The 144179-nt window shown below is 36.0% G+C and overlaps 6 protein-coding genes across 7 annotated transcripts in view; 2 read left to right on the top strand and 4 right to left on the bottom strand.

The window, feature by feature from the left end:
* Nucleotides 1-6181, bottom strand: part of PHF12 (PHD finger protein 12) — a 24827-nt gene extending 18646 nt beyond the window's left edge. The window contains exons 1-5 of the mRNA XM_051215361.1: nucleotides 6092-6181; nucleotides 4316-4431; nucleotides 3966-4262; nucleotides 2733-3210; nucleotides 488-587 (exon numbers count right to left, since the gene is read on the bottom strand). Coding sequence (XP_051068575.1) covers nucleotides 488-587; nucleotides 2733-3210; nucleotides 3966-4262; nucleotides 4316-4429 — 989 coding nt within the window. The 5' untranslated portion in view covers nucleotides 4430-4431; nucleotides 6092-6181. The remainder of the gene's footprint in view (nucleotides 1-487; nucleotides 588-2732; nucleotides 3211-3965; nucleotides 4263-4315; nucleotides 4432-6091) is intronic.
* Nucleotides 6182-25525: 19344 nt separating this feature from the next.
* On the top strand, nucleotides 25526-62013 carry MS3_00007105 (uncharacterized protein). The gene is made up of 10 exons (XM_051215360.1): nucleotides 25526-25763; nucleotides 26031-26279; nucleotides 26316-26416; nucleotides 27681-27767; nucleotides 30729-30829; nucleotides 34692-34993; nucleotides 36588-36956; nucleotides 56349-56450; nucleotides 59958-60083; nucleotides 61160-62013. Exons 2-10 carry the CDS (start codon nucleotides 26060-26062, stop codon nucleotides 61357-61359), a joined length of 1608 nt encoding a protein of 535 aa, XP_051068574.1. The 5' UTR covers nucleotides 25526-25763; nucleotides 26031-26059; the 3' UTR covers nucleotides 61360-62013.
* Nucleotides 62014-63053: 1040 nt separating this feature from the next.
* MS3_00020016 (uncharacterized protein) lies at nucleotides 63054-79519 on the bottom strand. Of its 2 annotated transcripts, XM_051219634.1 has the most exons (13): nucleotides 78572-79519; nucleotides 78469-78536; nucleotides 78334-78435; nucleotides 77964-78302; nucleotides 76756-77075; nucleotides 76189-76251; nucleotides 75390-75486; nucleotides 74127-74252; nucleotides 71259-71356; nucleotides 67957-68071; nucleotides 65889-65986; nucleotides 65766-65836; nucleotides 63054-63245 (listed from the first exon to the last, which is right to left on the bottom strand). In XM_051219634.1, the coding sequence occupies exons 1-13, from the start codon at nucleotides 78703-78705 to the stop codon at nucleotides 63188-63190; spliced, it is 1689 nt and encodes a 562-aa protein (XP_051068572.1). In that variant the 5' UTR covers nucleotides 78706-79519; the 3' UTR covers nucleotides 63054-63187. The 2 variants fall into 2 exon arrangements, with proteins under 2 accessions (XP_051068572.1, XP_051068573.1); XM_051219633.1 differs by having other exon boundaries at nucleotides 77964-78536.
* A 4689-nt stretch (nucleotides 79520-84208) lies between these two features.
* Nucleotides 84209-93049, bottom strand: MS3_00007104 (uncharacterized protein). The gene is made up of 4 exons (XM_051215359.1): nucleotides 92606-93049; nucleotides 91915-92241; nucleotides 86191-86427; nucleotides 84209-85270 (listed from the first exon to the last, which is right to left on the bottom strand). Exons 1-4 carry the CDS (start codon nucleotides 92981-92983, stop codon nucleotides 85112-85114), a joined length of 1101 nt encoding a protein of 366 aa, XP_051068571.1. The 5' UTR covers nucleotides 92984-93049; the 3' UTR covers nucleotides 84209-85111.
* Nucleotides 93050-98739: 5690 nt separating this feature from the next.
* Nucleotides 98740-101553, top strand: MS3_00007103 (uncharacterized protein). Its single transcript, XM_012942963.3, has 4 exons — nucleotides 98740-98800; nucleotides 100304-100914; nucleotides 100960-101178; nucleotides 101238-101553. The coding sequence occupies exons 2-4, from the start codon at nucleotides 100618-100620 to the stop codon at nucleotides 101457-101459; spliced, it is 738 nt and encodes a 245-aa protein (XP_012798417.3). The 5' UTR covers nucleotides 98740-98800; nucleotides 100304-100617; the 3' UTR covers nucleotides 101460-101553.
* A 9768-nt stretch (nucleotides 101554-111321) lies between these two features.
* On the bottom strand, nucleotides 111322-113333 carry MS3_00007102 (uncharacterized protein; the record flags this gene model as incomplete). The annotated part of the gene is made up of 6 exons (XM_012946941.3): nucleotides 111322-111414; nucleotides 111580-111704; nucleotides 112283-112317; nucleotides 112596-112795; nucleotides 112837-113073; nucleotides 113118-113333. The coding sequence occupies 6 exons, from the start codon at nucleotides 113331-113333 to the stop codon at nucleotides 111322-111324; spliced, it is 906 nt and encodes a 301-aa protein (XP_012802395.2).
* Between the last annotated feature and the right edge of the window lie 30846 nt (nucleotides 113334-144179).

The following is a 144179-nucleotide window of genomic DNA, read 5'->3' as shown; positions in this document are numbered from 1 at the left end:
ATGGGAGAGAACAAACCATCTTCCAGCTGAAGAAATTAGGAAAAGACAATGGAAATGGATAGGGTATACAATACGCAAATCATCAAACTGCATCACGAGGCAAGCACTAACTTGGGATCCTGAATGGAAGCGTAAAAGAGGAAGGCCAAAGAACACATGTCGGGAAATAGAAGCAGATATGAAAAGGATGAATAACTGGAAAGAGCTGGAAAGTATTGCCCAGAACAGGGTTGGATGGAGAATGCTGGTGAGCGGCCTATGCTCCTTCACGAGGAGTAACAGGCGTGAGTAAGTAAGTAAGTTTAAAAACACATTGATTGTTGGTTAGTGTTTAACTTAGATTAAGCTACATCAACTCGGACAAATTTGGAATAAGACAATAATAAATGTAAACAAAAACAACTTGTGATAACATTCAGCAATTGAATAATGTGAGTAATATATCATGTACACATGTATATTATCATAAATATGATTTTAAACTTACCGAACACATACATAACAACGTCTTACAGGTTGTGGAATAAGACCATTCTCTAATTCGATGATACTTTTATTTTTCCGTTCTGTTGGTGTTTTATATGAACCTTAACAAGTGATCAGAAAAAAAAAGCCCAGATGAACAAGATAAGTGGTGTATTAATTTCTTCCTTAGTTTTGAATAGTAAAAAAATCGAGAACCGATTTACGTAGTACAGGTGTATTTGTATTTAACCAGGAAATATATAATGGACATTTTATTGTAGTTGAGACTAGTTAGTTAGATATACTCGTATACCGGTATTCGTATCCACATCAGAACTCGGGACCAATACATTTCGCTTCAAAAACCTAATGCATTATTTACTGAGCTACTAAATCCAGATAGCCACTTACCTGTGATATGGATGTGACATTTATATCAGTATTAGAAGAAACTTGAAATAGCTTGTTGTTTGAATCTCAGTGTAAACATCAGTACTGGGATGCATGTATATTCATGCGATGAGTTCCATATAGAACGAAACACGCGTTCTGGGATGTACTACTAGCTATAAATGCATCTATTCTAGAAAAACTTGTGGAAAACAGTCATATTGAAGCCCATGTTTCAACGAAAACTGATCAAAATTGAATCATGATTATCAATAACAGAACAATCAAAATCCTCTTTCGTAAAGGAAGCCACTAGTAAACAAATGTAAAATAGACAGTTGTTTGGTAATAAGCAGATTACTCTAGACTACTGTACACTAAAACATATCTAATATTTCAAAATGAAGGTAGCCTATGTTATAACGGATAGAGCTTTAGATTGTTCAGATCACTAGTAGTAGATATTAGACCAAAATATATGATTACGTGAAATATACGACTCAATTATCTAACTATTCGATCAAAAACTATGTTAGATCAGAACTGTAGTGAATTATCCCACAATACACAGCAGTCAGCAAGTGAGATGAAAAAGAAATATACTTAATGTATCAAGGCCCCCAAATGCCCTGGTATGGCAGAGTGGAGAGAGTCCGCTCTCCCTCTTGAAATGCTCTCACATGGCCACGCGTATATAGCTTCTGTCAGGGAAGTCCTACTCACTGCCTTCTCGTGGCATTACTGTTGTTTACGAAAACGGGAGGACGAAAATCGAATGTTCGGCGCTTTAACCGGATCCCAAACCAATGGTGCACATGGGCTCCAGTATCCTGAAGGAATAAATGGCGTCTGAACCAATCGTTGGTCACCGGCTTCCATGAAACTGCATCTCCTTACGATGCTCCACTGCCTTGTGGGTCAGACCTTTAGGCCGAAGGCTCGGGAAGTGGCCCCCTAAGAAAACCACCTGCTTCGGTCTGGGCATCCGAGCAGTATCCCAGCCCTCACACATATCAAATGAAATTTGTGTGGCACATATGTATTTGGTGCCTCCTTGTACCAATATCTATGTGTTAAAATAATAATAAAATAATAATAATATATCAAGCCTTTTATATTTCTTGTAGTTGGATGTCTATCTTTAGGCTACAAAAGAAAATATAAAACAAGCACGAGGATTTTTTAGATGAACCACCAGTATAGTGATGAAATACTTTTTTTAATTCAATAAATAAATGGATTTGAACAAGATTTATATACAGTTACATAATTTAATTGTTAAGTTATAAACTATGGTGCTATTGTTCGAACAATTGTTTCGCTCCTGATTGAATACTCAATCAGCTGTAGATATACAAGGCTGAACACAAAATTAAACCTAAAATACTTGAGATTTGTCCATAAATGTGTCAACTAAACTATCTAGGTTTAGGGTGACACCTCGGAGAAACTTCTGGAAAATTCATAAAATGTTGGAAGCTATTTATGAAGATGAGTCTTTAAAAGTAAATCAATTTATTTTTGTGGGATTATTGAAGTCTCCAAGAATGGTACAAAGCTAGGGTTACTGTTGATCTCCTGTGCTGATGTATTTGATCTTATTCGCCACTTGACCGACCAATTCTCTACCTTAATGATGATTGATGGACTGAAATTAGGAAAATTGTTTACGCATACAATTAAACGAAAAAATAGGTAAAAATCTAGCTTCCGAGAACTTTTAGAAATATTTTAAACAAAGCATATGGAGATTAAATAACTATGTCGTTAGGAATAGAAATTCAGTTAAAATAACATAAATTAGGTTTCAGCTAAACTTATTAAAATGGTATCATTATGAATTTAGTGTGAAAAGACCCATCTACATTTATACTTACCAGGAAGCTTAACACCAGGTAATAAGTCTTTCGGTAGATCATATTCTTTTGGATTTTGATATTTCGCATATTCAATTACTTTCCATAATGCTCTTAGCTCAGATTCTTCAATATCAGCAACATACGCTGAATCACCCCAAGTACTAGAACGACTACTCGATAATTTATTCATATCTAAACAATATTGTTCGTTAAATGTCGAACGGAATGTATAATGACGTTTGCTAGTTTGTGACTGGATAAATTGTTGTAATGGATTTTGTTGGTGAGAATGACTATTACTATTGTTACTATTGTTGGAAGATGTAGAAGTGGAAGTTGATGGTCCAACTGCTGCCGCTGTTGTTGTAGTTCCAACTGATGATGATGATGATGCATGATCTTGGCGTTTTTGTCCACTTTTACCAGAACGTGAAGAACCTGTATCTGTAGCTATAGTTGTCTGACTACTTGATGTTGAAGTTTTATCTTCTTCATCCTGTTATATATTAAAAAGGGAATGAAGAAATAAATTTGAAAATGAAGAAAAATATCGGCTGGTAAATATATGTGATGTGTCGAATATGCATATTTGTAAAACAAAAATACCAATAGGATGAATCTAATTAACAAATCTTTGTTAACTCAGACTATTTGAACAGATGAGCTTATATTTTACAGACATCCAGGTACAAGCAACGTAAGACCTGGAACGAACATGATACACGTAAAGCTGCCAAACTTTACATTTCAACACACAGAAAAAGAAAATGAGAAAGAACGCCAAAGGACTTCACCTGATTTTTGTTTAATTACGTAGGTACTTAAAGAAATGACATTTGAGAATGACCATCATTCTAGCCAGATACTAACCGAAAAACCATTGAAAATTAGAGATCACTAAACAGCTGATAAATCATATTAGATTTTCATGAAAGTCTGTACACCTGAAGTTATGCTCACTTCTGGCAACAAATATGTTACCATGCAGTTTCTGTATAGAAATAAATCACCTACACTTGTGATTTATATGATTCTAAAGGGTCAGCAATATTCTATATACATAAACTTGAAACTACAGTTACTTACAAATAGTCTAGTAACATAAATAGTCAAGTTAAAAAACATAATCTTAACGTAAAATCAGACGTTTTATGTTAAACGAATGAAGGTTATCAACTTAGTATCATCGTTTAACTGTCATTGAACAAAGTAAATATTTGATTGATAAATATGAAGTCCGGGTTGACGTACTTTCAATACCATTGAACATCGATGACAAAACCAGACACCAACAGGTGCTTCATCCGGATCTAGTGGTGGATCAAGACATTCAAGGTGAAAGCTGGCTGGACATCGATCGCAGACAAGTCTTTCGCCTTCAATACAACCACAACTATCACAATATTCATGACAATTAGCACGAGGTTTCCTCCAAAATGGATCATTTTTTGATGTATTTGGTAGTTGGTAGTGCTCTAAATTGGAATTATTTGTTTCCGAACTGTTTGTCGTTGATTCGTTATTTTTTCTTGCACGACGAAAAGAAGGCTAATAAAAATTAAATATTTATATGTAGGTAAGAAGATTACAAAAAAACTTACAATACCGAGTGAACCTTTTTTACCGTATGATTCATTTGTTGGTGGAGCAAACAATGCATTGATTTCATGCATTAAACTCTCTTTATGTTGTGAATTGTTGTCCCCAGACGACATATCTAAAACATATCAACCAAAAGTAGAATATCGTTTAGGGGAAACTATAAGTGTAAGTAAAGCTTTATGGGAAATCTTCATAAATGTTTTAAGTCGTCAAATAAGAAAGGAAGATATGACAAAATATCTATAAGTCCAACCAAATGTTGAGGGACAATATCAGTGTCTCCTGTAACCTATGGATGGATTACAGAGAAATGGATGATTACTAAAACTACAGGTAAAAGTTTAATCACCATACTCCATAACTTGAAGTGCTTACGAATAATGAGTGATTAGTTTGTCACTCAACAATGGTTTAGGTAACCAGTTTTTAAAGCAAGCCCATCTGAGAACCAAGAATGTTTAATCACTTGTTTTATATTATCCTTTGATTTTTTTCAATTTCGAAGAGCCATTACCATTGGTCACCATGGTGTCAGAACTTTTCACTCATCGTTGAGTTCAACATGCAAATGTAAATTGATCTTTTGCATCCTGTTTATCTATAACCCGAGGGATGAACAAAAATCGCCATTCGACGAAACTCGAGTGAGATTCAGACTTCTTCATTACTTCATTCGTATCAAGAGTTCATTAGTGTTTTCAGTCCATTATACCCTAAAATTAATCTGGAGAAGGATCAATTATCAAGTGATAACCCAAGATTTTCATATTCTATTAACCATGAGTTAAACTATGTTACGTTTTAAACCAGAAAAATTAAATATTAATCATAAGTTTGAATAGTTTTATTGCATTGCATAGAACGATTGGCCAATACGAAATTACATGACGAATATATGTCAGTAAGTGTGGTCGGCCAGGCCAGGGCTCTCGATGTGTTTACGACTAGTTAAAAAGCATTTCATTGCTAGGTTGATCAAACTATCATTGGACTTAGTCGTACTTTGCCGCTAAGGATTACAATTCATGGTCGAGAGATAAAAAGATTGTACTATGGAATGCAGTAACCCCTTGGTATGCATAAAACTCGCTTTTCCTATGGCTTAAAAGTGAACAGTATTTTCAGCTACATTGATAGAATAGAGAAATCTAAATGCATTTAGGTTTATGCATGATTAGTTTATGTAATTAGTAGTAATGTTCATAAAAGTTTGAGAAAGTATAGTTACAATAAATGAGGTTTCACCTTTGTGTTGGAAAATGGACTAAGCGTCAGCAGCAAGCACTAGCAAATGTGACTGGTAAAAAATTATGAAGATGGTATTAGTAAAGCACATTTTGACAATTAAAAATAATGGATGGGTTTTTAGAAATCGACACTAAATCATATACGTTTAGAATTATGGTTGTAAATATCTAATATATAGCCCGAACGTTTTATTAAGTACATAAAAATGAATTACTGGGAGACCGATACTTGGAAGTGAAATAAAAAACAGAATTTATGTTAGTTAGCGATTATTATATCCACCAACGGAAAGTGAAAGATAACCTGTGTAATGACCAACACACATACATCGACTACGGACTTCAAATTTCGAAGAAAAGACTATTGTTTATTTGGTCAAAAAGTTAAATAAACCTAAATGACCATGTCAGTTCAGAGGTTTTCAACCTAGAAAATAGGTGAAAACAAGTGACATTCGTCATAAAATTCGAACATCAGGAATAAAATATTATAGAAAGAAAAATTAGTATGACGTTACGATGAAATACCTGTAAGACAGAGCTACTCTGTTAAATTATAAAAAGTAACGAAGAATCTCAAAATAAACACCGATCATGACCTCAGTAGACATCGATCCAATATCCAATGTCTACTCGTGGAATCAAAAATTTATTTATTCATAGAGAAACAATCAATATATAATCAAAATGTATATCTTACTGTGCAAAAAACGAAGAAAAACGATAGAAAATTGGAATAAAAGTGTGATCAAGAAACAATGTCTAAAATATTCGTAAGGGAACACGATGAATACAGAGGTTGTATTTTCCGACAACTAATCTGTCCGTAGAAAGAATTTTATGAATTTTTCTGAATTGCTCGTGAGTAAACTTTCTTTTTATAGGAATAGTTCTTTGTTAGCTGACAAACCGTGATATGGAAAAAAACTCATTTTTAAGTAGTTGAAATGCGTTTAGTTGTTTGAACTTTAATAAACGGCATTTTGAAAATTGGTTCTGAATTCGCCACATGATTTTACTTTTTAATTAGTTAAGAATGCTTAGTAACTTTCAGGTTGTCATAAATTTTTCTTGAAGATGACACAGGTATTCAGTGTTTGACAACGCTTTTACCAGTAACACCTACTAATATAATTCTTTCCCACCCAGAGAAATCAAAAGACAGAGTCGAGGAGATCGGAAGAGTGTATTTGGCGATTACCAATATATTGGAATTCTCTGATCTAATCTGGCTAGCGATTGCAGTAGATGTTGAGCACAGCGTTACCACACGTGATCTAGTGCGGATGCATGACCGAGCGCCTTCAGCTAGATGAGTCCACTAAAACATATGGGCAGCATCCAATGTCGAAAACTTAGAGCTATTTATTTTGTGGATTTATTTACCGCTACAGATCACTCCCCCCCTAGTGGGGCAGTGACGACCCTAAGACGTGGCCAGCCAGAAGTTTAAACCCAACGAGTTTGTCGTTGGTAAACACTCTTCTAATAGCTTACTAAGTTTAGCAGCGTCTGGTCGTCTTTCCTTACTATATGAGACCGAGGTACAACATAGTGAAAAAAGAAAAAGTTACAACGAAAATTTCGACTCCTCGTAAACTGCATCGTTCTTTTCCAGCCGTCCTGGAAAAGAAAAAATGAAAATGTAAGTGCATGTCGAAATACACTCGTATGTGCGTAAAAACACAACGTCGGGGAAAAAAGATGGAAAATAAACTCAAGCACACGCAAAATCGTTAAAAAATGTTTTTTATGTTTTTTTGTTTTTTTAAATAAAAATTTAAATATATAAGCATATTAAAACAGTTTTTTTTAAATATTATGGTAAAGAGAAAGATCGAGATAATATAAAATGCCGAGTAGTGCCTTACGTGCAGTAGTCGTTTAAATGTTCTGGAACTCTTACTCTTCTTCCAGAACGCGTCGTTTTAGGTTTATTTTCAGATACTGTCGAAGTATCATCGTGTGTGTTGGTTGTCGGTTGAGGAATTATGAGTGCAGGAGTCGTGTTGTGAGATTGTACCGAAGGAAAGTCGACATGAATAGGATTTCTTTCTAAATACGCTGCTTTTAAGCGATCGATGCTGATGCTATCGTTGGTTCCGTTCTTATCGATTATATAGTACTTCGGTTCGCGTTGAAGAACTTTGAAAGGTCCTTCGTATGCTGATTCGAATGGACGTCGATGCGAGTCTCGACGAACGAAAACGTGTGTACTATATCGTAAGTCAGTATGAACGAAAACATCGGTTGATTTTGGTCGAGTGGAAGCAGGTTTAACTGAACGCATTGCGTTTGTAAGCTTATTCATGTAGGAGGCTAGATCCATGTTCATTAAAAAGGATGAAGGATCTGTAGAACTATGGTCTACTATGATATTCGTACTGCGCTAATAATAGACCTAATCCTAAAATTATAGAGTGGAAGTTACATCATCGTCTACACCAACTCACTGTATCTTAACAATTACCAATGCATGATGGAGAACAAGCTTGGGCTAGAGATAGGACAATATATTTAATACGAATAAAAGATATAAGATAACAGGGCCCACGCCTACATGGCCGAGCCATGCCATCCGATCAACTCTAGTACATTCAACTCATTGTTCGCGCCTTCTCCATCGTTAGATATTTCTCTGCGTTAAAAATTGAAAATCTATTTTCCGAGTAGTCTCGTTTTCAGCTTTGAGGATTGTGTGGTTATGATCCAATACCACTACACTACTCTCCCACCAGAATCAACGTGATGTTGGTTCGATACCAAATTGGATGAAATCGTCGCGCGCCGGAGGTTACCAAGGATAATAAGAATCCTCCGGGTATTGGTAAGCTGAAAGATAAATCAAAAAGAAGGCGGCAGCATCTGGTCGGGAAATACATGTAATAATTTTAAAATATCTGCCTTCATCCTTAACATGCTTGAAATGAAAATTTGGGTGAAGATTATTTGAGCTATACAAAATGGGATTACAATAATAATAATAATAAAACGATGCGTGTTAATAGCCGTTGGTTAATAACTTAACTTATAGGTAGTAAGTATTTTGTGTTTAGAAATATTACAAGCAACCAATGTTGTAGAAATGTTAATATTGGTATTAGTTTCGGTTTAAATTATGAAATCAGATAACGATTATGCCGGTAAGTTGTCCATATGAATTGATTTCCAATTGTGTCTGTATTAGTAGGCTAACTGAAGGAACAAAAGTATTACCGTGGAGAATTCCAACTAGTGTTCCAGTTAGTTTGATACGGTTTATTTAGTTACGGGGGGATAATGTTTCGGGACGGTTGGGCGATCCCTACCTGTAGATGTGTCACAAAGTAAGGTTTCCTTACCTGTTCTCATCTGTTTGATGCGTAGTTTAAGGGTTGTAGACGATAACTCGTGCTGAAGATCAGTGTCTTCTTTTTGAAGCTCGGCGAGTTTAAGAAGGTCGATGCCTTGGAAACTGTTCAAGGAAGTTATGCGAGATAAGGCGTCTGCAACTAAACTGTTAGCTCCAGAGATGTGTTGAATGTCTGAAGTAAACTGCGAAATGTAGTCCAGTTGTCGAGACTCACGGGGAGAGTACTTGTCTGAAGGAGAGCTTAACGAGAAAATGAGCGGTTTATGGTCCGTGAAAAGAGTGAATTCACAGCCTTCGATATAGTGTTGGAAATGCCGTACAGCACAATACATAGCTAGGAGTTCCCTACCGAATGTGCTGTACCTCGATTCAGTGTCTAGCAACCTTCTAGAGAAAAATGTCAAGGGTTGCCATGAGTGGTTAACCCATTGTTGTAAGACTCCTCCGATTGCCGAGTCCGATGCGTCTACTGCGATACTAATGGGTGCTTCGGTGTCCTGATGTGCGAGCATTGTTGCTTTAGCGATCAGTTCCTTAGTTGTAGAGAATGCTTTTCGTGCGGTGTCGTCCAAATTAATGGATTTCGCATTTCCACGAAGTTGGTCGGTCAGAGGTTTCATAAGTAATGCGCATTTGGGTATGAAACGTCTATAGAAACTTACCAGGCCATTAAACGTGCGTAATTGCTTGATGGTGGTCGGTTCTGGGTAACCCAGAATTGCCTCCACTTTGGTCCTAAGGGGTCGAATGCCTTGAGCATCTATAGTGTGTCCTAGGAAGTTTAATGAGTCGGTTCCGAATCAGCATTTCTGAACAAGTTTGTGCTGATGATGTCGTTCAGAAGGACGATGAAAGCTCTACGACCAAACCATCCAGCTCAGAGAACAAAACTCCACCAAAAACAGTTATGCCATGTTTTTGTAGTCGTTCGAAAACAAGATCCAGATGTTTGAGATGTGTTTCTCTGTCCGGACTTGCGATTAGACAGTCGTCAACATACGCATGTACGAAGTTGAGACCTCGAAAAACGTCGTCTATGAATCTTTGGAATGTTTGAGCAGCATTTCTTAGACCGAAAGCATTCGCAAAAATTCATAGAGTCCGAAGGGAGTTATGATAGCTGTTTCCGGTATGTCGTCAGTAGCCATAGGGATTCGGTTATACGCTTTAACCAAGTCGATTTTCAAAAAGACAGTTGTACCTTTCAAGGTAGCTGTCAAATCGTGGATGTGAGGCAACGGGTAACGATCGGGAATGGTTTTTGCATTCAATCGCCGATAGTCTCCAGTTGGACGCCAATCGTTGCTGTCCTTTTTAGGGACCATGTGCAACGAAAATGCATATGGGCTATTTGACGGTCGTATGATTCCTAAGTCTAACATGTGATCGAATTCGTTTTTCGCTAACCTTAGCTTTTCAGGAGCTAGTCGTCGTGCTTTAGAGAATACAGGTGGTCCTGTAGTCGTGATGTGATGCTGGTTACACACGGTAGTTTTGGTTGAGTTTGTTGTATGCCAGGGTACTTATCGAGTAGTGGTTGATAGAGTGGGTCTATCATATGCTTACTTGTGACTGGGGATAACCTGCAACCAGAAAGAGAAGTTACGCAAACGGATAAATTAGTGTTTCCGTCTACTAGCCTCCGTTTGCGAGTGTCGATGATTAGATTATGGTGTTGTAGAAGGTCCATATCAATGATTGGCATAGAAACATGAGCAACAACGAAGATCCAGTGGATGGGTTTGCGTAAACCCACGTTAAGGTAGACGTACCTTTGCCATACGTAGCGATCGGTTTTCCGTTTGCCGCCTGTAAGTTGAGGGTCGATTCGTGAAGTCGGTCGTTGGAATTCGCTGGGAGAACGCTAACTTCTGCGCCAGTGTCGACGAGGAAGCGAACTCTCGTTGTCACATCTGTGACGTATAACAGACGGCTATGTTCGCCGGCTACGGTTGCCGTTAACGCGTGCCGGCTTGGAAGTTTTCCGAGTTGTCTTTCGAGTCAATCGGTTTCGTGTTGGGAAAATTGCAGGGTTTTCTGCAATTTCTGGAAGACTTTCCATACTGGTTATAATACCAGTACCAGTCGGGGTTATCCGTCTCTCGTGGTCTAGAGACAGATTGCTTACGTGAAATGCTTCTACGTGGGCTGTGTGAGTGATTACGGTCGTTACGAGGATTAAGATAACGCGTGAGTGTATGACATAACTCGGTTATGTCATTCTGAGTCGTGTGAGGCTTTTCTTTGACTGAAAATACCTCTGTAGTAGACGGTTTCGTTATTTCTAAAATACGGTCGGCAGATGCAGCTAGCTCGTCTAAGCCGTTGTTCTGAAACGAGACCAGAACTGCTTGCACCTGTTGAGGAAGTTTAGATAAGAAAAGTTGTTTGAATAGACCTTCGTCGAAAGTTCTTGGGCCTATCACTTCTCTCATTCTTTGCAACATGTCCGTCGCAGAACCGTGTTGCAGGTCGATGTTATTGAAGAGTTGATCTAACCTTTGTCGATCGGTTAGGTCTCCTCGTTTAAGAACCGAGCGTTTTAAGATTTCGTAAGGTTCGGAAACATCACTAGTGAACATACTATGTGTTACGTACCTGTTGAATTCGCGCGGTAGTGCCTTGACTACTGCGAGGAATTGTGCACGTGTGTCGATCACGCCGTGCTCGGAGAAGTCGGCTTCTGCGTAGCAGAACCGGGCTTCGATATTGTCGGGCCAGAAAGGCATGAGTTGAAACGAAGGCGGGGACAAAGTCTTAAGCTTGAGTACTTTAGGTGTCTGTTCAGTTATGATGAAATATGAAGTACGATAATGAACGAAGGGAAAAAATATATATCCGAGGAAAAACACGAAAAAACTATCACAATGTTTATAAAGACAAAAAATAAGGCAATGATATATAAAAAATCCCAAAAAGAAACAGACTCACAGTTGAAATTAGGTGTACTAGATCACGTCGGTCTCACCAATGAAGATGACACAGGTATTCAGTGTTTGACAACGCTTTTACCAGTAACACCTACTAATATAATTCTTTCCCACCCAGAGAAATCAGAAGACAGAGTCGAGGAGATAATAATAATAATAGTTTATTCTCAAATATCAGTTTGTTACGTGAGGCATGCCAGTTTACAGGCAAGATCAAATTGATACAAATGATACAATATTCACCGTAGTAAATTACATAGCTGGGTTGATAATTTATGAGATATGAATGTAGATGGTTTTAAGCAGTTCTACAGTTAGCGCGCTTCATGAAAGTTGCGTTGCAAATGTGCGACTGGTGGTCAAGGATAGGTCCATTGAAGGTATGAGCTTCTAGAAATCGCAACCTTATGTCCCTTTAGAATATCCAAGGCTTTAAGGATGGTGCAGGATGCAGTCACCCGTTCCATATCTCAAGGGGGCTGAAAGAGGGAGCAAGTAAAAGAAAACACGAGGGGCAGAGTAGCCAACATTCATGAAAGAATGTTCAAGGTATGATTACTCAGTCTAATTTTCTTTTATTAAGGTATTTGTTAAGAAATCGCATTTTAATAGGTTAAAGAAAATAAGTGATAACAAGGTGTGAGTGGACATACAACTGACAAATGGAGGCGATTCGTAAAGGAGCTGAAAGTATGGGATTATTTGTGATTATAAAATAAAATCTAGTGCTAGAAACAGTATTGTGATATACAATTGGCTATCTTTCTTTTATTATCGAAGCTATTAGAGCCCCTTTCGTTTTTTTTTGTATTATTATTTTTTTCAGGTATTATAGGGTCTTGAGTAGGCTTCGTATATTAGCGAATTGTCTAGTTTGCTTGTAATAGGATTTCTGGGTAGGAAGTGAAACCAATTCAACGTTCGTAACACAATTTAAAGAGGTATTTTGCGTGATAAATCAGCATCAATACCATAAGTTCGTGACATCCCACTAAAACATAAGGAGCCGTAATTAAACAAAATGTTCTGCCCTACAGACATGGGTGGATTGAAGTTATCTCCCCACCTTCATGTTTGCTGGTCAGTAACGCCACCCTCCCTCCTTTTGTGATGTTAGGCTCTCTTACGTTTGTGGTAAGTATGAATACTGCTTTAATCAAAGCCCATAGTTGGAATACACTGTCTCTACTAGGTCCATGTTACAAGAAAATCAGATAGTTGAAAAGTCTTTTTTTGGGGGGTTAGATGTCCATATAGTATATCACACTACTATGAAAATAACTAATGGTTTAAAGAAGTAAGGACTAATAGCAAATCAAAAGATATGAGAGGGTAGAAAATTGTAGAAAGAAAAAAAAGGATTTCAGGGTAAGACAAATAAACATTGAGAAACTCACAAGACTTTGTGGGCAAATTTTGAGCTTTGTATGATCGGCCTTAGTAGATCAGCATCCATAAGGTTGAGCTATCTGTCTAATTGCAGTAGAAAGAAAAAAGCATGACTTTTAGGAAGAATAATGTACATTTAACCTGTAGAGATTTGGGGACTGAAAGCTAGGGTTAGGAGCATGAAGTCATGATTAATAAACAATGAATAATAGGAAAGGATAGGCCATATATTCTGTGATTTGGTTATATTCATATTAGTAACAGTCGAACGTGTTATAATTTTGTTCTTTCTAGACACTAGGCGGTCCGTAACAAAGTGCCTCCTTGGTGGGCGGGAGTTCAAGGAAATGTTGAAGCTCCTTGGAGTTTAGAAATAGGGTTATTAGCTTTTTGAATCTGGTAAACGTATCACAGTTACGGATAGGCATTGGCAGCCTGTTCCACAATAAACTGTACCGTACTGTAAAAAACTTACAACGTATTTGTTTTTGGTGTTTTACGGTAAGTAGTGTATATGCGTTGTTTCTAAGTCTAAAGGCTGGGTCGTGGGTGATAGTCGGGCAGGAGGTTAGAAAGGAGAGCCCATATATCGCTTTGTAGAGAAATATTAAATTGTTTCTTAGCCTACGGTGCCATAAAGGTTCTTAAGATAGATGCTTACATCTTTCTGTGTAATCGAGATTCGAGTTACATCCTAGTAGTTGACGTGTGAAACGTCTTTGAACATCTTCTACTCTTATCTTGTCTGCGATATTCATATTAGAGAAGACAAAAGAGCAGTATTCAAGGGAGGGTCGTACACATATTTTGTAGAGAGTAAGTTTACCCTCTGTTGTGAAAAAGTTTTTCATTATAAAACCAATTAGCCGTCTAGATTTAGAAATAATAGAGGAGGCATGTTCTTCAAAGTTTAGGCTTCCTGTGTAATTAATTCCTAAATCGTGTAGTGATTCGAATGTCTGGACTCTACATTCATTTAAGTGAAGTCGCGGTTTATAGGGATGCTTTCCAAAGTGCATGATCCCGCACTTGTTGAGGTTAAATGGTAATTGCCATTTTTCAGTCCATATAGTTAAGTTATTGAGGTCCTTTTGGATCTGAGATACACTTTCGCTTAGTGTCTCAGGCTTATAGCTGTATACTATTTTGAGATCATCAGCATATAAGTATGGTTTCCCAAATTCTATGGTGTCACATATATCGTTTATATACATAAGAAACAGAAGTGGACCTAATACGCTTCCCTGGATGACTCCACTGGTGATTGGTCTAGGGGACGAGAGACAGTCATTGTACTTTACCATCTGTTTACGTTCTGTTAAGAACGAAGCAAACCATGAGTACAGTGGGTTGTGTATTCCGAAGGACTTTAGTTTGACGAGTAGCCTTTTGTGTGGGACCTTATCAAAGGCTTTCTTAAAGTCTAGGAATAGGACTGATACAAGGAGTCCGCTGTCTCGTTTCAGAGTTATATCATTCAGGTAGTCTACTAGGCATGTATCGCATGATCTGGACCTAAGAAATCCATGCTGGGAGGTCGAGATGAGATTATTAGTTAGTAGATGTTGGACTACAGCCGCCTTAACTACTTTTTCCATCACTCTGGATACCACTGAAGTTATGTTTATAGGCCGGTAATTTTCAACGTTTGCTTCAGGTCCTGTTTTAGTTTTGGGAATGATATGTGTAGTTTTCCAGGCAGTAGGGTAACACGCTGAAGAGAGTGATATCGCGAATAGTTTGAGAAGCAAAACACACATATCATCACCTCCACGTTTTAGCATGCTAGATGGGATACCATCTGGTCCATCAGTGTAGGAGTGTTTCAATGTACTGATTGCCTTGGAGATATTTTGTACACTGAATTCTACATTTGTAATTTCACAGGGAGTTACTGGGATTGGTTCTGAATCATTAAATGGTTTTTCGTTAGTTAGTGAGAAACAAAAATGTTCACTAAATAATTCTGTGATAAGTTTGGGATCTTCGTATACTTGTTTGCCTTTAATGAATATACTCCCTCTCGATTTAAAGCGTTTAAGTTTATTTTGGAGTAGTATGGTGAGTGCAGAGGAGTTATTACTAAGTTCAACTGCACGTTTTTCCTGTGCTACTGCTTTTTGTTTACTTATTGCCTCTGTTCGGACAAGTATTTCTGTCATCGTTACTAAAGAGGAAAAGTCATTTAAGTTGTGGAATCGAGTACAATGTCTTTGAAGACGTCTTCTTGTACTGACCGGTATATAGAGATCTTTGGAAAACGTAGGTTTACAGTATTCTAAAGGTGCGATGTTGTTGATGATACTTTTGATGTTGTGATAAAATATATTGATTAATGTGTCGGTATTGTTTGAGGTAAAGAAAGTTCTCTAATCAGTGCTTCTTAAGTAATTGTGGAAGTTATTCCAATCAACCTTGCGATAGTTTCTACGAAGTGTTACGGTTTTACTCCTATCGGTTGTGGTTTTTACATTAAGGCTGCATATGCCAATGTTGTGATCACTACCTGGGAACTTTTTTCCAATATACAAAGTATTGGGGATGAGGCCACCGGTAAAGACTAAGTCTAAGATGTTTTGATGTCTGGTAGGGCTATCGACATACTGAGTCCATTGTCCGAGCTCTAGACATTCAATAAATGATTCATAACGTCTCGGCGCTTTGACTGGCAGCCAAGAAATTTCGGGCATATTGAAGTCACCACAAATGAGCTTGCCTGTGAATGAGAGGGATGATGCTAGTGTGAATACCTCCGATAATACTGCTATTTCATCTATTGATGCGTTAGGTTGACGATAAACACAGCCGAGCAGTAAGGTAACGGAATTCGACGGCTTTAATACAATCCACACCGAATCCTTCAGTTTGTTTAGTTCAGGCATATCACATAGCAGTGAGTTTAGGCTAGAGTGAGCGTAAATAAGGCATCCTCCGCCTCGTCCATTCAATCTATCGCTTCTATATAGGGAATAGTTATCAGAAATATTACTGTTAGTCCATGCTTCAGATATCATAACAACTGATGGTTGATATATGGATACAAACAGGGCTAAATCCGTCTTTTTGTTGCAGATCGACCGAGCGTTGATAAGACATATTAAGCAGGTGGCCTACTAAGTTAAAATGGGTGAGGGTATCTCGGATAAAATTGTCGTAACCCTCGCGCGTATGAGATGAGTTTGATGTGAGGGATTGGATGTTCTTCATTAGCTCGGTATTTTGATAGCTAGACTTATTGGGAGATGTATCAAATGAGCTAGTGAAGTTGATTGGGGAGTTTACCCAGGAGGAAAGGGTGGGAGTACTCTCTGGTGGAAACTGTACGGAGGAAACAAATTTATGGTTTGCATGTGGTTTGAAATAACCTGGGCTATATGCTTCAACAGAGGTGTCACTAGGGGTCTTATTCCAAAAAAATCTTGTACAGGCCTACTGTGAAGTGTATGGTTATTTACAAAATAGTCTTGATGGTTAGACTCGTAGCCCCTGTTATGGCTATTTAGGTTAGCGTGAGAGGGGTCTGCTACGCGTAACTGGGAGGAGTTGCGACTGCTGTTATACATGGGGGCCGTTGTTATGTGATGGGTCGGTACTAAAGGGTGTGAGAAGTTTTCTTTCTGAGAGTAATTACAGTTGCGATCCTGGGGAATGTAGGTAGGGTGTGGAGTGAGAAACCTATTATTACCATTCTTATTTATGGTTTTAGGCTTCAGGGGGTGATTTGGGTGGCCAGTTCTCTGGTAGTTTTCGTTAGTCTGCGTGTAAGAAGGCTTGCTACGTTGAAGCCCACCACCCTTTTTGCAACTTGGAGGTGTTGAAGGCAAGTTATACGATAGCAGCGGGGAGAACCTGTTCACTGTTCTTGGGATACCTATAGAGCAGTTGGGTTCAATCGTACGTGTTTCCCTATTCGGTATTATGAGTTTTGTCTTCCCACCCTTTATTTTCAGAGCTGGAGTCTTTCGTTGTCTCTGTGAGATGAACTTACGTTCATTCAAGTCTACTTGTGGAATATCTTTAGGAGGACAAATTTTCAAGTGTATAGGTTTAGTTGGATGTGTGTTGTTACACGACTCACATTTTAGTACATTACTGAACGAACAGCTGGGATTAGTCATGTCGTTATGGTTTTTGGTGTCAGTTGGGGTCCGTATCTTATCCAAAGGTTTCTAATCTGTAGACTCATCTAGATCAACAGAGTGATCAGCCGTATGTGGAGTGGTGTCATGTTTATTGTTCGTGTGTTTTAAACTATTTGCTGTGTTGCAAACTGTCTCTGGCTGATTATTAACTGTAACACTCCCATTCAATTCTATCGCTTCGCGTCTTCTTACACGACGTTGACAGGGCGTAAGGTCTGGAGTGACTTTTATATTCTTGTATGGAATTAGTGAGCTAATATTTTTGCTCAGATTAATAAACTGCTTAGCATCGTTACAACAGCCAAACATAAACAAAAGGGGGCAAGTCGATCTGTCTGACTTTTTTCTAAGGCGGATGACTTTGCAGTTAACGTTCGGCATACCGCATGCTCTAAGGCAAATATCCCTTAACTTAGATGGGTGTGTGCGGTCGGGGAGGTTGTACACAACTGCATTGAAGGAGGACATCACTCTCTTCGTCACTTCTTCAGCCACAAACTCCAAAATACACTCAGCTTTAGTGAGTTGCTCAAGATTTCTGTCTGTATCAAGGCCCCATATATGAGTGAGGGGTGCTAATTGCTCAAGTTTGCCGTTAATTTCGGATAGAGAGTTTTGTAGCTGTCGGATGTCATTACTATATCTATCAGTATTTTGGTGTGTATGAGGTGGACCATTGGACTCTTTAGTTTTTGAAATTTTAGATTTAGGCCTTGGTAGCACATACTGTCTGGTAGACTGTGCTGCCTTTTCGATGCACGTAGGTATAGTGTCTTGTATGTCAACCAGTCTTACCGTTGGCATACTGCACGTAAAGATAGAGGGGCTGCGACATGGAGAATCTGAGGACGATAGAGACATTTGTGTACAATACACATATTTTTCAGTAGTTAAAGGTTCGACATTGTCAAGCACTAAGTCGTCAGTTGTAGGGGTTACAGATTTGGACCTTTTATTTGGCTTAGAAGTTGGTGAAATTCCTCTTTTACTGGAGTTATTGGACATGATATGAAAATAAGTGAGCACAGTGCTCGTTAAATTAAATGTAATATCTGAGTATTAGTTGTTATTAAGTATTAACCTGGTTAATACTAGGATTAGAGACTGTGAGTATATAATGAATTGCAGATCTATTTACGACTTAAGTCCGCAATAGGTACAATACGAACTGGTAATTATCCGTCGAATAAAAGCAAGTTTTTTCCTTATTTTTCGGGGTAAGATGTACCCGATGTACAGGATAGGATGATAATCACTGTATAATACACCCTACAAAAGAGCAAGTCGAAAAATTCCTAAACCACGTGAAAAAAATGTTACCACTTTCAAAGTTCGCGGGTTGATGGTCGGAAGAGTGTATTTGGCGATTACCAATATATTGGAATTCTCTGATCTAATCTGGCTAGCGATTGCAGTAGATGTTGAGCACAGCGTTACCACACGTGATCTAGTGCGGATGCATGACCGAGCGTCTTCAGCTAGATGAGTCCACTAAAACATATGGGCAGCATCCAATGTCGAAAACTTAGAGCTATTTATTTTGTGGATTTATTTACCGCTACATTCTCTTTTAAAATTTAAACAAAACAAACTCCTTCCCATAGGTCAGTTGGCATGTCTATATATCTAAATCGTGTAGCTGTTTCGAAGCAAATCTAAAATCACTCTTTGAGAGATTCGTACGTAGCAAATGACTTATTAGGTGTTTTCATAGTCTGATATGTTCTTTAGATTACGCTTACTTATTTACTTACCTATGCATAAGCCACCGATCAGCATTCGTCAACCAACTCTGTCCTCCACCTTCCTTTATAGTCCTATCCAATTGTTGTTCAATTTTCTCATGCCTGTCTCCATTTCCTGGCGCAGTGTGTATTTTGGTCTTCCTCTTCTCCTTCGGCCTTGATGATTCCATGTGGCGGATCGCCTTGTGACGCAGTTCGGTACTTTCCTCAATGTATGTGTTGTTCACTTCAAACGCTTCTTCCTGGTTTCATCGTTCGCTGTTATCTGGTTTGTTCTCTCCTACAGTAGGTTGTTACTGATAGTGTCTGGCCGACGGATCCAAAGTATTTTTCGTAGACAACTGTTAATAAACATTTGTATCCTCTGAATGATGGCTTTCGTAGTTCTCCAGGTTTCCGCCCTATACAGTAGAACTGTCCTGACATTTGTATTGAAAATTCTGACCTTAGTGTTATTTGACAGTTGTTTTGAGTTCCAGATGCTCTTTCTCTGCGGATGCGCTTTCACATCTGAATCCGATCCGCAGTGTTCGTCGATGATGCTGCCCAGATATGTGAAGGACTTTCATCCTCCAAAGCTTCTCCGACAGGTGTGATTCGATCAGTGCATAATTTGCAGAGCGTCTTAATGTCTGTTCTGCTTCTTTGTGAAACAAAAAGGTCGCCATATCGATTTGATAGGTCACCGAATACTAACAACGTCCATCACTTCTTTGTGTAGAGCAACAGTTCTATCAGTTCGCTGGACTTAAACGATGTTGTAGGGTCGTTAAAACATAGGTGAATCAAGTATCCGGAAATCGGTCATACTTATGGTCAAAATCATATACTTTGTACGTTGTATCATTTCTCTTAAGCACAATGCTCACCAAGATTAAATTTTACGTAAGAAGATGCAGAGTAAACAAAGTCGTTTGGTTGACATGTTCAATCGGGACATTCTAAAGAGTTATCAGATAGTATATCCTTAACTTAATGCTTCTATGGTGGTACATAAATCCCCAAAATAAATAAATCAGTAGTTCTTCAACATTAACGCTGACCTCACTTGATTTATTGGGCTAATCCAAGCTGAAAGCTCCTGTTCACGCACCCGCAACGGGCCACTACTGATTAAGTATTACCGCCCGTCCCTTGCAACGAATGGTCAGCTAAGATCAAGCACTCCTCGATATATTGAACATACTCCTATTATACCCTTGTCATTCTTCCTTCCTGGCTTCCCGGTTTACTGTATCCAAGATCTCCCATCACAAATGTATCACAGAAAAAGCACAAAACTTTCGTGACATCATTACCACTTTTGGGTTTCGGTCCATTATCAGCTTTGGAACACCTACATTTGTAAACCTATGTTGTAAATGTTTGGCTATGACTGAAGAACGGCTACATCAGAATTAAAATTATGAGTAGATGGCATTACTAGTCTCCCGTCATTACCAAAACATTACTATAACCTGAGGTTATCATGATGATTAGAGAATTAGAAAATGGACTGGATGGTTTGGAACTTTAAAATGACCCGCAAAAGTCGCCTGTGTTATATGGAATATGACAGTTCTGAATAATTATTTCAGTTGAATTGAGATTTTTTAAGCTCAGAGATCAACAGGTGATTCCAAAAGACGTATAAGAAACAATTTAGCCGATATGTACACATTTACCTAGGTTATACGGACTGCCAAAGATACATAAACCGGATATCCCATTAAGGCCAATTTCGGACACATGCGATTCCCCATATCATACTGTAGCAAAGTGGCTAGTAACTGTTTTGAAACCACTCCATGATCGCCTGGTAAAACATAGTATTAGGGACGTATTCCAATTCGTTGACAGAATTAAAAACATAAACACAAAAGATCAGACGATGATTTCCTTTGACGTAGCATCGCTGTTCACAAATGTCCCACTTAGAGAAACTGTAGAATATATTTGTGAACAACTTAGAGAACAGGAACTAGAAACGACAATCCCTGTGGGGATCATCAAAGAATTATTACTAAAATGCGCTATGAATGTACATTTCCAATTCAATGGTGAAATCTACAGACAAATAGATCTCGTCACGATGGGTTTAGCCCTGGGTCCCATATTGTCAGGCATTTTCCTTTCGAAACTAGAAAAAGGCCCACTGGCACAAGAGATCGATAAGTTTTCATTGTACTGTTGATATATGGATGACACATTTATCCTTTTTAACAAGCATACGGACTTGATAAGAACACTCGAGCAATTCAATACAGCTCACCCGTCCATAAAATTCACGTGTGAGAAAGAAAATGGGGTAAAATAGCCTTCCTAGATGTTCTGCTTACAAGGAGAAAAGATGGAACGCTAAAAACAAACATAAACAGGAAAATTACCTGGACGGGTCAATATACTAACTTTCTCAGTTTCGTTCCTCTACAACAAAAAAGGAACCTTGTCAAGACACTACATCATAGAATCAAGATTATATTCACTATGGATACGATTGAAGATGAAACAAAGACATTGCTTACAACCCTGAAGGACAATGGATATCGGGAGAAATTTACAAATAAAAACTTAGCCAATCAAAGACAGCGTAGAGAATGCCCAGAGGTAAATAAAAAGCCTCTATATATACGCTTACAGCTCAGAGGCGACGTGCCGAGTGAAATGTTAAGACTTAAGTTAAGTAGATCAATTCAAAAGACTTTTAATGCAGCTAAACTACAACTAGTATTCTCCGCACGACCAATAATCACTCCGAGGTTGAAAGATAAATTACCAAGACTAGCCACCTCCTTCTGTATCTACCAATTCAAATGCTCCTGTGGAGCAAGTTATATTGGCAGATGTTCTAGGAATTTGTACATTCGGGCTCGTGAGCACCTACCCGTGTGGTTAAGCAAATGTGTTGTCAAAACTGTTAACAGCTCCACCTTAGACTATTTTTGATGTATTTATAAATGTAGATAAAAGGTTTAACAACGGTAAAGCAATGTATAATAACAATAAGTAAATTGATAGTTTCCCGAATAAATTGTGAATTTATTTATATATATTATGTAAACGACTAGTAATAAGGTGAACGAGTACAACGAAGTTAAAAATCATTACACACAATGATGAATATCTTGCGAAGCTCATATACGGTAGGGGTAATACAATGGATTATTCAGTGGTAGCAGTACACACAAAATGTTTTATTTCTAAAAGTTGTTTGTAAAAAATGTCATTAGCATCTCTGCTATTGTGTAGGTATTTAACCGCACTACAAAAAATAACGGAAGATTAAGTAATGAGTTCAACATAACGTTTGGGAATATGTACCTGTTTCCCCGTACGAGTGGTTTTCAAAGAAGGTAACGTGGTGGAATTAGTAAGTTTAGCATCACCCATTGTAAGAGGTGTTGATTTCGCAGAAGTAGATGAAGAATGAGCTAGAAACGCATGAAGCTGCGTTGTGCAATTGCTACTGTCTTCCGACGGCTTTCGAATGTCACGTGTTTCGGACTGTATAAAAGCAGGTTTTATCCTGTCAGCTGAAACTGTTTCTTTTTTTCCGTTCTTTTTGATTTTGAAACATTTTGTTTGCCTCTCCACTACTTCATAAGGTCATTCATAAGGGTGCTGTAAAGGACACCTCATGGAGCAAACACGAACAATTACAAACTTAAGTGTATCAAGACGCTGGCCTATTTGCAACAGGCTTAATGTTATTCATTTGGCTCATTAATATCTCGCAAAAGAAAGCAGGGTACGTACATAGGGATGTTACACCATACATCAGGTAAGGTTAAATGAGCTCCATAAACGAGCTGTGCAGGTGTGCATTGGAGGTCTTCCTTAATTATAGAACGTATGCTCAATAAATTCAGAGGTAAGAATCCATTCCATTTGGTTGCATCTGGCTGTACCATCAGTGAGCTTTTCAGTTGTCTGTGGAATCGTTCAATCATTCTACTTGTTGCTGGATGGTATTTTATTGTAGTGATGTAATGTATTCTCAAAATGAGTGTAACTTCATTGAAGAGGTGAGAATGAAACTGTGAACCTCTGCTTGGGAGAATTGCTGCAATCCCTGCAGATAGATATTTGATCCCATCTTATTGGGAATATTTGTATTGATTCTCAGGTATCAAACCCTTTAGTATTAACTGTCTCTTTCATAGTTTAGCGCACTACTCTGCGTTAGAGAAACTTCTGACTGTATAGCACAGGCTGTACCGTTTGAAGTATTTTGTATTTTTGATGTTATTTGTTCTGTTTTCTTAATTAGAACCGTTTATATTGATATAATATAATACGAGCATTTCAAAGACGCGTTGTGAGCTATACAGAGGAACTTGGTCTGGTCTAATCGAATAAATTTTGGGTTCGTCAGTCCGTAGTTCCAACCGAATCTTGGCTGTTCGGTCGTAACAGTAGAAGACACACAAAAATTAGGAGTCCATCTCCCAAAGAATACGGTAGCAATGTTTTCTTATGAGATGGCTTTTTTGGGCATGCAAATGGTCATCTGGTAGAATGGTCTACTGCAGAAAATAGCACTGATATCGAAATGTGATAAAGTATCTGCTAAAAAACTTGATTCGCCTTTCGTAAACTGCATGTTGGTCGAGAATCGATAATCGTGATCTACTTTTCTGAGGGCGTTAAAGGCGTGAGTAAAGGGTTGTGGTCAGTGAATTTCACGAAATTTCTACTTTGCAGTAAGTGTTTAAAATGCTTAACCGCCAAGCAAACAGCCAATAATTCTCTGTCAAAATTGCTATATTGCGTTTGAGTTGGTTCTAGTTTCTTTGAAAAGAAAGTAAGTGATTTGATTTAATTATTCAATTTTTGTTGTAGTACCGCAACTAATGCTGTCTGTGACGCGTCTGCACACAAAATAAGTTATTCTTCCTGGTCAGGACTCAGGTAGGTCGGCATGGTAATAGAAGCGATTGCTGTTTTAGCCGCAAAAAGCATGTTTCACTCCGCAGGATAATGCAAACTTTTGCACTTTGCCTTTTAAGACCTCTGTCAAAACTTGTAGAATGGCTAAGCAATGTAGTATAAACGTGCGATAAAAATTATTCATCCCCGAGGAACTGTAGAATTATGGTCTACTATGATATTAGTACTGCTCTAATAATAGACCTGATCCTAAAATTATAGACTTATCATGATATAACTGCCTAATCTATAAGATCTTACGTGGAAGTTGCATCATCGTCTACACCAACTCACTGTATCTTAACAATTACCAATGCATGATGGAGAACAAGCTTAGGCTGGAGAAAGAACAATATGTTTAATATGAATAAAAGATATAAAATAACATTTAACAAGGACCACGCCTGCATGGTCGAGCCATGCCATCCGATCAACTCTAGTACATTCAACTCATTGTTCGCGCCTTCTCCATCGTTAGATATTTCTCTGCGTTAAAAATTGAAAATCTATTTTCCGAGTAGTCTCGTGTTCACAGCTCTATGGACTGTGTGGCTATTTTCCAATGCCACTACAGGTTCATGGAGCGAACTGCGAGCTACTAACTCATCATCAATATACACAATAACAAAACCCAGTCCTTTAATGACGCCATCCATAAATTGTTGAAATGTCTGTCCAGTGTTCTTTAATCTAAACGGCATTCTCGGAAATTCAAACAAACCAAACGGAGTAATGATGGTCTTTTTATTATATCCTTGGATGCTACTGGAATCTGATAGCACGCTCACACAAGATTGAGTCAAAAAATTTGTCTTCCATGTAGCCTAAGCGAAAAATCCTATGAATGGGGAAAGGGGTAACGACCAATCAACGTCAAGTTGTTCAATGATGGTTAATCAACATAGGGTCGCCAATCCTGGACAATTATCATGCAAAAAAGCTGATATGTATCTTGATCATGGTGTTCAAATCACTCATGTAGATCACCAATGTAGGTAATCTGTGTCTGAGATTCAGGGCCTGCTCAAATCAGTCGGAAATGGTTTGACTTCCTGGCTTATGTCGAAGTTATGCCTTGCATTAATACTCAATCAGGATTACGCTATTGTGAAAATCAGGTAACTGGCTGAAATAAATGTTTTCACTAAGTAAAGTCATATATCAACACTAGAAGTTGATAGAAATACAGGGAGGAAGGACTGCAACATAAGTCGATCCTTGGCATGCATAAAGTTAGTCTACGTTGGTTCTCCCAGCCTAAACGAAGTCTTGAGAATTGTCCGACATTTAGAAACGTGCCTGTCGGATGATTTGGCTAGAGGCTATTGAAAATTCACCAGCCCTACATTTATGATAATTTTGTCCCACAAAAGAGTGAACATATTTGGCAACCGCAGGAGATTATACATATTCATAACTTATTACATGTTGCCTTACCATTGAATTTCCTATCCAATTGTCAAACGACAAGACTCCTTACCACAACAGCTAGTTTGGACAATATTTGTCTTATTTGGAACACACTTTCATAACTTGAACTTAGTCAGCATATTCAAATTAGGATCAAACTGAAATGATGTCAATCCATTTGTTATAACTCAGTGTCAATTAATGGGTATATTAGTTGTTGTCGTTCTTATACTAGACTACAGTTGCTGTTGTACTTTGCGGTGGCCTGTTGATTATTGCTCCACAGCGCGTATTCCGTCCTACTGTAGGTGATTGTACTGGAAGGTTCGTAATGGGTGTTTTCGGAATCGTATCATCTGGATAAATATCAATCATATGGTTATAGATAGACAATTGAATTCATTCACCTGTTTTTTAATATTTCCTGAATTATGCTATCCACGAAAAAAATTTCAATGCGCAAATTGTTTTTCTTGGGATTGTATTTTGTGTTCCTTGTAACAAAAATTGGTTCACATTATTTTCGTGTAGCTAGTTCAAGCTCTCCGAATTATGACAAGCATCTGTTATATTCAACTTTTGATCCTTCAGTTGACCGAAATGACCAAAGTGGTTCTTGGATGAACAGGAAGTTGATGGGGATACAAGTTGTGCGTCCACACCCATCATTAAATTGTACGCCTTTAGCAATCGAAAATTTCCCACGGGACATTTTTACACAGTCCCAAAGGCAATATGGAGCCGTTATAATCCACCTGGTTGTCTCAATTTATATGTTCATTGGTCTTGCACTACTTTGTGATGAATATTTCATTCCTTGTCTGGAGAGGATTTGTGAAGGTTTGTTTAATTTTTCACGTTACCTGTACTTTATAGTTTTGCACCTTCAGCCTGATGTTGCTGGGGCTACTTTTATGGCTGCTGGAAGTTCTGCTCCCGAGTTGGCAACTACCTTAGTTGGAGTATTTATTGCAAAAGTGAGTAATTGGAATATTTGTGACTAGTCATGAGACATACCTTGCGATCGTCATCCTATTGTTTCTGCATGACTGATTTTGGAATAGTCACTTAAAAACGGACTAGGCAAGTGGTCTCAGTACTTGGTAATGTACATTCTCTGTAGTCGTATTTGCAAACATGATGGTTTTTGTTTACTACCAATGGATCCTAGTTTTTTACGTGAAAAATTAGTTTGTTGGACTTTATGAGATCGGTCTCAAGTGAATGAATGTGCTGCCTCTAATATTATTATTCGAAACATCCTTAATTCCATAACATTTTCATTAAAGATTATCTACTTTCTCATGTTTAATCTATTAGACCCAGACATGGAATGTGATTACAACAAACATGAATTAAAAATCTCACCATGAGGTTTCATTTAATTTAGCTTTCATTTATCAATCAATTAAACGTTTTACTGCAATTCAAGGGAAATAACCATAAATTAACAAGAAATCTTGAGAAATATATTTTATTCGGTGCATAGTTCGTAAAGTCTAAACGTGGTACTCTTACTAATTTTTTAGAAGTTGTGAAGGAGCATTCAAACTAGGATTCTCTTCACTTTTTTCTGTAGCTGCAGTTTTCATGTCAGTCTATATAAATGTTATTCAGAAAAAGATTCTGGTTGGTTGATTACATGAGTTTGGTGCTTACGAATCTCCTGAATATTCGTTTAATTTGATGACATATTTCAGAGTCTTATGCTTATTAATTACAATTTTTATCTCACTGTACACCAGCCATTATGCGAGTAGTTTCTTGTAAGTCGTGATTGTCTGTGGTTTCATAGTGTATCCTTAGCATAGTTCTTGAGATGAAGGTGTTTTAGAAGTCTTGTTAATATATTAAAACCTCAATTCGTATAGTGACAGTTCATCTCACACTTTCGCCTATTCGGTGGTGATTGTAGGTTAGCAATTCATCACTTGACATAAATTTTATAATAGCTGCGGTCAAATCGTGCATTTAACCACTAATAATCTATAATCGATTGGTGCATATGTCTACTCTATTGTTTTGTGTTACTCAAGTTATATTAAGGTTTTCATTGTTTTTTCTTGTCGTTTCGGGTAGATTTTCCTGTAATTTTCATTCTTATAATTAAGTCAACATACCATTTACTATTTCTCTAAAGGATTGTTTGACCGACAATAAATCCATATCCATATCTTGTCTAAATACAGAGATTCGTTTACACAATACTCTTTAATCTTATGTTTTTTATACTTTCGACAGGATGATATCGGTCTTGGAGCTGTTGTGGGTTCAGCTGACTTCAACATAATGTTGGTTGTCAGTGTTAGTGCGCTCTTCGCAAAACAGGTATTGTTTTTTTATATTTAACGTGTACTCATGTTAATCTTTTTGTGCGTCCGGTTCATTTTAATTCTATAATAAATATGACATGTATGAGATCGATGATAAATGTTAGACTACAAGCTAATATTTTTGAGTATTACCCCTTAATTCTATTGTGCCTGAATACGTTCCTCAGCAAATCACCGTGTCTGAGTGTTTGAATTATTTTTGTTTAAAGTGTATTGAGTAAATCTAGAGTCACATTTTGCTAGTATTGCAAGAAAATTAAATAGGGTTTTCTATAATCTTTCCAGATTTTTTTATAGTTAAATCTTCAACAAATGTGTTCGGTGATTTGTATTTTATCAGTACAGGGTTGTGGAGATTGTTGAGTTTTTATTCAGATCACGAGTCGATAAATGTTAGACCACCATTGAAAATTTGGAAGCACTGGACGGCCGTTCCGTCCTGGTATGGTGCTCCTTAGCAGTGCAAATCCACGATTCAGCACGCGGGATTCGAACCCAGGACCTTCGGCCTCGTGCACAAATGCTTAACCTCCAGTGCTTTTAGGTTTTCGATGGTGGTCGAACACTGATCAATTCATGATCTCAAAATTTATATTTTGTTGTCATAGGCCAGTCTGTTACAAAGGTTATTGTTTATACCTGGGTCGCACAACCCCCAATAAGTTGACAGACATCACCATTACCACCATGATATATTTAATGTGGAAAATACAAATTTTCTATTTGCAAAGGTTTAGCACCTTTTATTTGGTGAAGTTCATGTTGGATGTTCGAAACGAGATAGGAAATCTTATTTGAAGAAATAGGACACAAACTATGTAATTAAAGTCATGATTAGTGCTTATCTGTGTTAAAAATATTTAGTCATCTCAACTATAGGGCAGGGTTACAATGAAGAATTGCATAATCGTGATGGAATAACAAATATTTGTCGTAGTGATTATGATTGTAGTCAAATAGTTTTTAGCTCCTACATGGTTTTGTTTGTCTCCGTTTATCAACTTGATGTTGGTCACAGTTATACCGGTTAGTTATCCTATTATTCACTATTTTTATTGTGAATATTAGTAACTATAACCCCCCATCCTTTACTCAGAATGACTATTTACTCATCGGTATTGAATATATTTGATATCTCGTGTCCTCTTCCTCTTATTATGATTCTATGTTTCGTTCCAAACATCCATATCAACTTCACTAACTAAAATATGTCAAACCTTCGTTTATACTACTGTTTTTAATTGTAGGCTGTTTACAGCTGATGAGCAGCCTTGAAATGGGACCAATTGATTTTGTCGTTCAAATATTTCTCTTGCTTTATCTAAATCTATCAAGAGATTACATCGTATGAAAATTTTTTATGTCAGCATTTCAGGTGTCTTTAAAAGACCGTGTTGTTTTGAGTAATAGACAGTAGAATAATAAGTATTTCTTCGATGTAGAAACTAACAATACTGCTATGCAAATTAGAGCGCCAAACGACGTTAGTTTCGTTATAACTTGAATTTTGTGAGAATAAGTATGTTGAATTAACTTCTAAGTGGTATAAATGACGGAACCTACTCAATACGTCTATTTGTATATAAAACCATAATATCATCAGACTAATACATTTATTAACTGTTTTCAAGGTGTTATTAATAAAATGACCATTAAGCTTCACATTACAAACGTCGATAAATCCATCATGTGCAAATATTCCTCATTTCCATTTGAGTAATTATATCTGTTCAGATCTGTTAATGAAATTGGTTAGTTATCATGACTCTTTCTTTTCGGCTTGCACTAAGATGTTCTTCTGTGTTACATTCGTATTATTTAATATATCCATTGCCCTATACTACTGGTAACTTTGGGATTGTATTGTTTTATGTGTTTACATTTACATAAAATACTTAATGCGATATAAGCGATAGACCTGATCAAACATATATGACATCATGTGATCAAAAAAACAGTGGATATAATAATGCAGTCTTTGACATTTAGGTGGAAATTGGTCGCACATAAAGCCTATCATATCGTAGTTTGTATATGGTCATGTGCAGATTGAATTCCACATATTGGACACTAGACTAGCTAGTTTCAAGACCTATAGGGTTTGTAATTTCATCGATATCAAGCCCAATATTTGATCGTCAGATTGTATACATGATTTCAAGTTCTTTCCATTCTGTTTTCACTACAGTCAATGAATCGCTTTCATAAAAGCAAATACATAATACGAATAATTTTGACATTTTTGTTAAGTCATACTTCTTATAGGAGTTTTAATAACTTGATTGGAGTACTGGTCAACAATTTTGTTCTAATTTAAAACGTCACTCGTATGGCATCTATAATGTCACCTTAAAAAATTCAATATTTCAATTCATATATATATTTTTAATGATATTACGAAAGCCAACCTACCTCTTTCTAACACAGTCATTGATACTTTCGGCTTGGTAATTGCTTAACACAAGGAAAAGCCTTCGAAAGGCTTGATGTTTAAAAATCTTCGTTTTCATCATCTGGTTTATATTCTTTTAGTATCAGATGGGATTTTGTGGATATTATAGTAATTTTAATAGTTGAAATCATGAGCCAATTGAAGCTAGACCACTATCGAAAACCTGGATGCACTGGATGGCCGTTTCGTTCTATTGTGGGACTCATCAGCAGTGCGCATCCATGATCCCGTCTCGCGAAATTCAAACCCAAGACAAGTGTTTCCAGGTTTTCCATGGTGGTCTAGCTTCAGTTGACACATGATCTCAACCATTAAAATTATATTTCTTTGTTGAGATATTTATCAGAGAACGTTATAATCAAATCTGTTAGTTACTGGTCTGTTCGTTTTTGATTGACTTACTTCAATCATAACATTCTCGTTTCCATTTATATTTCTTACCGAAACAAGCTTGTATTATAAATATGTATATGTTCGGCTTTGTTGTCCTTGTTTACTTCATAGGTGATTTATCTTAATTGGTGGCCGTTGGTGCGTGATTCCGCTGTTTATCTATTATCTATCATACTCTTGGCATTGGTTATTTATGACGAATTAGTCTATTGGTAAGTCAAGGTTTTTTTTCTCTTATTTCTTCTTGATATGAAACGAACTGATATTTTTTATTGAATTTCTGCCATCGTATTTCATTAATTATGTTCAGGATTAGTGAATGTTGTAGGATAGAGATACTGTTTTCTTTCCCTGCAGATTTGAGTATATGTACATGTGTGTATGTTTGTGTTTTTGTAGACTCGTGCAATAAAGCTTTCCACTGACTCGTTTTTCTTCATTTTAAGTTAATTTGTCATTGTCGTTCGATCAGTTTTACTTTCAAAGTTTAGATATGGTAAACCCTCTCCTTATAAATAAATAACTCGGTTGAATTTTGTTGACTATTATTTCTATGAGTATCATCATTCAATACAGACTATTTGATTGTCAGTGACTTTAAATTTACTTTCTTCCTATACTGTAATTTATTAATTTAATATTGTAGAGATTAGGGGGTTTTGATGGAGTTTTGTTCTCTGAGCTGGATGGTTTGGTCGTGAAGCTTTCATCTTTCTTCTGAACGACATCATCAACACAAACTTCAGATAGAAGTGATGTGTTCTCATTTCTCCACATATGGTTTAAAGCTTGTACTGTGCACTTCGTTGTCGATTGGTTCTTCCTGACCTTAAACCTGCCATTGTTTACTCCTTTGTTTTGGTTGTATCTCCCATTGGTTTGATTTTTGTCCCTATGTTTGTGCATAATTATGCATATGTCGAGAAATTCGAACACTTCACTATTACCCGAAGTTTGTGCTGATGGTGTCGTTCAGAAGAAACATGAAAGCTCCACGACCGGCTCAGAACAAAATTCCATCAAAATCATCCACCTGATCTGCAAATCTTATCCACCATCTTAAGATTAGGAGATTTATGCAATGAAATGAATGTAAATCATATCTTCTATATAATAAGATTGTTTTTAAGATGTTTTAGAGTTCAACACTTAAAAATGAGTTCAAATACACTATCTATTTCGATGTCACAACTCAAAATTGATTACAGTAGCCAAGATACACTCACTCGTTGTCTTCTCTTAGATCTCAAATTCCAGTATTCCTTCTTACATACCTTTTCATCCTGTCTTATCGACCCATATTCTTAATATTTAGTTTTTCTAACTATCATTTCTAATACAGTTATTACAGCTTCTATGTTACTCATTTTAATTTCATCTGTTTGTGTTGTTTTGATATGGCAACTTGGAGTAACACGTTATTTGTTTATTTTGTTCAGTTCAATTAGCCTAATGAGATTAGTCCAATGTTATGATCTGTGACCGTTCAAGTGTGTTACTGATATACATGTTTGAGTTAGAATAACGAAAGTGATTCAGAAGCTTCGGCAAATTAATCCCAATTGAAAACATGCATAACTTATTCCTTAGAAGGTTAAACTGGATCTTGATCACTGGCATCTCACTTTTACCAGTTGATCTTGAACTGAACTGTCTAGCTTACTTAACTTATCATTTCAGACATTTCAATGTATCTCAGCTTACTTGATTCAATTATAATTTCAGTAAATTTCCCGGTTTATTTTCAACGTATAAAACATAACTGATATTTCACAGCTCAAAAATGAATTTTATCAGTTATCTTGTTATTAGTGATTCTGTAAAATCATAGGTTCATGTAGATGTTTATGTAAAACGAGTGCGTTAGTTTCAAATGTGACTCAATTCATCAATCAATAATTTCATCCATTTTTGTTATATCTCTTTCCTATTTTATAGTTTAGCGATTCATTTTACAAATGTCTCATTCATTTTAATTGATCCGAGATTATGACTTTCTAGAACTGATTTATGTACTTTCAAATTTTTATCTGAGCTCTTTTGAATATATGGCAGAAAATTATAGGATGTTCATTTTAGGATCAGTAGCCAACTACGTAGTTCAAAAGATAAGATTGACCTTACGACTATTAGTGAATTGACTTCACATGGTGAATCAGTTTTACGCTCAATTGTATTAATTAGAATTCCTCATATCAGAAAAAAACTGATAGAATTTGGTTTATGTTCGGTAAAAATATGTTATGAAATGTTTTGCCTGCGAAATGCGTACTAAGACTTGTCCTCGTAATTATGTTCTATACCTGTAGTAAATGTTTTAGATCCATGACATACTGCTTTTTCCAAGATCATCGTAGGCAATATCAGTGATAACTTGTCGAGTTCTTTAATTTATTGAGTTAATGGTTATATGCAACAGTATTTAATTTCTCATCAGTATCAGCGAAAAATAAATCAGACGAGCCCCCAACTGCCCTGGTACGGTCGAGGGTGGGGAGAGTCAGCTCTCCCTCTCGAAATGTCCTCACGTGGCCATGCGTATACGGCCACTACCAAGGAAGTCCTATTCACGGCATTACTGTTTTTTACGAGATTAGTAGGACGAAAAGCGAATTCTCGGCGCTTTAACCGGGTTAGTGGACACAGAGAATCCACCTAGGGTAGTTGGAAAACCCCCATTCCAAATCAATGGTACACATGGTCTCCAGTTTCATGAAGGAACAAATGGTGTATGAATCAATTAATAGTCATCGGCTACTATGGGACTGCATCTCCTTACGATGCTCCACTGTCTTGTGGATCAGACCTTTAGGTCGAAGGCTCCGAGTGTGGCTCCCTAAGAAAACCACCTGTTTCGGTTTGGGAACCCGAGCAGTATCCCAGTCCTCACATAAATCAAGTGACTTGTGTGGCGCATATTTATTCGGCGGTCGTTTGTACCATTATTTATGTGTTCAAATAAATAAATAAAATCAGACGACAGTACTTTTTGCTTATTTTAGCAAAGGACTTGTAATATTCATTACTTGAAGTCTCTTTATCTTTGATCAGGGATTAGTTTAGATGTCTTGGTTTATTGTGCTGCATAAAAGTTGATCGTATTCAAAAGAATACTTACTGATTAATTATTGTGTTCTTATGATCAAATTAAGCAATCTTTTTCTTATTAATTAAAACACTTAACAACTTATTCCAAATGATTATAAATCCAATTAGCTTAAATGAAATATGAATTCTCTGGTTTTCAAAACGTTAGCTATTATATACTAGGTGTGAGATTTTCTTCTATTATTTCAATACATATTGTATCATCCAAATATACCCTTACATATATATCAGTAAATAAATCAACTGTAACGGTCTCCATACTTAAAAAACCCTGTTATTATCGTCTGTAGGTACTGGTGCACTTCAATATTACTATTACTCTCTCAAGGTGATCTCGAGCACTGTCCAAGATATAAGAGCGATAAACGTACAAAAGAAGCTAGGTTAGACATGGTCTTAATAACTCGGAAGCTTGATGGCAGTGTCCACGGAACAATCACTTGGCGCCATTCATACATCCTTTTTGTAAATAGCTTTAGATGTGTTAGCTCTGTACATATAAGATATTACCCTTGGGGAACCGTTTGGTAAGATGATATGTGTTATTTCTGGGGTCGATCTTTTTAACTCTTCTTTCGTTGTGAAAAGACACCATCACTGGGAATGCTGGTCATCCGAGGGGACTGCGTTACTGCGATCATATCCCTGTATAGTTAGTCATACGACTTTGGCCTTGAACGTTGAGTTCGCTGCTTCTAATCCAACTACTCTTCAACCGACGTACCTGGTATGATAGGATTGAAAAATGTGTTTCAGCCAATATATCTCGATTGTTTTATCATGATATGTAGTCCAAACTGTCACATCAGGTTCATCTGTTACAGTTAGGAGATGCTATCCCCCAATCCTTTTGAATGTAATGTATAGTATCAGGCTACATCGACCGTCTTCATTATTCCCCTTCTGTATTATTATTATTATTACTATTATTATTACTAATTATTAACTATTATTGTTATGAAACAGGTATGAGTCAGGAATACTTATTATTGTCTATGGATTATATGTATTATTAATGTACTATAATCCACGTATTGATGCATTTTGGCGTATTTGGTGTCGTGAACATCCAACATTCTGTCCACGTGCAATACATTCAGATCAAGGAATTCCTGATCAAATTCAACAACATAGCGGTGCATTTGGACATTTTGATATTGACAATAAATCATTATTGCCTAATCCAATTTGTCATGAACCATCGAATATTAAAACAGGCTATAAACGTTTTGAAGGGGATGAAGATAATTTTTCGTCAGAAAAACCAGGTTACTATTTGTTTACTGTTTTTTTTCTTCATAAAAATTATAAACCCAAAGATAAATCAAAGATTTTTTTTCTCTTCGAAAATTATCTTTAATAGATTAGAAACTTAGATAATTCACAACTTTAAACAATAAGAGATTGAGTATAAATGTTCGTTTGGTTACGGTGCTTTTTATAACCCAACTGTTGCTACGTAAATCGAAATATCAAACTAACAATAGACAAACTTGTACTATACCCCCAAATGACCGATAACTAAGGCCCATCCTTATTATTGAAAAGACAAAATAAACTTGAAATGTTGATTCCATGCTCTAACCGACGATTGATACAGCGGAAAAAAGTACGGGGATGTGTCTGACAAAATCTCTGCTCGGATTCCGAAAGCTCATTTGACTTTTGCCAACTTATGTCACCTATGGCGGAGGCGATATATTGGCCTATCAATTATGGGACAAGTATAGTGTGCAGCATATCGTTCTGTTCTAATTTACGGCTGCGAAACGTGGCCACTGAGAGTAGAAGATACTCGTAAGCTACTAGTATTTGATCACAGATGTCTTAGAAACATTTCTCGCATCTTCTGGGATCACCGGGTGATTAATAGTGAGGTTAGACGCGTAGGGTATTAGGAATGATGGTAAATCAGTCGATGAGGTTGTAAATTTTCATCGACTGAGATGGTTGGGCCCTGTGTTACCTATGCCTAAACACTGATTACCACAACGCTTAATGCTGACTGGTGTTGGGAATGGTTGGAAGAAAGTTAGTGGCGACCAAATCAAAAACGTGTCGTTGATCCATAACGTTATTAACTTGTATTCTGAGCCATGTTAATAGATGCAAATTACTTGATTGAGATCCGCTTGACTATGGTAACGAATGGTTGGAGACTGTGAGTGACACTTTTCAGAATCGATCGTAATGGCGTGTATGTATACACTCTTTGTCTTCGTTTAAAATTGCTTCATATCTTTCTTTCTGCGAACTGATATTTTCTTCTTGTATTATATCTTTATACATAATCTTTCTTTTATATATTACTACCATTGATGTAAGCAGTTTTATAGATTTGGTGTTCATGTTGTTGTGCTAATGAGTGAGGTGTGGCAACTTGGATTGATGCACATATGTGCCTGATCCCACGTTGTAGCTGACTGACTGGACAAATATGACAATCAACTTTTCAGTAATCAATCAATTTAAACAGTTTTTCTATCACAGGACTACTGAAGACTCATTATATTTCATTCCAATACAAATCTACTACACCGATCACTGGTCGGTGAAATAGATTCTTTCAACATTTTCATGTCTACCAGTGAACATGACATCATCATTCAGTTGAGTTGATGAGAAATAGGTGCTTTTGGTGTGTTTTGATTTTTCTTTTAATGAGTCTAACTGGTATTTACCTTTGATAAAAACTTTGCACGTCAATCAGTTCTTCGGAAGCCTTTTCACTGAATACACTTCAGTATACCTTTCTTAAACCTCAGTTGCTTTCGTTTAAAAAGTCCTCAACATCTCTCTTAGGATTTTATAAATGTAAAAAAAGCAATAATCTTTTCTCTGTTATTGTTTCTTCTTATTTAGACTATACAACAGAGAAATTTGAAATTATTGGTAGCGGTCTAGTCGACCAACAATCACACCGTGATACCAACACCACTAAGTTGGATGATGTTGAAACACAAGTTCGTTCAGGTGATTCTATTGAGTCATGGTTTGATACTTGTTTTGCTCCGCTCAAATTACCCGGTCGTGAAGGTGTACGCGGTAAAATTCGTTATGCATTTTGTGCATTTTTATGGCCATTACGCTGTGCTTTATGCTTAACTGTACCAGATGTACGTAAGACAAGATGGCGACAAATACCTGCTTCTCATTGGCTATCTTTCTTGATGTGCTGTTTTTGGATTGGTATATTTACCGTGATTATGATGTGGATGATCACGGTAATTGGTAAGTCTTTACAACTATTATTTTCATTTTGCTGGATTTTTGTAAGTACATATAGGACAATTCTAGTGAATTATGATTAAGATTTTGGGGAAAAGGATATGTGAATAAACTTATTTCTATTGAAGTATACTTATGAACTGATGCAACTCACGTACCTGGTAAATGTTTATGATCTTAGCTTTAAAAGCCAATGATGCTGCCCAAATAGAAACGGTTACGGAGAAGGAAGAGCATGTAAACTATTGGTTGAACTGTGAGAGGAATAACAACACATTGGTCCGTCACTATAGTTTCTTTTTAAAGAACTTGCACAATTGTAGTCAATCTTGAAGCGTTATAATTGACTTATATCTCTCAGAAGATATTAGTGATACATATCCACTCTTAAGCTTTTGTAAGTGAATCGGATTTCGGAAACAAAGTAGTGGTTTTACTGGTTAAAGGATATAATTTTCAATCGATAGACTTCATTTTTAAATTCAACATCACTTCAGTTTTATTAGTCCAATAAATTGTAACACTGACCTAAACATTTCACATCACAAATTTTTGTTGCTCAAAACTGAGTATAATAAACCTTGTGTCTAGCAAACGAATTACATTTGTAAGTTGCGATTGTCAAAAATTGACTTCAGGATACTGGTAAAAACACCAGACAGATGTTTCATCCTAATATGGGATTCATTAACAGTGAGCATCGGCAACCCAACCACGGGTCGAACCAATGGTCCTTAGGTTGTGAGAATTTTCATACTAAGACGAAACAACTGTTCATTGCTTTTTATTTTCCATTGATACCTTAACTGATGATCAATCTATGAGAAATAGTACCTACAAATTAAATAAAACTTCATAAAATCCCTTGAAATGAATTAAATAACTTCTTTTCAAATATGTGTAAACAATTTGAAAATTACATGGAGTTATTAAATTTTAATTCATTTCATTGAATAGCAACCATCAAATTTTTTATATTAGTTGCATACTACTTATATACTTATACTTCAATGGTATAGGAGTAGGTTGGAAGAAAGTTAGGGGCGGCCAGACCAAAACATGGCACAAGTTCGTGAAGTCACTGACAAGTGGACTGAGTCATGTTGGTAGGTGTAGACTACCTGGTTGGGGACCGCGAGACGATAGCAACCGATGGTTAGAGACCCTGAATGACATGGCTGAAAATCGTTTGCAATGGCGCAGGTGTATACACCCTTTATGTTCTCCTAAATTCTAATCTTCCGAATTCTTTGTGTCCCTTGTTTTTTGTTTTCCAAATTTATTTCACTGTATTATACTCCTTGAATAACATCTCCAAACCCTAATCTTTCTGATTGCTGATTATACTCTTACTACCTCTACCACTATGGGATTTGAATCAACAACTGCATCTCTGTGCTAATGTGGTGTGGCAACTCGAACTGATGTACGTACGTACGAAGTTCTACGTTGTTACTGACTGACTTATATTATTGTTACTGTCGCATTTTTCATTTTCCTCCCCTCCTACATTTTATTAATCGATTCATGTTTCTCATTCACTTTGTCCGATCAGTTAATTATTATTATTTTTTTAAGTGGAAAAATTGTTTTGATCATAGCAATGGAAAATAGAAAGAGAAAAAAGGTTAACATCAATATAAACTTTTCATATTCATAATGGATATTTATCAAGGGTTACTAATATATAATGATTTAGAAGTAAATCTTTCCTGTGTTTCATTGACCGTAAATTGGTTTGATTGTCAGAGTTTGCGATTGTAACTAGGTGTTAGCGGGACATAGACTGGATTAAAGTATGCTTAATGCACGATCGCTTTGGTGCACGCTGATTGGCTAATTCTTATCCAATCAACACTAGCCGATACTTGGAGAATACTCTAGAATCTTCTCATGTAAAAACTATAAATATACTAACGTTTTCGCTATTGTACTTCTTACTTGCTTCTTACTTCCATCTAACCTTGTTATTTGGAATATAATCTCTTTCCTGTTCAACCGTGTTCTGATTTGGGGACTTGTCGAGTGAATCGGTGTCCGAGAATACTAAGCAATAGGAATAGCTGGGTCTTAACCTGTAAAAGAGAAATATAAAGTGTTTTACAATGTGTATACATGTATATCCCCCTTTTTTAACGCTTAGAATAATCATCGGGTATGGATTGACAGAACTCGTTGATTACTTCACTTTTCATCATCTCGACTAAACCAGTGGCTAACGAAATCTGGTTAGAATAAACGTAAGGGTAATCAAACCAAGTTATGGAATTAACCCATGAATACACTAACTACTAGTCCGACTCTTGTAAAGAGGTACTAAATTTCTGATTGGTTTCCATTTAATAAGCCTAATCAATAGTTCGTAAACTTGATGGGGTAGTTGCATTCATTCTTTATATCTATGAACAACAGGACGCATATAATTTAACACTTCTCTTTTCATTGTTTTGAATCTATTTCTTTTTTCTACTATTAATTTCATTAAGAGTAATATGTTGGTTGATAATTAACTGGCCAAGGATAGAGATGGGGTTGCTAAATATTTAATAAGGCCATTAGCTAATGAAACCTTGTTATCTATTGCTTTTAAGTATATAGCTTGTAAATTATGCACTTGATCTGCTTGCCCCTAACGTTGTAATTCAGTCATTTTGTACTCGTTATATTGGCGAATTATTAGCACTGACAATGTGTATGAGTCTCTTAAATATTTGAAACCATATCAAATCATAAATTAATCATTTTCTAGAATTTCGTCCATTTATCACTATTAAATTCATCAGTTGGTTATTTTTAAATAAAAACAAATGTTGATACGGCCGAGAGTGGGGAGAGTTCGCTCTCTCTCTCTCTCTCGAAATGCTCTTATATGGACACGAGTATACAGCCACTGACAGGGAAGTACTACTCACTCACTGCCTTTTCGAGAAGACGAAAATTTAATGTCCGGCACTTTAACCGGGTTGTGGTGGATATGGAGCATCCACCTAGGGGAGTTGTAAAACCCATGGGTTGCAGGGTCCAGAGGGAACAAAGAGTGTATGAACCTATTGTTGGTCACTGGTTACCATGTGACTGCATCTCCTAACGTTGCTCCACTACCTTGTGAATTAAACCTTTAGGTCAAAGGCTCCGGGTGTGCCCTTCCTAAGAAAACCACCTGCTTCTTACTGGGCGCACGTGCGTTATTCCAGCCTTTACACTAATCGAATGACGAAGTGTGGTGTTGGTATATTCGGTGCCACTTTGTACCAATATTTATGTGTTGAAATAAGTAAAATAAACAAAAAGGACAGTATTAGGAATATATTTCGACATGTAAACTACTGTATGCCAGCTCACTGATCGTAATGTTGAGGATTCACCACAATGTTAGAAAGGATTTGGTCCGATCTCCAGTTGAATTATGTATGTAGACTGATGACCACATTGTAATTTTAGGACGAAACGATTGTCTCTATTGCTTCCCAGCTTTCAATACTTAAGCTCAGACTATAATGTTAATAACAAATATGTTAATAAAAGTCTAGAAGCATTCCAATTAGTCTGTTTGTTGTCATTATTATCTTCATTATCAATTTAATTAGTTGATTTATGTTCTCCAAATACAAATATCAACTACTTTTCACTCTTTTTACAATGCCTAAATCATTAAAAGCAAAATTATAGAACATGAATACAGGGAGACTAGTCTTAATGAAATAGACATAATAACTTATAATAACGCTTATAGTAATAAAATCAAATCAATAAAAGTTATGAATAGGATCTTTTTTGAGTTCGCTTATACTAACATACATCAATACTTGAATAGATTACAGTTTATCATATAATATAAGTCTACTTCTCAATGAATATATGTATACAAGTGTAGCTATACACGTAATATAGAGGTGTGTACGTTTAAGTAGTATATGTATGTATATACATATTCTAAAACTGGGCATAGAATAAGGAAATGATACCAATAATAGTATAGTTTTGTAAGAAGTGGGTGTATTTTTTCCCAAAAAAAATTAGAAGTATATTTTCTATCTGTGTAATGGTAACAGAAAGGGAATGGGCTTTTTGTTTGTCGCGTGAGTTTGTTTTGTTTTTCTCCCTAAAATTAAAAATGAATCTTACTATTGTTAGGATATTAGATTTTTTGTACAGTAACAAGATTATATATATATATATATATATATATATATATATATATATATATATATATATATATATATATATATATTATTGCTACGTAGAGGTGAAGGTTTCATATGAGACTAGAGGTTCACCATTGATATTGGTTCGACATTACTTTGGGAAGTTTTTCTGTCTGTTTTATGCGTAAAATTGGTTTGCTGGTTAACTGATTTCATTCATACTGGTGGTTACTTTTCAGTGTTCTCAAGGGCCATTGTCATTGGGACATTGTAAGGCATGTCGTCATTGCTAACACCAGTGAGTTTGACTGTCGTGTAAAAGCGTGATAAGTCAACTTTTGCCTGTTCGTGCTGTGCATAATTGATTCACGTGATCATTGATGGGAATAATTATACATGCGATTTAAATGTGTATATGAATGGTGCGAATGATCCACCAGGGTGTTTGGTACCTGTGTAACTGAGCTGTACTATTCAGATTGTAGCGTTAAAGCCAATATGGTGTCTGGTTCTCCTGTGAAATGGGATTGAGTTGTACTGTTTAGGTTGTCACGTGAAAGTCTGGATGGTGTCTGTTTCTCCTGAAAACCAATGTGAAATAACCCTGGCTCACAAGGGTACATTATATAACTGTGAATAACAGTAAAAAAACTTGGCCGGATAGTGAATAAACTGTTAGTATATTCAACTTTCAGTTATTGTTTTTTGTCATTTGTAAGTTCAAGCTACATTTACACGATGATACTCGTAATGGATCGTCAAATATCCTTGGTGATGTATGAAAACTGATTGTAGGAGCGGTGATATGCTAATTCTCGATACATCGGGCACATTGAATGGTGTTGAAACTGACTTCTTAACTGCTTCATAGACCTTTATACTCTTCGATTATTGTACCATAAATAGAAGACAGAAGGCGGAAAATATGAAAGGTTTCATTTTGAAGGTTAATTAATTCACTGGAAGTAAGAGTAGAGATGAATGATGGCTAGCAGTAGTATTTATGATGCGATTTTCTTTCTACGTGGGACTTGCCAGCTGGATGTACCTAGAAATTGATGTTCACTTCGGCACTCGAACCCAGCACTGTTCTCTTCAAATAACCAATATACAAACGAATTAAAAAATAAGAGTATTTATAAAACCATATTAGCTTCAATTGACTCATGATCTCAACCATTGAAATTACTATAATACCCACAAAAACTCTTCTGATATGAATCAACACCTGATCACTAGGGACTGGCTTCAAGAAGTTTTCCCTGGAGTTCTAGTGAGAAGCAGTGACCAGTGGAGTTCAACCGGGTCTGTTGTGAGATATTAATTCGCTGAAGACAATGGTGGATGTGTCGCTCAATTTCGTGGATTGGTTGAAGTTAGACATTAACACTGTTGGATGCCGGCCGGCTCAGTGGTCTAATGGTTAAGCGCTAACGCACGAGGCTGATAAGTCCTGGGTTCGAATTTCGCGAGGCGGGGTTGTGGATCGCACTGCTGAGTCGCACAATAGGACGAAACGGTTATTTAGTGCTTCCAGGTGGTCTAGCTTCGTCTGACTCATGATCCCAACCATTGAAATTACTATAATATCCACAAGAACCCTTTTGGTATAATAAATTGTTTTCTAGTTTCTCTTCAGGAGTTTCCAATAAATGATAATTGGTTAAAAATGTATTCGGAAATTTTCTTGAATTCTAAAGAGATTTTTCAGCAAATTATAGATGATGACTTGTAACACTTATTGGTTGTTTACATTTTTTGAGTTTTAACGTTCATACTTCTTATTACTTGGTTTCATATTGTATATACACTAGATTCGATCTGTGTTTTTTCTTATCAACATAGCAAATAAAATTATTTTCGGCTTTATTGGTATTGCTTTTGTCGATTTCATCTTAGTGTATTGATAAAAACTTTAACAATCCGTAGCCCTCCAAATGACCTGGCACGATCGAGGATGTGGAAAGTTAGGTCTCCCTCTCGAAATGCTCTCACATAGCCACGCGTATACAGCCACTTCCAGAGAAGTCCTACTCACTGTCTTCTCGCGGCATTACTGTTGTTTACGAAATTGAAAGGATGAAAAGCGAATGTTCGGCGCTTTAGTCGGGTTGTACGAGACTCAGGATCCACCTAAGGGGTTGGAAAACCCTGATTCCAAACCAATGGTGCACATATGTTCCAAGATCCTGATGGAAAAAATGGCGTATGAACAAATCGTTGGTCACCGGCTACTATGGGACTGCATCTCCTTACGATGCTCCACTGCCTTGTGGATCAGACCTTCAGGTCGAAGGCTCCGGTTGTGGCTCCCTAAGAAAACCACCTGTTTCGGTTTGGGCACCCGGACAGTATCCCAGTCCTCACACAAATCAAATGACTTATGTGGTGCATATTTATTCGGTCCCCTTTTTTATCAATATTTATTTGTTGTAATAAATAAATAAATAGAGATGCATATTCATGCAAACAGTCAGTCTTAAGCAGTGTACAAACCTGGTACATATATACATTCGTTCAACTTGTCGCTCCATATCAGCACACATGGAATTCATCTAAACAAACATTTAATCGGTTATCAGTCTGGTATGCAACATATAGGCGAATACTGCTAATAAACCTGAAATACTAATAACAGATAATATATATTCACTCTAAGTGATATGATTGTCAAAAATAAGCTAGATCTCATACTATGTTAAATGACTCAGCATGATCATATTTTAACTGTAAATAGTAACAGAGTCCAAGTCACAATGTTTCTTTCTGTTCCTAACTCTTCACGTGGATATACCTCATATCCTCTAATTGTTGATGCTTATACTGAAATTTGAACCCAATAACTCTTATTACAAATGATAATGCATTGTATTTCGGAATGATTAAGTTTGTACAAACACTAACTTATTGATTGGTTATATATTTATAATATCAAATTCTCAGTATCAAAGTATTACAAGAAGTTTCCGTTTCTTATTTCTTAATCGATTCTGATAATAAACATTGAGTTGATCGCTAGTTAGATGTTAACAAGTCAGGAATCAACATCTGAATATAATGTACATTCTTTTCGATGCATATTGTCAGCCATCACACACCTGAATAGGTTATGAAACTAATAGGCATAATGATCTATTGAAACAAACAAGGAAACAGATAACTTGTTGAATTATTTAGATGACAGGAACAGGTAGCCCAGATATTCAAGCTGGTCGCGTTGTATCAATAGTTCTACATCCGTTATTTCTTAATGGTGGTTATCATAGAAATGAATAAACTACCTTGTTGAAAAAAAAACAATCAACTAGTGGACTCTTTTATCATTATTACGATTTCTTCACTTAAAGGCATCGAACAAACGGTTTTTGGAATACGGTATGCAAGGTATAAAATCTATGAATTGTGCCTAAGTTTACACAGTTGAATTCGAAGTTATACCCTTTCTAACAGTATAAACACTGTACAAATCTTTGTTACTTTTTGAAGATTAGCTAGATGTGTATTTACAGGCCGATTACCTGAGCCATTGTTTGATACACAAAAAGTAATGCTCATTTAATTAAAGTACATTATTCTTTTCTAATAACTATAAGGCGAGATATCCGTCTATCAATAAAAGGACGAGTATACTGCGTGGCAGTTCGTTCTGTTTTACTTTATGGCTGCGAAACATGGCCATTAAGAGTAGAAGATACTCGTAAGTTGCTAGTATTTGACCATAAATGTCTTAGAAATATTGCTCTCATCTTCTGGGATCACCGGGTAAGTAACAGCGAGGTTAGACGCAGGGTATTAGGAAATGATGATAAATCAGTTGATGAGGTTGTGAATCTTCATTGACTGAGATGGTTGGGCCACGTGTTGCGTATGCCTGAACACCGATTACCACGACGTGCAATGCTGGCTGTTGCTAGAGATGGATGAATGAAAGTTAGTGGTGGCCAAACCCAAACGTGGCATCAGTGCTTGAAGTTACTAACTTCTAGTCTGAGCCATGTTGGGAGATAGAGACTACTTGGTTGGAGTCCGCTTGACTATCGAACCCAATGGTTGGAGACTGTGAGTGACATGGCTCAGAACCAATCACAATGGCGTAGGTGTATACACTCTCTCAGCCAGTCAGTAACAACGTAGAACTTCGTACGTACGTACATCAGCTTGAGCTGCCACACTACATTAGCACAGAGATGCAGTGGTCGATTCAAATCCCGTTGTGCTAGATGCAGTAAAATTATAAGCTGTAATCAGAAAAATTAGGGTTTGAAGATGTTATTCGAGGAGTATAATACAGTGAAATAAATTTGGAAAAAGAAAAAAATAAGGGACATGAAGAATTCAGAAGATTAGAATTTGGGAGAACGCAAGGAGTGGATGCACCTGCGCCATTGCAAAAGATTTTGAGCCATGTCATTCAGGGTCTCTAACCATCGGTTGCTATCATCTCGCGGTCCCCAACCAGGTAGTCTACACCTACCAACATGACTCAGTCCACTTATCGGTGACTTCATGAACTTCTGCCATGTTTTGGTCTGGCCGCACCTAACTTTCTTCCAACCTACTCCAATACCACTGAACATAGCACGTCGGGGCAGTCGGTGGTTGAATATCCGTTAACACATGTCCCAGCCATCTCAACTGATGAAGTTCCACTACGTCATCAATTGATTCGCCATCCTTACCTAGTACCCGTTTCCTAACAACTGCGTTACTTACTCGATGGTCCCAGGATATACGAGCAATGTTTCGAAGACACCTATGATCAAATACTAGTAACCTACGAATATCCTCTACTCTTACCGGCCATGTTCCATTGCCATAAATTAGGACGGAACGAACTGCTGCACAGTAAACACGTCCTTTGGTTGATAGACGGATATCTCGCCTACACCATAAATGACGCAAGTTGGTAAAAGCTAGTCTAGCCTTCTGTATCCGTGCTGGGATTTCGTCATACACCAGACCACAAGGGCTGATGAGACTTCCAAGATAAGTGAAGCGATCGACACGCTCAATTGCTTCACTCCCTATCATTAGTTCAAGTGTCAATGCAACCCAATCCTGAAGCAACATTTTGCATTTCGAGGGAGAGAATCGCATTCCGAACATGCTTGCATAGTTGCTTGGAGTGGTCAGAAGACTCTGCATTTTGTCAGCGTGTTCACCAAATAAAACTATGTCATCAGCATATTCTAAGTCAACAAGTGAACCTCCCGGTAGAAGTTCAACCCCTGGAAATCTAGACGAGGAAAGTGTTATCTCTAAAAGTACGTCGACGACAAAGTTGAACAAGGATGGAGAGAGTGGGCAGCCCTGACGAACACCACTTGAGGTAATCAAGTCTGATGACGGTTCACCATAAGCTCTCACTCTATCGGTTGTGTTCGAGTAGAGAGCCTGTATAAGGTCAATGTACTTCTTTGGTACTCCTTTCAGTGACAAACACTGCCATAGAGCCTTACGATCAACAGAGTCAAATGCCGCCCTAAGGTCGAGAAATACTACCATTGTGGGACATCTGAACGTATGTCTGTATTCTAGAACCTGACGTAGTGTGAATATCTGATCTATACAACCACGTCCAGGTCGAAAACCAGCCTGATTTTCTCTAGTCTGCTCTTCACGAGCTTTGGTTAGGCGTCGAAGTATTATTGAAGCTAATATTTTAGACACTATATTAGTCAAACTGATTCCTCTGTGATTTTCACAAGAGGACTTTTGTCCTTTCTTATAGACTGGCGCAATCAGTGATTGAGACCAGTCAGATGGGATTACGTCCAGTTCCCAAATTCTACCTAAGACCTCAGTTAATCTCACTGCTAATACTAAACCACCATCCTTAAAAATCTCAGGAGTAAACCTGTCAGGTCCTGCTGCTCTCCCTCGCTTCAGATTTCCTATAGCTTTTTCAACTTCTTAAAGAAACGGAGGACCTACATTAACTTGCCATTCAGGTTGACTGGAGATTGTGGGAAGGTTTTTAATGTGTTAGCTCCGTTCTTCAAAGGGCCTTACCGCCGGAGACGGAAATCCGTGAGGTAAGGTGAGGTGTGACATTTTTAGGGTCGACCTTTTCTAACCCCACCCCTCCTTGTGGGAAGGCAGCATCGCTGCAGATGCTGGTTGTCTGAGGGGAACATCTTACTGCTGTCACACCCCTCTACAGTCAGCAGTACGACTTCGCCCTCAGACGTTGAGTTGCTGCTTTTAGTCTTACCGTTCTCCAATCGACTTGCCTGGCATGGTAGAACCTACTATATCCTTATATGTAATCTTTCTTTTATATATTACCACCTCTGAATTAACTACTTTTATGAATCCAGTGTTCATTCTGTTACGTTAATGAGGTGTGACAACTTGGATCGATGCATATATGTGCCTGGTCCTACGTTGTAGCTGGCTGATAACCATATTGGTTATATGTACTTTCTTCAGTTAAATTGTAAGTTTGTCTAAATTTTTTCATGTAAATGATCCAATATCATGGTAACTGTTGATCAATAATTTTATCTTGATTAAATTGATTATGTATTCATGGACAGTTTTTTTCTTATCGATCGATAAAAAACATATGTATTTCATCAAATCACACCGTTTTCAATTCATCAGTTGAATTTAGGATTCATAATCATATCAATATTTTATTCCATCATCTCAATTTGATAACTCAATATTCCATGGAAAACCAGGAAGTGCTGGACGGTCGTTTCGTCCTAGCACGGGACTCCTCAGCATTGCGATTTCACGATCCCGCTCGCCTGGACTCGAACCCTAGATCTATCGGTTTCACTTATGAACGCTTAGTCTTTAGACCACTGAGCTGGCTGGTATCCAGAAGTGTTAATGTCTAATTTCATTGATGATATAATCATTAAGGTGTACTATGCATGTGATTCTTCATGTATGTACCGTATTCTCAACTCTGTTAAGGTTGAATCAATTTTCTGCTATTCGACCTAGTTCTGTCTTTTTCCAAATAGATCATACATGAATTGTATAAAAATGATAATGCATGAAGAAGTGGTATTCAGGTGAAAATACTGGAATTTCAATCATATTAGGTCACAGGTTTGGAGTTTTACCTTACTTCATTTTAGTGTTATTATGATGTTACTGAGTTGTCATAGTAAATTACATAATCGGAATACTACTGTTGATTTTTGTAGATGACAAAATTCTGCGATAAGATGCAATACTGTCAAATTAATGAAAGGACATGTACACTGGGAACATGACACTCAAAACTTTGAGTACATAAATCTGTACTTGGTCACAGTGTTAGAAAGTATGAGTCTGTTGAATGATTGGATGTAGTTGGCAGGAAACTTTGGACTAAAGTTTCATGTTAGTTGGTATTTATCTGTATGATGTGCCTGCCATCTTTGGTCGACTGGTTCTCTCTATGAGAGGTCAGTTGCTACCTAAATAGCTCGATGTTAATATCTCATCTTGGAAAGTTTGACGGCGAGGGGGCATCTATTTCCTTTAAATTCCAGTGATTAATTGTAAACAGCACGAAACTTAGACCCAGGTCTTCATGCTGGCTATCTCCAACATAGTGCACGAGATATTGAACTGTTATATGCACTAAAGAACTGGACAAGGGATATTGGTCCACTACTCAGTGATCAGTCAATTATCAGTATGTATCTAGTAGTATAAATCATTAGTTAGTTTACCACAATAATGCCAAGATTTATTGTTATTGAAGCAATATAATGTTCAATTGTGTTTAAGACCGTTCTCAAACTATAATAAATTATTATCCAAAATATTGTTCGTTTGTTGACAAATATTTCCTTGTTTATGTGTTAGTCTTGGTTAATTGTAGGTAAATATAATCACCATCAGTTTTATATCTCTAACAATACAATAACTATTCATAATTATGGAGTTGAATTGTTTAATAATTGGATATTGACATCGAACCTGATTGCATTCATATCTTTGTTTGGTTGCCGTGGTAACAGTGTTATTAACCTTTATGTAAAAATTGTCACCTAAAATTAATGATAATAAACTGTAAATAAGTCATTGTGTGGCGAGACTATAGTTTATAGAGGAACCAATCAGGTATAAGATAACAAGTCTCGGATTTTGGAGCTAAATTCACCCATTCATTTGGCTAAATAGAATTTTGATATTATAGCTGATATCAGTTCGTGATGAAAACCCTAAATCTAATTCTTAACCCTAACCATCAACTGTAAATCACAATTGTAATTCCTCAGTCAGTCAGCTACGGAGCTAACACGAAAATTACCCATAAAGAGGTCGTATGTGACTGACCTCAAGCAGTTGTCCTTTGGCCTCTGCGGTCACGCTCTTAGGTCACTAAGAACACCTCGGATCCAATTTCCTTTACAAATATCTCCAGAAAAGCCCTTCCACCTTTTGGGCAACCGGGAAGTGATAACCTCCGTCACACCTCTAACAGCACTCATATCTACTGGAATTCCTCACATTGGTTTATGATCCACATTTGGTCTTAGTTATTAGGTGGACACTCCCAAGATCACTTTAACGTCGCTCAAAGATCGTCTTTAAATTATGGTCTCACAATTATGGCTAATATTTATTATATATTAAATATCGATGTGTGTTTTTTTTTATATCCAAACGTACATACAATTAACGGTGAATAATTCTATTCTTATTGTTTAAATCTAAAAAGAAAAGATGAGTTTCAATATGATTCAGGTATGAGTTATCGGCTTCTACATATTTGTACTTTTTACAGAACCTTGAAAGTTAGATGATTTGATCAAATAGATGTTCATTCCCTACATTTTGGATAAGTTATACATATACATTGTACACTGTAATTATTAAGTTTAATAGTTAAATACTGTAATACAATTTATTATAGTGTTGCATAACCTGTAATCTATTGTTAGTAGACATTTATCTTCTCCAAACTGTATAAAATTTTGAATGAATCTATATCTCTCTACAGGTGTTTGAAACCCATATAATCAAATCTCATAATTCTTTAGGCCCCCAAATGCCCTGGTATGGCCGAGAGTGAGGTGGGCCCGCCCTTCCTCTCGAAATGCTCTCACACGGCCACGCGTATACAGACTCTGCCAGGGAAGTCCTACTCACTGCCTTGTCGTGGCGGGGGTGTTGTTTACGAAATTGAAAGGACCAAAAGTGAATGTCCGGCGCTTTAACCGGATCCCAAACCAATGGTGCACATGGGCTCCAGTACCCTGAAGGAACAAATAGCATATGAACCAATCGTTGGTCACTGGCTACCATGGGACTGCGTCTTCTCACGATGCTCCACCGTCTTGTGGGTCAGACCTTTAGGTCAAAGGCTCGGGGTGTGGCCCACTAAGAAAACCACCTGCTTCGGTTTGGGCATCCGGGCAGTATCCCAGCCCTCACACAAATCGAATGATATATGTGGCGCATATCTAGTTGATGCCTCCTTATACCAATGTTTATGTGTTTAACTAAAAGAAATAATACATAATTCTTTAAAGATTGACTATGCTAATAACTCATGAACTACAGTTTGGTCATTTAGACTTCATTATTATGTAGGAGATAGTGATACCATTCCTTACCTGCTTCAACCCAAAATAAATGAATCCAAAGTTGAAACTTTTATCTCAGTGGTTAAAATTCAAGTTTTCTAACTGGAAAACTACCACAATTTGCATCTAAGATTTTAATTGAATCTATTTCAAGTCAATCCTTGTATTATCAATTCGACCTACCCCCTCCATCCCCCCACATCCCGCTTTTTTCTTGTTTCTAACTATTAAACAAACTTCCGGTATATTGGATTATAATTACTCATGAATTTATTTATATTTCATTATTAATAGTCGATGATAATTTTTTATTAGATGATTTGTTTTCGAAATCTCTAATTATCTTCACTGTTAAATCAATATACTACTAAGAACTTCACTTATCTTAAAAGTATGATTAACCCTAATAGGTTGGTGTTTGACGAAATTCCTGCACCGATTCAGAAAGCTTGTTTGACTTTTGCCAACTTATGTCACCTATGTCTAAGTCAAGATATCCGTCTATCAATTAAAGGACAAGTATAGTGCTCAGCAGTTTGTTCTGTTCTAATATACGGCTGCGAAACGTGGCCACTGAGAGTAGAAGATACTCGTATGCTACTAGTATTTGATCTCAGATTTCTTAGAAATATTGCTCGCAACTTCTGGGATCACCGGGTGATTAATAGTGAGGTTAGACGCAAGGTATTAGGAATGATGGTAAATCAGTTGATGAGGTTGTAAATTTTCATCGACTGAGATGGTTGGGCCTTGTTTTACCTATGCCTAAACACTGATTACCACAACGCGCAATGCTGACTGGTATTCGGACTGGTTGGAAGAAAGTTAGTGGCGACCAAATCAAAAACGTGTCGTTGATCCATAACGTTATTAACTTGTATTCTGAGCCATGTTAATAGATGCAAATTACTTGATTGAGATCCGCTTGACTATGGTAACGAATGATTGGAGACTGTGAATGACACTTTTCAGAATCGATCATAATGGCGTGTATGTATACACTCTTTGTCTTCCTTAAACTGTGAGTTTAAGATTGCTTTATATCTTTCTTTCTGCGAACTAATATTTTCTTCTTGTATTATATCCTTATACATAATCTTTCTTTTATATATTACTACCATTGATGTAAGCAGTTTTATAGATTTGGTGTTTATGTTGTTGTGCTAATGAGTGAGGTATGGCACCTTGTATCAAATCATTTGTACAGGTTTTTATTTACAAATACTTCTAGCTAATAAGTTTCTAAATAGTACTGCTTACGCTTCATGAATTTTATTGGTAACTATTATCTAATTTCATAGGAGTATTCAATGAGTATACATAATTCCATACAGATTTGAAGCAAGAATACGTTGTCACAACTAATACAAATAATATTCTATGTTGTTTTAGTAAATTCACTTATTATATTCACTTCAATATTAGACGTATTTAATATATGTTTCAATTGATTACAATTCAGAATTTCCCATATTACTGATTCTACATCTTTACATGGTAGCCTAACTTGACCGTTAACATTGCTTATTTGGTTATTCAATTATCTACATCTACATTATCAACTTTTAACCTGATCTCAGCTTTCATATAATGATGTATTCATTGAAATAAAATTAAACAAACCGAACTTATACTTAGTAACTATATATATGTTTATATAAAGTTTGTATTTCAATACCATACACTCAGTTACTATTATTTCTATAGACTTCATATAAACCGATTCGTTTTTTTTGTTGTTGTTGTGGGGGATGGGGTGGTGGTGGGGGGTAATCAGAATCTTCAGATTTAGTTTATCTGATTGTCAAATCTGTCACAATCAAATATACATTTATATATTGATCTATGCATATTATTATTACTGACTTTTAGAAGTTTTATTCAATTTACAATTTACAGATTACTTTGTCATTGTCAATAAAGTAGTTGGTTAATTTACCCTTTGTCAAAGAAACAAAAGAAAACACACATCATTTTTCTCCCCATTTTTTTCCTTAGTTAATTTCAATTGATTAATGATTATTATTATTATATTTGTCAGTAATAAATTGATTATGTATAAAAAAGGGAAATTGGTCAAATGGGGGGGGGAAATAAGGTAGATGAAGTTTAGAGGTGTAGAATATGAGAAAGAAATGAGCAGAGTGTATGTGTGTGTGTGTGTGTGTGAGCGAGAGCAAGAAAGAGAGAGAGAGAGAGAGAATAAGAGGACAAGTCAAACAATTGACATAAAGAAAAAAAAAGAGAAAGAGAATTTGCTATAAGTTTCATGTCATAATTTAATCAATTTCCTGTCACTATTTCATTCATGCATATCACTAGTTTTTTTTTTCTATTCAATTTTCTCTCATTTATATTTCGATTAAGTATATCGATTAAGATATTGTTTCTAATTTCATTCAAAGGAAAACAATCAGAATGTATTTTTTTTTATAAAGCAAAGATGAATAGTGGCTCGTAGGGGAATCTACGATGCGCCAGAGTTGTTTTTCACTCCGGGAATCGGACTCAATACCGTTCACTTCAAACGCTATTGTGTTCTCCACTTAGCTACTGAGTCCTGCTTGTATAATGGGGTGAAGTTAAATTCACTTGGTACTATTTACTTGAATATTCCCATTGGTGTTTAGGATTGCAACTAATCAGTCTCATGTTGGCATATGTGCATCTTGTACGGATTACTTCAATATAACCTTAAGTCATAAGCTTTATAAGCAAAGAAGAATAGTTGTTAGTAGGGGAATCCAGGATGCGCATTTCATCCTATTTGATACTCGTCAGCTAGATGTACCTGCATTCCAGTGTTAATGTTCACTTCAGCACTCCAACACAGTAATGTTCGCTTCAAACATCATCACATCTAATATCCTATTTTTCCATTCGTAAATTATTAGTACTTTCTTTCAATACATATTTTTCATTGTTACCCTGAGACGTTGGGCTTCGAACTAATATATTGCAGATTTAAGTCCGATTCAGACTATTTCATTTTAATCCGGTCGAATAGGCTTACACATCATATCAAAAGTTTGATTTCAAGTCGAGTACATAAATATGTAATGAGAACATCAATATCAATGGAACTCAGGTTGCATCATGATCATGACATTATTACTTTTTTAAACTCTTCTAGAATCAGCTAATTTAACATACTCATATAACAATCTTATAGACTAACAAAATATTACAAGTCCTTATATTAAGACTTTCATCAATCTAATAGACAGGACAATCTATAGGGTTAGAATGTATTTATATAGCGTAATTTAACTATTCACTTGATATTGTTCACTTGATGTTTAGGACTGCAATTGATCAGTCTCATGTTGGCATATGTGCATCCTGTACAGATTGCCTCAATATAGCCTTAAATCACAAACTTTATAGGCAAAGATGGACAGTAGCTAGCAATGGAATTCACGAATGCGCATTTCATCTTATTTGATACCTATTATCTAAATGGATCTACATCCTAGAGCTGATATTCACTCCAGGACTCCAACCCAATACCGTTCATTTCAAACGCCGCCATCACCATAAGAATATATACTTACAATAGTTCACTTTATTTATTTATTTACTTAAGTTATTGTTAATTAGAAATGGCTAATCCTCCTAATTCATTCTCATTTTATCTTATTACTGATAATTATACTTTGATTTACTTCTATTTCAATTTGATTGAATAAGAATAAACTTTATTTGTGAAAAACGATTGTTTGTTATTGTATTTCTCTTTTTTTCTCTTCTTTTCTCTCTTTTATTATTTCTCTCTGTCACTCACTTTATATTATTACCTTATTTCCTGATTTGTTTTTGTTTTTCTGTTGTGTTTTATTTTAATTTCACAAATGACCTAATTTTTCTCTTTGTTTTTCTTTTTTTTTCAAAAAAAAAGAAAAACAAAGAAAAAAGAAGTAGCGATTTGTTTCTGTATGTATATAGAATAATTCGTGTATAAATTGAATTATTTTTATGTTTAATCTAATTATTATAAGATAAGTATTGATTTACTAGTAAAATGTATATCATTATGATCAATTACTTTTGGGTTGGAATCCTAAGCGTAGGGATCATGGATTATTTATTTATTTGAACACATAGATATTGGTACAAAGAGGCACCAAATACATTTACGGCACACAGATCTCATTTGGTATGTGTGAGGGCTGTAATACTGCCCGGGTACCTAAACCGAAGCAGGTGGTTTTCTTAGGGGGTCACTCCTCGAGCCTTCGACCTGAAGGTCTGATCCACAAGGCAGTGGAGCATCGTGAGGAGATGCATTCCTATGGTAGCCAGACACCAATAACTGGTTCATAAGCCATTTGTTCCTTCAGGATCATGGAGCCTATATGCAACATTGGTTTGAAATAAGGGTTTCCCAACTCCCCCAGGTGGACTCTTCATGTCCACCAACCCAGTTAAAACGCCGGACATTCGCTTTTGGTCCTCTCAATTTCGTAAACAACACCCACGCCACGAGAACACAATGAGTAGGTCTTCCCTGGCAGAGGCTATATACGCGTGGCTATATGAGGGCATTTTGAGAGGGAGAGCGGACTCTCCCCATTCACGGCCGTACCAGGGCATTTGGGGACTGTTGAGGAATCTCATACTAGGACGAAATAATCATTTAGTGCTTCCATGTTTTCTATAGTGGTATAGTTTTAGTTGACTCATGCATTCATCTATTAAATTACTATAGTATCCACACAAAAAACCCTTCTCTGTTTATATCATTATTACTAAATAATAGTCGGATTTTTGGTTTTATGGAAAACTAATAAGCAATGCCTATTGTAGGGAATAGGATGATGAATTAGGGAATTATTTATCAACTGAGGTGGTTTAAACATGTGTTACGTATACCCAACCACCTCCTACCTCGATGTGTAAGAGTAGGTTAGAAGAAAGTTAGGAGAGGGCAAATCAAACACATAACATTAATATATGAAGTCATTGACAGTTGTACTGAGTCGTGTTAATAAGTGTAGACTAACTTGGTTAGGTCCTGTGTGATTATCAAAACTAGTGGTTAAATACTTTAAATGATATGGCTAAAAATGTTTTGAAATGATGCATGTTCATCCATTTTTGATCTTTACCCAAATTCTAAACTTCTGAATTCCTATAACTTTGTTTGTGTTGTTATTTCATTAGTTTATATTTTATCAAATCGTATCTTCAGTGATTAATCTTTCATATTACCACTCATACTATTCTGAGATTTGGTTTGACAATTTCATCTCTCTGTGCTAATGGGGTATAGGAACCTGAATTAATGTACATACGTACTAGGTTCTACCTTGTGAACGACTGATTGAATGATGGTCAATAGTAGTACATTGTGTGTACTCGTCATCAGTTTCTGTAGGATAATGAATGAATATGACGGCTCCCGAGACCTACGACGGAGCCTCTAGAGACCCTAAAGGCGCCGATACGTTTCCATCCAATCAGAACAATGATGGGACATTTTAGAATATCAACGTAGCATGCTACTATTAGCTGAATTGTAATGTTGATATAACAAACGCTTATATCTATAAATACCCATGATTTCCTGTACATTTTGATTCCTACACAACTGTCTTCTGATTTGCGACTGTGGGAATTCTATACGTTCGAGTGTCGTAGTTGTATACTGTATTTTGCATTAATCAAGTAGTGAACATAACAGTCCTAATGATGTTTTATTCCTTTCATAGGTGTTACTCTTCATATACCGGATACTGTAATGGGATTAACGTTTATTGCAGCTGGTTCTAGTGTACCAGATGCAATCGCTTCAGTAATTGTTGTTCGTGAAGGTAAGTTAACATCTATTAATTTTAAACCTTTAATTTCTTTTCTAGTTACTATGTGTTTTATTTATTTCTCAAAGCTCATCATTTTTAAATGGAGGTAGCTATATCGTTTTTCTACAGTTCGATAGTCCGAGACATTGCTTAAGATGTGTGTTTAGTGTAGTAGTACATTAATTGGTCATTCAGTCCCTTCAATTTTGATAAGCCTTTTAATTTAACACTACTTTCGGTTCGTAAGCTCTTCTAGTAACCCCTAGACTAGATCTACACAGCGACTTGAACACGAGAGAAAAGGCGCGAAATATGGAAGAAACAATTGACTCCAAAGCTCCGTTTACGTACAGAAAATCTAGGGTTTTTATAGCATTTTAGATCACGTGGGGTTTCCTGAAAATTCTGGAATGCTACCAAACATAGTAACAGTATAAGTAATTATCCAATCAGAAGCTCGGTACGTGACTTTTCACTTCCTAGATTTTTCCAGCAAAACTCCTAGTGAATGCTGTTTAGATAAGATGCTTCTCAGAGTTTTCAGAGACTTTGTTGGCTTTTCTCGAGGAGTTTTCTGGATCTCCCAAACAGATTTTATGATATCCAATGATGATGATGTTACAAGTTACTGCATTCAGTTATTGTGGTCATTCCCTCCTTGTAGTCATAACATCAAATATTGTTCATCCTATGAAGGCACATATGTGTCTGTTCCTACATTGTAGTTAACTGACTGACTGACCAGTATAGAGTATTTATGAAACCTCACTCTTTGAAATATTACTGCTAGCAAATCTGAAAAAGAATATGTCGGGTTAAATAACCCTGCTTAATCATAATATTGGTTTAAAATCAAGTAAAAGGGTAGTACGGTGACAATAATTGTTTACAATCATTGTTAAGTTGTGAAAAGCATAGAGAAAACTTGCAATTAAGCCAATCTAGTAACTACTGAAATGTTTGCAAGGAAACTTTTACAACAATTTAGTAACTACTAACGAGTATTATAGTAATATTTTGTTAGTCTATAATATTGCTATATGGGTATGTTAAAGTAGCTAGTTCTAGTAGAGTCTAAAAAGTGTAATAATGTCATGATCATGATACAACCTGTATTGAATTGATATGTACTCGATTCGAAGTCAAACTTTCTATATTAGATGTAAGCCAATTCAACCGGAGTGAAATGAAATAGTCCAAAGCGGACTAGAAGCCCATTATTACAGTGTAACAAAGAAAAATATATATTCAAAGACAGTATTAAGGATCTACGAATGGAAATATAATATATTAGATGTTAATGAAATTAATTAGCGGCTTCGTTAATGATGTTCATGAAGGATATTTTATAAAGCGACAATGTAGGCCGGTGCTCTATGAATATGTTCACATGAATGAATATATGTGTTGGTGTTAGTTTACCATAGGATATAAAACTTTTCAACCTGTTCTCGTTATTATCAGGATATTAAAATTTGAAGTAGTTTGATTTGTAGTTCGAAATCTGTTTTGTCGGTTTGAGTTGTACTGAACATAGTACAAACCATAATTGTCCGTTGGTCCATGTTTCCAAATTAAAGATAATTCACTTGGTATTGTTTGCTTGTATCTCCCATTGTTATTTAGTCCAGTTGATCAGTCTCTTGTTGGTATATGTTCACCATATGCGGACTGCAAGTTTTATGAGAGAAAATAGGATGCGTGTCTTGTCCTGTTTGGGACTCGTCAGCTGCATGTATCGGCATCTCAGGGTTGATGTTCACTCCGGGGACTGAAACCCAGTACCATCCACTTCAAACTCCATCGCGTTATCTACTTAGCTGCTGAGTCCTGATAGCCACCTGCTTGTACAATGGGGCGAAGTTTAATTCACTTGGTATTGTTTGGCTTGCATCTTCCCATTGTTGTTTAGGACTGTATATGTGCATTCCCTACAGACTGTGTCGATACTGCTTTAGTCACAAGCTTTATAAGCAAAGATGAGTAGTGGCTAGCAGTGGAATCCAGGACGCGCGTTTCTTCCTATTTAGGACGTCCACGTGACGGGTTAATATCCAATACATCATTTCTACAGTGTTTTATTCTCATGTACACACTTCTACTCATGATTCATTAGTTCATTAATAGTCTCCTTGCATTTTATTAACTACTGTAATTAAATACATACAATTGACTGTTGTTGTTGTTCTTCTTTATATCTTTGATTAACGTTGAATATTTACTATGAGTAAGTGAGGACAAATTGATTTGGCGGGAGTTGTAAAGACTATACATATAAAATGGTAGCAGGAGTTAATGTTGATATTTTAGATCCTTCTCGCAAGGCTGTTGAATATAGTCGTATTTAGAAACTTTAGTTATGTACTTTAAGCAATCTATTAAGATAAAACGAAATCGAACTCACATTTCAGTTGCCTTGATTCTAAAGAATAAATATTATAGAAAGAAAAATCTTAGACAAATGCTACATATTCCTTACAGTCATCTACCCAAATAGACATTATTAACTGGTGTTGAAGTAAGTTGATGGCAGGCTAGGCGTGTTCAAACTAAAACGTGACATAAGTCCATAAAGCAATTGACTGTTGATCTGAGCTATATAAGTATATGCAGACTGTTTGATTATCGTGATCAATGATCAGGAATCTTGAGTAACATGACTCCGAATTGATCATAATGACATAAATCCATTTACCTTTTATCTTGAGGTCCAGTATCCCTTCATACATAACTTTTCATTCCTTCTTTCCTAACCATATTCTTGATTCCTAGTCTTTCTTATTATCATTGCCACTACATAATTTCTACTTGTTCAGTATTTATCTTGTCGTGCTAATGTAGCATGGTGAATTGGTTTATACAGGTTAGCCAGACTCCACGTTGATTATCAATAATCAAATGATCAGATATTTTAGTGTCGCGAGCCCTTTACAAAGTTAGAATCTTCAATACAAACGTGAGCACGGTTCTCCTGTACGGAGCTGAATCTTGGAGAAGTACTACAACCACCATCAAGAAGGTACAAGTATTTATAAATAACTCTACGCAAGATACTCAACATCCATTGACTGGATACCATCAGCCATAGCCTTCTGTGGAAGAGAACAAATCAGCTTCCAACTGAGGAGGAAATTAGGAAAAGACGATGGAAATGGATAGGACATACAGTACGAAAATCACCAAACTGCATCATGAGGCCAGCCCTAACTTGGAATCCTGAAAGGAAGCGGTAAAGAGGAGGGCCAAAGAACACATTACGTCATGAAATAAAAGCAGATATTAAAAGGATGAATAACAACTAGAAAGAGCTGGAAAGGATTGCCCAGAACAGAGTTGGATGACGAGTGCTGGTGGCCAGTCTATGCTCCTCCACGAGGAGTAACAGGCGTAAGTAAGTAAACACTTTACACAAATCATTTTAGCACCAAGTCACGACCTAGTTACCTTTCTAATCTTCAACTACATTTCATGATTAATACAACGTTAAAATAATATTAATGTGTTTACATTTTTGTATAGGTGAAGGTGATATGGCCGTATCAAATGCAGTAGGTAGCAATGTATTTGACATATTAATTTGTATGGGTTTACCATGGTTAATTAAATCAATCATTTCTCAAGCGCCAATTGTCATCTATTCTAGAGGTTAGTTGTTTCCTTAGTATAATGTAACTTTAATATGTACACAGTAAATAGTTATAATTGAGTAGCAACTGTTTTGGTTGAGAATTTCTAATCCATAAGGCATTGGAGCAATGTTAAGAGATTCAGTTACATGGTAGCCGATTAACAATAATTGGTTCAATACGGTTTTTGTTCACCGTGGAGCCTATGTGCACCGTTGGTTTAGTATCAGTATTTTCCAACTGCCCTAAGTGGATCCTTTATCTCCACCAACCCCGGTTAAATGGACAGACATTCGCAGTAAGATTTCCCTGGCAATTGCTGTATATGCGTAGCTATATGAGAGCATTTCTAGAGGAAGTGTGGACTATCCCCACTCTCGACCTTGAATTTAGTCACTAGGAATGACCGGATTGTTATTAATATTGCTAATTAATCCAAAGAAGTCCCATACTAGAACGAAACAAGTGTTCAGTACTTGTTGGTTATTTATCGCCCCCGAATGCCCTGGTACGTCCGAGAGTGGGGAGAGTCCGGTCTACCTCTCGAAATGTTCTCACATGACCACGCGTATATAGCCTCTGCCAGGGAAGTCATACTCAATGAATTCTCGTGTCGGGGGTGTTTACGAAATTGAGAGGACCAAAAGCGAATGTCCGGCGTTTTAACTGGGTTGGTGGACACGAAGAGTCCACCTAGGGGAGTTGGAAAACCCTCATTCCAAACCAATGGTGCACATGGGCTACAGTATCCTAAAGGAATAAATGGCGTATGAACCAATCGTTGGTCACCAGCTACCATGGGACTTCATCTCCTGAGGTTGCTCCACTGTCTTGTGGATCAGACCTTTAGGCTCCGGGTGTGTCCACCTAAGAAAACCATCTGTTTCGGTTTGGACACCCTGGTAGTATCACAGCCTTCACACATATCAAATGAGATTTGTGTGTCGCATATGTATTTAGTGCCTCCTTGTACCAATATCTATATGTTAAAATAAAGAAAAACCATGTCAGTCCGTCAAATATAAAAACCCTCTGTATACGAATACATACATTTAATACCATCTATTTTTCTTTTTGTTTTCATTGTCGTCATAGGTTTATTATATTCAACATTGACTTTATTCACAACAGTTATATATCTTCTAGTTGCAACACATATTAATCGTTGGCGTTTAACTAAAATTTATGGTTATGCATTACTTATTGGTTATATTATTGTACTTGTATTCTGTAGTTTATATGAATTGAATTATTTTGGTACAGTCCATTTACCATCATGTCCATTAAATGAATAAATATGAACTATTCTATTCATATATATATATATATATATTCATGTCATAATATGAAAATAGGATTATCTATATAGATGAGGTTTCCTCAATGAATATAAAGACGCTATGTACTACTATTATCATTATTATTAGTAGTAGTACTTCACTCTTCTATGGTTTAGTTTTCCTCATTTGTCTACTTTATTACAATATATTAGTAATAGTCAAGAGTTATCTCTATCTCTCTGTCTCTATTTTATTCCGTATTTTGTTGAATGCTAATCCTGTTATTCACAATAACAAAACATTTCATAACGCATAATCCAGACATTTCTTATTTATATTTGTAAATCAACCTTGTTAACCATTTTTCTTTTAATTTACTAATCATATTTCTATCCAATATTTTGTTGTCAACAGTCCTTCCCCCCACTCTCGTTTTTCTCTATTTCTCACTCTCTATGTGTGTGGGTGTTTTTTTGTGTTGGGCTAACTAGGGTCATTATTATCATCATCATATTACTATTATTGATTTTTCAGTTTTTATTTCGAAGCATTTTAATTGGGATTTTTATTTCATCAAATGTTATGGGTTGAAATCTATATATATATTTCCTTTCTATGGTATATGATTTCTTTATTTGTTATTGGGACAATACAATAATTATTGCCCATATTTTTGATTAATCTAACCAAAACAAAGGGAAAATTATGCATTATTAGAGTGTTTCTGCCCTCCCCACCAAATGATTTGGTAATGCCGAGAGTGGGGAGAATTCACTGTCGCTATCGAATGGCCACGTGTATACAGTCACTGACTTCTGGCGGTGGTGGTGTTGTTTACGAGATTTTGAGGACTAAAAGCGAATTTCCGGTACTTTAACCGGGTTGGTGGAGACAGAGGATCTATCTAAGGGGTTGGAAAACCCTGATTCCAAACCAATGGTGTACATTGCTTCCAGGAACGAATGGCGTATGAACTGATTATTGGTTACCGGCTACCGTATGACTGCATCTCCTGACGTAGCTCCACTACCTTATGGATTAGACCTTTAGGTCGAAGGCTCTGTACGTGGCCACCTAAGAAAACCAACTGCTTCAGTTTGGGCACCCGGAAAGTGTCACAGCCCACACACAAATCGAGTGACGCATGTGTATTCGGTGCCTCTCCGTAGTAATATTTGTTTAAACAAATAAAAGAATACTCCTGGAGGATATATGAGTAATGATGTTGCCTAGGTGGTTAATGCGTCTATTATAGTCTATATGTACTTATATCTTATCTTACTTGTTGTGCGACTCGGAGGATATCATATAGATTATCTGACGATCCAACATATCTTCAACTCACAATGATGAAATGCTGGATCATCAATATGTGTATGGTCATTGATAATTTACACAAAAAACAAGGCCATTGCTACAAGCTCTGATGAGTACATTCAACAAGTGAATATCATCATCTTTGATGAAATGGATCAACTTGTGATAGGTATAACAATTGTATAAATTGCGTCATAAAAGTATATCTAGTCTATAGATCATTCTGCAGTTCCCTAGGAATGTTTATAGATTGTTTATACGTTGAGATCATGAACCGACTAATGTTAGACCACTATGAAAAACCTAGAAGCACTGGACTGCCGTTTCGTCCTATTATGGGACTCCTCAACAGTGCGCATCCACCGAGAAGTACAAGAAAAAAAAAACTCATTGAATTCAACATAAACTCTAGATTTATTTTTCCCTTTTTTAATACAAAAATAAACATGAAACATCAATAACTAGATAAAGGAATACATATACATGATAGAGTTATTATCTTCTTTTTACATTTTGATAATTATAATCAATTTTTAGAAAATATCCATGCAACATTTAAACCTGATGGACCAAGTGAAACAGATCTATTTAAATAGAGATAAAAAAAACAAAACAACAACAACAAGATTAAGACTGTGGATCTAGTTCACTCATGTACAAATCTAACTAGGAATATTGATTCTTTTAATATTTAGGTACGGGATATTATGTGGTGTAGGCGAGATATCCGTCTATCAACCAAAGGATGGATTTAATGCGCAGCAGTTTGTTTCGTTCTACTTTATGGCAGTGAAACATGGTCAGTAAGAGTAGAGGATATTTGTAGATTACTAGTATTCGATCATAGGTGTCTTCGAAACATTGCTCGTATATCCTGGGACCATCGAGTGAATAATACAATTGTTAGGAAACGGGTACTAGGTAGGGATGGCAAATCAATTGATGACGTAGTGAAACTTCATCAGATGAGATGGCTGGGACATGTGTTAACGTATGTTCAACCGCCGACTGCCTCGACGTGCGATGTTTTATGGTGTAGGAGTAGGTTGGGAGAAAGGTAGGGGCGGCCAGACCAAAGCATGGCACAAATCTATGAAGTCGCTGACAAGTGGACTGAAGCACGTCGGTAGGTGTAGACTACTTGGCTGGGATGCGCGAAATGATAGCAACCGATGGTTAGAGACCCTGAATGACATGGCTCAAAATTGTTTGCAATGGCGCAGGTGCATACACTCTTTGCGTTCTCCCAAATTCTTATCTAAGATCTACATGTTCCTTTCCGTTTTTCTCTTTCCAAATTTAGTTCACTGGATTATGCTTCTTGAATAACATCTTCAAAGCCTAATCTTTCCGATTACTGCTTATACTCTTACTACCTCTACCACTATGGGATTTGAATCGATAATTGTATCTGTGCTAATGTGGTGAGGCAACTCGGACTGATGTACGTACGTACGAGGTTCCACGTTGTTACTGACTGACTATTTGCAAGTCTTAATTAGCACGAAATCTAGGTCTTGAATATTCCATCAATTAACTACCATAAATCCTATCAGCTCATTGTGAACTAGTAGTTTCTAATGTTTTAGCTCTGTACTTTTTAGACCTTGTCACCATGGATAGAAATCCAAGGGATTATTTCCAGGAGTGATCATATCTGACGTCATATTTCTGTTGTAAGAAACCAACATCAAGTGCAGATACTGATTGTCCGAGGGAAATATCTTACGACAATCAGGCTCTAATGCATTTGGTAATATAACTTTGCTCTCAGATCTTAAGTTTGCTGCTCCTCAACCAACTGATATCGTATGGTCTGACCTTAAAGAAAGTGTTACATACAATAAAGCTTTAATTGTGTTATGTAAACCTAACCACCACGTTAAACTGGTAGGTATGACAGGTAGTTAACAGACAATAAGACATCGAACTCGAGTTGTTGTTCATTAGTACTCACCAACTAACAAGGAATATATACAAACATTACCCGAACTTATATCCTTTTTGATAATGTAAGATACAACTGTTATTATACAATTTATGATCACTAATTACCACGACAAGTAAGTGGTATGGTAACCTGGTACAGTCGAGTGTGGGGAGAGTCACCTCTCCCTCTCGAAATGCTCTTACATAACCACAAGTATACAGCCACTGACAGGGAAGTCCTACTCACTGCCTTCACGCGACAGGAGTATTGTTTACGAAATTGAGAGGATGAAAAGTGAATGTCCACTGCTTTAATCGGGTTGGTGAATATGGAGCATCTATTTAGAGGAGCTAGAAAACCCTAATTACAAACCAAGGGTGCACATGAATTGCAGGTTCCTGATAGAACGAATGACGTATCAACCAGTAGTTGGTCACCGGTCACCAAGGGACTGAATCTCATAACGTTTCTTGTGGATTAGTCCTCTAAGTGTGGCACTTTGAGAAGACCACCTGTTTTGGTTTGGGCAAGCGAGTAGTATCCAAGCCCATAACACAAATCAAATGACTTATGTGGCACATAGTGTATTCGATACCCCATTGTCAGTAAGTGGTCTTGAGTGCTGTTAGAGGTATGAGGACGATTATCACTCCCTAGTTGCCCACACCGTGGAAGGGTTCTTTTGGAGGTACCTAGAAAGGAACTTGGATTAGAGGTGGTCTTATTGACCACAGTGCCCAAGGGACAACTGCTTGAGGTCGGTCACACACGACCTTTTTATGAGTAACTTTTGTGTTAGCTCCGTACTTGTTGAGACCTTACCGCCGGAGATGGAGGTGTGCATTTTTAGGGTCGACCTTTTCTAACCCCACCCCTCCTTGTGGGGAGGCAGCATCGCTGTCATGCTGGTTGTCTGAAGGAAACACCTTACTGCTGTCACATCTCTGTACAGTCAGCAGTACGACTTCGCCTTCAGACCTTGGGTTTGTTGCCTTTAGTCAGTTGCTTCATCACGATAGGCAAGCCCGACCACCACCACGTCAAGGTAGCAACAACGATCGGGATACCCCTTTGTATCATGTAATCAATTCAATATACTTAATTGAATCGATTAAACATGTATTTTTATAACCAAATTACCAATATAATTTGTATTATAATAGAACAGGCTTACCTGAACTTTCCATTCCTTGTTACATAATAATGAAAGAATAATAAAATAGCATGGTAGATATTTTTTTGACCCTATAAATAAAATAAGATTATGAATTAAATAAAAAAAAAGAAGTTAAATTACTGATATAAAATTGTAGATTCTTCCATTTAATACTAATTTAAATTGAGGCGGTTGTACAGCAACTTGATAAAATTGACAATTATGTTTACTTTTCAAATCTATAAGTAGATGGAAAGAGAAAGAGAGAGAGAAAAGAAACACACAAACATTAAGGTAAACAAATAGGTTATGAAAGAATCACTCTATACTTAGATCAGTAGTCAGCTACAACGTAGGACCTGGCACATATATGCATCGGTCCAAGTTGCCATACCTCATTAACACAACAAGATGAGGTAGATCAGTAAGATCTGTAACAATTACACTTAAACTTTACAATCCCTCTCACGCAATAGCCCCGGTACGGTCGAGAAGGGAGAGAGTCAGCTCTCTTTCTTGAAATGCTCTCACATCGTCACGTACGTACAACCAATGATAGAGAAATCCTACTTAGTGCTTTCTTGCGGCATTACTGTTGTTTACTAAACTGACAGGATGAGAAGTGAATATCCGGCTCTTTAACTGGGTTAGTGGATATGGAGGATCCACCTATAGGAGTTGGAAACCGTCATTAAAAACCAAATAGTGCACATGGGCTCCAGGATCCTGACGGAACGAATGGACCTATCGTTGCTCTACTACCTTATGGATTAGACGTGTAGGTCAAATGTTTGGGGAGTGGACCCCTGTGAAGCGGGCAGTATCCAAGCCCTGACACAAATCGAATGATTTATGTGGTGCATATCTATTTGACGCCTCCTTGTACTAACGTTTATGTGTTTAAACAAATACAATCCCTTACATATGTAGTTGTCACCTGAGAATGAAATGACTGTCATACGTTACTTTCGGAAAAGTTAGCTTTGAACTACAATTTAGTTGTGTGAGGGTTAATTTATTTATTTAACCGCTAATCCACAGTCCTAACTTATGGTATATAGTAAATACCACGGTATAAGTTTGTTGACAGTTGCACCTGCAATGTCGATGACTTTTAACAAACTTCTCAAGTTGAGGGTGTCAAACAATTCCCACTGTTTGGATATCATTGTCACTGAGGAATCGCTCACATTCATTCATGATACTAAATACGTAATATTAAAACCTAGCAACGTATTTTTAATGCATGAAGCAGTTGAAAAATGTTATAAATCCTGTGATTCCGAAAACAGACCTCGGTGTCTTGTTAATGGTTGTCGTATGGTAGATTGTTTGTTGGCATTAAGATTGAGTAGAAAATTCAGGCAGTCAGTATCTAACAAGAATTACTTACTTTACCCTGTTAACCCTCGTGGAGGAGCATAGGTCACCCACTAGCATTCGCCATCCAACTCTGTTCTGAGCAATCCTTTCCAGTTGCTAGTCATCCTTTTGATATCTGTTTCCATTTCCCAATGTAGTGTGTTCTTCGGCCTTCCTCTTTTTCACTTTTTCTTTCAGGATCCCAAGCTATGGCTTGCCTCGTGATGCAATTTAGCGATTTCCGTTATGTAACTCCTACTCATTTTCAAAGTCTTTTCCTAATTTCCTCTTCAGCTGGAAGCTGGTTTGTTCTCTTCCACAGAAGGCTGTTGCTGATGATATCCGGCTAACGGATATTGAGTATCTTGCGTAGACAACTATCAATCAATACTTGTACCTTCTTGATGATGGTTGTAGTAGTTTTCCACGTTTCAGCTACGCACAGTAGAACTAATTGTGTTGACGTTTATAATGAAGATTCAAACTTTGATATTGGTTGACAGTTGTTTTGAGTTCCATATATTCTTCAATTGTAAAAATGTGGCCCTTGTTTTGACAAACCTCACATTTAAGTCTGCTTCCGATCCTCCTACTTTATCAACGATAAACTGTATCGAACTAATTTCCATGAGTTTATCAAGATCTCCTGAATAATGTCTTAAAGATCATGCAATTCTACTGCTATGTTTACAAACAGCAAGTACTAAATGTCTTTCTATGTGTTCCTACTGATACTTATCTCTACTACTACCACTACTATTATTAATAGTATTAATTACAGTTTAGGCACTGAAACAGAATATAAAAGTGTCCAACCGTTAAAATGCATGCACATGAGTCAACTAACCAGGCTTATCTGGAAGTCGAACAACATTCAATTGACTGAACACACGACCAGATAAACATTTGGGATGCGGTGGCATACGTGTATCCATATAAGTAGCAAACAAATGTAACAGAATCTGGAGAAAAAAACATAAATGTGTGTGTGCGCGGGGGGGGTAATAAAAGTAATATAATACAAAAGAAACGAACGAATAGTAAGAATAGAACGTATTGTCCGTCAACAACAACGTACATACATCAGTTCAAGTTGCCATACCACATTAACACAGAGATACAATTGTCGATTCAAATCCCATAGTAGTAGAGGTAGTAAAACTATTCACAATTGATTGATCACTGGGTGGTGATTAATGTCATGTGTGTCAGAGCCTTCTTTCTGCACATCGAATCCTATCGACCAAGTTGCAATGTGACCATTAGTATAGATGATTCGACATTGCGTGCACTATGTTGAGATAAGATAGTGGTTGGAAGTAGTCAACAGGAAACCCTAGGCCTGAGTTTTGTGCTATTTGGCACTCGTCAGCAACGTGTACCTGTAATCTTGAGGGAAGTACGTATCGAGATGAAGAAGATTTAGAATTTAGGATGGTGTTGTGGTCCTTGAAATGAACCTCATAGTTGTGAAGCTTTCATTGTTCATGTGAACAACAAAAACTAATCAAAACAGAACAATCCGTTAGCTGATTGTGAAGAATTCCTAATGGCTTACTTCTCTTTGGATGATTTTATTCAGAAAAACAACAAGAGCTCAAGAACTATGCTATCTAGCTTAGAGACTGCAACATTAACAATGAAATAATGATGAAATTCAAGATCTGTGCTATCACCATCAACTAACCTAAAGTCTTCTATAATAGTTTAAAGATCCCCATACAATATATTCGAAAATGAAGAATGTTTAAGCGAACAATTGTTTTCAATAACTTCATCATCAGGCTCTACGGTTCTACAGTTCATAATTATAATATTTTACAAAGGCTAAAAATAAGGCATGTATTGATGAATTTCACAATGTTGGACTCTTTCAATAACATCCACTCAGTCAGTAAATTCACCAGAGAGGAGGAGGAGAAAGATAATAGTATAGCTTTTCTGGATGTCCTACTTTCTAAAAGGATAGACAGTTCCATAAAGCGAAATATATTTAGAAAGAGTACAGTATACCTCATTTCCAAAGCTTTACACCTCTCCAATATAAAGTAAATTTGATTAAATGTCTCAACCACAGAATCAAGATATTATATTCTGAAGACAGCGTGGATGGCGAAATAGATTATACTAAAGAACACATTACGAAATAATGGCTATCCAGATAATTTCGTTAAAAAATAGGAGAAATTGTGACACAAACAATAAAAAAACATATCTGAGACTATACTTTAGAGGGGATATAGCGGGTGATATTTTAACACGTCGACTCAAAAGATCTGTCGAAAGGACGTTTCACGCCGCCAAGCTACACAATATTTTCTCAACTAAACCACTATTCACACAACTAATCAAGGATAGGTTACCGAAGATGGGCTCCTCCATGTGTGTATATCAATTCAACTGCTCCTGTGTAGCTAGTTACACAGGCCGTACTCAGAGGGCTTTATCCTCGCGTGTTCGTGAACATGTACCAGCATGGTTGGGAAAATAAGTTACTAAATCGATTTACAGCACTATTCTTTCACACTTGGTAGATAGTGAACATCAAATCGAAATAGAGGAAGCTTTCTCTGTTTTATATCAAGTTCCAAAATATCTATCTCAAGGAGCTAGATTACGATTTGTCTACATAGCCGAAGCTATCTGGATCAACTCCAGAAAACTAAACTTATGCATCCACGATCCCGCGAGATCCGAACCCAGGACCTATCAGTCTCTCACCAGGCGCTTAACCAACTAGACCACTGAGCCAGCATCCAATGGTGTTAACGTCTAACTTCAACCAATCCACAAAGTTGCGCCACCGTACACCATTGTCTTCAGTGAGTTGACATCTCACAACAGACCTGGTTGAACTCCACTGGCAACGGCTTCTCACTAGAACTCCAGCATTTTATTCACACAATTTTTTTGCATTTTCAACTTTGCTATAATACTATCCTACTTATTGTGACCGGACACTTTACTCTAAATCATTCTGACCTTTATTGAATGACCTTTCTAATTTGCAAATAATATAATTTTGAAGTATATATATATGTGTATATCGTAACAGATGCAAACGTTCACCATCTTCTATAATAGATCAAAATCATTGCACAAAGCAGATTATCTACATCAAAACTACTGATACAATGATTTCATGTCACATCTAATTTTCTCCCATCTATGCTACCAAATATACTTGAATTTCATAATAAGTAAACCCTAGATATCCACTTAGTGCACCCAACTGAGTCACAAGGCAAGCCCTCACATGGAATCCTCAAGGTCAAAGGAAAAGAGGAAGGCCAAAGAACACATTACGCCGGGAAATGGAGATAGACATGAGAAAAATGAACAAGAATTGGATGGGACTAGAAAAGAACGCCCAGAACAGAGTGGGTTGGAGAATGCTGGTCGGCGGCCTATGCTCCATTAGGAGTAACAGGCGTAAGTAAGTAAGTAAGTAAGTAATCCACTTAGCCCAACCAAACCAACCCACTTAATCTTCATTAAATATCTTGACTATAGTTTAAGGATTTAATCACTTTATAGTTCTACAATTATTAATACAGAAAAGCAATAATTTATGGTAACTCACGGGCAATTGAGTTTGTTCACATTTAATTCGGTTAAGTCATTTTGTTAACTTATTAACGAACTGAGTTACCCGTACAACAACAACTTATCTATATCATTGTTGCGAATGTATGAACATGTATGCTTGAACCATTGCTTACTGCCTACGCATTTATTCACGCTGCTAGGCTTACTACTACTAACCGCTTAATTGATTCGATGATTCATTCATTTCACTATGTATATATATGTCCATGTTATTCATGTTCATTGCTCTCGCTCTCTCTCTCTCGCTTAATTGTACTCGCTTGCTCGTTCTCATATTCGCTGACTCACTCGCTTGCTTGCTTGCCTGCTTGTCTTTCGGCACAACTCTTTCATGCTTGTTTAACGCATTTGTAATTTTGGATATCTGTGTGTGTGGTCCCATAATAAACATAATCAACACTTCGTATTCACCTTCTGATTAATATACCGTTGGGGTGTTATCTAGTGACGATTATCAAGACGAACTGTATACAAAATTTAAGGATTATATGGAATACCGACCACCACAAATTAATTCAATGAAAAAATATCATAACTTACAATACTATCAGATGGTAAATGTTCTTTCCATGGCCATTCAGTACTTTTTGATCCAGAATCCCAACGAAACTCTTGAAGACAGCTTTCTCTAGCTAATTCTAATGTAAATGGTGATGATGATGATAATGATCATAACGGGAAAAACAGAAACAAAATTAAACATAAATCAACAAAACGAAAGTGTGGGGGGGGGAGGGTAAAAATAGGTGAAGAGGATATAATAATACACAACATTAGTTACAATTTGATAATATCATTCATAGTCTATTGTATAGTAGTGTGGTCTTGAATCCTGTTAGAGGTATGAGAGCGGTTATCACTCCCCGGTCGCCCATACCGTGGAAGGGTTCTTCTGGAGGTACCTAAAAAGGAAATTGAATTAGAGGTGGTCTTAGTGGCCTGAGAGCGTGACCGCAATGCCCAAGGGACAACTACTTGAGGTCGGTCACATACGACCTTTTTATGGGTAATTTTTGTGTTAGCTCCGTACTTGTTGAGACCTTACCGCCGGAGACGGCTATCCGTGGGATAAGGCGGGGTGTGCATTTCTAGGGTAGACCTTTTCTAACCTCACCCCTCCTTGTGGGAAGGCAGCATCGCTCTCATGCTGGTTGTCTGAAGGAAACACCTTAATATTGTCACACCTCTGTACATTCAGCAGTACGACTTCGCCTTCGGACCTTGGGTTTGTTACTTTTAGTCTAACCACTCTTCAACCGACCTGTCTGACATGGTAGGACCTTGAGGAACGGTTGTTCCAGTCAGTATAGCTCGGTTGCTTCATCAAGATAGGCAAGCCCGACCACCAACACGTCAAGGTAGCAACGACGGTCGGGTCAGTGAACGAGAATATCAGTAGGGACAGCCAAATGTATTTGAACACACAAATACAGAATCTCTTAGTAAAATCTGTGAACCATACAGTAAATACTTCGATCGTTTCAAACTTTACTGTTCCTTCATTTCCACAGCAATTATTCAATGTTCTTGTTCTCTTCTCTTCGATCTTCATAACCTTCTGCTGCCAAGTATTTCACTTCCGACTGATGATACATAATACTACTTAAATCTGTCGTCATCGGTAGCACATATCACCGTGGTACTAGCTGATACAGAAGTTTTTTCACAAATTAAACTAATCACTAATCAATAGATACCTTGGAAATTTCAATACTGAATTCTTTTATTTGAGCAACCAGTTGGAATGACTAACCCTCAAAACCATCAAATTAAGGTCAGAACAAGTGTTTTTAATGTGATTAACTAGTAATGAATTTCCTACAGGCAGATAAGGCGATGTTGTATATTAATCTTGAATCTATATCTTATATTTATAAGGTGTAAATAGCTATTTTTAATAGTTTTGTACTATCATTCAAGGTGTTTAAAGGATGAGGAATCTTGCATCCAAGATTTTTGCAGAAATACAAGTAGTAACCAAGTGTACAACTCTATCATCTTCCCATTTATACACTAAGGTAGTGCCCCCACCCCTCCCAACAATATACAATACTATCTGTGTTTGTAAACCCGTTGAATATATTATATTTAGATAAAATCTAGTTCAGTTAAATAAAATAACGTTTCGTTCATTGTTTATTCATGACATTAGAGTATAATCCAAACACTCAGTCAGTCAACTACAACGTAGGACCACGCACATATATACATCGATCCAAGGTGCTATACCTCATTAGCGTAACAAGATAGACACCAAATTCATAAAAGTAGGTACTTCAATCGTAGTAGTATATAAAAGAAGGATTGTTTATAAGGATATAGTACAGGAAGAAAGATATAAAGCGATTTTAATCTCACGGTTTGAGGGAAGACAAAAAGTATATACACCTACACCATTGTGATCGATTCTAAGCCATACCTCTAACAGCACTAAAGATCACTGCGGTCATAATTTAAATAGTAGTGTGACATTATTAACGGAAAATAAAACATTCCCTGAAAATTCAACCATAATCAAATAAAAAGGAACATTTAATAGTCATTATGTTGAAATTTCTGGACTGTGTACGTAAAGATGAATTTGAAGACCTGAAACTTGGATCCTAAAACTACTTAATAAATATTCAAGTATTCGGCATTGTATCATTATAAGTCCTTTATCTTTGCAACTGTTGGGGAGTCAGTTAGATTTATCTGAATAGAATGCCCTGGTACGGACGAGAGTGGGGAGAGTCAGCTCTCCCCCTATCTCTCCCGAAATGCTCTCACATGGCTACGCGTATACAGCCACTTCCAGAGAAGTCCTACTCACTGCCTTCTAGCGGCATTAATGTTATTTACGAAATTGAAAGGACGAAAAGCGAATGTCCGGCTCTTTAACCAGGTTGGTGGAGACGGAGGATCAACCTATGGCAGTTGGAAAACCCTGATTTCAAACAATTGGTGCACATAGGCTCCAGAACCCTGAAGGGACAAATGGTGTAGGAACCTATTGTTAGTCACCGATTACCATAGGAATGCATCTCTCGACGTTGCTCCACTGCCTTGTGGATCATACCTTTAGGTCAAAGGCTACGAGTATAGCCTCCTATGAAGACTACCTGCTTCGTTTTGGACACCCCGGCAGTATCACAGCCCACATGAAATCAAGTGACTTGTATGGCGCAAATGTATTCGGTTCCCATTTGTACCAATATTGATGTGTTCAAATGACCAAATAATAATAATTTGAATAGAAGTTTATGATTTTGTCGTGTTTCTGTTTTGTTGCTTCCAGTTTCCACATAACATATTACAATTGATCAGTAATAATTTACATAAAGACAACCAAAAAGTCACTCAAGACCCAGATTTAATATAAAACATATTATAAAGCCAATTTAAACTGTATAGACATGTAAAACTTACCATGTAATCGATTAACCAAATATCCTTGATCTTTCATAAAATCTAAAAATGCCAACAATACTGGAAGTGTTGGTAAGTATTGATATTTAAGAGAGGAGAATTGTTGAAGGGTAGCTAAACTAGTGGCTAAAATTGAAAAGAAAGAAAAAAGAGGAGAGTGAGAGAGAGGAGAGACAAGATGTAAATAAGATGGATACGCTGAAACTGTTAAAATTTTATTGTTTGAAAGAAAAATGAAGTGTTTTCTAGAACTTTTGTGCAACAAGTTCGAACCTCATTCATCTATTGACTACAATAGGACAATGTTATATCTGGTTTTAATCTTTGGAAATCATTTAGTTACTTTATATTCTGTTAGTTCCTTGTAAAATTGAATTGATTCTTCAGTATCATAATTCTTTATACAGATCAATCTATATTTTTTCATCGTCAATTACGATGATTTATTCTTAACAAATCATTGATATGTTGATTTGACAACTTGATCTGAATAGAAGACGATTGTGAATGTATTCAAACTTACAATATTCCTGCTGAATTCATTCATCTTTTTTGTCTACTAATAAACCATGAGAATAAGGTATGTCTTTTGGATTATTCGAATGCCCTAATACGGCCGAGAGTGAGGAGAGTCAGCTCTCCTCGAAATGCTCTCACTGCCTTCTCGCAGCATTACTGTTGTTTATAAAATTGACAGGACGAAAAGAGAATGTCCGACGCATTAACCAGGTTGGTGGATATGGAGGATCCATTCTGGGGAAGTTGGAAAACTGTGATTCCAAACCAATGGTACACATAGGCTACAGGATCCTGAGGGAACGAATGGCGTATGAACCTATTGTTGGTCACTTGCTACCATGGGACTACATCTTCTGAGGTTGCTCCACTGCCTTGTGGATCAGACCTTTAGGTAGAAGGCTCCGGGTATGGCCCCCTAAGAAAACTACCTGCTTCGGTTTGGGCATCCAGGCAGTATCCCATCCCTCACACAAATCCAATGATTTATGTTGCACATATCTACTTGGTCCCTTCTTCTGCCAATGTTTGTGTTTAAATAAATAATAGTTTTCCACGTGCGCACTAATTTCTGAAGGTTCTCCAGCAATTATTAAGCAGAACTAATCTCAACAAATTTATGGAGTAATGATGTGAACTAAAGGATAATAATAATAATATACAACGGAAGAGGTAGCGGACACTAATCTTGCAATCATTCATGAAAGCATACATTGAAGATAAAAAAAACTGGATATAAAAACTTGCATCCAATAAGAGTTTTATCGCCACCAGCTTCTTCAAGATTTCGATTAATTGTGTCAATTTCATTGACAATACGTCGAATGATTGTACCATGAAGCCACTGAAATAATAAAAAAGGGATTTTATTAAATGAAGGAATGTTCTGTCTAATGAATTTTAAAAATGGGAAAATACATCACCTAAGTTATGCCTCATTTATTTAAATACATAAATATTAGTACAAGGAGGCATCAAATGCAGATGAGCCACACAAGTCACTTGATTTGTGTGAGGGCTGAAATGCTGCCTGGATGCCCAAACTGAAGTAGGTGGTTTTCTTAGGGGGCCACTTTCCGAAATTTTGACCTAAAGGTCTGGTCCATAAGGTAGTGGAACAACATTAGAAGATGCAGTCCCATGGTAGCCGGTGACCAACAATAGGTCCATACGACTTTTCTTCCCTCAGGATCCTGTAACCCATGTGAACTATTAATTTAAAATCAGAGTTTTCCAACTTCCCTAGATGGATCCTCCGTCTCTACCAACCCGGTCACAGTACCAGACATTCGCTTTTCATCCTCTCAATTTCGTAAACAACACATCCGCCGCGAGAAAGCAGTGAGTAGGGCTTCTGTGACAGTGGCTGCATGTGCGTGGCCATGTGAGTGCATTTCGAGAGGGGAAGCTGACTTTCCCCACCCTCGGCCGCACATCCCTCTATATGCACACAGAAACGTATGACCGTTGTATTGATTGAATATTCAGCTATGTTGAGAGGTTATTATTCACAAAATAAATCTTTAGAATCTGAGTGATTACATACCTTTCGAAGATTTAGAGTCCAACGATCTAAATCGCTTTTACTAACTTGATTTTCAATCCAATACTGTAAACAGAGGAAAAAATGGTAGAGTAGTGAAATATTCTACATAACAAATCCAGAGTTCACTTTTTAAGATATTTCACGGAATAGTTTCAGCAAATAACATTTAAAAGGAATGACAGGAGTATAGTATATTACAATAATAATATGATAGTGATTTAGTGTTTACAACACTAGGTTACGAGCTCGTCTAGGCACAGATTAGTTTTAAGCTACTTTTTCGTTGTAAATATAACGACTATAGGTCTTAAAGATTGTTGTTAATGACATAACACAAATAATACAACTCATTTAATAAGCATAGGTTTTATGTAATTGGCACGGAGTTGTACATTATCGATAGGGAGACTGGTGATGCTCTCTGTTCCATTAAGTCGAAGGCTGAGTGAAGTTCGAACCTGCGAATTGTTTGATGAAAGTCGATTATTCCGGATGCTTAGCTCCACCTTCCTTACAATAATCTCAACATATTACTTCCTCACGTATTCATTCAACAGAAATGCTTACCTCATCTTCAGATCGTTCGTTAATTTCACGATCACTTTTCCCAGAATCAGGAGTTATACTGTTTGGAATAAAGGCTGGTCCAGATAAAGATTTTTGTGAATCATTCAAGTATTGCTGGCAAGGATTAGTAGGTTGAATATAAGCAGCCTGATATTGGTATCGTGGGGATGTCCCTGATGTTAAAAATGGAGAAGACCAAGTGACAGAACGACGCATGTTCCCTGAACTCTGTCCAGGAGCCTCTCCGCTACTGAAAGGTGGTAGCACCGAGCCAAGTCCAGAATTCACAATTGGACTGAGGGCCAAATCCAAAAGAGAAACTGATAACCAAAGGAAATTTAAAAAAAGTACTTTGAAGTTATTAAATTGGATAAAATAGGCGGTAAAACTACACAACAGCGTGTTGATATTATCACATTGAGAGATAGCTTTGATGTAGGTATTTGTTTATTATACGATTACATGAGTCTTCAAATGAAATTACGAAAAGTGTAATCGACGAAAGCCAATTGAGCATCTTGCGATGGCGGAAAAAAGGGACAATAATAATGGAAGCGAAAACTGGAGATATAAAAAGGAGTAAAGATTTTCCTTTTTTAGCTTGTATATTAAATATTCGATGCGAACTAATAGGATAAACTAATATAACGGATAGTGAATGCAAATAAAGGAGGATAGTCACCTTGGACCCAATCTTTCTGGTCACTACTTTACCGCTGTTACGATGCACGTGATATTCACTAATTCTTATTCCCTAAACCCATTGAGGTCACGTAGAGATGTAGTTATGTTATAAACAATTAATCTCTCATATATATTACTTTTCAAAATACCCAGTGATTCACAATAATTATTGAAATAATAACTTTCTTTAGGATCCATGAAAGTATATATAATGAGTTTCACAGAAAGCTGCCACTGGTAGTTTGGTACTTAAGACCAGTAACTTTACATTATCACTGTGGTAAATCGAAATACAAAAATCCCAGTGTGATAAGCGTTAAACTGTAAACGAACAAAATGACGGTGCTTCTAATACTAAAAAATTCTGGTCTTTCATTGTATTGTAACACTAGGATATGTTAATGACAGCTTAATTAGATACAGAAAGAGGTGCACGCTACTCCAGTGTGTAAATATAATTTTCATCCTTAAAACAAACAGCTGAATGGTAGATAATAGATGCACTACTGAAAATAAACACTTACGATTTTCTTGAACACCCGGACTTCCCGAAACCCGGAAAGATCCACAGTGTGGCTGTGATAAATTACTATGGGACTGATTATGCTGTGGTGACACCGTACCAATTATTGATTGTTTCCAAATAGGTTGATTTTCATTTACAGACTGTGAAATACCAACATCTACATAGGGAACTGCAGATCTAACAGGAGATCCACTGGTGATTTCATATGATGAGTTTCCAAAGGTAGCTCCACAAGAACTGATGTCTAAGCTGTCCTTCAATAAACTGGAGCAGAACATAGAAGGACCAACGAGTGACTTGTTTAAAGGTGATGAGTGAAATCTTAAAGCTGACTGACCTTCGAGGATTAGTAGTAAAAGGAGACTTACTGTGAGAATTACCTGCGTCCATTCTTCGGATTAACGCTGAACTTATTATCACGAATACATGGTATGAAATGCAGGCAATGAGGAGAGTAAAAGATGATAATACTGCAGATTAATAAAATATGAACAAAAACATACTTAACTTTTCATAAGAAGACATCCATCCCAAAGGGAACGAGAACAGACGGAAAATTGGTTGAACATAACTAGTGAGAGTTATATACCAACACAGTCAACTTACAATTCTATAAGTACACACATTCCCACCAGCACATCAACTGAAAGCCATTTGTAAGCGTTGTTTAGTGACCTGATCTGAGCCTCAGCTTTGCATCGACGCTCGACCTTTGGACTAGCCCACACTTGAGTAGACATACGTATTTTGGCGATATCCTGGAAAAAGATTTGAGACCCAGAAAATTCCCAACCTTCAGAGGACAGCCTAGAATATTTAGACAATACAAAAAATATGTAATAAATATCATGAAAGACAATAAGTAGGGGAGAGACGAAGAAAAATAACACTACAGATAGTGGGTTTAAGACGACTCATCAATATCTCAAGTGATTTTTCACCATAGCATTTTTCTGTTTGGTGTGTCAAAAGTATACACGTTGCACGTGTGACTTTAAAAAGAAATTACGAGACTAAGGATATTTCGGTTTCATTTTGATTTTTACGTATTCTACAGATTTTAACAGAGAAACCAGATTAAAGAGACGTTACTTATAGTGCTGTCCAGTAGAAATTTGGGCTACTTTGAGACACACCCTCAAGCAACCGCAGGTATTTTGTTTCACAAACCAAAGCATCCTAATAGACATTTTAATTGTGAACACCAAGATGCTAATGAACTACTTGGCTAGACATATATATGCCTACATTGAAACATTTCAAATAACATACTAACAAAAATGGATGAGCTTGAATATCGGTTTTACTTATCACTAGTGACAGGACAATTGCCTTGAGTTACTTTAATACTGAGCTGAAACTCAAACTGACATCTGAATTCCGATGTCAGGATAATAATGAAGAACAGATTAAGTACACTCTTGACAAATGACTCGACTAAAACTGTCCAAATGTTCCGAGAACTTCTATGAATACGAATACCCCAGTTCGGGTCACGATCCACAACTTTTTTCAATCTGCCCAGACTACCGAACTGCCTTGAGAGACAACGAATAAGTACATTTGACCCTCAACATTTTCAATTTACAAAATAAACCGAAAAGATTTGGCGGTGTAAATTTAACTTTATTTTTGCTGCCATTGTATTAGAGATATAGAAGTAAGCTCGAATCCACGGACCACTTCCATAAGCAACTTTTACGAAAACACAAGGATCCTGCATTAAAAACTGTTCAAAGACGAGCCACTAAATTTGGGTTCGATACTTTAAGAATCGCTGTGATATTAATAAGGCTATTGATAACAGAAAGCGAACAGACATTTAAAGAGTTAGATATACTCTGCTTTTCGAAAAACTGGCTTGATTCTCTGAGGTGGACAGGTAGGTATTTGCGGACGAAATTGAGCATATAATTCCATTCAGCTTAGCATGTAGGAGCAAACAAATGCCCAAAATGGATAGTTCTATAGGTCCTTGACAGTGATGTTGATCTTATTAATTTACTGAACACCTAGTTGAAGGTGCTCGGCCACGCATCCGCGCCAGATCACCAGTGTGTATGCCTTGCTAGGCATGCCTTTCAACTTCTAGCCGGCTCAGACAAAACGCTTCTCCATATGTCGATAGCCTTCCAGATACATCTTTGAACCATTTCATTTCTGATTTGGTTGGCTTGAAATGCTTCGAGTATAAAGGTGTTACGTGTAGAGGTGTTTTCATACTCCGAAAACTCGTGAAATCTTTAGTGGTGGGACCGATGTTATCTGGTACACCAAGCAGTAAGCTTTGAGTTTGTTTCTTGATGGTATATTACATACACTTTTTATATTTGTGATATTTTTTCCATATTTTCGAATTTTCTCCTCACCCATTAGTTTATTTTATCTTCATCATGACGGATATAAACACCTAAGCTATTTAAAATTAGGACTCTCTCGCCTTCCACATTTCAACTCATACCAGTCTGGCCGGACAGGTTCTGCTATGCAGAAGCTGACTTGAATGAGCACGGTGTGATTGATCAGCATTCAAAACTCGTCGCAGTTTTGAAGACGCTACCGCGCAATTTTAACAGGTATGTGATACAGAGTATATTTACTGGTGGTGTTTCAGAGCCTTACGACGCACTGAAGAAGACTGTTCTTGAACATGGGGATTTGACCGACCGACAGAGGTCATGCCAACTTTTCAACAACATCGACTTGCATTATGGCTCAGCAACAGAAATGTGCCTACGTATGCGAGAGGTCATTGGTTAACGGACCTTGATGGGGCTTCTCAGTCAAAGAGAGGCTTCGAAAAACACAAAGTGACTATACGAACCTCCGTTATATTCTGACTCGTTATGTCATTATTTATCGTAATCATAGACCCTCCCTAACTCCTCGAAAGAGTCCTTCACGAAAAAGATCTGTCTCTGAATGACGAGAGGTAGACTATCCTGTTTGGTGCTGATATCATGACAAGTACGATAAGTCTCCTAGAAATTGCGGAAAGCCCTACTATTATTATACTGTTCTCTAATCTCCGAAATATCTTACACGGAAAATTCTTCAGGAAACTTTCCGCTGTCTCGCGTTAACGGCAGCCGTTGCCAGTAAATATAACTGCTGTTGTACATCACTGATATGATGAGGAAAGTTCACTATCTCTTCGACACTAGGGCAGCACTTAGTGTCCCCCCTGCGGATCCTAACAACCGACTTCACGAACTGGTCTTCAACTTATAGGTGGCAAATGAGAAATAAATTACCACATTTGGCAAGCGATATATTTATATTAATGTGAGCTCATGCCAAATCACTCACTGGATTTTTGTTATTGTAGATGTTTGTATGCCAGTGATTGGTATAGACATGCTACAACACCACAATCTACTTATCGACACGCATAAACATAGGCTAGTGGACAAAATTACTGAATTATCTGTCTGCGTATTTCCCTTTTCCGGTTGTAGATTATTCTCAGTCACAGAAAGGCTAATATCAAAACAATTTTATCGATAGGTAACTGATGAGTACCCCAACCTGTACTTAACGCACACAGAATTATCGTGTGTAACCAGAAATGTTGCACACCATATCATGGCACACAGAACGATCTGTATTCTCGAAAGCTCACCAACGGTCTCCCGATAAGCTGGGGTTGACTAAGAGCGAATCCCACCGGAGGATCAAACAGATGGGAACAGATAAGGAAAATTTACCGAGTGATATATCTACAGCTATGCATCGTCCAACAGTGCCGAAACACTATCGGCTCGACGTCTTCAATACGTTGAACAGACTTTATCATTTAGGTGTTCGAGCAACCATCCGGTTCATAGAAGAACGATTTTGTTGATCTGATATGAATAAACATATGAAGTAGTGAGCATGTTGCTGTGTAAGCTCCCATAAATCTAGGATGATTAGACACGAAAAATGCTCTTTCGGCCATCTCCAAACTGGACGCCTGTTCTGACCATGTTCACATTGATTTGATAGAACCTTTTCCGCCTCAAATGAGTACTTTTGCCTCATATCGTGTTTAGACCGTGTCACTTGGTGACCAGAAGCACTGTTTATCGAGGACATTACCGATGAAACAGTGGCCCTCGCCTTCGTTGAATGATCGGTAACAAAACTCCGTTGCCCTTCAACTGTCACTACAGTCAGTGGACTCCAGTTCAGATATGAATATTTTCGTTGTCTTATTACACTACCAGGTGGCAAACTCCGGATACGTATGTCATCTTTAACCCGAGAACGGCTTCAAACACATAAATGTTCGCCCTATTTGAGTGGCTACTTTGGCTAGCAACTTTTTAATTCATATATATAGATCAGTCTTAGACGACTGGCCAACACACCATCTGAGACCTTTCCACAACTACACAGTCCTGAATAACGAAGGATTCGCTGATCCATAGAGTACAGGCTGATGAAAAGACTTGGTACACTAGTGCATTGTTTTGAAATGAAGACATGAAGCCCTTAACGTGTTATAAAAAATTGGAAAGGGATATTTATTGTGACCAGTATTCACTAAAAACTCATTAGCCGCTGCGTCACTCATACTTTATGAATTTTCTTTCTCCGAATCACTTCCTATTATAATTAATATCTGACGTATTTCCCCGTTTGCGAGTATAGGTTTTAGAAATTCAATAACGCTGCCTTGATGTCTAGTGCACAGTGCAACTGCGAGAAAGTAGACACCAATTCGGTTTTATATGTACTAGGTAAACCCAAGCAATATTTTGACAATCAAGGAGGGTCAGTAACAACTCAAGATGGGTGGTTAAGAGTTGATCGAAGACATCCTGATAATATCAAAAAATCACAGTTAAGCAATTATTTGCTCTTATTTTGTGTAGGCATTGAATTTCCTGTTATCCTATATTGAATGTTGAAAGTTTTGTGTGGTTGAAATAAGGACCTCGCGCCTCAAATGGTCTGTTTCACAACCCGAATAATGACATTCTGCAACTACCAGTCTGTCATCTTCTACATATTATACTAAGGGTAATTACCAGCAGTAAAGTTCTACCAAACTTCCACCTCTTTACTCTTTCTACTTCATTTTAATCTTTGACTGACGACATAAAGTCTCTACATCTGATGCCACTGATATTTTCTTGGGCGCCAAATGTTGCAATGTACATGAACTTCATTTTGTCAGATTATCCGAGGTCGAAAAACAGGATCTCTGATAAGGCTAAGGTTTTTAGAAGAATCACGTTTGAGAACTTGTCTAAGATGATTTAATTGTAATCCACCTATATTTAATATCAAGTTTAACTCACTATCCACATCACACATATCACAGAGATGATCATCTATGCCTCCAATTATATCATTAACGTAGTCATAACTCAATATATTGGTTTACCTCCGTTATCAGAACCTGGGATGCTGAAGTACAATCTAATTAACCATTGAATGAACTGAAACTCCCTCCGGTTGAACATAGACCTTGACTAAGAAACGCGACTAGGATCGTTGGTCAATTCGATCTGAGATAAAACAACCAATGTGAAGCACGATAATAGAAATCATAGGCTAAATCTGAATGCGTCAACGAAGCTCTGACAAACAGGGTGGCTGAATGATTTATCATAATGTTAAATTCTAGTTAACCCTCCACTCTGGTTATTGAGATAAAATAAATGACTAAAGTGTATGCAACGCTAAACTACACAATGTAAAAAAGGAAATAATTCAGTAAATTTTAGCGTAGATTAACAACGATATCAATGCGTCGGCTTTTGTAATGGGAGGTTTATATGCTTTTTTGGTTTCTAAGTTCACCTCAATGTTGATGTGTTTTCATAACTCCAAATAACAAAGTAGTTACATATTATGCTAAAACGTTACGTCGTTGACATTTCTATCAACATATACTTACTACTCAGTGAAAAAATTTAACAGTTTAGTGATTATTAAAATATTAGTAAAGTTTTGAGATATTTTTCAGTGAAAAACTGAAATAAGTTACCGAACAGCTGGTAGCTAGAAAGTTTTGAAATGACAGCTTTATCCCAGAATTATACTCTGATAACGTCCAAACCTATAGACACGTATGATATTCAGTGTGGCGAATTCATTTCTCCGCGCTATGATAGAACGTTTAAGCCACTAAGTCATCATCAAACAGTCTACATTTTCATCTTCAAACAGTTTGCAGATAGCTACTGTTATGATATGAATTCTCATGCTCTTTCTAAATCCTTAATCAATCACACTCAGTTAGTGTAAGGTAGCACGTTCACACACATAGGGCAGGTGAAAAGTTACGGAGCCTCGAACAAACCACCCATCAGGTTGAACGTTTTTACTTCAGGCAACAGGTTGCTGACCCGCAGACAGTCTATCAAACATTGCCAAGGTCAAGCATGACTGGTTGGTGTGATGTACATTTATCAAGTCTTACAAAAAGATTTTTATTTATAACACGTTTATTTTATGAAGTCGTCAACGTAGGGCATCATATAAAAGTGGTTCGTGTCAGGTGTCAACCGCTAGACGTAATTCGGACTTGAGCTAGGAAGTTCCACTGTAGTGATCGAGAACACAAATGGAGACAATCAAATGTTATTGAATATCGAAATACAGAATTTCATGCTGAAATTTGAGAACCATACGATAAATATTTCATTTGCGAAATGTATATTAATTGTCCCAGACTTTAGTGTTTCTTCCTTTCCACACCAAGCACTCTCTGTTACCGTTCTCTTCTATTAGATATTCTTAACCTCCTGATGCTAGGGTTTTCACTTTCTATTAATGTTACATACTACTGATATTGATCTACATAAGTAATCTGCACCACAATACCATTTCCGTCCAACACAAGTAGATCATGGTCATTCACACAGACCACCTACATTATTGATCTAGCTAATCCTAAAGTTACGAGCTAAAATGGAACTAACATCAAATGGTCCCTGATTTATTAGTTGTTCCAAGTTTACATCAGTTCAAGACAAAATATACTTTTCTTATTTCCAGGTTTTCGGAATATTCCCTTTCTTTTATTTGTTTACAGTATTATGTATCTAAGGTGTCGAGACAACTTGTATTATACAATACAATATTAATAATTTTCAATAATAAATTGAATTACAAATGATTGAAATTAGAAAATCCAGTGAGTTGACTAAATTAAGTATGAATATTTGGACTTGATTTTACTACATCTTCAAAAAGTTTCAGAGTATCTATTGCAGTACCCCAACTTAATGCAACACCCATTGAACCATGTCCATAATTATGTATAATTGGTAAAGGTTCACAGGTAATTTCAGGTTGATACCATTCAATCTTATAGTGATTATTTGATATTTAAAAAAGAAAGAAAAAAGAAATTATCTTTAAACAGCTGACTTGTTAAAGAAAATATTGCACTATTTGGTGAAATAGAGTGTTGTGTTTGTAAACATAGTGAAGTGTACCGGTTCATTGTATCATTTTTAGGGTGTTTTTAGACTCGTGGGGTCCAATCCTTGTCGGGTAGAAACAAGTATCAACCTCAGACAATGGATGAATGGTTGAGCGGCCATTAATGGGTCAGTGGAAGTTCTACACTAACACCATTGGATTCCGGCTCAGTGGAGTAAAGGTTAAGACTGAGGGCCCTGGGTTTGAATCCTGCCAGCGGGATCGTGGATGAGCACTACTGATGAGTTCTACAATAGGGCGAAACCGCTGTTCGATGCTTTTAGGTTTTCAGTGGTGGTCCAACATTAAACGATTCATGATCTCAATCAAAAAGATAGTGAACATGTCTAACCAAGATATAATCATGTAAATAAAGTTGAGGTCATTCATGTAGGTTTTGTGCTCATTCCGTCATTTAAGTGTAAATTGTATCCAGATACTTCAAACATTTCCGTCGTTGAAGGGTCAGCGAATATGGCTTAAAACATAATGGAATAACTGTATTATATTAGCGAAGGATTATTCTTCAAAAATAAAATATACTACTGAAATTTCTGTCTGCGTTTTAATAACTTTTTAGTTTATTAACTTTTTCATATGCTCTCCAACTGTACAGATCAATTTACTACTAACTTGTCAAAAGTCAGATACCAGTCGGAGTGGATCATTCGTATATTTACCCAACAGAGTACACTTGAACATTTGACATGGGATGATATGATACATCGAACCGGATTATCAAATCGATTACTCAGTTATATGTAAATCAATAAACTTCAGTTAAAGGACACTTGAAAACTTACTTCTAATCTTATAGATGGTCTGAATGGCCGTAATCCTGTCCATTCTTCAACTAATGGTGATTTGCCTAGTCCTCCATGCCAAGTATTATCAATTCTTTGAAGAATATCTTTTGTAGATTCAGGCGATACTCTTATATCATCATCTGTTGTAGGTCTTTTTAAAACTGGAGGTAAATGTTCACGAAATCCTCCAAGAATTACACTTTCTTTTCCTGTATAACAATATGTATCATCGCGCTAATAAAAAGAGAGAGTAATTTAAAAAACTGTTAACATATCATTAGTTAGAATAGGTAGCTGTAAATCTTTAGACATGATCTAGACATGAGATAGAGGGTTTAATTTGATTGGAATCTATTGAAACAAAGAAATTATTGTCATATAGGTAGAAAAAGGTACTGAATACATACATGCCATACTTCAGCATTCGATTCATGTGAGGGTTTGGATACTACCTGGGCGCCCAAACCGAAGCGAATGATTCACTTGAGGAGTTACACTCCGAGCCTTTAACCTACAGGTTTAATCCACAAGGTAGTGGAGCAACGTCAGGAGATTCAAACACACGGTAGCGGGTGACCAATAGTTAGTTCATTAACCATGTAAGGTGTGATCGATTAACGAACTCACCAATGATAAAGTGAAACGCACACCACCACATTAACTTTCCTTGACCTTGTATGACTATGTCTTGTTTATTCACCAATCACAATTTTATGTTCATTACAAAATAATATTTGCCTTGTTGACTCATTTTTCCTATCCTCTAGTTGCTGTTCGGTATGTTATTTGTCTCCGTTTTTCCCTGTGTTAATAGACTGTACTGTTTGTTTTGTACACTAACGGTGTTAATTAGTGTTTTATAAACAGTTGAAGTTTATCAAGCCAAATAGCTTACTTGTTCTGACTTTGGCTAAACCAAGACTCTGTGATCGACAGTCTAGAGAATAGCTTAGAGTTGCACCTGTATGAAATCGCTTCCTGCAAGCCATTTGATCCTTCAGAACCCTGTAGCCCACGTGCACTATTGGTTCGGAATGACGGTTTTCAAACTCCCCTAGATGGATCCTACATATTCACTAACCCGGTTGAAGCACCGGACATTTGCTTTCCGTCCTCTCGATTTTGAGATTAACCACTTTCAAGGCACTCGATCATTATGTTGACAATCCAAATAAAGACCATTACATATTTCAAGAAGTAAGTATGGTGGTTCAATCTTATTATTAAAAATGAAGTAATAACGCGAAAAAATCATCACTTTAGTCAAACATCGAGATTATGGAACTCCATCAGAAAAGAGTTTATTCAATTACGTGATGAGAAGTTGACTGAAGAAAAATTATCTCGAGAAGACAGTCATTTACAAAGAAAATAAATGAAACAAACTGACTAAGTTCTTACAATGTAATTTTATAGTTGAATTCATAATCCTGCTTACTGCCTTCTCACGGCATTACTGTTGCTCACGAAATTGAGAGGACGAAGAGCGAATGTCCGGGGATGTAACCGGGTTGATGAAGATGAAGAATCCACCTAGGGGAGTTGGAAAATCTTGATTTCGTACCAATGGTGTACATGGTCTACAGGATCCTGATCGAACTAATGGTGTATGAACCTATCATTGGCCACCGGTTACCAAGAGCATTTACTTCCCGACATTACTCCACTACCTTGTGGATAAGACCTTTAGGTCACAGGCTCGAGGTGTGACCCCTCTAAGAGAACCATGTGGTTCGGTTTGCCTAGCTAGGGAGTATCATGGCCCACATACGAGTCAAGTGACTTGTATGGTGCATGTGTATTTGGTACCCCTTGGTACCGATATTTGTGAAATTTCATACACATAGTTCCCTTTATCATTTTGAAAAGAGCAAGAACAAAGATTCTAGCAGAATAGCATGAATTCATTTTATTTCGTAGGTTCTCGTCAGCTGCTTACAACCTATGATATTTGAAAATCATAATTACATAATGGGTTTAAATTGTTGACTGAATATTGTAAATATATACCTAATGTGAGAGAATATTCTACAACATTAATTGTGACAACAGTTCAAAAGTGGGTTAGAAACAATCGATTACATAATGAATAACATTGAAGGAATGTAGTGAGTAGAGTTCAGTTGAAAGATTATTAATTTGAAAGATAGTTGAAAAAATTAAAATAAAGTCAATGATGTAATAAATGCAAAACAAGGGAAAACAAAAGAAAAGAAAAAAAAATTTTTTTAAAATTATTTTTAAATGCAGTGAAGGAATATATTTGTCACCAGGGCAAGGAAAGATTAACCACCGTCTCCTTTTGAATACATAGGTCAGGTTTTTGACGCCTGATGGCAATGGCTTCAGCAAACTTCAGAAGACTGGAGTTTGGCTGCTTACTAATCACCCTAAAGGATTGTAAGGTATCTACCTGATGTCCTGTATCGAGGAGATGTTTGGTGATTGCACTGTTCAGAGTCTTTCTTTCCCTTGTTCTGAGACTTTTTGGAACATGTTCAAAGAATCTAAGATATGCTCTCCTTTCAGTTCGGCCGATGTAGCTGCTTTGGCAGGTACATGTAAATTTATAAATGCAATCACCAAACATCTCCTCGATACAGGACATCAGGTAGATACCTTACAATCCTTTAGGGTGATTAGTAAGCAGCCAAACTCCAGTCTTCTGAAGTTTGCTGAAGCCATTGCCATCAGGCGTCAAAACCTGACCTATGTATTCAAAAGGAGACGGTGGTTAATCTTTCCTTGCCCTGGTGACAAATATATTCCTTCACTGCATTTAAAAATAATTTTAAAAAAAATTTTTTTTCTTTTCTTTTGTTTTCCCTTGTTTTGCATTTATTACATCATTGACTTTATTTTAATTTTTTCAACTATCTTTCAAATTAATAATCTTTCAACTGAACTCTACTCACTACATTCCTTCAATGTTATTCATTATGTAATCGATTGTTTCTAACCCACTTTTGAACTGTTGTCACAATTAATGTTGTAGAATATTCTCTCACATTAGGTATATATTTACAATATTCAGTCAACAATTTAAACCCATTATGTAATTATGATTTTCAAATATCATAGGTTGTAAGCAGCTGACGAGAACCTACGAAATAAAATGAATTCATGCTATTCTGCTAGAATCTTTGTTCTTGCTCTTTTCACCGATATTTGTGTTTAAATAAATAAATAATAAACAGAACCGAGTTAGAACTATAATAGTGTTGAAATTCAGTTACTTTCCTTTTTTAGATTCAATTGCCAATGCAATGCCTTATAATCATAATAAACGTCTTGTTACAGTTAGCTATACAATATACCCTTGTGCGCTAAGGTAATTTAGACCATCCAGACTTTCACGTGATAACCCAAGCAGTACAGCTCAATCGCACTTCACAGGAGAACCAGAAACCGTATAGGCTTTAACGCTGCAATCTGAAGAGTACAGCTCAATCCTGTGGCGCAACCACACAGGTACCAGGCACCTTGGTGGACGATTCGCACCATTCACATACACATTCACGTCACATGTATGGTTATCCCGATCAATGATCGCGTGAATCAATTATGTACAGCACGAACAGGTTAAAGTTGACTTATCACGCTTTTGCACGACAGTCAAACTCATTGGTGTTAGCAATCACGACATGCCTTACAATGTTCCAGTGACAATGGCCCTTGAGAACACTGAAAAGTAACCACCAATATGAATGAAATCGGTTAACCAGTAAACCAATTTTGTGCATGGGCAGTCAGCAAAACTTGCCAAAGTAATGCCGAACCATCCACAATATCAATGGCAAACCTCCAGTCTCATATGAGACCTTCAGCTCTACATAGGCATAAACTTCTTGTAGTGATTCATTAATGAAACTTATTATTTTGAAGTTGGTTGACAGTTTGTGTATGTGAGTGTGTGTGCTTGAATAGTATACTGTTTGTTTGATCGACATAGTGAACTACTTCACTTTCTACGATGAATAAGTAAGATATCTGAAATTTATCACTAAACGTATCTAGATATTCTAATACCAACTTTGAGAAGCACAGCTTTCAACTACTGATTCACATAATGAATAATGAATAAATCTAGCTAACTGTTGTTGTAGTGAAATATGACTAACTACGTATTATTGTTTAATCATATCTTGCTCAATAGACTGCCGTACCACCAATCTAACAAATAATACAACATTCACTATTTAATTGTATATAATGATAATGTCACCCATTTGTAGTGAACCAGAACACAATTGGGATCAATCAAGAATATTTGAATACAAAAGCACAGAATCTCTTAGTGAAATCCGAGAACCATATCGTGAATATTTCATTTGTAAAATGTTAATCAATCGTCTCAGACTGCATTGTTATTTCGTTCCCTCATCAATCATTCTCTGTGCTCGTTCTCTTTTCTTCGATCTACTTAACCTTCTCTCACCAGGCATTTCATCTTCGATTGATGATACATACTACTTATATCTATAGATATGATGGTGGTTGAAGGTAGTCAACAGAAAACTCTGGACCTAGTTTTCATGCTATTTGACACTCGTCAGAAAGGTGTATCTGTAATCTTGAGGGAACTGATGCTTCCTGACATATTTGATTCCGTGTCATCTAACTTCACAGTCAGAGACGTTACCACTGAGCTATCCAGGCAACGACTGACCTCCCATCAAGGAACACCAGTTCCCTCAAGATTACGAGTAAATCTTGCTGACGAGTGCTAACTAGCATGAAACCCGGGTCTATCATACCCATAAGATTCAATTGTTTAAAGTTATACAATCATTTACCCTGTAGTCTCAGTTATTATGTTAAGCCCATATAGGCTATGCTAACTTCTGGATAAGCCAATCTATTCACTCTTATTGAGTCACATCTTGACATTGTCACTTGTTCGCTTATTAACCATGACTGCTTTTTATATGAGCCTATATGTGTTCACATTCCTGTAGCTTATTTCTATCTGATTGATTCATACGCCATCTCCATTGGACGTCCTTTCATTTCACTTCACTCTTCCTTCTCCACTTCATTTGCTGCGATTCTCTGATTGCCTGTTCCGATCAACGAGTGTACAATATATATATATATAGGGAAGGGGGAGGTTCAGGAGATTGATTTAATATTTAGATAGTGTTCTCCAAAGATTAACCTAACTTGATCATGATTGCGAACTGCTAAAGAGTCCCACAATCGAATGAAATGACCGTCTAGTGCTTCTAGGTTTTCTATGATGATCTAGCTTCAATTAATTAATAATCTCAACTATTGAAACACATTTAAAATACCAATGATAACTATGAAACATTAAATAAAGATTTCATACAAATTTACAACTTTATTGAAGTGTAGACTTATGAACATATCAAACATCCCGAGCTCCCAATTTTGGGGGAAATCTGACCCATTTTGGGAACATTTTGAGGTTTTATTGCCATTTCCCAAAAATGTCCCCAGACCTGGGGAAATTCCCCAGTATTTCTCTAAAATCCCCCTTTAACCTTCGTCAAGGTCATTCGACTTTGGAGGTTTCCCCGAAATCTCCCCAAACATTGGTGAAGGTCATTTGACTTTGTGAGTTTCCCCAAATTACCCCAAAACTCTTCCCCAAAATTGGGAGCTCGGGATAGAAAATAGAACACACACACAGTGTAATCTTTGATCTCATATTGTTAAAAAGAAAAAAAGCACACAGAAAGAAACACATTCACTTACCCCGAAATAGAATCCAAATTTCATCCATGGTGCTAGAACACGTACTAATTGACCTTTAACTGGTCTTATTTCTGGATCATGAAATAAATAACCTGATCCTAATCCAGTACAATTAATAATTATATTGATTTTTTGTTCTTTAGCCCAATAATGTAATTCATTTGAAGAAGTAAACGCAATCTCTCTTTCACTATAAATAGATTGATCATTTGGAATTAAATTTTTAAGTTCATTCAATAAGTAATTCATATAATAACGTGGTTCTACAATACACGTTGTATAATAATAAGCTGATTTAATATGCTTAGCAAATCCAATAGACTGAATCTATTAAGTTAAAGCAGAAAAAAAAAATCTTGAGTATGGAGTTGTAGAGATGATGCAGTTTTTGGATTGAGATCATGTTAGATCATCATTGAAAACCTGGATGGATGTTTTGTCCTATTGCAAGACTCCTCAACAGTGCATATCCATGATTCCGTTTACGAACCGTTGGATACTGGCTCAATGGTTAAGGATTCGTGTGTGAGATCAATAAGTCCCGTATTCGAATCCCATGAGCACGATTATGAATGCGCACTATTGAAGAGTTCCACAATAGGACGAAACATCTGTCCAATACTTTCAGGTTTTCAATGATGATCTAACACTCATCGATTCATGATCTCAATAAAAAACACATCTTATTTACCTCTTCTTCATCTAAAAATACAGTTTTTCCACATAATTTACTTATAAATGGTCTATCAAATTCATTATATTCTGATAATTGATAAGTTGGATGAAAGTATACACCAGTATTCGATGAATTCCAACTAGTTGCTAATTTCCAATATTGTTCACGTCCTGCATTACACCAACGAATAAAATCATTGAATTGATCCTGATCATATTCTGATCCTGGTAATAATTTAGGATCTGGTCTAAATATACCAGCTGCACCATAACTAGTAACCATAACATTTTTCTTATCAGATTGTATAAGAATTTCTACATTTGAATAATTTTCTTTAATTAGAAATGCTGTTGATAGACCAATAATACCAGAACCAATGATACCAACTTTCATTGATAATATTTTCGTAATATTATTGTTATTTTGATGTTATTACCCTACTTAGTAACTAAATTGATCATGACCTTGACATTGGAAATCTGATTGGTTGCCTAAATGGAAAAAGAATAAATTAACTAATAAAAATGTATTGATTAAATAATCAATAATACTGACTATAAATCAATATGGATAAAATGAGGAATATTGTCGTGGATTGGTTGAAGTTAGACATTAACAGCGTTGGATGCCGGCCAGTGGTTAGGCGCTTGCGCGCTAGACTGATAGGTCCTGGATTCGAATGTCGTGGGAGGCGGGATCGTGGATGCGTACTGCTGAGGAGTCCCATAATAGGACGAATTGGTCGTCCAGTGCTTCCAGGTTTTTCATGGTGGTCTAGCTTCAATTGACTCATGATTTCAACTATTGAAATTGTCAATAAGATTGATTGTGAAATCATAAAACAATAACATAAATAAAGTTCGATTGGACCATGGTAACTGAATTCAGTGTATCAGATAGCAACAATCTATCGATTATTAGTAGATATTATGATGTTAAGCAAATATGAATAATGGTTAGCAGTGGAATCCAGGATGTGAGTTTCGTCCTGTTTGAGACTCGTCAGTTGGATATACCTGCATCACAGATTCGATGTTCACTCTGGGACTCGAACTCAGTACTGTTCACTTCCAATGCCATTGTGTTATCCCCTTAGCTACTGAGTCCTTATAGCCACCTCGTTGTGCAACAGGGTGAAATTTAAATTCATTTGGTGTTGTTTTACTTGTATCTTCCCAGTGTTATTTAGGACTGCAATTGATCAGTCACTTGTTAGCATATATGTATCCTATGCGGATTGCCTCGATATAGGCTTAATTCACAAGCTTTTTTAAGCAAAGATAAATAGTGGTTAGCAGTGGAATCCAAGACACGAGTTTCGCCCTATTTGGGATTGGTCAGCTGGATACACCTGCATTTTAGAGTTGATGTTCACTGAATGAAATAGATACACCATACTCCTAAACATATCAGGTTAGCTAAGTGGATAACGCGATGATGTTTGGACAGGACGGTACTGAGTTCGAGTCCCGGAGTGAACACCAACCTCAAGATCGTGTTTTGTTGTTACGTACAGTGCGTTGTTCTTTCTCGACAGACTTGTTTAGCAATAGGTTTCTTCAGAATTCCTCCTTTTTGATTATTGTGTTGTAGTGAAAAAGAACAAATAAGTGGAGACAACGGAATGTATTTTAATACAAAATTACAGAATATTTTATTGAAATCTGAGAACTATACAGTGAATACTTCATTTGTAAAATGTCAATCAATCGTATCAGTCTTCATTGTTCCAATCGTTCTCTTTTCTTCGATCTTCTTAACCTTCTGCTGTCCGGTATTTCATTTTTGGTTGATGATACATACTACTTATATCTATCGACATCAGTAGCACACACCAGTGTTAGATATCATTTTCCTTGTGTTACGTTGCAGTTGTTCAGTCTATCAAGTTTTTGTAGATCCGGACATTGCGCTAGGAGAATATCGCAGTTATTTATAATTAGGAATTACTGTAGGTTGATCACAATAATTTATTTTCAATTGATTAGTCACTAGATGGGGATCAATGTCATGTATATTAGGCCCTTCTTAATGCAGATTGAATCCTATCAATCAAGTTGCAATGTATCCACTAGTTTAGGTGATTCGATATCGCGTGCACTATATTGAGATATGATGGTGATTGAAGGTAATCAACAAGAAACCCTGAACCTAGGTGTACCTGTAATTTTGATAAGGACTGATTCTCCTTGACGGATTCAATCCAATGTCATCCAGCTTCGCATTCAGGGACGTTACCATTAAGCTATCCGTTCCATGACTGACTTTCTGTAGGACGAACATAATGGTGGTCATCATCCAGTGATCAATCAATTGTGAATACACAGTGATAATCAGTCGCCTCAAGACTACAGGTACACATTATTGACCAGTGTCAAATAGCATGAAACCTAGGTTTGTGGTGCGTGCTACTTATATTGATATAAGTAGTATATAACGCGAGTCAGGAATGTAATGTCTGGAAGCAGAAGATTGGGAAGATCAAGAAAGGAAGAACGGGAATAGAAAGCAATTAGTATAGAAATGCAAGAACAATGAAGTCCGAGACAGTTATTGAACATTTTGCAAATTGGGTATTATAGTATGGTTATTCTATTTTACCGGTTGTCCTCACCTGTGTTCTTCCTCACTACATTTGGTGTCGCTGCCTCGACTAAGGATGAAGATTCCATGGCCGAAGGAAACTGAGGACGGAGATGTGCTGAGCTTCCTGAAGGAGTTAGAGGCCGTGGCGGAGTTGATGGGAGTGAAGGAGCCAAAGGCGAAGGTGGTGGTGCTAGGAGCGCTGCTGATAGGCAGGGCAAAGGCTGTATTTAACAGCTTGGACGGCGCTGGCGGAAATACGACATGGGAGACAACCACGGGTTGGTTGGTGGAGGAGTTTGACAACCCAGTGGACGGGGAGTAGTTATTGGCGTCGTAGTTTGTCGAGAGTGTGCCTGCCGCCGTTTTCCAGTAGCTGAAACCAGTAAACGCAGCACAATCTATGGATATTAGTGAACTAACGAAGGTGACTCGACAGCTGGTGACACGAACAGTAGCTCCAGTCGGGTGAGGAAAGCAGGAGATAAATATTGCCGAGAAGAAAATTGAAGAGCTGAAGCGTGAGATTGTGGCAATAGGGGTGAATCATAAAAGGAATGATAAATGTTCAATAATTGTCTCGAACTTCACTGTTTTGCATTTCTATACTAATTGCTTTCTACTCCCGTTCCTTCTTTCTTGACCTTCCTAATCTTCTGCTGTCAAGACGTTACATTCCTGACTCGCGTTAAATACTACTTATATCAATATAAGTAGCACGCACCACAGGTCTAGAGTTTCTTGTTGACTAACTTCAATCATCATCTATTCAAAATGGAACTTATCCATTATATAGAATATATATTTACCGGATGAACTGTATACTATATCTATCTATCAATGAACATATACAAAGTTATAATTAGATTTAATATTTATCAATTATTTCTATGTATCATTCATATTCTGTTTACACATAAATTTTATCGGATAATTCATAACCATAAACATACAATTAATGAATTAGTTTATTTATCCATTGAATAAGTAATGTTATGGATCAAAGACATTGACCTGAAACTGTTTACAATCTTATTTGTTGTTATGGTTAAAGTCAGTAAAACAAATTCGTTTGACATGATCAAACAATAAAGGGGGGTATGATATATATATCATATTGATTGAGCAGGGAGGGGAAGGGGGAGGGGAAAAGAATGAAGTCCATGATACAATAAATTAGTGTTTATTGTCAGTGATTATGTTTTTAATCTTACAATTATAAGTAACTGTATGGTGAAAATTGTTTTTCATTAAGATACTCAATAGATTGAAGAAAATTCTTTACAATTAGTTTTTCATTGTTTATTTGAATAGATAAATATTGATACAAAGGGGGTATCAAATACATATGCATCATACAAGTCACTTGAGTTGTGTGTGGAATGTGATACTGCCCAGGTGTTCAAACCGAAGCAAGTGGTTTTCTTAAAGGGGTCACACTTGGAGCATTTGACCTAAAGGTCTGATCTTCAGGGCAATGGAGTGACGTTAGGAAATTCAGCCACATAGTAGACGGTGACAAATAATTGATTCATACACCATTTTTTCTTTCAGAATACTCGAGCTCATGTGCACCATTAGATTGACGAGAAGGTAGTTAGTAAAACTTCTCTGACAGTGGCTGTATACACATGGTCATGTGAGAGCATTTCGAAAGAGACAGAGCTGACTCTCCCACCGTACCAAAGCATTTGGGGGCCAATCGAGTAGTAATGTAACATAATAATCACATAACTTCAGAATGATTATAAAATAACGTCACGGCACACTGATTAACTACTTCTTAAACAATCAATGCTACCGGATACTTAGAGAAGACTCTAGAATCTTTTTATATAAAACATATAAATATACTAACATTCTTCTTATTGTGCTTCTTACTTCCATCAATCCTTGTTATTTGGAATATAATGATGTTCCTATTCAACTGTGTTCTGATATGGGAACTTGTCGTGTGAATTAGTGTCCAAGTATACCAAACAATAAGTTTGACTGGGTCGTATTAAGACAGATCATAACATTATCTACTAATAAGTAGCATGTATTTGTTGCTAAAAGAAACTACTCCTTTTTTGATGACCAATTGTCTATTCATAAAAGATTATTCATAGAGAAACTGTATAATTATCATATTCTCTGAATATGAAAGCAAATGATGAATTATAAACTTATCATTTAAGTAAAATATATGCAACTTCAATGGTTGAGATTATGAACCGATTGATGTTAGACCACCATGGAAAATTTGGAAGCACTGGATGGCCATTTCGTCTTATTATGGGACTCTTCAGCAGTACGCATCCACGTCCCACAATCTGAGTCTCACAACAGGACGAAACAACTATCCAGTACTTCCAGGTTTTCCATTGTGATCTAGCGTTAAATGACTTATGATCTCAATTATTGAAATTACTATAATATCTACAAGAAAACCCCTTCTGTTACTGAAATATATGTATCACATAGTTTGATTTAATTGCCTGATATTAATGAGTTCAGGTTTTAGGAAATTTTTCGTCTATTATGAAGGTGTGTCTGATATAAACCCACTTAGCATTGTTTACTTGAATCTTCCCATTGTTGTGTAGAATTGCAGTTGATCAGTCTCTTATTGGCATATGTGCATCCTGTGCGAATTGCCTTCATTCATAAGCATTACAAGCAAAGATGGATAGTGGTTAGCAGTGGAGTCCAGGATGCGTGTTTCACCCTATGTGGGACTCGTCAGCTAGATGTACCTGTATGAGTTGATGTCCACTGTGGGACTCGAACCCAGTACCATTCGCTTCAAACGCCATCGCGTGATCCACTCAGCTACTAAGTCCTGATAGATACTTGCTTGTGCATTGGAGTGAATTTAAATTCACTTGGTATTGTTTGGCTTGTATGTTTCCATTGAGGTTTAAGACTGCGATTGATCAGTCTGTTATTGGCATATGTGCATCCTGTGCGTATGCCCCGATATAGGCTTAATTCACAAACCATGTTCACTCTGGGATTCGAACTCAACAGTTGGCTATCGGAACTCAGTATCTAAGTGTATAACGCGATAGAATTTGAAGCCAAAGATACTAAGTTCGAGTTCTAGATTGAACATCAACTTTGAGATGTAGGTACATCCGACTGACGAGTCTCAAGTAGGACGAAAACACTCATCCTTTATTCCACTTCTAACCACTAACCATCCATCTTTGCTTATAAATTCAAACAATATCGAGGCAATCTGTATAAGATGAACATATGTCAACAAATGACTGATCAATAACAGTTCTACATAATAGTAGAAAGATACATATAAACAATATCAAGTGTATTTTACATCTAAATATGTTGATTATATGTCATAATGATTAGTTTCTATTGTTTAGTTGAAAACCCTCATTCATCAAAATCTATTTCATTCATATTAGTTACTATTGGTTCAATGGTATGATTTCATAAAGTAATTGAAACTTTTTGTATGAAAACTTAATGAATGAACCAATAATGAAGTTAGTACTTAAGTGAATTCTATACAATTGACCTTATATACATATATATATATATATAACCTTAAATGATCAAATATATTGGACTGGGTAACTAATTTGGAATAAAGAAAAGTATATTTTTATTATTTAAAATAAGGTTGGTTTATTTGTATTTTATAATTTCGTATTACTAACTTACTTACTTACGCATGTAACTCTTCATGGAGGAGCGTCGGCTGCTTATCAGCTTTCACCATCCAACTTTGCCTTGGATAATTCTATCAAGTTGTTTCCAGTTTCTATTGATCCTTTTCATGTCTGTTTCCGATTCTTGGAGCGTGTGTTATTTGATTCTCATCCTTTTTGTTTCGCTTCAAAATTTCGACTTAGGGTTTATCTCGTGATTCAGTTTGATGATTTCCGTATTGTTCATTTCCAACGTCTTTTTCCAATTTCTTCTTCAGCTGGAAACTGGTTTGTTTTCTCCCACAGAAGGCTGTTGCTGATGGTATCTGGCCAATGAATGTTGAGTATCGTGCGTATACAATTGTTTATAAATACTTGTACCTTCTTGATGATGGTCGCAGTAGTTTTTCACGCTTCAGTTCCGTACAGTAGAACTATTTTTACGTTCTTATTAAACATACAGACTTTGATATTGGTTGACAGTTGTTTTGTGTTCCATATGTTGTTCAACTGGAGGAATGCAGTTCTTACCTTTTCAATATTCACCTTTACATCTTTATGAGATCTTTCAACATTCATCGATGATGATATTTTTCCATTAATGAATCTCAAGTTATACCATTGAATAGTTCACTTAGATTAGTCTTTTACAATATGTTTATTGTAGATTTTATAAGTATATCCAGGAATTTGTCATGCTTTAATTGCATAAAAGTTTAAAGGAGCACTCAAAATACACACCGATAACTTAACAGTCTTGTAGTGACTGTTTTTCGTTCACCAATCACCCTCGTAACCGTTATCATATAATCCTCAACGGTTTTTGAAATCAGAAGGCAAACAAAAGCAGTGACTACAGTTTTATTAGCAGAGACTCAAACCACAAAGCAGTGAGGCGAATGAGTGAGTCAGCGAACCGAGACTGTAGAGTGTAAACGTACATGTATACATATAGGGTAAATGAATGGATCATCGAATCAATTAAGCAGCTAATAATAAGGCTAGCAGAATGAGTATATGCGTAGGCGGTAAGCAATGTTCAAGCATACATATTTCATACAAGCACAACAATAATAAAGGTACAATAAGTTGTTATAGTATGGATGACTTTGTCCTCTAAATAAGTTAACAAAAGGGCTTAACTGAATTAAATGAGAACAAACTCAATTGCACGTGAGTTGCTATAGTCTTCCTGAAGTTTGTGCTGAACGATGAAAACACCATGACTAAACCATCCATCTCAAACAATAAAACTTCATCAGATCGTTTAACGTTTGATCTCATATTAGATTGTATGTTTAAAGTGTTTAAAAAGTCTAGTAATGAACAAGAAACAATTATCCTTTAATGAATGGTTTACATTTGTAATCTGGTTATTGTTCACGGAACTATATCCGTTTGATTCAATGATTTAATGATCAAGAATTGAATTCACTTGATGTTGTTTTACATGTATCTTTCTATTGTTATTTAGAACCACAAATGATCAATCTCATGTTGGTATATGTGCATTCTATTCGGATTGCTTCGATATAGCCTTAAGTCATAAGCTTTTTAAGCAAAGGTAGATAGTAGCACAGGATGCATATATGTGTATATATCTATCGATATCAGTAGCAAACACCACACTACAATCTCCATAAAATTTCCTACGTTAATATGAGTCAATTATTATCACAATTTGATTTGACTTACCTGAACTTAGTGTTTGTTCCACTTTTCAGATATTCAATCAGAATACAATCATCAGCATATTGAAATCTTAGTTCATTTACCTCAATCGACATCATGAATAACAATATTCTTCTTGCAACCACGTTTATAATTCTTTCACTTCATGCTTCATACACTGCTCATATGAACACAAGTCTAACAGCATCGTTTAGTATTGGTTTAGGAATAACAACATTTGATGTAATTAAACAAATGGTATTAACATCTATGACTCAATCAAATAAACCAACTAGTCCATTATTGTTTAATTTTACGGATCCTCAAAATACACTTAGCAAATGGATTGAAGTATCAGATACAGTTCGAGTTGAAGGAAGATCTAAAGCTACACTTGTACCACATATTGGATATGTAGGTTTTTATTCAAATCTAATTAAATTGGAAATATATATTTAGAATTATCGATCAGCAATCTTCTTTTATTTACTTAATCCACAACCAACTGGTGCTTGTTTTGCTGGTGTCGACTACATATTAGATGCTTGGGATTTGTCAGCATATACAGGTGTTGTGATTGATCTACATAGACAAGGTCAAAATTCTAATTTCAAATTGATCTTCTATGGAAATTGTTCAGAAATATTCACTTGTCAATCATATGAGTCGTTTTTCGAGGTAATGTGATATTCAATTGTATAGAATAATTCATTATGTTTTCTATGAAATCTTTATAGACATCTGGAGAACGTCAACAAATAAAATTACCATTTAGTACATTCAAACCATACTTTCGTGGAGAGCCGAAATTTGATTTACCATCTTTAGATATAACTCAACTATCACGATTCGGTATACAATCATATGGTGGTATCTATGCACCGACAAGACAATTTGGTCCAGGTTCCATTGAAATATTCACTATTTCAGCATATAAGGAAGATCAAATGCCAGCCTAAAGAAACCAAGACTACGTGATAGGTAGTACTTATTGATATTATGGTTCTGTTTAGTTTGTGTTAGGTAGTTTTATCAATAAATTTTATATATTGACCAAAGAGTTTTGAATGTTTTCATGGGTTCCTTGGAATTCACATGAACATTATTGAAGACAAACGGTGATGTCTGTCATCTGGTTGATTGAAAAAGTAATCAAATAGTTAAGAATATGTTCTGTCTATCCCAAAAGTGAGATTATCAATTCAATAGTTTACATAGATTAGTCAGTATTTAAGTATGAAATGACTGTAAAACTGTCATAAATCCCCTGTTGGATTTAGAAAAAACTGGTAAGACAGGTGAAATCAAACTGAAAATTTTGGCAAATGATTTGTATTCAACGACGGACTATGATTGATAACAACATAAGTAATGTAATATATGAACCTCAGTTCATGAGAGGCTTAAGGCGATTATTTTCATCAAGTTATGATCAAAGAGCAGCTGAGTCCCATACTAGGACAAGACGGCTGTCCAGTGCTTCCAGGTTTTCCATGGTAGTCTAGCTTCGAATGACTCATTACTCCTCAGCAGTGCGCATCCACGATTCCGCTCGCGGGATTTGAACCCATGGCCTTCAGTCTCGCGCGTGAACGCTTAACCTACTGAACCACTGAGCTGGCTTCCAATGGTGTCAATGTCTAACCTCAACGAAACGGCCGTCTAATACTTCCAGGTTTTCAATGGTGGTCTAACATCAATCAGTTCATAAACTCAATAAAAAAACTTAACAGTCTCCACAACCCCTAAACTCATACAGTAAATAGTTAATTTGCAAAATATCAATCGATTTTCTTAAACTTGACCGTTCCTTTTGCAAATATCAGTCCATCATCCCAAATTTCATTGTTCAAGCATTTCCATACCTATTGATTTTCATTCCCGTTCTTCCCCTTTCGATCTTCCAATGAAATACACTCTATACCTGACCATCGTTATATACTACTGATATAGATATATGTATAGTATAATGTCAAGCCCTAATCATTGCATGTCTTTTTTTTCACAGTAAAAGGATCTAAAATTCATATCCATGATTATTTAGCACATTCAATTTCTTAGTTTCATCAATGTTCGCGGTGTCAAGCATTTTCGTACATATTTAGGTTCATTTAGTGAATGAATACCGTAAGAGCTAGATTTTCACAGAGGATTTCATTCCAAGCTCTAACTATCAATTTATTTTCCAATCAGTATGTATAAGTAAATACCCGATTAGTACCTGAAAATTAGGACTATAGGTGTTTGTGTGTGTATGTGTAATATTCAGATCATAACTTTCCTTATGTGAAAAGGATGAATAACAAGTGGAAAGAACTGGGGAGGATTGCCCAGGACAGAGCTGCGTGGAGATGCTGTCAAGCGGCCTATGCTCTTCCATGAAGGGTAACGGGTGTACGTAAGAAGGTAAGTAAGTAGTGTCTGTGGTATCAAGTATTTTCTTACACATCCAAGTTCATTTGGTGGACGAAAACTGATGATCTCATTAGAAGCCCTAACTATCAATTTATTTGATTTTACAACCAGTAAGTTGGAATGCTATACAGTGTTGTGTTTATAGAAGACGACTGAAATGATATAACTTGTAACATGAAGCTATTATATACAGCAATCATACACTAAACGAACAGAAAAATGTTCGGAGATACCAGGTATTAAACCTACGAAAGCCAAGTCAGTGGTCTAATAGTTAAGCGCTGACGCGCGAAATTGATATATCCTGGGTTCGAGTCTCGCCAGACGGCACCGTGGGTGTGCACTGTTGAGGAGTTCCACAATAGGACGATATGGCCGTTCAGTGCTTCCACGTGTTCCATGGTGATATGGCTTCAATTGACTCATGATCTCAACTTATAAAATTATTATACATTTATTGAATATCAGACAAAAGGATGGTTCATTCTACATGTACTAACACTGATCTGTGAAATTTAATCTACTTGTGATTTCAGTAGTATCCCTTTAAAAATTTAACTGTTCATTATATTTCCATACGGATTTAATGAACAGTTGTTAGGTATATACCTGATTCGTACCCCAGAATTCGAACTATAGGTGTGCATGTACAATATTTAGATCATAATTCTCATCAAATCTTGTGAATTATATGATATTTATTACAGCTATATCCCTTTCATGGATATTCATCTCTGAGGACATGCAAAGAACGAGAAAAGATGTTGATTATCTATAATTTGAATCGGTATAGGTCACTCAACAATCGGCTTGACGTAAGAGTTTCCCCAAAAAATTGTGGGAACAATTTAACAAACCTATACTGATTAACTGAATAAGTTTTTAAAATTTTTAGTAATGATGTGAATCATCCCGTGGAACATATATAGTGGTGGATTTCAACGAAGCAAATTTAAAATAAACAAAATGTAAATAGTGAAATAGTAGCTGCCTAAACACGGTAACTCAATGCATAAAGCATCAGAATTTACAGCGTTAGGCACTTGATAAGCGTCTTAGTGAAAATCAAAAATCCGAATGTAGGAACACTTAGCTGATGTGCGTCAAACAGCACAAAACACGAATAATAATTTCAAATGTTACCAAGATACAAACTAAAATAAATGAGTTCATTAGTTGAGATAATGTTTCAGTTGAAGCTAGACCACCATGAAAAACCTGGAAGCACTGAACGACCGTTTCGCCCTAATATGGGACACCTCAGCAGTGCACATCCACGGCCCCGCCTCGCGGGATTCAAACTCAACACCTATCAGTCTCACGAGAGAGCACTTAATCACCAGACTACTGATCTCATCTATTGAAATTATTGCAATCTTCACAAAACCTCCTCTTATAGTAAATAAGTTTTTAGATTTTGTAATAAAATGCCTATATCTTTGTAATATGCTAAGCCAATCAGAAGTAGCCTAACGAGAAGGTCAATCGATAATAGTCAGAAGCGACCTGAAAAACAAATGGATTTTATTGGTGAAGAAATGCGCTTGCGCGCGAGACCGACAGGTCCTGGGTCCAATTGACCGAGACGAAATCGTGAGTGCGTACTGCTGAGGAGCCCCGCAATAGGACAAAACAGCTATCCAGTGCTTCCAGGTTTTTAGTGATGGTATAACATCAATCGCTTCATAATCTCAATTAAAAACTTTATAATCTTCACAACCTTTATACTGATAATCACCATGTGCTCACTAATAACTAGCTTCGCGAGGGAGTTTTCAGAGTTCTAGTGAGAAGCCGTGACCAATGGAGCTAATCGATGTCCGGTAGAGACAGGTATCTACCTTAGTACAATAGTGGATCGTTGAGCAATTTCATAGATCGGTTGAGGTTAGACATTAATACCATCGGATGCCGGCTCAGTGGTCCAGTAGGTTAAGCGTTCGCGCGCGAGACTGAAAGACATGGGTTCTAGTAACGCGAGTGGGATCATGGATGCTCACTGCTGCGATGTTCCACAGTGGGACGAAACGGCCGTACATGCTCCCTATTTTTCCATAGTGGTCTAGCCTCAACTGACTCAGAAAATCAACTATTGAATTACCACAATATCCACCAAAGCGGCTTCTGATTATAAAACAATAATAATCAAATGAAAGTAAAAAAAGAACACAGTTGAAACGTACCACTGAAGAGAATCAGGGCCAATTAAGGATAAGAAGTTGTATGAATCGTTATGAGTTGAACAATATCTACATATATCTAATAAATATTCTATAGGTAATGTATGGTGTTTAATGTTTGTGTTGATAGTTTGTCAACGTTATTTTTCAACGATTCACATCATGTATTACACAAAATCGAGTCATTATTCACCTCACAACACAGAAACCTCAAATACTCAACCAACTTAAAGTGATCCTTAAAATAGTTAAATAACACAAATGATATGAACTTTGATCCTTTCACTTCATATCTATGGAATTTTGAATGTAAATAGAATATATATTCCAAATTGAGTTATAGTAAAGTTGGGTAGTTTAGTTAACTAGTACATAAATATTAGGTTTGTAAAGTGTGAAAGCGTGCACCTAATACGGAATATCAAATGTTTATGGAATAGTAGAAAAGTAACATTGAAAGTAACTGTGAATCACTGTGATATTCTGAGCTAACATATACGGATGGAACGATTAAAAACCAGTCAACTAACCAAACACATTCCTGCTCATCGATTCTGAGTAGCATGTATCAGATGATTTCTTGTTAATATAATGGTTGATCCATCCAAACACAAGTTGTCGCTGTGGGAGTTTACTGATAAAATAATCCACTTTAAATGAACCGGGAATTTGGGTGACATGATGAGTTAGCCATCTGCAGACCAAATGGTTAAAATGTAACAGTTTAACTTTCCCATTTACGTTGATTCACTATATCATATGACCATCATTCTCTGTTACTAGTGATAAACATCTAACCACCAACGCTGTACTCAGTTGTGTCTAACTTCACAATAGTTTACGATAGTTTTAATGAGAAATAATGACCAAACTTATGCAAATCCAGTGCTTCCAGGTTTTTGGTGGTGGTCTAACATCAATCGCTTCATGATCTCTATCAAAAACTTACCAATCTCCACAACCCATAAAGTAATGCGAATATGTTAATAACGTAGCAGTGGTAATCAAAATTGAACTGTGTTTCGGTAGTTGTAAAGTCGATTGGTAAATGATTGACAGGGTATCGATAATAACATGTAACTGATACAACGAAACTGATAAGTGTTCATCATGATTTCCAGTAAGAAGTAGTCTTCATCAATTGACCAATGAAGAGTGGTCAAAATCACGCTTATCTAGTCTTCTCAGTGTTCATAGAGTTTCAAGTGATCCCATTGATAGAATTCAATCAGCTGTGAGAAGCACACAGGCATAAAATTTGTCCCTACTCAAGGATCCATCAGTGTGAACATCCCAGAAGTTTCTGGAACTACATATTTAACTCACTAACTGGTATGAGGTAGACCACTACTGAATACCTGTCAGTATTGAAGGGCTGTTTTGTCACATTATGAGAAGACATATCGTTGCGCACCCATTATCATGCACCAGAAGACACAATCCGCCCTCAGAGAGATAGCCTAACATATAGACATTTAAGTAGGCATCCAAACGTGTTAATGTCAAACTTTGATTAGATCAACAATATTGTGCAAATTTCATCCATTTCCTGAGCAGGATAACTGTCCCACACCTCGCGTGATTACATTCCATGTGTCACGGTTTCCCACTACAACTACAAGTATTACATATTGAAGCTAGTTACTAGTGAGAACACGGTGATCATTAGTAAAGTTTCTCAGATGTGAAGACGTGCATTTACAAAGATCAGGAGTTATGTACTTGAATAAAACGGCTTCGGAGTGCTTTCAGATATTTAACGACGGTCTAGCTAATATCCTTAGGTGATCTCAATTATGAAAACGTCATTAGTTGATGTGACTTCTATTGGTTTCCATAGTTTAGTTAGTGTCACTAGAATAGCACTGTTTATTCTTGGTTGTCGACTGACATAAACTGATCTGGGTTGATGGCCACGACATGTGTGGACTTGATGGAAGTTGGAGACAGTGCAGAGTTATGGGTGTGCACTGGTGACCGTGAGAGTATTTGTGATAGTTCAACAATTCAGTCAGTTTAGCTGAAAGATCCCTGTATATATTCAAAACGATTGCCTATGTGATATGCAGCAATTTCGATTGCAATATTAGTTGCAACTTCACAAATTGTGGTTTGGCATTGCTCATTCATTTATTTGGTTTCAGTACTGATGCATGTTGTAGCTGTGGATGTCCACAAAATCAATAGCTCTGTACGTCCTCAATATTTGGCGCTGACCACAGTAGCTGAGGGCACTCATTCACGCATCCGCACTAGACCACGAGTGAGTACGCTATGCTCAACATCTACAACCGCTAGGTATCTTAGGTCAATCACTTCTCGATAGCCTATCAAATTCATAACATCAAAACTCTTCACTACTGAATTCTGATTTCTCTGAGGTTGTTACTGGTTAAGATGTAGTCAAACTCCAAATATTTGTGACATCTTTAAACTTTCAAATGTCCGAAAATATTTCGATTTGATTCTAAACTAATCTCTTATTAATTGGCAAACTCAGTCAACTGAATCGCTTCACATCTCACATCTTAAATTGCAGTACTTTATTGAATGCTATACAAAAACAAGTTAAAAACCTTAGTACGTGATGTTTATGCTGCATTTAACGGGTCATTCCGTTTAAAATAGATTATTTCAATAGTGCAAACTGACAGCCGTTTTCAGTGACTATACATGAGACCGGTTTATCAACAAGCAGAATTTGAACAAAAAGCAAAAAATATAGAAACTCTTGCGTTTAAACAAGGGTTAAACGAATGCAGTAAATTGCGAATCATTGCTACATTGATTGTGCTAGTGTAATTATATTTAATTCAATGAATGTAATAAAAACCAGTAAATATCTCAAAATATTACACAATAAATTTGCGTTACTAAATAATAATAAGTAGTTTTCACAGATTGAAATCATGAGTCAGTTGAAGCTAGACCACCATTGAAAACCTGGAAGCACTGGGCGGCCGTTTTGGTCTTAGTATGGGACTGCTCAGCAGTGTGCATCCATGATCCTGCAACCCGCGGAATTCGAACTCAGGACCTACTGGCTTAGCGCGCGAGCACTTAACCCTTAGACCACTGAGCTGGCCGGCATCCGACAGTGTTAATGTCTAACTTCAACCAATCCACCACCATTTACATTGTCTTCAGTGAGCTGATATCTCACAACAGACCTGGTTGAACTCCACTGGTAACGGCTTCCCACTAGAACTCCAGGAGTATCTCTTGAAGTCAGTCTCTAGTGGTCTAATGGTTAAGTACTCGCGCGCTATGCCAGTTGGTCCTGAGTTCGAATTCCGTGGGGTGAGGGATCGTGGATGCGCACTGCTGAGGAGTCCCATACTAAGACCAAAACGGCCGTCCAGTGCCTCCAGGTTTTTACTGGTGGTCTGGCTTCAACTGACTCATGATTTCAATCTGTGAAAATTTCTAAAATCTCCACCAACCCCTTCTGACAATAATAAGTAGTATTAAACAATAAACAAAATAGTCGCAGGGACGTGATCAAGGACAGACAAAGTAAAACAGGCATAACAAACATTCTATACGTTAGTTTACTATGAAAACCGTGGGACGATTGCGCCTAGTCGTCCAATTTACGCCTCTCCGATTGCAAGTTAAATACTTTTTACATACCTAATTATAATGTAGCGGAGATTTTCTTTTGAAATTAATTGTTTAATTATGTTGTGTGCTACTTATGTCGGCAAAGTAGTATATAAAGTCGATCAGGAATAGACTGTCTGGTAGCAGAAAGTTGAAAAGATCAAGGATGAAAGAGTAAGAACAGAAAGCGTTTGGTATGAAAATGCAGGAACAACGAATTTTGACTCAATTACTGAGCATTTTGCAAGCGAAGTATTGTAGTATGATACTTCTATTTCATCAAGTTACTCTGTAATATAACCGTCTGTCCTCAGTTGTGTTCTCCTTCACAACACTCTGAACGTATTTCTTTACGTTAAAATAACTTTTTCGAGTATATTTACATCACTATTTGACCTGTGTGAATAAGCAAGAGCTCGGCATATCTAGAGAATTTATTTCATGAAAAATATTATTAGTTAATGTCACATCAAGTAGTTATTATTACACAACTTGTTAGAATTGCAAATCTAACATTTACAATCTATGGAAATACACTGCTCAGTAACCACACTAAATGTTTAATTAAGAGGATTCAGAAATCAGTAGAAGCTTGAAAATAGTCACATGGTTTTCATCAACTGACCAGCTTATGCACAAGTGAATTGTCATACCCAGACATAGAATCACTCTTTGTTTCTCTTCTGTAATTTTGATGTATTACAACATTCTAAGTAGTAAGATGATTTATTACTCGGTTTTTTAAAGATTGTAAATTCTCCATTATTTAAATAGCCAACTGATCATAGGCACACCACCACCGAATACCTGTGAGCAGTGGAGGCTGTTTCATCTCAGTATGAGACGAGACAATGTTGCGCAATAATTATCATGCACCAGGAGACCCAACCCGCCTTGAGAGAGAATGATCAACGGATAAACATCTAGGTAGGCATCCAAACGTGTTTATGTCTATCTTTGATTGGAACAACAATATAGTAAAAACGTCATCCAATTCTGAGAATGATAACTGTTTCACATCTCACGTGATTGCACTCCATTTGTCATGGTTTCCTCATACAACTACAGTTATTACATACCGAAGCTAGTTACTAGTGAGGATATGGTTATCGTGAATACAGGGTTCTTAAGTGGAGCCGTGCATTTATACTGATGAGGAGTTCTGTTCTTCGATAAAACGGCTCTAGAGTGGTTCTCACCATTTAACGTCGGTATAGATAATATCTAATCCTGAACCCAATTATGAAAACGTCATTAGTTGAAGTGATTTCTATTAGTTTTCGTTTGTTGGTGTAACTAGAGGTAAATAAGTTCACAAAATCAATAGCTTTGTAGTCTTGGACATTTGACAGTAACCACATTAGTTTCAAGGATTCACTTAACTGAGGGCAATCAGTAACGCTCCTGCAACTGATAGTCAACTCAGAACAGTCACTTATCTATATTTAAATAGACTATCGAATATGTATCGTTGAAACTTTACACTTCTGACTTGTGATTTCACTGATTTGGCACATTTCGATCATCAAAGTTCTTACGGATAACGTGCCATCAAACAATAAATACTTCTGGCATCTTTAAATTTTACAGTAAACGTAAACATTTCTACTTGGTTGCATACTGATCTCATGTTAATTGATAAACTCAGTCAACTGAGTTACTTCACTTTTCACTTAATGCTGATTTTCTCGAATTTCAGATAACACAAATGGAAAATTACGCAAATGGAAAAACAACAATGCAAATGATGATTAATTTCCAATGACTATTTGACAGAATTTCTCATCCAAACTCAACAACGCTATACAACTAACATTTACTAGCTTTACAAATACACATGCAATTCCAGTTGACTAATGATTGCCTATGGGTCTGAGTTTGTATAAACCAATAGATGGTATTTCCAATGAATCTGGATCAAACTGTCATTCTTCCAGGTAGTTATGAATATATGCGTGTATACCAAAACGAGATATTTCAGTTAAATCTGAAACCGTTGAATCACAGTTCCGTTTTTCACGGAAGTTTGGCAAATCGGGTAACTGTTATGCTTGAAAGTGGGCTTTCAATGTAACGTTATTTGTTTTTGTTCTCCTGATGTCTATGAAAATATTTTGAAGATAGGCACGACATGCTTATTCTTGATATTATCTTCATTTATATTGCTAATTCTCATCGTTTGTACATTGACCACAAACGATTGTAAAATTTGTATAAAATCGCATTAGCTTGGACTCACTCACTTCCGTTTTCAACCGTTCATAGCATGACACACACTGTTAACTGCTCATATATACAGTAAATACAACACAATACTATAGACTGTAGCCATATTTCCATTATATTGTACGTGTGATTGTGTTACTGAAATCATAACAACCTCATTGGAATTGTTAATTATCCATAATTGTAGACTGTGTTACCACATGCAACTTGTGCATGCCAATGTCTGCTAATTAAAGTAACAGCCTATATCTTTGATTTATGTTTATGAATCGTAACCGGTATATTATAACATTAACGTTTGAACGTATTGACGTTATTGTCATTTTTGAGGTTAAATAATCTTTGGCCAACCACAGTATGAAAGGAAACACATTGAGTGATTCTACAAATTTGAATATCATGTCACATAGAATAAGGATTTATATGATGGACAAAAGAATATTTTCGAACAGTTACCGTAGAAGTTCATTTCGAAAGTAGGATTTTGAATCTGTCTTTAAAGATCAATGAAGATACCTTCCTGTTCCGACAGGTCGTGTTATACACTAGTAAAACCTGATCCATCTCGACTTGGATTGAGTAGATGGAAGAATATTGCTGATTGGTAATTTTGAACATGGTGTTGGTTAAATTACATTTACAGATAAATATATACATATGAAGTATGTCGAACGTCAATGGCTTTAGATTGAACTCCAATTAGAACTGCCTCTGATACATCAATCCAATCATCAAATGAAGTGATTTCAGGATCAGTGAAGTTGAATGGAGTGAGGTAAACTCAATCACCTCACTGTATGAAATTTGTTGGTGTTGACACTTCATTGAAGTCAGATGTCATTGTGTTATTGTTTATAGTCGACAACTCGGTCTCAACATTTTTCGACGAGTGTTACTTCATAGCGTTGAAAGATTTGAACAATGTCACAAAGGATTAATAAGACTTCATTTTACTGCCGATATATGGACAACACGGTTATGCTGTATAATGACTACACTGGCTTGATAGAAACACTTCATCACTTCAATAAAGTTCAATCGTCAATACGACGCATAAATGAGAAAGTAAATCGAGGTACAATAGCCTTCCTAGACACTCTACATACGAGGAGCAATGAAGAGTCATTATGAAGAAACAAAAACAAGAGAACCACTCGGACGGATGATTCAGGTTCTGAAAGGTTTGTTGATCATTCAGCCGGTTATCCATTCTGTCAATGTAATCATTTATGTTAAATAGGACAGTTTCAGCTCTATATTTGCCTACCGTGATAATCGAATTCTCGTCTGTAATGTGTTCACTGATAACCTCTTTGTGTTTCTTATATTAAATACTTCTGTCATCATATTTAATATACTTAAAAGTTCACTGTTATTATACACATTACGTAATCTGGTATTATAATCGATGTATATAAAATGACTGATAGTCACTTTTCAGGTAAACAGGATATCAATCATCTGAATTTCATCACCGTTTGCCTTCACCGATTTCATTATGAACTACAAGAGACCCATTAAAACATTCGAAACTTGTAGGTAGATGTATGATATTTATTGATAAAACTACTTAATACAAACGAAAATAATCATAGCATGAATAAACGCTACATATCAAGTTGTCCATTACTCCTATAAGCTCGGTTTGTTTAAACTGGCATCTCTCCTTACTTATATGCTGAAATAGTGAATATTTCGATGGAACCTGGACCAAATTGGTTTTCTGGCGCATTGCTTCCTCCATATACTTTTATTCCAATACGTGATGTATGAGATAAATTTAGATCATTTGAACCAGATTTCGGTGTTCCACGAAAGTATGCGGAAAAGTTTTCAAATGGTATTATCACTATTCCTCGTATTTCAGGTGTCTATAAATATTCCATAGAAAACACATTGAATTATTCTACACAATTGAATATCTCATTGCATCGAATTCCGACTCATGTGATTCACAATTCCGTACATCTGAACATTCGCCATAGAGTATAAATTGAAATTTAGAATTTACACCCTGTCTATGTAGATCAATTACAACACCTGTATATTTTGAAATATCCGGAGTATCCAATTGCCTGTAAACACCAGCGAAACTCGATCCATTTTCTCGTGGATTGAGTAGATAGAACAATAATGCCGATTGGTAATTCTAAACATAATGTTAGTTACATTATATTTAAAAGCAACATTTACCCTTCCATTTAGTCGTACGATTGCAGCTTTAGATCTCCCTCCAAATAGAATTGCATCTGATACCTCAATCCAATTTTCAAATGCAGTGGTTTGGGAATCAGTGAAGTTGAATAGAATTGATGTTGGTTCTAATGAATTTTCTTCCTTAGCATTGTAAGTGTTGAGCATAAGAGTTGTGAATATTAAGACGACAACAGAGATATATTTCATTATCATTCTGAAGTGAAAATGTTTAGAATGTAGTTGAACTATTTATCTGTAAGATAAAATAGAATAAAAATTGGAGTTTATTTGAAAATGTGCTATCAACATAGGTTGAGATTGTGACGCAATATTGCGGATGATTTGATGTTAGACATTGAGACCGTTGGAAACCGGATCAGTGGTCTAGAAGTGAAGAGTTTGAGCGCATTAGTCGTTCGTGGATTTGTGTCGTACCTGTCTGATCGTTGACGGACACATCACTTCCTCATGTAAGTTATGATAAACGCTTATCAATGTCGTTGTATCACTCTCATGTTATTATCGGTATGATGTCGATAATTTCTCAATCTATTATAGAACTACGAATACGGAGTGCATTACGACTGCATCAATCTTAACAAACTTGTATTATTTCTCAGTACAACTCTGGCAAACTATCGTGAAGTTATAGGCAAAAGACCACAGTGTTGATGGTTAGATAGTTATCAGTAATAACAGGGAATGACGGTTATGTGATATCGTGAATCGACGAAAACGTGAAAGTTACACTGCTACATTCTAACTTATTGGACTTCAGATGTCGAACTCACCACACCATGCGATCGACTGACTTTCGAACAATCAGAGGTCAAATTCAAGTGGATTAATTTATCAGCAAGCTCTCACAATTATAATATGTGTTTGGACTGAGTAACTGTCAGAATAACAACAAATCGTCTAGTAAATGATACTCAGAATCGATGGATTGGAATGTGGTTTGTTATTCGACTGGTTTCTATTTAAAAACTAAACGGTTAGAGCCTGTCTAATTACTCCATCTGTATATGTTTGCTCAGAATATCACTGTGATTTACAGGATAATTTCATTCAATGTTACTTCTACACTGTTCTACTACTGTCTTATTATACATCAGATTGAGTTTGTCGTTTAGAGGTAAATTTCAAAATGTTAATGAAACACTAATTGAACCACTTACATTTGAGTATCTCCTCTCTTCAACTGATCACATACCCACTTGCTTTTATACTTTTATTTCACAACGAGTTCGTGAGTTTCAATCAATCAGGTCATTGTAAATATGATCAGACTCATAATGGCTATCGAGAGTGTAATCCAAATATCAGCAGACTACACATAGTGAACGTGTGAGACATTAATACATAACAAATTTACAAAATAATTTGAAGAGCAATTTAGTGAAACTAACATTAAGTTACTAGTGACACGCACACATGCATACAAGTAGTTGAATGACCTGTTTTCAGATTAAGACTAATATCATTTTTCAACCAGACCGTCTCACCAATCTATACAAGCGAATTCGTACAGTTCATTCTTTTTTGTAAATATCATTATTGCTTGTCCCAATGTTGGGAACTGACTAGAGTTAACTATACAAGTTGTTGGATATCGGATCGGAAGTGTAGAGGTTAGATATTATCAACAAAATTTGTCATTCAAAACTCTAACCATCGATGAGACTTTTGATGCACACCTCTGAGGAGTTCTACTATTAAAATGAATTGTAGTCCAACACCTTATAGTTTTGAGTGGATGTTTAACTGAGATCAGTCTGTAATGTAAAGAATAAAAAAGTAAGGATTGCTGTCCTCAATATAATTTTTTAATTAGGTAACAGGTTAATATTAGTCTTAATCTGAAAACAGGTCATTCAACTACTTGTATGTATGTGTGCGTATCACTAGTAACCTAATGTTAGTTTCACTAAATTGCTCTTCATATAATTTTGTCAATTTCTCATGGATTAATGTATGATATATTACGGTAAGACATTAACTAGATCACATCATATGAGTAATCAAATTGAATGACCGTTAGATAATCATCTGAGAATGAGATCGCTTGCACTGATTTGACGTGATTGATGGTCATCTTGAACTAATGATCAGATATAAGTTCAGTCAAAATATCAAGGGAACATTTTGTATGCAAGAGTTGATTTTTATACCTAGTAGATCGATAAATACAGTCTCGTTATAAAGTTTTAGAAATGCAGTGATTCGTGTCTCATCATTGTTAATCAACGTTGAGGATAATTACGTAATTTACAGTTCACATTGTGGACAAAAGTAATGCCATGAACAAATTATCTCTTCATATTGAACAAATATCCAGTGATGGATATCATTTCACCATTTACTAGTGAAACTATGAAAAGTGTGAATTTGTTTTGACTTATTTATATATATAATAATCAGAACGTATGAAACACGTCTGATGTGTATAATGCATTAAACTAGTCTGTAGTACGCTCTTTAAAACAATAAGCAATGACAGTGTAACGAATACACGCTAGTGTAAGTTTTTTGAAGACACACTTGTTTCGACATTGAATTTATCAGTTTCATGTGGTTGTATCTACAAGTTTTTTGACGATTGTTGTTGTTGTTTGAAGTGAACATCGATATCTCCAATCACAGTATGTCTACACATATTAGTTATTCAATGAGTGATATGAGATATGTTGTCACATTATTGGTCGTTATGTGCTCAAGTATCATACTCATTCTACGTAACTGAGATTGAAGTCATTTGAATTAAATTGCACAATATTTTATTTGTTTGAGTATTCACTGAAAAGATTGAGAATGCTATGTGGTGTCCATTCAACTGAATTAGTCTAAATGCATCATGACATTGTTCACTTTTTGTAAACTTAAATTCTCACATATCTTATCGAGGAGTAAATATACATCATGTTGAAGTGACAATTGAAATCATCTGAAATGAATGAATTCAATATTTCAATATTACCCAAAGATTCATCTGATGTATGTCACATAATCTCGAATGAAGTGGTCAGTTTCAGAAAGAACAATGATGACTGGAACAGACATGGTTATTTCCTTAAAATGTAGAGAATTAACACACTGATAAAGTATACTCACATCACCATCGTCTAGCTTACACTATTTTCATCTATCTTCTACGATCTGAATTATGAATTTGAAGAATACATATGATCAAATGGATGGTGATGTCATACAAAGATTGAATGTCACTAATCTTACCACCTCTTCAGCATTTAGATGTACCATACAATTATTTTTTCCATAAATACAGTTTACCTCACTGTTCTTCACCACATTGATGTTCCTCAGTGGTTTGTCAGATATGTTACTACAGTTATCACTATTATTAATTCAATGGGTATGTTCACAGCCTTTTGAGTGAACTTGATAACAAAGGATGACTACCATACTGAGGAGATTCAAGAATAGCCTCGTCATTTATAGCATATTCGTTTCGTGAAAAATGAACTATGACTGTTATATATTCCGATGCTTTACTGGTCTAATCTCTCTACAACTCATCTACACTGAAATCCAGTGAGAATTGTCTAGATGAAATAACTATTTGTCTTGGTTATAATGAAAAAACTAAATACACCTAGATTTGTTCAACACATAATTTTACAGTTACAAATTGATTATGGTGTCATGACAGATGACTGTGAACTGATATGAAAGGAATAAATTGACTATAGAATGATGCTGTCAGTGAAGTGCATGATTCATCAGTTATAATAAAATTACTCATTGCACAATTGACCTCGTCGCATAATCGAACAACTACTTAAATTCCAACGTTCCCATGTCCACAAACGCAGCATGGAATAGTCAGTGGAGTGGTTACAAATACGTTTGTTATTTGTGCCGAAAGATAATTTCATCACATATACCTAAGTGAAAGAATACAGCGGGTCACATTAAGTAATAATGAGTACACCATCATAATTTACATTTTCGTTGGAGGGTTAATTACCATTTAAACTTGTGTTAATTTAATGTCGGTTACTTGTTTACTCTGAAGAACTAACTAACATTAGGTTATCAAACGTCAGAAATACTATTCTCCAACTCATCGAGATATAACAAATCGCATAACTATTATCACCTCTTCGCAAAATGCTCAATTTATTTGAAACTATCAAGTCCAACCTTGATGAGGATACCTTTCTGTTGCTTTCTTCTTACATAATTCAAAAACGTGAACCAATGGAAAATCACTATGATCATCACAAATAGAGTCAGCGACTGTTATATAACGCAGGAATCAGTACTTCTCACATCAACCCAACACATACTCTAGTGATCATTAATTCATCACCACTCACTCAGATAAGCGATAATACTGTGTTGTGTATAAGAATCATGGACACCTTCATGTAAACATCACTTATCAGTCTGTACAGCAATCACAGACTGTCACTGAAACAACAAATCTATCTCATTTGTCTCTATATTTCTTACTGTTTTTCTCATAATGGATGACAATCACTTTGAAAACTGGCTTCCGTCTGGAGTTATTTTCTCACAGTTTTTTCTATAATTGGTGACTTCCTTCAGTTAAACTGTGGATGTCGCTCAAAGTGACTAATTCTATGAATCATGAAGGTAAAACATCATTTGTTCAACATTGTGACCTCTTTGAACAAATTTTGTAAGCGATAATTTTAATACCTTATAGAGAAGCTCATGATAAATTCCACAAGTATTTCAACGAACTAGCCACATTTGTCTGTACAAACCATATCGTAGAGCTTATTTTCATTCACAGATTTCATTATTCATTGTCTGAATTCCGTAAACTGACTGTATTTAACTACACAAACTGTCGGATATCGAATTAGACGTATAGAGATTAAGCACTTTCCGCAAAATCTGATCGTCAAATGTCAATATCAGAAAATAATGACTGCTGTATTTATAATACGTTAATTACATCACAATTTAATATTAACCCTTATCTGATAGATGAGCGTTCATCCAAATCTGCGTGTGTATGTAACTAGTAACACCATGTTATTTTTAATTAATTACTCTTGATATAAATTCTTATTTTTGTCATGCGTTAATGACTTACACATCTACTGAGTTTGATCGTATTTATGATATCATGATTGGTTGAAACTCACTAACTCGTTGTGTAATAAAAGTATAAAAGCAGGTGAGTATGTGACCGGTTGAAGAGAGACGAAACTTTAACGTAAAAGTAAGTTATTCAAATGTAAATGGTTCAATTAGTGTTTCATTATCTTTTTAAAATTAACCTCTAAACCACGAACTCAATCTGATGTATAATTAGACAGTAATAGAAACAGTTAATTATAACATAACGTTGTGAAAGTTTGGTCAGCCCTCATAATTTCTTGATTATTTCTTAGTTCACTTTATAGTATTTATCATTGCTCAAATGTGGTCTCCAGGACTGTTAGACGTTATCGCTGATAGCCATGGAGATACCTCCATGAACAATCGTATAGATTATGTAGTCACCAATCGACAATTTTCGGATTAGGTCTAGTAGTATCGTGGTACATATACAGAACCAGACCATAATTCTACAGACCTTTCAAAATACTGATGATTCATCTGATGGTATTTGGCATTGAGTTGGGTTTCTACCATCTCATTAGTGCAATCTGTACCATGCAATCTAAGCAAAATCTAGTGATGCAAACGGCATTGGGTAAAATGCTTATAGCAAGGTCGGTGGTTCTTTTGAGCACACATCAAATGATGACAATAACATTTTAGTATAAAATTGGATACCAGTGTTTATCAAAGTTGTATAAATGCACTTCAGTTGATGTGCATCAAGTCGACATAAACGTGAGCCGATTGTATAGTTTGGTTACCGTTGTAATTAAATTTTACGAGATGATCACATAGTTCTTAATAAGATTGGAGGAAGGTGGAATGTGTGTAATGTATTCATGTCAGCCGACAGGTTTATCACCGGACGAGTTATAGACTGCAATTTATACATGTAGAAAAGCAATATGGACTATCAAACATCAATATGGTGAGGGTCGTACTGTGAGAAAGCAGTAACCTAATACGATATAACAAAAGTTTATAGAACAGTGTAGAAGTAACATTGAATGCAATTATTCTGTAAATCACAGTGATATTCTGAGCAAACATATACAGATGGAGTAATTAAACAGGCTCTAACCGTTTAGATTTTAAATGGAAACCAGTCGAATAATAATAAAGTAGTTGAATGACCTGTTTTCAGATTAAGACTAATATTAACCTGTTACCTAATTAAAAAATTATATTGAGGACAGCAATCCTTACTTTTTTATTCTTTACATTACAGACTGATCTCAGTTAAACATCCACTCAAAACTATAAGGTGTTGGACTACAATTCATTTTAATAGTAGAACTCCTCAGAGGTGTGCATCAAAAGTCTCATCGATGGTTAGAGTTTTGAATGACAAATTTTGTTGATAATATCTAACCTCTACACTTCCGATCCGATATCCAACAACTTGTATAGTTAACTCTAGTCAGTTCCCAACATTGGGACAAGCAATAATGATATTTACAAAAAGAATGAACTGTACGAATTCGCTTGTATAGATTGGTGAGACGGTCTGGTTGAAAAAATGATATTAGTCTTAATCTGAAAACAGGTCATTCAACTACTTGTATGCATGTGTGCGTGTCACTAGTAACTTAATGTTAGTTTCACTAAATTGCTCTTCAAATTATTTTGTAAATTTGTTATGTATTAATGTCTCACACGTTCACTATGTGTAGTCTGCTGATATTTGGATTACACTCTCGATAGCCATTATGAGTCTGATCATATTTACAATGACCTGATTGATTGAAACTCACGAACTCGTTGTGAAATAAAAGTATAAAAGCAAGTGGGTATGTGATCAGTTGAAGAGAGGAGATACTCAAATGTAAGTGGTTCAATTAGTGTTTCATTAACATTTTGAAATTTACCTCTAAACGACAAACTCAATCTGATGTATAATAAGACAGTAGTAGAACAGTGTAGAAGTAACATTGAATGAAATTATCCTGTAAATCACAGTGATATTCTGAGCAAACATATACAGATGGAGTAATTAGACAGGCTCTAACCGTTTAGTTTTTAAATAGAAACCAGTCGAATAACAAACCACATTCCAATCCATCGATTCTGAGTATCATTTACTAGACGATTTGTTGTTATTCTGACAGTTACTCAGTCCAAACACATATTATAATTGTGAGAGCTTGCTGATAAATTAATCCACTTGAATTTGACCTCTGATTGTTCGAAAGTCAGTCGATCGCATGGTGTGGTGAGTTCGACATCTGAAGTCCAATAAGTTAGAATGTAGCAGTGTAACTTTCACGTTTTCGTCGATTCACGATATCACATAACCGTCATTCCCTGTTATTACTGATAACTATCTAACCATCAACACTGTGGTCTTTTGCCTATAACTTCACGATAGTTTGCCAGAGTTGTACTGAGAAATAATACAAGTTTGTTAAGATTGATGCAGTCGTAATGCACTCCGTATTCGTAGTTCTATAATAGATTGAGAAATTATCGACATCATACCGATAATAACATGAGAGTGATACAACGACACTGATAAGCGTTTATCATAACTTCCATTAAGAACTAATGTGTCCGTCAACGATCAGACAGGTACGACACAAATCCACGAACGACTAATGCGCTCAAACTCTTCACTTCTAGACCACTGATCCGGTTTCCAACGGTCTCAATGTCTAACATCAAATCATCCGCAATATTGCGTCACAATCTCAACCTATGTTGATAGCACATTTTCAAATAAACTCCAATTTTTATTCTATTTTATCTTACAGATAAATAGTTCAACTACATTCTAAACATTTTCACTTCAGAATGATAATGAAATATATCTCTGTTGTCGTCTTAATATTCACAACTCTTATGCTCAACACTTACAATGCTAAGGAAGAAAATTCATTAGAACCAACATCAATTCTATTCAACTTCACTGATTCCCAAACCACTGCATTTGAAAATTGGATTGAGGTATCAGATGCAATTCTATTTGGAGGGAGATCTAAAGCTGCAATCGTACGACTAAATGGAAGGGTAAATGTTGCTTTTAAATATAATGTAACTAACATTATGTTTAGAATTACCAATCGGCATTATTGTTCTATCTACTCAATCCACGAGAAAATGGATCGAGTTTCGCTGGTGTTTACAGGCAATTGGATACTCCGGATATTTCAAAATATACAGGTGTTGTAATTGATCTACATAGACAGGGTGTAAATTCTAAATTTCAATTTATACTCTATGGCGAATGTTCAGATGTACGGAATTGTGAATCACATGAGTCGGAATTCGATGCAATGAGATATTCAATTGTGTAGAATAATTCAATGTGTTTTCTATGGAATATTTATAGACACCTGAAATACGAGGAATAGTGATAATACCATTTGAAAACTTTTCCGCATACTTTCGTGGAACACCGAAATCTGGTTCAAATGATCTAAATTTATCTCATACATCACGTATTGGAATAAAAGTATATGGAGGAAGCAATGCGCCAGAAAACCAATTTGGTCCAGGTTCCATCGAAATATTCACTATTTCAGCATATAAGTAAGGAGAGATGCCAGTTTAAACAAACCGAGCTTATAGGAGTAATGGACAACTTGATATGTAGCGTTTATTCATGCTATGATTATTTTCGTTTGTATTAAGTAGTTTTATCAATAAATATCATACATCTACCTACAAGTTTCGAATGTTTTAATGGGTCTCTTGTAGTTCATAATGAAATCGGTGAAGGCAAACGGTGATGAAATTCAGATGATTGATATCCTGTTTACCTGAAAAGTGACTATCAGTCATTTTATATACATCGATTATAATACCAGATTACGTAATGTGTATAATAACAGTGAACTTTTAAGTATATTAAATATGATGACAGAAGTATTTAATATAAGAAACACAAAGAGGTTATCAGTGAACACATTACAGACGAGAATTCGATTATCACGGTAGGCAAATATAGAGCTGAAACTGTCCTATTTAACATAAATGATTACATTGACAGAATGGATAACCGGCTGAATGATCAACAAACCTTTCAGAACCTGAATCATCCGTCCGAGTGGTTCTCTTGTTTTTGTTTCTTCATAATGACTCTTCATTGCTCCTCGTATGTAGAGTGTCTAGGAAGGCTATTGTACCTCGATTTACTTTCTCATTTATGCGTCGTATTGACGATTGAACTTTATTGAAGTGATGAAGTGTTTCTATCAAGCCAGTGTAGTCATTATACAGCATAACCGTGTTGTCCATATATCGGCAGTAAAATGAAGTCTTATTAATCCTTTGTGACATTGTTCAAATCTTTCAACGCTATGAAGTAACACTCGTCGAAAAATGATGAGACCGAGTTGTCGACTATAAACAATAACACAATGACATCTGACTTCAATGAAGTGTCAACACCAACAAATTTCATACAGTGAGGTGATTGAGTTTACCTCACTCCATTCAACTTCACTGATCCTGAAATCACTTCATTTGATGATTGGATTGATGTATCAGAGGCAGTTCTAATTGGAGTTCAATCTAAAGCCATTGACGTTCGACATACTTCATATGTATATATTTATCTGTAAATGTAATTTAACCAACACCATGTTCAAAATTACCAATCAGCAATATTCTTCCATCTACTCAATCCAAGTCGAGATGGATCAGGTTTTACTAGTGTATAACACGACCTGTCGGAACAGGAAGGTATCTTCATTGATCTTTAAAGACAGATTCAAAATCCTACTTTCGAAATGAACTTCTACGGTAACTGTTCGAAAATATTCTTTTGTCCATCATATAAATCCTTATTCTATGTGACATGATATTCAAATTTGTAGAATCACTCAATGTGTTTCCTTTCATACTGTGGTTGACCAAAGATTATTTTACCTCAAAAATGACAATAACGTCAATACGTTCAAACGTTAATGTTATAATATACCGGTTACGATTCATAAACATAAATCAAAGATATAGGCTGTTACTTTAATTAGCAGACATTGGCATGCACAAGTTGCATGTGGTAACACAGTCTACAATTATGGATAATTAACAATTCCAATGAGGTTGTTATGATTTCAGTAACACAATCACACGTACAATATAATGGAAATATGGCTACAGTCTATAGTATTGTGTTGTATTTACTGTATATATGAGCAGTTAACAGTGTGTGTCATGCTATGAACGGTTGAAAACGGAAGTGAGTGAGTCCAAGCTAATGCGATTTTATACAAATTTTACAATCGTTTGTGGTCAATGTACAAACGATGAGAATTAGCAATATAAATGAAGATAATATCAAGAATAAGCATGTCGTGCCTATCTTCAAAATATTTTCATAGACATCAGGAGAACAAAAACAAATAACGTTACATTGAAAGCCCACTTTCAAGCATAACAGTTACCCGATTTGCCAAACTTCCGTGAAAAACGGAACTGTGATTCAACGGTTTCAGATTTAACTGAAATATCTCGTTTTGGTATACACGCATATATTCATAACTACCTGGAAGAATGACAGTTTGATCCAGATTCATTGGAAATACCATCTATTGGTTTATACAAACTCAGACCCATAGGCAATCATTAGTCAACTGGAATTGCATGTGTATTTGTAAAGCTAGTAAATGTTAGTTGTATAGCGTTGTTGAGTTTGGATGAGAAATTCTGTCAAATAGTCATTGGAAATTAATCATCATTTGCATTGTTGTTTTTCCATTTGCGTAATTTTCCATTTGTGTTATCTGAAATTCGAGAAAATCAGCATTAAGTGAAAAGTGAAGTAACTCAGTTGACTGAGTTTATCAATTAACATGAGATCAGTATGCAACCAAGTAGAAATGTTTACGTTTACTGTAAAATTTAAAGATGCCAGAAGTATTTATTGTTTGATGGCACGTTATCCGTAAGAACTTTGATGATCGAAATGTGCCAAATCAGTGAAATCACAAGTCAGAAGTGTAAAGTTTCAACGATACATATTCGATAGACTATTGACATATCGACAAGATGTTGAGCACAGAGTATCCACTCGTGATCTTGGACATATCCGTGACCGAGAGCATTCAGCTAGGTGAGTCCATTAAAATATTTTTGGCTAGCATCAAATATTAAAGACCTACAGATCTATTGATTTCGAGCATTCATTTACCACCATAAGGTGCATGACTTGTGTAACCAAACAAACGACTAAGTAATATCAGATGACGGTTTGTGATGTTACAACTGATATTGCAATGAAATGTACTTAATATCACACAGGCAATCGTTGTGATTATATACAGGGACTGGTACACTCTATATATTGGTCAATTATCAAATAAGGAAAATTGCTGACATGAACTAGATATCGGAAGACAACCGATTTAAAGATAGTAGTTCTGTGTTACACGGAGACCAGGTCAAGTGTAGAAATTTTAACAGTTCGAACGTTACGTTTAGGGATATTATCGTTTGAGCTCTTGTGTTTGTAATCTAGATCTTATCGACGAAGTTGAATGCACGCTTAATACTATGTCGCTCGGCGTGTTTGTTGGGTGGTTTTAAAATGTTTACTAACCACTTTGCTACAGAACGATATGAGGAATCTTACATTTCCTTAGATGGTCTTAATTCGATGTCACATTTCCGTGGATGATCTTAATCGGACATCCAGTTTGTATACCTACGGTAGGCCTTATAACGCAGATAAATGGAATCCCACCGCCCTCACTGTTTTGTATATGATTAGTGGAATCATCTGTTGATCTGTGAGCTTTTGTAGTCATCCGGTCAACTCATTCTCGCTCTTATAATTGTCATCGTTTTGTTCATTCAATTTCTGGACGTTTTTGTGATCATTCAAGATGTAATTAATTTCGAAAATCTATTCATTCTTGTCAAGAGGAACAATTCGTGTACTTTGATCAGGTTTCATGATAATCAACTTCCCGTCATATGTGAGTTCATTGATAACCTCACTGCATATTACAGTTGAATTACTTATATAGATATATCTAATAATCTCAAACTGATAACAACACTTTAATCATCTTAATACATTTACATTGTAATTTGTTACAAGATTACAAAATTCATTGTTATTCTTCACTTTACGTGATCCAGAATTGTGATCTTTCACTTGCAACATCAAGATCATTCCTTGTTCATATTTCCTCATGCAACCTGTGCTTTAAGTACAAAACTGTTCACTTACATATATATACGAAAATACAGCTTGATAACACGTTTGTTGTAAAGAGATCTGTTTGCTGAAAAATTATCCATTTGTTCGTAGCTTGAAAGTAAACGATATTCAATGTGTATGAAAAGAATGATAGTCGATGAAACCAGTAGGCAGTTAAGTACATCTCGTCCATTGAATCTCACTTTCATGAAGAACATTTCATTAGTATAATTATATTTATGTAGATTTTTTTCATGTAAATATACACAAGATCAATATGGATTTCAAAGTGAGTCACTATACTAGTACATGCATGAAATCGAATGGATCACATCATATGAGTAGACTGACAGGATGATCTTCAGCCAATCATATAAAAATGAGATCACTTGCCCATATTTTAAGTGAACTAATGTTAAGATTTATGTTCAGTCAAAATATTACAATGTTGAACTGCTAATATACAACTTGTTTAACTTCATACGCTGTATCAATGTTAAACATCTAAGTTGGGCTACAATCAAGAGAATAATAAAAGGGATATTTCGTATGCGAAATATGATTGTAGATTTCGTCAACCATATTTTATTTGGTAAATCAATAAATACACTGCCATTAGGAAATTTTCGAAATATAATGATTCGTATCTATTCCTTTGTATTCAACGTTGATGGATAATAGTGTAAACTACAGTTCACAATGTCGTGTATTATATATTAAGTAATATTGACCATATATCCATTGACAGATATCACTTTACGATTTGTTAGTGAAATAATGAAAATGTGTATTTCTTGTCACATATCTAAATATACAAAATTAAAACCTATGAAATATGTTTGATGTGTACAATGTAATAAACTAGTCTGTAGCGAGACTTGACACAATAAGCAATGATAGTTTAAAACTACACGTTGTTTCAACATTCTCGAAATCCCACTTTTTTCTACATTGAGTAAATATACAAAATGTTTAAGTGACAATCTGAAACATCTTAAGCGAAAGAATTAGGTATTTCCGAATTCCATAAAGATTCATCTGATATATTCTTGATTACATACGTATTGCATTATAACATATGAACTCGTTAGTTTGGGAATTTTTATTTATTTATTTCAACACATAGATATTGATATGAGGGAGCACCAAATACAGATGAGCCACACAGATCTCATTTGATATGTGTGAGGGCTGTGATACTGTCCGGGTGCCAAGACCGAAGTGTATATTACCATCGCCTTTATTGTGAACATAATAAGAACGGATAACAACAGTATTGGGAAGTCTCAATAACCAAGTAAATTCATGACTTCATCATTCATAACATAATGGTATCCTAAAAAATGAATCCTGACAGCCAAATATTCTGATGTTTTACTAGTTTGATCGATCGTCAATCCATCTGTATTGAAATCCAGTGCGATACGTCTAGATGAAATACGTATTTGTATTACATACAATGAAGAAAGTGTATATGCTCAAATCAGTCCAGCACATACGTTAGTAGTTACAAACGGATTGGTGTATTATAACGGAAGACTGTGAACACACATGAAAAGATTATATTGATTATAGAATGATGCTGCCAGTGAAGTGCAAGACTTATCAGTGATGATAAACACCACAGATTGCGTTATTAAACCCATCGTATAATCGAAAGTGCACTCAAGTTCCTACGTTTTAATACCTACAATCGGAGCATGGAAATGTCAGTTGAGTGGTTACGGGTACGTTCCACAATAAGTCTTGATCAGGTTAACTATTCGTTTACCAACCTTGACTGCATTCACATGAGCGTATTTGTGTGTTCAAATTTTATTCTATTAATCACACACTTGTAGCTGATTTTTGTGTGACCATAAATATCGACTTACGCTTGGCTAAAGCAAACTGCTTCACATGCCTTCTCCACTGAGCGTCACTTTGCTGCTCTCTTCTCTTTGCTTCGTCTCTCTGATTGTCTGTCCAGATTAATGATTGCACAAAATGAACGTATTCAAAAATTCTTTCTCGTATATGACTTATTTGCTATCGTTATTCTCTAAAGCGATTAAATTCGACGAACTATACGCGGATAGGCGAAATATATAAATTTAGACAACAATCACTCATTAAGGACCATATGTCAAGTCTTACTGAAGTCACATCACGGGCCACAAAATTCTTAATCAGTGAACCAAAAAAATACAGTTTAGTTGGAGGATTACGTACAATTTTGCACTTGTGCTAATTCAGTGCCGGTTATTTATTTAATCTGGAAAGATGCACGACAGTACGTCTCGTAATCTCCAGAATGTCATTCGCTTACTCATTAGGATAAAATAAATTGTATACTTATTACCAGTTTTTTTTATCCAATACTCAATCCATTTGAAACCATCAAGTCTATCCTTGATAATAAATAATCAAGCTCCACATAAAGTTTTTCTTTCATACTTCTTTCAACATTCAACAACGTGATCTAATGAAAAAACATTTGTGATTATTAGAAAAAGAGCTAGCGACCGTAATGTAGAGTAGTAACTGGTAGTCCTTAAATCTATGGATTACATAATCTAGTAATAAAGGATTATTCATTACACATTCAAATATGCGAGAATACCGTTCACACACGGGAATGTGTTGTATTAAAATGAGAGTTATGGATGCATTCACGTGAAAAACACTCAGCTGCTTATACAGAGATCAGAGTTTTACTGAAATAATAAAGCTATCTTATATATATTTTAAATCTTACGGATCTTTCTCATATTCAAAGACAATTAACTCGAAGCCTAGCTTCCGATTCCAATTACGACTTTCACTAATGATTCTCCTAATAAGGTCAACTGACTGGAGTTAACCATGCAAGGTGTTGGTTATCGGATCGGAAATCTAGAGGTTAAACGATGAGCGCAAAATCTATCTAACCATCGGTGAGATCTACGGTGCACACTTCTGAAGAGTTCTAGTTGTGCAACGCTTTCTAGTTTCGAAGGGAATTTTGACTCATATCATTCTGTAATGTTAAGTATAATAAAATAACTACTGCTGTCGTCAATATTCTTTATTAAGGTCACAAGTTAATACTAACCTTTTTCTGAAAACTAATCTACTTATGTGCATGTGTACGTGTAACTAGTAACCTGACATTAGTTCCAACAAATTTCTCTTGGTTTAATGTCGTGATTTTGTCATGCACTAATGTCTCACACGTACACTGCATGTAATTTGTTGAACTATGTATTCAACTTTAAACAGCCATTATGAGTATGATCACGTTCATGATAACTTGATTGGATGAATCACATAAGCTCACTGTCAAGTAAAACTATAAAAACGAACGTGTATATGATCAGTTGAAGGGACTAAATATTCTATTCTACAGGTAAGTAGTTCAAAGATTCATTATTAAACTGATATCTCATTAGCTTTATGGAATTTACTTATAAACGATGAATCCATATTAATGTATAATTTGTCAGTAATAAAAACAGTGTAATTTAACAAATCGTTGTGATCGACAAATCATACAATTTTCGTAACATCAAAATCTATCAATATTTAGTGGAGTTCACCACTAAGAGTGCACGAGTGTAATACAATATTGAGAATCATCCGAAGGTGGTAATGTAAACTGTCAGACTGCAACCTGTTGATCTAAGGCTTAAGGAGTCGAAATGATCCTCTACGTGAACATGAGTGAACACTAATCTGGAGATTCATACTGGGACAATATGTCATATCTGGTGATCTTGAATCTCCTACAGTTGATTAACTGAATCCAATCATTGGTGAGGCGTTATGAGTTGAACAATCTTTACATATATCTAACAAATACTCTATGGGTAATGAATTTTTTTTATTATTCGTGATGATAGTTTATCAACGTCAATTTCTGCAGTGCCTTTGACTTATTAAACAAAATCCGGTAACTATTCACCTCATAATACGAAAACTTCAAATATCCGACCATTCTAAGGTGTTCAGGGAAAAACCTAGTTATCACAGACAATATAAACGTTGATTCTGTCAACTCATGTACATGGAATTAAGAATAGACTGTAAACATATTACATAAATTGAATAGAAGTAAAGTTATGAAAATTTGCTGAATAATGCATAAATTCCGGAGTTGTAGGAAGCAAAAGCAAAGACCAAAGACGTCGAAATAAGGTTTTATGGAAAAGTGAAAAGGTAACATACCATGGAAAAATTTCCCCAAATCTTAGTGATACTCAGTCGACTAAATCGCTTCACGTACCACTCACTACTGATTTTCTTGATTTTTAGATAACGCAAGTGAATAATTACATAAGAGTAAACAACAATGCAAATGATGAATACATTCCAATGGTTATAAAAGAAATTGCTCATTCAAACTAAAAATAGTTATACAACCTACATTTACTAGCTGTGCAATCACAGTTACAATTCCTGTTCACTAATAATCGCCTGTCGCATTGAGTTTGTATACACTGATGAAGAATTTTTCTGAAGAGTCAAGACCATATAGCTTCGCCACCACGTGGATACAACTATATACTTGTGTACCCATACTGGACAGTTTATTTATATCTAAAAGTGTTAAAGCGAGAAAGTATGCCTTGATTGTTTTGAAAGGTAATTCTGCTCGATCCCAAATTCCTGATGTCTGTGAAGACTTCGTAGGAAATACATTGAACTATGCTACATATTTGAATATCACATTACTCCGAAAACTACCTGTATGACGGACCTGTGAATATTTTTGAACAGTTATCGTAGAAGATCAGTTTGAAAATATTATTGTGGGCGTGTCTATGTAGATCAAATGAAAAACTTTTATATTTCGACAAATCCGAAATGTTCAGGTCGTGGTAGACACCAGCAAAACTCGATCCGTCTGGTCGTGGATTGAGTAGATTGAATAATATTGCTGACACATATCGATAACTTGAACAATATCACATGGAAACTCAACCTAAGTTCCCTGTTACACACGACGACTATGTTTCACTGAAAATTCTCCGAATAGCGAAATCATGTCAGTAAGTCTTGTGCATTGAATAATTGACCAATCTATAGAGTGTACCTGATACGGACTGAATTCTGACATACTAGCTATTATGCAGTGATAGTAGGAATTCTAGTAGTAGCAGTAGTAATATAGACGTGGGTGTCTAAAACATTCAAGTGATACTTGAGAATATGATTATAAAGCTAATTTTACAGATTTCGTTTTTGATGTGCACTGAGTTTTGAATTATTCTTATACATTCATAAAAGTCAGTTGGTAACTAAAAACTTGAAAAGATTTCGAGGATAATCACCTCCTAATAAAAATATTTCCTACTTGTTCCACACAATCAGTAGGCTATTCAGTTTATTATGATGATAATTATTCAGATATATGGAAAATGTGAAGACTGATAACGCAATGTAACCACAGAAAATAAAAGAAATAATTTTTATTCAACTTAAACTCAAAGGTGATAATGTCACAATGTCACTCAATATGAGACTAAAGACTGCATTGACAAAAACATATCCTGCAGCTAAATTGATTGTCCTGTCTGAAACAACATGTTATTTGATACAATCATAGGTATACCTTTAATGGTACTGCCAACTGTGTATACAAATTTACATGTATCTGCCAAAGCAGTTGCATTGGTAAGGAAGGTGTAAGCAGCTGACGAGAAACTAACAAAATAGAATGAATTCCTATTATTCTTCACCAGTCTTTGTTCTTGCTCTCTTTATGATCATAATTATATAGATTGTTGTCGTGTAACTGTACACAAGACCATTACAGATTTCAAAATGAGTCACTGCACTAGTACATGTATGATATAATACTGCAAAACATTAAATGGATCACACCATACAAGCAAGCTGATTGAATGACTTTTAGCTGATCATCTGAGAATGAGATCGCACGCATTCATTTTATGTGATTGATCATCAGTGTGAACTGATGAACAGATTCAACTTCACTCTAAATACCACAAAGTTGAACTGTGAAAATACAAGGTGTTTAACTTCATACGCTGTATCCACACAATCTTTACAATAATAGAATGTCAATGGGATATTTTGTAAGCAAGGGATGATTTTATAATTCACCATAATCATTTTATTTAGTAAATTATTAGTAAAAGTGTCATTACAAACATTGAGAAATGCACTGATTCATGTCTCATCATTTGTACTCAACATTGAGAATAATCATGTAAACTACGGTTCACAAAGTCAACACGAATAGTGTCATGCGCGAAATATTACGTGATATTGACCAAGTTTCTACTGACAGATATCACTTTACGAATCACCAGTGAAACATTGGGGAATATGGATATTTTGTCACGTATTTATATATAAAATGATAACGTTTAAGACACGTCTGATGTGTACAATCCAATAAACCAGTCTATGGTGGTTCACTTCAAGCTTCAACACTATAAGCAATGAGAGTGTAAAAATACACGCTGTTACAACATTTTCGAAGTCGTATTTGTTTCCATATTGAAGTTGTGGGCTTCATGTAGATGTATCTATGAGTTGTTTGATGATTCTTTATTTTTGTTTATAATGAAAGGCAATAGCGTCAACCATCGTATGTGTCATCAAAATATTGACTGAATAATCTAATTAACAGATTCCATTATAAGGAAATCATAAAATGGCTAATTCGAATTCCACATTTACCCTGTTGTAGATATGAGATATTATGTCTCATTATTGATCGTTATGTTCACATGTTATACTCATTCTATGTAAGTGAGATTGAAGTTATATGAACTGAATTAGCCAATCCTTTATATGTTTGACTATTCACTGTAACGATTTGCAATGCCAAGTGGCAGCCATTCAACTGAATAGGCCCAAATGCATCATCAGCTTTTGTTAACTTGAACTTTCATCTAACAGAACATTGAGTGAATAATCATCATGTTGAAGTGAAAATTTGTATCATTTAGAATAAATGAATTGAATATTTCCAAATTACCTGAAGATTAATCTGATGTACTTTTGATTCCATATATATTGCATCATTCTCAAATGAAGTGATCAGTTTGAGAAGCAACAACAACAACGATTGAATCAAATATGAGTTTTCTTATAAAATATAGTGGATAAACACCCTGATAAAGTACACACGAATCACTGAATGATGATATTTGCCATAAATGCAGTTTACTTCACTCTTATTTACTACATTTATTTTCATCAGTGGTCTGTCAGACATTTTACTAGTGATATCGCTATTCTTAATTCAATGGGTATCTCCAACGCTTTTCGAATGAATTTTATAACAATGGATGACTAACATAATGAGGATTTTCGAAAAACTAATAAAGTGATAGACTCGTCATTGATAGCATATCCGTATCGTGAAAAAGGAACGCTGACAGTCATATATTCTGATGCTATACTGGTTTGACCTATCTTCAATTAATCTACACTGAACTCCAGTGAGAATCGTCCAGATGAAATAGATATTTCCATTGCTTACAATGAAGAAAGTGTATATGTTCAAATCTATTGAACACATACATTAATAGTTGAAAATAGAATAATGTATTATGACAGAAGACTGTGAACATGTAACAGCTTGGGTTGGTTGGTTAAGAGTTGACCTCAAACAACCAAGCATATGCCAAAACAGTATTGTTCAAGTATTCATTCACTTCCTTATTTTGTATAAGCGTTATATTCCCTTATTATCTTATATTGAATGTTGAGAGCCTTTGTTTGTCTGAACAGATAATCCCACGCTCCACTGTGACTGCGCGAAGATTGAAATAAAGACCTATTCACTACTTGTCTGGTTTCTTCTATCAATATCACAAGGGTTACCTTAGGGCACGAAAAACACATATGAAAAAATTACATTGACTGTTGAATGCTGTCAGTAAAATGTAAGACTCATCAAATCCCATCAACATTTCACATTTCTTAATTGTATGCTTTGCATACTCGGAAGAATATTCAAGTTTTAACGCTTTCTTATCTACAATGGGATGATGAAATTGTCAGTCGAGGTACGTTAGATTTTTTCTACCAAAATGAGTTCAAATGAGTACACAGTCACATTTTGATTTTTGGTGGAGTGTAATTTAAACTTCTGCTAATTTAATGTCGATAAAGTCAGAAATACCATTCTCCAACTCAATGGTATATAATAAATAGTATACATAATATCAACTCTCTATCCAATGCTCAGTTTATCTGAAATTAACAATTATGGTATTCATATCTAATAAGTACTCAGTTTCTATATTTCGTTTCTGTTGCTTCCTTCTTACATCATTCAGTAACATGAACCATTGAAAAATCTATTTAACTAGTAGAAACAGAGCCAAAGACTGTGGTGTAATGTAGGAACTAATAATTCCCATATCTATCCAATACATAATCTAGAGATCATGAATAAACCACCACTCATTTAAATAAGCGAGAATACTGTGTGCGTACAGTAATGTGTTGTATTGAAACTAGAATCATAGACGCATTCATGTGAACATCACTCATCAGTTTGATTTATCAATCTGATTTATCTTTATAATTTTTGCTCCTCTTTCTCAGAATGGAAGACAATCAGCTTGAAAACTGACTTCAGATTCAGATCACTTCATTTGCTAACATTTTATTCATTTGGTAATTTTCATAGGTTATAATGTAGATTGCGCTTAGAGTGGTTACTACTATAATACACTGAAGAAGGCATCATTTGATCAAAATTCGTATGTCATTGGACAAACTTTGTAAACGAAACTATGAATTCAGATTGGAGAAACTCAGCAAAATAGTCACACCAATCTGTACAAACTAAACCGTACTGTTCATGCTCATTCATAAATTGTATCATAGATTGACACAACATTCCAAAATGACTAATGGATATTGGATCATAATACTAGAAGTTAGGCGCCATCGAAAAAATCTGACAGTCAGATGTAAAACCAACGGTATGATCTTTGATGCATACTTCTGAGGAGTTCTAGCATTAAAAAGAAGAGCAGTCCAACGGTTTCTAGTTTTGAGTAGATGTTTAACTCAGACCAGCCTGTAATTTAAACTATGAGTAGATGACGATTGCTGTTCTGAATATTCTTCAATAACATCATAATTTCATATTACCCTTTATATGAAAACTGATCATTCATTTACTTGTGTGTGTAACTAGTTAACTCATGTTAATTTTATTAAAACCGCTATTGATGTTGTATCTTGATTCCTTCATACATTGATGTTTCACACGTCCACTGCATGTACTCAGCTGATCTTTGCGTTTCACTTCCAACAGCCATTATCAATCTGATCATATTCATGATAACGCGATTTTGTGAAACTCATAATCTCATTGTAAAATCAAAGTATTAAACAAAACGAGTATGTGATTGGCTGAAGGACATGATGTTCAATTCTGAAGGTAAGTTATTCAGATTTTATTTATTCACTTAGTTTTTTCTTAGCTTTTTAGGATTAACCTCCAAACCATGGGTTCACATTGATGTATAATTTGTCAATAATTGAACCAGTTTTACATAGCAAAACGTTGTGCATGTGTGGTCAGCACACAAAACTTCCTGATTATATTTTCATCAAACATATTGCACTTGTTCCTGATCAAACTCGTTCCCGAAAAGTGCTAGATGCAATATTGCTGGTGGTCACGATCAGACAGGGCATAGTAGACAGTGAAGAAACGTTTACATAAAGTCATAGATTAGGTAGACACATCAAGGAAAATCGATTATATCAGTATAATGTCTATTCCCGTTGTGGTACTAATGCCGAACAACTCCATAATTCTACTGATGATTCAGCGGGTGATATTTGGCACCATGTTTGGTATCCACAATTCCATTTTGATGATATGCATCTTATAGTCTCATTAAAGTCCCTTTGTACTGAAGTCTTAAGTGAGTTGCTTCAAGGTTGGTAAGTCTTTTCAGTACACATTAAAGCTCAATAATAACATTTAATGACATTCCATTTAGGTTTTCGTTAAACTTGAGAAACATGATATAAATATACTTCAGCCATTGCGGATCAAATCAACAAAAAAATGAGCTGATTGGATAGTTTTGTTATTGTTGTTAATGAAGTTTATGAGATGATCTCATTGTTTATCATACGATCGGAGATATGTTGAAGGTGTGTAATGCAATCTTGTAATCAAACAGGTATGTTGTGGGCTTAACTTAGGCTACAATCAGCGTTATTGAATAAACAAACATGAAATTAGTCCCTACTCAGTGACCTATGAGTATGAATATCTCAGTCGTTTGTGAAACTAGTTGCTACTCAAATTTGTCAGCGATTACGCTTTCAACTGGGGATCTAATGGTTAGGCTTTGGATGTGTCTCGACTCACCAATTCTTCTGAGTGTAAGTACGCCTCTCTAAAGATTGTCATTCTGCGCGAAACCCGAGGTGAGCTGCACTCTCCATCGATTTACTCAAAGCATTTAACATAAGAAAGCAGTCTTCGTGACTGTAATGTTTTACTGAATAGCTCGCATTTGCAAAGATTGTTCACATCAAACGTATACTAGAACATTAACTAGAAACATTGATATGAAATCTACAGTACAATGAGACACTGTTCTCACATCTGTCGAGTAGATTCACCACCCCGTCCACGATATTGCGCGACTATCTCACATTATACTGATAAATTCCTTGTAACCGAACTTCAACCAAAATTTTACTTCGCCATACTGATGAGTACTTCGACTGAAGTTTTCACTGTTTCACCTCAGAATGATGATGAGAAATGTCTCTGTTGTTGTTTTAATATTTGCAGCTCTATTGGTAAACACTTACAACGTTATTGGGGAAAACGCATCAGAAACTGAGAAGATACCATCGCTGATGACACCTTATTTCAATGAATGTTCAACACCAGCAACCCTCATACAACTACTTAATCCGCTCAATTTAACTCTATTCAACATACGTGTTCCTGAATAAACTAGATTTGAATTGAGTATGAGCATAAAGTTCTCTTTGGATTCGCATATAAATCTACACTCGTACGACATACTGCGTATAAAACGTTTTTTTTAAGTAGAATTCAAATGATACCATGTTCGACATCACAACTTAGCAATATTCTTGTATCTAAACAATCCACGACCAGATGGATCAAGTTTTGCTGGTGTCTACCAGGACCTGAATATTCCGGATTTGTCGGGATATAAAAGTATTTCAGTTGATCTACACGGCCAAGATACTATTTTCAAGTTGACCTTCTACAGTAATGGTTCAAAAGTATTCACTTTTCGATAATATTACTCGTTTGTCCAGGTAATGTGAAGTTCACTTGTGTAGAATTATTCAATGTATTTGCCATGAAATCTTCATACACATCACTAGAACGACAACGAATGCAATTACCATTTGATATTTATAAAGCATAATTTCACGGAGAACTGGTACATGACTTGCCACTTTTATATATAACTCAATTATCATTTAATTGTGTACAACTATATTGTTATTTCCAAACCCGAATGGACGGGCGATTATTAGTGAACAGGAATCGCAACTGTGATTGTACAGCTGGTAAATGTTGGCTGTATAAATATTTTCAGTGTCAGTGAGCAATTTTTTCAAATAATAATTGAAATGTATTCGTTATTTGCATTGCTATTCACTCTTAGGTAAATATCCGTATATGTTACCTAAAATTAAAGAAAGTAGTAATAAGTGAGCTGTGATGCCATTCAGTTGACTGAGTTTATCAATTAACAAGAAATTAGTTTAAAATGAAGTAGAAATGTTCTCGGACATTTGAAAGTTTAAAGATGTCACAAATATTTGGAGTTTGACTACACCTTAACCAGTAACCACCTCGATAATCGGAATGTGACAACCCAGAGTAATCAGAATTCAGTAGTGAAGAGTTTTGATGTTATGAATTTGATAGGCTATCGAGAAGTGACTGACCTAAGATACCTAGCGGTTGTAGATGTTGAGCACAGCGCACTCACTCATGATCTAGTGCCGATGCGTGAATGAGTGCCTTCAGCTACTGTGGTCAGCGCCAAATATCGAGGATGTACAGAGCTTTTGATTTTGTGGACTTATTCACAGCTACAACATGCATGAATACCGATACCCACCAAATGATTAAGTAATATCAAATCACAATTCGTGAAGTTGCAGCTAATATTGCAATCCAAATTGCTTCATATCACATAGGCAATCGTTTTGAATATGTACAGGGATCTTTCAGTTAAACTGGCTGAATTGTTCAAGTACCATAAATACTCTCACGGTCACCAGTGCACGCCCATAACTCTGCACTGACTCCAACTTCCATCAAGGCCACACATGTCGTGACCATCAACACAGATCAGTTTATGTCAGTCGGTAATCAAAATGTGTGTGGGTGTGCAACGATACGTCTTCTCATATTGTGACAAAAGAGCCCTTCAACGCTCTCAGGTATTTTATATTGGCGTGCCTGAAATCAGTTGTTGATTGAAATAGTGAAGAATATTTTTTTCCACGAAACACATTTCTTTTGGATGCAAAGCATTGGCTTTTTGACTCGAATAGCAATTGCTTCAAACGTCTGCAAGATTCTCAATCTGACGGAGTTAGACTGCTGTTATCACGATGTGTAATCGCGAATCATTGCTCCGTGTTGGCTGTATGTAAATGGGATAAAATGAATTTGTTAACCGTTAAGAAAAAACCTTTGCTTAACCGAAATTGGAAGTGCTCACGAGGCCAAATATAAAAATTCCTAGAACATCTGTCAATACAACCTGCTACACAGGAACAGTTTGATTAACAGATACAGAAAAGAGGTGGTTAGTCTATGCAATTTACATTTCAATTTCGAAGTGATCATTGGATCTGCGGAAATCATTAGTTGTTTTGATTCTGCATTAGATGTTCTTTGGATTGATGTGCGTATCTGTAGTCTTAGCATTTCACTAAGTGAATCGCTCCTTAATTATAAGTTCAATGGTCCATAAAATGTACACGTGAGAACGAAAGTAACAAGTTGTATACTCATTATCACCTCTCCACAAAATGCTCAATTTATTTGAAACTATCAAGTCCAACCTTGATGAGGATACCTTTCTGTTGCTTTCTTCTTACATAATTCAAAAACGTGAACCAATGGAAAATCACTATGATCATCACAAATAGAGCCAGTGACTGATGTAACGCAGGAACCAGTAATTCTCACATCAATCCAATACATACTCTAGTGATCATTAATTCATCATCGCTCATTCAGATAAGCGATAATACTGTGTTGTGTATAAGAATCATGGACACCTTCATGTAAACATCACTTATCAGTCTGTACAGCAATCACAGACTGTCACTGGAGCAACAAATCCATCTCATTTGTCTCTATATTTCTTACTGTTTTTCTCATAATGGATGACAATCACTTTGAAAACTAGTTCCTACATACTATCACAGTTACTAGCTCTATTCTCATTAGTTCAATACTTCACGTCAATCATTTATGGAAGGAGAACGAAATAAAATAGAAATATGAAACTTGAGTAATTATTAGGTTACAAATAACTTGAGTATTGTAAAGAGCATCGATAATATACATACTATCTGTTATATCACAATGAGTAAGCAAATCGCAGTTCAGAGTAAATATATAAACGACAATAAATAACACAAGTGCAAACGTTTACGTAGCCCTCCGATAAAAAGTGAATACGGATGGTGTACTCACCAAGATCTGGTGTAATTTCTCATTTTTCACACTGAGTAACTAATATGTAAACGTGATGGTGAATAAAGTTTTTCGAACTAGGTATGTGGTTATTTTCTTTTAGTTCTTTTGGATTAATTGAATTATTGATTTATACATTGATCAGATATTCTGTGGTTGAGGCTATCGATGTTCACTTCAAACAACAACAACAGCAGTCATCAAACAACATATACGTAAAAATAAACAAAACTGATAAGTCCATTGTAGAAAGAAGTGTGGTTTCAAAGATATTCGTTACACTGTCATTGATTATTGTCTTGTAGACCGTAGTCAACCACTACAGACTAGTTTATTGCATTCTACACATCAGACGTGTTTCGTAAGGTCTGATTTCATGCATCAATACGTGAAAACAAATCCACACTTTTCATTGTTTTACTAAAAAATGGTGAAGTGCAGCGGCAAGAACAGTTTTCTAATCATATTCTCAAATATCATTGGAATATTTCGGACAAACATGTTTATACTACGATAGAATTGAATGCTGACCAGGTACACTCCTAAGATTGGTCAAATATAACATACACAAGACATACTGACATGAAAATGATATCGGGAGACAACCGAGAGATAGCTAGTCGTCCTGTGTTACATGAAGATTAGCGTTGAGTTAACAGAGCGAAAACGTTCTTAGGACGAAAATCGCTTTCATCGTAATACCAGTTATCTACTTTATAATTGGGTTTACGATGTTTGCGTTCTAAAATCATGTGGAAATGTATAAAATCTCGTATTAATAGACGTCAAAAAATCTCTTTTTTCAAAATGAATTTCAATCGTATTCGGAACCTGTGACAGTCTGAAATGTGTAAAATGATAATGAACAACTCATCAAAACGTTCACAAACTGGAAGATCAAAATAATGACAAAAATAAGAGAACAAATGAAGTGAGGTGATCACTGAAAAGCTCACAGATCAACAAACGATTACTCTAATTATATAGGAAACAACTAAGCCGATAGACACCCATTTACCTAAGTGATACAGACTACTGAATGTACACAAACCACATATCCCATCGTGACCGATTACCAACGCACAAGATTATTATTATCATGCTGCAGCAAGGTAGTGAGTAACCATTTTAAAATCCCCCAACAAACAATTAAGCGTAGTATTTAGGGTTGATTCCAGTTCATCGACAAGATTGAAATCATAAACACTAAACCTCAAATCATGATGTCCTCAGACGTAAGGTCATTATTCACAAATGTTTCACTCAGAGAGACCGTACATAAGCATCCTATTACAGAGCCTTTTACATAATTTTTGATTCATTCGTAAAACTTAATAACAACGGTAACCAAACTACCCAATCAGCTCACGTTTATGTCGATTCGCTCCGCTCAAACTGAAGTGTAGTTATGAAACTTTGATAAACACTGGAATCCAATTTTATATTAAAAATGTAATTATCGTCATTTAATGTGTGCTCAAAAGACCTACTAACCATGAAGCATTTTACTACCTTGCTGCAGCATGATAATAATAATCTTGTGCGTTGGTAATCGGTCACGATGGGATATGTGGTTTGTGTACATTCAGTAGTCTGTATCACTTAGGTAAATGGGTATCTATCGGCTAAGTTGTTTCCTATATAATTAGAGTAATCGTTTGTTGATCTGTGAGCTTTTCAGTGATCACCTCACTTCATTTGTACTCTTATTTTTGTCATTATTTTGATCTTCCAGTTTGTGAAAGTTTTGGTGATCATTCAACATGTAATTCATCTTGTCAATGAGTTAGATTTTGTTAATTATAACAGTTCCTGTTCTTTTATCAGGTTTCGTGATAATCGAATTTTCATTAATTAATGAGCTCACTGATTGCGTATTTGTACATTTATGTGAGAAAACTTTTGTAGTTTTATCTAATATTCTCAAACTGATAGCAAAATATTAATCATCTTAATACCTTCATATTAAGATTTCTTACTTAATTATTAAATCTCTTAATATTATTCACACTACGTAATCTAGTTTAGTCATCTTTCAATTGCATCATAAAATTATGAATTGTTCATAAGTGCTCAAGGGACTTGTAATTTAAAAGAAGATTATTTATATATATATATATATATATATATATATACCTATGTACAATTTTACAGCATTACAAATAATTTGTTTTTAAGAGATCTCTTTGCTGAACTTCGTATTCTTAATGTTTTAATGAGAATCACTTGTCAATTGATAAATTTGTTAGTTGATTTCAACGACAGAATGATCACTTCATAATTCGAAATACGTTTGAGTGGTTCATCAGCACTTACGACATTCCAGACTATCATAGGTTTGTAATACGATTGAAATTCATTTGAAAAAGAAGAGATTAGCCCGACGTTCATTATTAGGAGATTTCATATATTTAAACACGATTTTAAAACGCAAACTTCCTAAATCCAATTATAAACTTCATAACTGGTATAACAGTGAAAGCAGTTTTCGTTTTACGAAATTTTTCGCTCTGTTGACTGAATTGTAATCTTTAAGTAACACAGGACGACTACCTGCTACTCAGTTGACTTTCGATATCATTTTTATATCAGTATGTCTTGTGTATTGAATATTTCACCAATCTATGGAGTGTACATAGTGATTATTGAAGTGTGTCGCAGTATAGACGTGGTTGTCCGAAATATTATAATATCACTTGAGAATATGATTATAAGGCTGTTCTTGCCGCTTTCGATTTCCCAGTGCATTGAGTTTTGAATTCTTCTGATATATCTATAACAGTAAGTAATGTTTATGGTAATTAAGAACTTTAAAAAATATGAAAGATGTGTTCCGATCATCAAGTCGTAATAAAACTGTTTCTGACTTGTTCCAAACAACCAGTAATCTATTCAGTTCATCTCGACAATTACATCTCACATTCCTCAAGAAGGTTTTATTCAGCTGATTACAATCAAGTAGATTTTCGTCGTGTTACTATACACAAGACCATTATAGATTTCAATGTAGGCCATTGCACTAGTTCGTGTATGATATATTACGGCAAGATATTACGCAGATCACATCATATGAGTTAGCAGATTGAACGAGCTTTATCTTATTATCTGGAAACGAGATCGCACGTACTCATTTCATGTGGTGGTCATAGTGAGCTTGAATGAATGATCAGATATGGGTTCAATCAAAATATAAAGCGGACATTTCATATGCAAGATATGATTGTAGATTTTGTCAAGATTATTATACTCAGTAAATCTTTAAATACAGTCTCAATACAAACGTTGAGAAATGCAATGATTCGTGCCTCATGATTAGTACTGAACGTTGAGGATAATCACGTAACCTAAGGTTCACATTGTCAACATATGTAATGCAATGCACAGAATATTACATCATATTGATGAAATACATACTGGCGGATATCAATTTACGATTTGTTATTGAAACAATAGAGAATATAACTTTATTGTCACTCATCTATATATAAATTCAGAACCTATGAAACACGTCTAATGTGAACGATGCATTAACCTAGTCTGTAGTAGTTGACTACGCTCTTCGACACAATAGGCAATGATAGTAACGAATACACCCTTCATTCGTTATTTTTGTTTGAGAATTGTTGTTGTTTGAAATAAACGTCAGTAGCCTCAACCGTCACATTTCTCATCAATGAGTTGATCAAGTAAGTCAATTGAATGAAAACCATTATAAGAAAATCACAACACGGCTAATTCGAATAACTTTACTCATCATCACGTCTACATATTGGTTACTCGGTGAGAGATATGAGAAACTACAGCGGATCACATAAAGTCTTAATGAATTCAATCATCGGAATTCACTTTTTCCTTTGTGTTATTTAATTTCGGTTGTATGTTTACTCTGCAGAATTCAGTTACTTGAAATCATAAAACATCAGAAGTACAGTTCTCTTACTCATCAGGATATAAAAAATTCTAAATCTCTACACAGTACTCAACTTATTTCAAAATATCAAGTCCAACGTTCTTATTGATACCTAATGAGTACACAAGTTCCATATTTCCATTTTGTTGCTTATTCCTTATATAAATCAATAACGTGAATTATTGAAATATTCTTTAATGTTATTACAAATAGGGCTAATGACTGTAATGTAACGTAGCAACCAGTAATAATCACATATATCCATTACATACTCAAGTGATCTTAAGTTCATCACCACCCTATTAAATAAACGAAAATACCGTGAACATATAGGAATGTGTTCTACTCAAATTAGAATCATAGATGCATTCGTGTAAACATCACTCATCAGTCTGTACACAAATCGGAAGCTATCACTGGGACAATAAATCAGTGTGATTGATCTTCATAAGTCTTGCTTTTCTTTCTCATAATGGAAGACATCAGCTTGCAGATTGGCTTTAGTTCCAAATTACTTCATTTGCTAACATTTGCTAACTCATTGATCAATCAATGTGAATATCACAGTCGTTTTGGGGAGCTGTTCACTACCCAAATAAATCGGTGATAACAGAATAAACTGCTATTCTACTGGTTGCAGTTAAGATGTATCCAGATTCACCAGTTCTCCTGAGTGTAAGAACGCTTCTCTGAAGATTGTCAAGCAGCACAAAACACGGGATGTGCTGCATTCCCGATTGATTTACTGAAAACATTTAACATTGTGACTAGGATTTATGGAATGACTGTGGACTATTAGTGAATAGCTTGCATTCGCAAAGTCTGTTCCTATCCAACGTATATCGAGACAGTAACTAAAAACACTGATATGAAACCTACAGTGCTTTGAAACATTGTCTTGATATTTGTAAAATATCAACATGAAATTATTCATTTTTCGAGTTTTGGTGAACTTAAATATATATTCATTGAGAATAAGTGTCGTGAACGTAGATCGATACCTTCATATTGAGAACATGAACCGATGAAGTTCGAACCAACATTGAAAATATGGAAACGTCAAACTGAAATATCTTGCTAAGTGAACGTTATATTCGGTTCCTAGGCTCTTATATAACCCCAAGGCCAGAACTTCACAGCGACTTGAGCATGAGAGAAGAAATGCAAAGTTCTTGAAAAACACTGCACTCCAAAGATTCATCAAAG

This window comes from Schistosoma haematobium, chromosome 2 (genome assembly GCF_000699445.3).
Source record: "Schistosoma haematobium chromosome 2, whole genome shotgun sequence".
NCBI lineage: Eukaryota > Metazoa > Platyhelminthes > Trematoda > Strigeidida > Schistosomatidae > Schistosoma > Schistosoma haematobium.
The sequence above is the reverse complement of the archived record's forward strand: the minus strand, read 5'-3'. Positions and strand labels throughout refer to the sequence as shown.

Bases quoted from the DNA above. Each gene is read 5' to 3' on its own strand.
- MS3_00007104 (XM_051215359.1), bottom strand. From the start codon at position 92,983: ATGAAAGTTGGTATCATTGGTTCTGGTATTATTGGTCTATCAACAGCA. The intron at 86,428-91,914 runs GTAAGTGAATGT...TCTTTTTATTAG, and splicing joins AATTTGGATTCTATTTCGGG to CGCGATGATACATATTGTTA. The intron at 85,271-86,190 runs GTAAGTTTTCAA...AATCACTATAAG, and splicing joins GACCATCTATAAGATTAGAA to ATTGAATGGTATCAACCTGA.
- MS3_00007103 (XM_012942963.3), top strand. From the start codon at position 100,618: ATGAATAACAATATTCTTCTTGCAACCACGTTTATAATTCTTTCACTT. The intron at 100,915-100,959 runs GTAGGTTTTTAT...ATATATATTTAG, and splicing joins TTGTACCACATATTGGATAT to AATTATCGATCAGCAATCTT. The intron at 101,179-101,237 runs GTAATGTGATAT...AAATCTTTATAG, and splicing joins CATATGAGTCGTTTTTCGAG to ACATCTGGAGAACGTCAACA.
- MS3_00020016 (XM_051219634.1), bottom strand. From the start codon at position 78,705: ATGTCTACTCAAGTGTGGGCTAGTCCAAAGGTCGAGCGTCGATGCAAA. The intron at 78,436-78,468 runs GTATGTTTTTGT...ATTAATCTGCAG, and splicing joins GTCTTCTTATGAAAAGTTAA to TATTATCATCTTTTACTCTC. The intron at 71,357-74,126 runs GTAAGTTTTACA...CATTTACATTAG, and splicing joins TTTGGTTAATCGATTACATG to AATTAGCTAGAGAAAGCTGT.
- MS3_00007105 (XM_051215360.1), top strand. From the start codon at position 26,060: ATGAACAGGAAGTTGATGGGGATACAAGTTGTGCGTCCACACCCATCA. The intron at 26,280-26,315 runs GTTTGTTTAATT...TGTACTTTATAG, and splicing joins TCTGGAGAGGATTTGTGAAG to TTTTGCACCTTCAGCCTGAT. The intron at 27,768-30,728 runs GTATTGTTTTTT...TTTACTTCATAG, and splicing joins GTGCGCTCTTCGCAAAACAG to GTGATTTATCTTAATTGGTG.